Consider the following 144,179-nt stretch of genomic DNA (forward strand, 5'->3'; position numbering starts at 1 on the left):
TCTTGGCCAACATATACGGTAATAGCCCATGTGTCATGTCAAGCCCTCATTATGCATAAGAGTGTTACATTGTCTATTGGTGTAACCAATTGTATGGTGCAGCTTAAATCATTAGTTGCACTTACCCATTACTCAGCAGCTTTAGTGAGAGAAGAAAAACTTTAAAGCCCCACCTAATTAAAGGTAGAAAATCCTTATTCCAAAGGTTGAGCAGCCATATGTCATAAAGTGCAATGTAAAAAAAAGCAAACAAACATGCCTCCAAAATGTATACAAAACAAAAACATGCAGATGTACCTATCTATCTATCTATCTATCTATCTATCTATCTATCTATCTATCTATCTATCTATCTATCTATCTATCTGTTATAACTGCTTTAGAAGAAACAAAGACATGGCTTCAGAAGTACAGAATATGCAATAGCTATAAAGCCCCATCTGCTGACTGAAGGAGGTAGTACAACAAAAGCGTTCTACTCACAATTGTAACAACCATTGATTTGTTTCTAACATCTGGGAATTCAATATGTGTCCCCATTAAAATCTATCCTCAGTTGTTTGAAGAAGCAAGAGGCAGATTCAAAGGCAAATTGAAACAAGGTTACAGTGAACATAATAGCAGCTGAGCTCATCCCTTTTCTAACTTGAATCAGAGACATGGTGAAGCCCCTGGCAAGAGTAACAAGAAGTGTCTAAGGGTAGGACTACACAATGCGCTTATTTCCGTTCTGACGCGAGGAAGCGTATGTTTCACATCAAATGCGCCAAATCTAATGTAAGTAATGATTCACGTAGAAGCTAATGTCATCCGACACGACTGTTGGATGCGAACCCTGCATGTTGCGTCTTCATCCGACAGTCGTGTCGGATGAAATCAGTTTCTACGTGCGACATTCCTATTACTTACATTAGATTAGGCGCATCCGACATGACATCTGTGCTTCCTCGTGTCGGAACGGAGGTAAGCGCATCACGTAGTTCTACCCTAAATCTGAACATAGAAACAAAACTAGAAACAAAGGCACACTCCACTCAATGCTTCTGCAAAAACACCAAGGTCTCTTTTATTAAGATGAGATCCCAGCAAATGTTTCTGGGCCAAGCCCCTTCATGAAGTGCTACTTACATACAATCTACTTACAAGTAGCACTTGATGAAAGGGCTTGGCCTCAAAATGTTTGCTGGGATCTAACCTTAATAAAATAAGTTGCAGAAGCATTGAGTGGAGTGTGCCTTTGTTTCTAGTTTTGTTTCTATAATACGGAAGTTTGTGATTGCACTAGAGCCCACATTGTGCACCTCCCATCGGATTACATACCCTTTTTTTTTTTTTTTACATATAAAGACAGAAAGAAGTTTTGATTGAGTATCTAAATCTGAACATACATGAACACATCTGCTGGATCTTTGATTTTGCCACCTAGGTGGGTGGACCATAAATTGTTTCCCCAGCAGTATTTGTAGCATTATAAATGCCTGTAGTTGGGTATTTCACTAATACTGTCAAACACCTGGGGGGGGGGAACTAACTACTAACTAGGGTAGAGTTTAATGGACATATTTGATTCAAGCCCCCCTTCTAGGTCTGAATTTGTGTAAATTGATTCTATAACATGCCAAAATGTGATCTAAAGGTGAACTACCCCATTTACTAAATCTTTGTTGATTGAGTGATCTTCACGTTCATACAATCTAGCTCCTGTTGGTCCTGTGCATCCTGCGCATGGTTCACTGTGAATGTGATTTTTTTATCTGCTGGAGGATGACAAAAAAAAGGTTTCACTTTCTTTTCTATGTTTAATTGTCTACATCTTACATTAAATATATTTTTATATTTTTTTTAGGCAATGAAAAAAGTTTGCAGTACAAATGCATATTTACAATTTTCACATCCAACTTTCATCCTCAAGGTAAACACCAGGTAAATAATCTAGTGCACTGCTACTGTAATTTTTAAAGTACAGAAAATTTCTGAAAACTCAAAGTCTGGGTACTTCTGCCATGTCACAATCTTCTTCCACTTATACATTCTTCTCTGCGGCCCCAGGCCGGGTGCACATGTGCAGGAGAGTGAAAACCTGGATGCACATGTGCACCCAGACCAGTACTTAGAGAAGATCCTGAAAGAATAAAGGTGGCCATACACGGGCTGATAAAAGCTGCCGACAGACCGAGTCGGCAGCTTATTGGCCCGTGTATGGGGGCCCCCGACGGGCTTCCCCGATCGAGATCTGGCCGAAAGTCGGCCAGATCTCGATCGGATGGGATTAAAAATCCCGTCGGATCGCGGCCGCATCTGTTCGTTGATGCGGTCCCGCGATCCGACCGCCCGTTTGGCGAACGCTAGGATCCGATCGTTGGGCACTAGGGCCCACGATCGGATCAGCCCGATATTGCCCACCTCAAGGTGGGCATATCGGAGGGAGATCCGCTCGTTTGGCGACATCGCCAAACGAGCGGATCTATCCGTGTATGGCCACCTTTAGATTGCTTTGTGGTGTGGTACCCTGGGCTGGTGGTGCCTAACATTTTGCATTCCCCATGGATTATACGTTTCCTTCTCTTTTAAGCATTGATTACCTTTTTGCAATAATTCCATATAGCAATTTGGGATTCCGGGTACAATTCATCTACTTAAGAACTTTAAGGGCAAGCTTTATATGGTTTGGATGTGAGAGCATTTGTTCTACATGTAGCCTCTACATTTCCAGAACAACCACTGGGGAGTTGCAGTTTGGAACTACAAAAAATTAGGCAATCCATAGAACATTTTGCCTAGGCCAATGCTACCACTAAGGGGAAGTTGTATACATTTTTGAGTCTAAGAAAACACTTGGGCAGAATAGTCTCAGTTTTGGTTTGTAGTAGAATAAAAGGCATACACAAATGAAATTTGCATTGTTCCATTCATTTTAAATGAGGATGCAAGTTTCAACTGTTTTAATAAACCGGGACATAAAAATAATGTTGCTTAAAATCTTATGAGACAATTCCCATTTATTTCTTTAGGTACTCTGCAGCTTTTACTTGCCAGGTTTTTGGCGTCTTTTTTGAGTATACTTACATTTGCATTTCTTCTCAAATTGTAAAAAAACCCAAATCTTGAGTTTTAATAAATCTGCCTCTAAGTACATGAGTAAAGATGGCCATATATTTTTAAAAGATCCGATCATCATTGTGAGACCACGATTATCTCGGAACGATCGTACGGATTGTCCATCAACTAAAAAGACCAATTTGCCAGGAAAACAAAGGGGAGCTGCCTGCTTGCCTCTGCAAACATAAGATAGATTGCACTGGGATCTACAAAGATTTTTTGATCTGGCAGATCAATTTCCTGACAGATGTCGGCCGAAAAATCGTAAAATGTTTGATCGTTCGAATCTCACTAACCACACAATTTCGAAGGATTGGTCTGACTTCGCTAAAATCGGTCGTTCGGCAAGAGAAATCTTTGCGACTTTGGGGACCTTAACACAATAGGTACTAAAACTAATTTAATTAATAAAATAATCAGGTCTCTATCAAATATACATTCAGTGTGTTACAAATTACCTTAATGCAGCAGATTATGATTCCAGCAATCAGTGGTAAAAGCACGAAAACACAGATCCAAGTAATTATCTTGGAGTTTGCAGTTTGTGGAGCTGTAAGGTAAAAAAAAAAAAATATGAGATCCTTTTTACTTCAATCACACACAGAGTTATTTCATAGCGGGTCTCATTCTCCCTATCAGTAAGTACCAGGGCGCCATCAGGGGAGCACAGGGGTGACTATTGTCCCGGGCCTGGGGATTTCTGGTTTTCAGGGGGGCCCAGCTGTGCTACAGAAGAAGCCACTTCGGAGAAGAAAGAAGAGGCCACATTGGAAAAAAAACCCAAAGAAGTTGCAGGAAAAGGACGAAGAAGAACACTTGCCATCGAGGATGAAGGCCATCTGCTGAACTTTAAAGGTAAGTTCCACTGAAAACCCCTGGCCACCAATTAACCCAGTAAGTATCCCCAGGCCCTGACCATCAATGCTTTTTGTTTTTTTTAACTTGCAGGGGGCAGTGACACCAATAATCTTTTTTAAAATTGTAGGGGACCCTGGCATCAACAGCCTTTTTATTTTTAAAACTTACAGGTGGCCCTGGCACCAATAGTTTTTTTTTTAACTTGCAGCGGGCCAGGACACCAATGTTTTTTTAAACTTGTAGGTGGCCCTGGTCACTAGTTTTTTTTAATTTAACCCAGTGGGGTGGGCGTGGCCCAGAAAATCTTGTCGTGCTTTCTGATGGTGGCCCTGTTGAGTACCAACAGTATCAACCCTTGTTTAGGTTTTGTACTGGTTTGTTAATAATTTGTTTACATTTGTTCCTGGTGTACTCGTTACTATTTCATAATACTCAGATTCTAATCTTACCCCAAACCATGCTCAGCTCATTCTCCTTCAGACTACGATGCTTCACTACGCAATGGTAATCTGCAGTACTTTCTGGTTCTTCTATAACCACTTCTACTTGGTATGTTAGGTCAGCATTAGGCAGGGTTTCTCCCCTTATCTGCTCATTCTCTAAGGAAATGTTCCCCTTATACCAGATCACATCAATGTCTCGAGGATAAAATCTAGTCACATGACACATTAAACTGGAGGGGTCGGTGCCATCAGGTTCTCGATAAAGAATGTTTACCTTTGGAGTATCTGAAATAAAGAGTAAAAGTAAAAGAAAGATGGTAAGGGGGCAGCAGAAGTAACATTTGCATCCTTATTCAATACTTTCCTTTGTGTTCAGTATATGGAAGTTCCCTATATAGGGGTAACAGGTCCCTATTTGCTTCACTGAACCATTATAAACTGTGCACAATTTGTTGGGATTAAGGATGGTGTATGGTACGCTCTCCTATGGAAATGCTAAATTACTTGTTCAACTAACAATACAATGTTTTGCTCAAAAGTTTAGTGTGAATGAGGATGTTGGGGTGATTAGTGAAAGGTGTTCTTTTGGGCTACAGTCCAAAAGTCCCATATTCAACCCCTAATCTACTTTCTTCTTCAAACACAGTCATCTTCCTCTTCTTTTTCTGCTGGGGATAACGACCTAGTGAAGGCACCTATGATACCTGTGCACATGCACATCAACCACATAGCACTCAGGGGATTAAACATAAGCAGCTTTTTTATGTGACTATATGGCAAAACAAGGGTTACTTATATTTACTAAGCAACTGCTAGAAAGCAAAACATCTCTCAAGCATGGTGTAGCGCTTGTTTATGCTACAAGAATAGGCATAAAATATTGTGTACTGTTTTCATAATTCCCAGTTCATCAATACTATTCCCATTTATAATTTACATAACACAATGACTGGCTCTTAAAGTCAGTGAAGCATACCTGTTTTACTGTACAGCCAGTCCAGATTTTTTTGTAACCGTTCGTGGCATTCCTTTTCACTGATTATATTGTAAATACCAAACTTTTTGTTCCATATTTGAACTATTCTCTGAGAAGCTGGGTGACTGGACACCCAACGTGAAATCTTTTGGTCAACATGCATAAAATGGACTCCATTGAGTGCGTAGTAAGTAAAGCTGCTAACCGTCCCACTTTCAGTGTCCAGCTCACAGCCTTTTACAAACTGGAGGAAGAAGAAATCTGTGAAGAAAGAAATGAGAATACTGGGAAAAAAGGTAATTTCAAAACTGGGCAGTTGCAGTACAAACGTTTGATTTCAGATTGAGTAAACAGCACCCAGTGGAAAAAAAAGCTTTAGCAAGTTTATAGGCACAATTGAAAAGTTTTGTCTGCTTTCAAGCTATGCAACATTTAGTTAAAATTAACCCATCCCAATATACAGTAGCTGTGAACAATCACACTCATATTAATAAAAAAGAACATCTTTGTGGTTTAGCAACACACAGGTTCCTTCACGTCTTAAAAAGGGCAGTCTGTTCTACTGTGTCACCAAGTAAGAATCCATACCATGCCCCCAAAATGAATAATCAGTGAGCGCACACAAAAGCACTTTGCCCAATAACGATAAAATATCCAGTTATACAATATGTACAAAAGGTTACTTTTACCACGGATACAGACACACATGCTAAAGCTACAAACGGTGCAAAACTGCACATTTTAAGCCCTATACACAGAAAATTCGAAGTTGATGAATACAGTAAATGAGACCCAGTGTCACAATAATACACAAGAGAACACAAACTATAATTTTTTCTAAAAAGAAGCATTTGCCATATTTTTAAAAAGGCCGGAAACCGAACCCGAATCCGCATATGCAAATTAGGGACAGTAAAAAGTAGAAATTATTTTTTTTACTTCCATGTTTTGTGACAAAAAGTTACATGATTTCCCTTCCTGCTCCTAATTGGCATCTGCAAATTAGAATTCCGATTCCGTTCGGTCAGGCACAAAGATTCAGCCAAATCTTTGTGCTGAATCTCGGTGCATCCCTAGTAAAAACACAGCACGGTAAGTACAGTATAGATTTGCCTTATCATATGAATCCGTATTTTATTAAAATACAGTAAAGGACATGTTATCTTACCATCATTCATATAAGTCGTGTTTGTATCCTTTACCAGATCATCATAATCGCCATACCGCAGAGCTTCACAAATCTGGCAATGAGCAGTCTGGATGCTTTCTGGCACAAATAATTTCCCTTCTGATCCAAAGCCATTTATATACTTAAATATCTTGGTCTTGCTGTTATATATTCCAGTAGGTATATCGTCGATAAAACTTATCACCTGATTCGCTGGCTTTTTATTTTCTCTGTAAATGTGTTTGTACCACCCAAACTTATGAATTTCTAGGAGGGAAATAGCAATCAGCAAGAAGTCTTATGAAAGGTGCAGACAGTGTTGCTTTCAGTCAAAGCTAATCATTAGAAATATACACAAGCTAGCAGATATGATTTGGACTAGTGCAGATAAAGTTATTGTCTGTGATAAAACACTGCCACTGTAGCCTGATTCAAGTCATCTTTCAAAATCTGTTTGAGGCTTAGATATTTATGGTTCCTGAACTACAATTCTGGTGGGTTGGTCCCATATGTTTCCAAAATATAATAGTTTTATGTGATTTACCAAAATAATGACGCCCCCTTAATACAAAGCCTTTACTGCTCCTTGCCAGCCACTTTGAGTGTTCAACACTATCAAGGCAATGCTCATCCTCTGCAACAAAAGCTAAAGCTTTGTAGGAGCTGTGGCATGAGGCTGGATGGATAAGATAAGTAAGCACCGTTACAGGGCTTTTAATCCTCTGAACAACATCACTTAAAATCCGTAACTGAAAATCTACAGATTTTTTACAACCTACCTGCTGACACTGCATAGAAAACCAGAATAAATGTGAGCTCCAATATGCCCATCCTGCATGATCCAGTAGCTGCTTCACAAATCTGTAGTTCAGTTCTGATCATAAAAAAAACAAAGGTACCATTTAGATAAAGGACAGTGTAGTAATCATGGCAATAGACTGTGTAGATACACCCTGCAAATAAACCTTTCACCCCTGAGCAATAGGCAGATGTGCAGCATTCTGCACAGAAAGCCCCAGTGCTGTTTGCTAAATATTAGATGATGGGTCATGGCCATGTTATGAGTATTCACCAACTGAATTCAGAAATAATATGTTGAAGCTGAATTATGTTTGTTTAAGTTTCTATTGCTAAGCAACAGCTTTTTTACATGTTACATGATATACTACATGCATTGTTTCTGTTTTGTGGATATATGTGACAATACTTCTGTGGCTCTTTTATTCTGGTGCTCTCTACCCTATGGCAGTTATTATATTTATTGCGAAAATACTATCCAAACAGTTTTTTATGAATGGTGTGACTTGGGGCCTATTCCTTTTGGATGGCGTAATTAGTAATTATCACTTACAGCCCACTCCAGCCTCTCAGAATCTTTGGTTACTATTTTTATTTGTATAATATAAAAAAAGTACGTTTTATGTATTTTCATGAATTCTGTGTCTATAACATTTGGCTGGGAATGTGCATAATTTGCCTTCTCTTTTGAGGGTTGTATATTCTACAGAACATTAAAGCCAGTGGTGTAACTAGAAGTTACTATCACTTATAGTAAAATATTAAGAGTCCACCTAAACTTTGGAAATTACATTTATCATGAAACTTATTTTTAGTTAGTTGAGTTGCATTCAAAAGTTTTGGCACCCCATGCTAAATATTTGGCTAATTTTACAAGTGACAAGTAGAAAACAACTACCACAGGGTTTATTGTGATAAAAAAACACCTTCTTTACTAATATTACCAAACAGTTATATTTTATTTCAGCATTTAATAATGGTGTCACGTGCAAAAGTGTGGACACCCTTCCACTTTCCATTCCTCCCAAATGTCCCAATTTTCACAGGACAGTCCCAATTTTGACAGCTTAGCCCGCAGTCCCGGATTGTTACTGAAATGTCCCAGCTTTCTCTTTGATCTCCTGCACTGAACAGCCAGAAAAACATAAAAGGTTTCTAACTTAATTGGCTTTTGGCAGAGAGCCCAGAATACCTGGAAGGTGAGCTTAGATACATTTTTTTACAGTTTAAAGGAAAACTATACCCCCAAAACGAACACTTAAGCAAGAGATAGTTCATATCATATTAAAGAATCTTACCAAACTGGAATATATATTAAAGTAAATATTGCCCTTTTACATCTCTTGCCTTGAGCCACCATTTTGTGATGGTCTCTGTGCTGTCTCAGAGATCACCTGACCAGAAATACTTCAACTCTAACTGTAACAGGAAGAAGTGTGGAAGCAAAAGACACAACTCTGTCTGTTAATTGGCTCATGTGACCTAACATGTATGGTTTGTTGGTATGTTTGTGAGTACAGTGAATCCTACGATCCCAGGGAGCGGCCCTTATTTTTTAAAATGGCAATTTTCTATTTATGATTACCCAATGGCACATACTACTAGAAAAGTATATTATTATGATAATGGTTTATTTACATGAAGCAGGATTTTTATGCAATATCTTTTTATAGAGACCTACATTGTTTGGAGGGGGTATAGTTTTCCTATTATAGTATAGTATAATACTATATAGTATAGTTTTTTCCTAAGCAAAGAAACAATTGTAACAATTTGCAGCTTAAAGGGCAATTCACCTCCATTAGCAAAACTGTAACACATAAAACCCCAAGAAATGTGTTCAAACTTTCCATAACCTGCCAAATGTTGTAAAATGGACATGGCAATTAGGGGGTGTGGTCATAAAATGCGCACTGTCAAAAATCTTCACCGCTCTTGCTTGCACGTGGCAAAACGTTTTGTCCCTCTTTATATTTTCAAAATGTTGGGAGGTATGCTTGTCCAGTGCAGTGTTGAACAAGGCTTGGTCTTTCATAAACCGGGAAACCCCTGCTGGTACCAGTCTTCACTGCTGTCCTTTTGGGACCCTGGAATTTTCTGCGGTGGAACCAACAGGGGAATAAGAATCCAGAGGTTATGTCAGCAGTAACAAGGCACTGGCGAGGACACAGTTAGGGACAAGCCAAAGGAATTGAAGTCACACACAAAGGAGTAAATAAAAACAGGAAATAACACAGATCTCCATGTGTATGGCTACTTTGCGCAGGGCAAGGAGGGCTCGCTGGGGTTCAGGAGTGTAAAGATATGCCATTGGCTGTGTATACTGGTAAATAGATATAGACAGAGGAAGGTATTAGCAGCCCTAGAGAGAATGGTGGCAGACAATGCGTTAAACAGAGAAAGCATAGAGTGGGTGGGGAGTACTGGGTACAACATGTTTCCTCAGGAAACAGAAGCACAGTGAGACACGAGAGTGGCAATGTGGTAGCAGTTACTAGACCCCCAGGAAGTCGTATACTTCTCCACAAAAAAAAATGGCCTTATTACTCAGTGCCCCGCCCCCTCCCATTAAGGTGCCGTGTATATATATATATGTGGATATCTGCTGGCAATTAGCTTATCCTACATGCGGCGTTTGGCGTGCTCTATATACCCCTATATGATCCTTACTGGGCTCTTTTCAAGGCTCGGAAGCTAATGCGTACTCCACCCCTCTCCTTCATACACTGCAGTAGCATTCAGTCATGCGTTCTCAGTCTCACTCCTCTAGCGAGCTCCACACATACCTGTCAGGCCCACTGCAGTCCTAGCGTCTGCTTCCTTTATAGTCCAAGAAGAGGAAAGTGGAGTTTGTGAAACGCGGTTCATGTAGAAAGCATGCTAGAAAAACAGCCTCATATGGTAGGAATCGTGGCCCTAAAAAGAAAGTGAAAGTAATGAAGCTTGGGGGGGAAGATGACAGCGCCACTTACAGTTCGTGCTGCTTATAACAATACAGGAACCATTCCTAGGCAACTCATGTAAAGGATAGTGGATGCAAAGATATTTTAGTATATTACTACTAAAGGTGACAATTGGAAGTATGAGCTTATTAAAAACTAGGAAGCATAATATACACTAAAAGGCACAGGTGCAGTAACTAATAGCAACTGACGTGGTTTGCTTTTAAAAAGATGACTTTGAATTAGACTGTAAGCTATGTGGGGTAGAATCTCCACCCCCTTTGTCACAGGTATAACTAAATACAGAATATAAGTATGTTTTGCATTTATTATATTTCATTATCATATTGACCTTAGTCTGTTCTATGAATTTATTGCACTAATGTACAGTGCATCATGCACAAGTACCGCTACATCAGGGGTGCCCAAACTTTTTGCAACGAGGGCCAGATTTGGTGAGGTGAAAATGTGTGGGGGCCAAACATTCAGCCTGACATTCTTTGAACCATTAAATTACAGTAATCGAGTAATCGTAGCAGTAATATTTGGGCACATTAGTGAAATGATCTGCCACTTGGTCTATATTGCTGCCTGTGTGCTGAAGGTGTTAGCAATAGACACGTACTGGCACATAGTGACGCCATACTTCTTTAGTTCACTGTACTGGCACGTCAGTCTATTGACACCTTCAGCCCTAAAGTGTGCGAGAGCGGCGCGTCACTACGTTCCAGTACGTGTCTATTGCCAAAACCTTCAGCACACAGACAGCAGTATAGACCAAGTGGCAGATCATTTCACTAATGTACCCAAATATTACTGCTATGGGATTCCTGATCGCACTGTGCTGTGGGGCCTCATTATTATTAATTATTAATTAATCATGATGGAGGCTGAGGGCCGGTGTAAATTTGAAAACAGGCCGCAATTGGCCCCCGGGCCGCACTTTGGACATGCCTGCGCTACCTAAACAATATGTTTCTACTGTATATTTTTCTCAGTGACCTTTCTCAAGGATGATACAAAAACATTTTGGCCAATCATAAAGGGCCTTACCAATGCAAATTCTCCAATCAATGCTTGTTATCCAAACCTTATTAGTTAAGTGATTTAACCCATTGTGACCTTCTTTACCTTAGTGTCATAAAAATATTTTTATCCTGATAGTGTTACCATCACCTGTACATCATAAATATCATAAATGACAGACATAAGTGTATAAAAACATGTGTAAAAGACACAACCGGAATGGGATCACCTGACTATAGTTGGAGAGGGTGGGAGCTACAACATGGAGATGGTCACTGCTCCAGTATAACTATAACAAACAAGGGAAAGTTGTGCTCACCGCTAATTTGTAGCTCCCATCCTTCCCAGCTATAGTCAGGTGATCCCACTGGTGTCTAATAAAAGGGCAGCCAATTTTGGGAGTTTTACTTTGAAAGCAGCTAGTAAGGTGCAGATAAAACTTAGTCCCTTTGTATAATGAAGCAATAGAATTTTTAATGAATCAGATGAAGGTTGAGCATGGGACTCGCCAGATATGGGATGACTTTGACGTAGTTGGCCAGCTTTAATATATTGCAATATATGGACAAACAATCCCTGTTTTGTTTAAAGGGTAAGGCATTTTTCAGTAGCAGTATGCACAAAATGTCTCTGTCTTACATATATTGATAATGGGTTGAGTGCAGAGGACTCTTGTATTTGTCTATATGTATTTTGTGGTCACAGCCTCATTGCACCCCCACCTAATGGTTTTAAAAATTAGTGGTGAGCACAACTTTCCCTTGTTTCCCTTATCCAGTAGAACCCTGATATTGCGTTTTACCAGAATTTACAGTTTTTTTCGCAGTCCCATACAAGCAAGTAGCATCTTTTTTCCACACACTTGGGAAACCTGCTGTACTTGGATAAGTCATTTTTAACCTTCTCAAACACCAGAGGTCATTTTCCCCTGGGTTGCTACTAGGGTTGCCAACTTTTCTGAAAAAAATACCTATATAGAAATACCTACCTATATATTTATCTTTTTTCCCTATTAATAACATTGGAATCAACCATCATTTTTACTGGCCAGACTGGTAAAATACCGGCCAGGTGGCAACCCTAGTTGCTACAGTGCACACCTTAGTGTCCATCTAACACTTTTGCCCAGGGGATATGCTGCACTTTGAAACACCAATTTCTTATAATAAAGGTATCCACATCTCGCATAATACTGACTCTCGTCTAGAGCCCCATAATGGGTGTGACTTGGATAGTACACAACTGGAAAAATATATAATGAAGCATGGAGCAAAGATAAGAAATAAAACACAATATCTATGCACTCTGGTCAATTTGAATCCCTAGTCACACACCAATGCAGGTACACGTGGAAAGTTGTACATTAAACCTTCAGTTTATTAAAGACAAGCAGGACGGATGGTGGTTTCCTAAACTTCAGATTCCTCCCCTACCAGACTTTCAGCAGCGTAGAAAGAATGTGGGGCCGGTAATGATACAAATCACATTTATTGTACTGCCTTGGGGTGATTTAACCCTTTCCTTGCCTTAATGTGCAAAATTGCAATTGTGCCATCTGCTATTTATACATGTAATTGCCACAATGCCATCCTTCTATAGTTCTGGGGTATTTATATGTGAAATTGCAACAGTGCCATCCTTCTATAGTTCTGGGGTATTTATATGTGAAATTGCCACAATGCCATCCTTCTATAGTTCTGGGGTATTTATACAAGAAATTGCCACAGTGCCATCCTATTGTTCTGGGGTATTTGTACAAGAAATTGCCACTGTGCCATCCTTCTATAGTTCTGGGGTATTTAAATGTGAAATTGCCACTATGTCATCCTTCTATAGTTTTGGGGTATTTATACATGGAATTGACACTGTACCAGCCTTCTATGAGTTTTGGGGATATTATACATGAAATTCTCCCACTATTATGTGCAGAGGGGGCCCTGGCATCGGAAATTACTGCTTGAATTCATTAGGATAGCCACTAAGGTTGCCACCCTTTTCTGGATTTTTTTTTTATATATTTATATCTTTCTTCCCTATTAATAACATTGGCATCAAGCAGCATTTTTACCAGCCTGCATATCAAAATACCAGGCATGTGGCATAGACCTTCAGCAATTTGAAAACACCAGAAGGCAATGAACAAATAGCAAAACATCGATAATTGCAGCCTTTTCTATTATTTAAATGACCCCCAGCAATCACAAGAAATGTAATTGATTGTATGATAGATTATAACAGACATCTGTAATTGTTTTATGTCATATACACTTTGTAGCGCTTCTCACACAGTAATTTTGTTTATCTTCTCATTTCACATGTTCTCAGCTGTATCAAAGTTGTTTTTACTAAGTAATGTAATATCTTATACTGAAACAGCTTTGTGATTGGTTGGTAGGGTAATAACCCCTCGGATCTGTGGGTATTACTCAATATAGTAATAGTTTTGTTTACGCATAACTTGTGTGTGGGAGTGTCTACTGAAACATATGGTTAAAGTTCCTCAGTGTTTTCTGAACTGCTATGATTGACCCAATGTACACACCATTATCATTCTCATTTCAATAGAGATAATATATACTTTATTACTAACACATCTGAATGTTTTATCCGGGTTAATTTACTGTTAGGGTTTCTGTGGTTGCCCTATCCAGCAAGGACAAGGGTTAATTCCTTCTCTCTCTTGCACCAATCAGGTATTGTGAAAGGCTTTTTATAGGGCTGGACTTCAGTTGCTTATGTTAACTCAGTGTTAACTAGGGCTTGATTGACTATGACTTTGTTTAATCCTTTGGTGCTGTGTTTCTCAGGTGTACTAGTGTTCTCAGTGTGCTCAGTTACTTACCACCTCCAGAGCTGAGATTTCCTCCTCCGGTTGAGTCTCAATAAGTTGAAGTGTCTCACAGTGCACGTCTCTCTGTAAATCCCCCACCCTCTCCTGTCAGAGTTCCTATCAGTGAATCACAGGTGGCTGACTGCTTCCAACTTTCTATTGGCAGTTTCGACTTTGTTTTCTGCTGCCTCTGACGTCTCTCCAGCCCAGACTACTATCTTCCTCCCTGTGACAACATTACAGTAACAGAGCCTGAATATTGTGAACACACCCATTTCCAGTGAGGCTTGAAATACAATCCATTGAAAAATCCATTACAATTTCCATTAATCCAAATTAGTCCGTTAATCTAAAACATGGGTTAAAAGGTCTTTAGAAGAGTCTTGTATTCCAAAATGTTGTTCAAGGGATTATAAGTAAGTCAATGTTAAAACATCCAGGCATATTTACTATGCTGGTTGCCAACAAACAATATGAAATGACAGACCAGTGGAACTTAAATCTCTTCTTCTTACATCACTACCAGTGATGTTTTATTTGTAAGAAGAAAGGTAAGGTTTCATAATTTTTGAAGCAATATTTCCAGATCCGATATGCTCATGATGACAGTAAACTTTCTTTTCATTTGGTCGACAAAATCTTTTACAACTCTGTTAGAATGGCGAAACTGAATGTTTGTGTTCAAAGAGACTGTCACCTCTCCGGTCCATAATAAACATGGCCGTCAGGCCAGTGGCATTTCAGGGGCTGCTGCCCCCCGGATCCACACTGTCAATGGGACGCATCGCTAGTACAGTGAGCGCTATTGTGCTCGCTGCACTAGCAGAACCGCCTTAAATAATGAAAATTCGGCTCTTAAAGTTACCAGAGCTGCTTTTTGCTGCCCCTGGTAACTGGCTGCTCCATGCTGCCTGAGGCAAGGTTTTCGCCCCCATGCTTGATAAAGTGGCCTGACCCCAAAACGTCGCATTTTCTGATAATAAAACACAAGGGACTGTCCCTGCTTGCACCTGCCCCTGAGTGCCAGTGATTTCTTACCTACTATCCTGCTGAACCATTGGATGCATTTAGAGTTCATAATTCCTGACTCTCCATATAGATACCTGCTGCCTCTGCTATTTTCTCTGTCTCCACCCTCACTCTCATTAAGGATGGGTGTCTATAATGTGGTCTTTATGGGCTTATATAAGCCAGTCCCTTTCTGCCTCCCTTTGCTGGATCATTAAGGTTTGCCTGGTGATCTTGCCCCCTTGTTCCTGTTTCAGCCTTGTTCCACCTAATCCTTGCTCTGTTCCAGTGTTTCTAATGCTCGCCATGTTTCCTGGTATCGACTATGACTGAACTCCCCCTGCCCCTGATGTGGCCTGTACCCGACTATGAGAGAATTCTGACTACCTTTGACCTTGGCCTGTCCCCAATAACAACTGAACTCTGCTTTCCCCAGAACTTGCTCTTGCTCACCTTCCTAACCACAGGGTTGACTCCCCTCATTTCAGCTTATTCTGCATTGTTTTTGTCTTCCATTGTTGCCATTAAATCCTCTTGTTGCACATCACATAACTTCTGCTAACATTCTACCTAACAACATGCATAACCTGGGTTACACAGCACATAGGCTTTCTCTTAAAAACCTCTCATCAGAGGTAGTTCCTGACAGTATAATGTAAATATCAGATCAAAAAGCAGTAACCTCCACTGCCTGTTGGCAAAGGCAAGCAGAAGAGATAGACTTGATTGCATTTACAGAAAAGGATGACCCATTTTTGTATTACAGAGATGTGGTGGGATGAGACTGGCTGTGAATTTAGATGGTTATACCAATTTGTGAATTGAACACAGGGATTAAAAGAGGTGAAGGTGTAAATCCAGTATTAAAGTAGTGCTCTAAAAAAATTGCTAAGGCAGAGTATGTGGAAGCCCTATGGGTAGAGGTTTTTAGATGGGTTTAAGATGAATAAGAAAATGATCATTGGTGTATGCTACAAATTGCCTAGTATAAGTGAGGAGAATGAAGCCCAGCTGCTAGAAATTGAAGAGGCTTCACAAATAGATCAAGTTGTTATTATGGGTGACTTCAGTTATCCAGATATTGACTGGACTGTTACTGTAGCCAAATTAGAAAGAGCTAACAGGTTTATAAATATGCTAAATGACAACTTTTTATTTCACCTACTTACCGGTTCAGAAACCTACTAGAAACGATTATTTGCATCTGGTAATAACTAATAAAAAATGAATCTCTAGCCTTTGCGTAGGTCATTTAAGGAACACTGATCACAATATGGTCTCTTTTGAGAATATGTTGCAGAGACAACTGTATAAAGGAGTAACACTAAATTTTCGATGGAAGTTTAATAGCTTCTCTGCAACATATTAACTGGGAAAGATTTTTAACACACAGAAGGAAGCTGTAATGTCTTTAAATAACTGCTTTACAAGTATACATGTCAGTACATCCCCCTTGTAAACAAGGAAAGATGTCATAAAGAAAACCTTTATGTTTCATAGAAAATTTAGCAGGGAAAAGAAAAAAAAAAATATTTAAGGTATTCAAGTTAGTTGGGACAGCTGAAACTTTTATCATCCACAATAAAGTATGCAAAAAGCAGACAAGAGAATGAAATGGGCATTGTAGTTAGTGAAAAAAGTTCAAAATTATTTTTTACATATGGAATAATTAAAATATGAGGAACGCCTATTATGGATTGGGTTGTTTTCTCTGGAGAAAAGGTACTTAAGTAAACATTATAGACAAGAACAAAGAACCAGGGGCCACCATTGAGTATTGAAAGACTGAACTTTCATTGGATGCAGCAAAAATGATTCTTCAGGCATAGGGAAGTGAGGTTGTGGAATTCCCTTCCGGGTGACGTTGTGATGGCAGCTTCTATTAATGCTTTAGGGAGTGGCCTTCTTGAACAAACATACTATTCAGGGCTATTGTGATCTTAAGATCTACAGTTATGCTCCCCATAGACGCAACGATTCTTCTTACCGAACGACCGATTTTAGGGAAGCCCGACCAATCCTTCAAAATTATCGTGCGGTTAGTGGTATTCGAACGATCGTACATCTTATGATTTTTTGGCCGACATCTGTCGGGAAATTGATCGGTCAGGTCAAAAAATCTTTGTCGGCCGCAGTGCAATCTATCTATGTTTGCAGGGCCAAGCAGGCAGCTCCCCTTTGTTTTCCTGGCAAATTGGTCTTTTTAGTTGATGGTCAATTCGTACGATCGTTCTGAGAAGATCGTGGTCTCACGATCAGGATCTGATCTTTTAAAAATCTCAACATCTATGGCCAGCTTTAGTCTAGTATCATTTATATATGTGAGTGTATTGTGTGACCAATTGGTAGCAAAGGAACCAGACGGGGGGGGGGGTCTTGCAACAGAATATGCAGCTTTGCCTTTTATTGGAGTTTGTATATTAAAGGGGACCTGTCACCCTAAGAAATAATTTCAAATTCTTTTCTATCATGTTAGTTGAGCAAAATAAACTTTACTTACACTGTATTTATTATTTAAATTGTGTTTCCTTCTGTTTTGGAATTATACAATCACAGCAAGCAGGCAGCAGCCATTTTGTGGACACTGTTATTAAGGGAAATTGTTTATCACCCCAAAATCTTGTGTATGAACAAGAATGAGGGACCTAATGTCCATGTGCAGTGCCGTACACAATTATAGAGCCTGAGGAGGGAAGGGGGAGTGTGGGGAGAGCAGTGATATGTAGGAAGTGCTGAATGGAAAGTGAAAGTAATTGACTGCCCCTCCTCTATGCCACGGGCATAGAGGCGGGGCAGGTAATATTTGACAGTTAGATATTTAAACACCTTTATAACAGGTATGGATGTTTTAATGAAAAATATTTTTGGGATTCCATATTTAATTTGGAAAGAAATTTCATTATGCAGTTTTTTATGTGTAGGTGACAGGTCCACTTTAAACAACAGGCCGTCCCTTTAAGGCTTACACAAAAGAAAATAAATCCTAAAATAAAATCCTACTCCTGTCCGGATGCTAACTTAACACACTGTTTTCCCTTTCTAACTTGCCAGTCAGCTATTCTGATCCTGAAATACAAAACACAACAAAGGTATTCACCTGTTCAGTACACTGTGGCTTCTATCACAGCAGTTTCACTGAGAAGCTCCCATTTCCTCTAACAGGTAGCCCAGTGAGCTGGAAGCTATTAATTATCTCCAGAAGTCATCTTTTAGTGTACCCCTTTAAACCAGTAGATGTTGCTGTTGGTTTGATGTTTGTTTTTGCTTCTTTTCAGTTTGCGCTTGTATTTGCTTAACTGGTCCATCATGCCAACATTTTAGATTCTGTGGTTTCTCTTGGATCTATGCTGCATTGAACCATGGGTATCTACAAATAGGGCAAGGGGGAGAGGGCACCCCCACGGAGTTTGTGCCACTGAAGAATCCAAGTCCGACTCAAAGGCAAGTCAAACAAGGCAGTTTACTTTAGGCCCTGAGTTTAAGGGGGCCTTTCCCCTCCCATCACCTTGCAGTACTGTGGCTTCAAATAGTGATGTTCCGCAGAAATACAAATAGTTGACAGGAAACAAAACATAAAAAAAAATTACATTGGGACACACATTATATGGCAAAAATATCAGGACAAAGTTTAAATGTACTAGTTGAGTTGGCAGGCAGACACATAACTATGGGCAGTTGTCAGCCACAGTGGTGTAAAGGTAGATTGAAGCTGGGGAAGCATGTGCTCTAGAATAATAAATCCCATTTTCTATCTGGCAGTCTGACTGGTGAGCCTGGAATTGATGGATGTCAGGAGAATACTATGGGGCAAATTTACTAAAGGGCGAAGTGAACGATGGCGAAAATTTTTCTAAGTCCCAAAAAACGCTGGCGACTTTTCAGGGTGATAGGCTGCAAAAGATCGTAAATTTTTTAGGGTACCCGGCTTCCCCCCTACACTTCCTAACATATGGCACATAAACTATACACTGGGCACATGTATAGGGCATTATAACAACTTTATTTTCTTTTATTAAGGTTCCCTGGGCTTATGTAGTGTAATATATTTGTTGCAACATTGAAATTTAACTGCCCGCCGTATGCAAATTGGCCAACGATATTGCAACTTCGCTTTGCTTGCCGAATTAACGCTAGCGAAACTTCGCCATCGTTCGGCGCCCTGGACGCAACTTCGCATTTTAGTGAATTAGCATTGTCCTGGCAAATTTTCTCCTGGCGAAGTGTGGCCATATGCGCGAAGCTGTCGCTGGCGAATCTCCACAGGTTAGTAAATTTGCCCATATGTGTCTTAATGTCTAATGCCAGGTGGAAGGTTTGGTGAAGATTTCATAGTCTGGCACAGATTTCCATGCTTTGGTCTAGGTCTAGGGGGTCCATAAAATCAAACTTTAAGGCTACAGGGTATAATAATAACCTTGACAATTCCATGCTCCCTACTTTGTGGAACAGTTTGGGTAAGGCCCTTTTGGTGCTTTCCTGTTTCAGCACAATAATTCCCCCTGCAGAAAGTCAGATTTGTGGAGATAAGTTAACTTAACTGCACAAAACACTGACCTCAACCCAAATGAAAAGCCATGGAAATCCATCTAGTGAGAACATTGAGTAAGGGCTGTTAAAACAGCAAAGGGAGGGGCAATTTCAGATCCCTTTGGTTTGAGAATGGAATGTTTAACAGGCAGATGCGTGACCAGGCTCTACTGTCCATCATAGCCATACTATGTTCAGCCATAGTGCAGTATTATTGTTTAGGTAAAGTAATCCATAGCCCATGGAGATTGTTAGCATCTCACCTGGCATAGGCCATAATGCTATGCATTAATAAAATAAGACCATTTTATATTACTATACACAGGGTAGCAATTAGGCGTATAAAGGATATAAACACCAATATTTAGCATTATTCAATATGGCAAATGTTCAGAAATTCGACTTTTGGCTCTAATCACCTAATAAAGTGTAGGTTTTCAAACGTTTTAGTTTAGCCCCACTCAACACAATATTGATAACTTTATGTACAATATAAGTTACTAAAAAATGTATATTGCCTAAATATATAAACTTTCTTAAGTTTATACCTGTCTTAATATGTGCTTTACATGCAGAAGCCACCTCACCCCCAACCTTGCCTACAAGGTTTGTGTTTAACTTTGATAGTGATCACTGACTGCTCTTTAGGGTTAGTTCATACAGGGTGTTTTGGGGAGATTTGGTCGCCTGGCGACTAATCGCCTCGTTTTTGCGGCGTTCAATCTCCCCAAACGCCTTCCCTGTTCCTGCGCCGGTTAAAATGAGAAAACACCGGCGCTAATCATACACGGCGATTCGTTTTCCGAAGTTTGCTCGTGAAGCAACTTCTGACGACTTCGGAAAATGAGAGCTGTGGAATTCTCTCCCTGAATCAGTTGAACAGGCTGAAACATTAGATAGCTTTAAGAAGTGGTTGGATTGCTTTTTAGCAAATGAGGGAATACAGGGTTATGAAAAATAGCTCAGAGAACCATTTGATCCAGGGACTGGTCCGATTGCCATTTTGGAGTCAGGAAGGAATTTTTTCCCCTCTGAAGCTAATTCCCTGTATAACTCAGCTTGCAGCCTTGTGTTATTGGAAGCACAAATATCTATCTCTTTTGACGTTGTATTTTATCTGAAAAACTGATATTAGTTACTCCCAACATTTTTATTATATATAACCTATTTTTTTTCTAAAACTGTTTTTATTCAAAGTTTCAAGTTCAATAACATGAAGAAGAAAATAAATGCTAACATCAGTCAGTAGTAAGTAGCTTGATCAAAATAATCAAGTAGAGTAAGTAAAACCAAAAGTGTGCTGTCCCGAAGTAGTTCTGTTTCATACAATGTGGTGTATTGAAGTGTTCATGTAGGTGAGCCAAGTGTCAAAAAAAATTTTTCGTAAGTTTTTCTTTATTAGTCAAGGTTACTATCCAGTCCAGATAAAAAATATGACGTTTTTGCTGTACCAGAGAAATAGGTTTGGAAGTTTGTAAAAAGAGCCATTTGTGTAAGATGTCTTTTCTGGATGCAGATGCTAATCGTTCAGCCAGGGCTTTTTCTGGTTTTGTGGTACTTTTTGTTAGAAGGAAATTTGTAAAAATTGCCCTAACAGCTCTAACATGTAAAGTTTTTGCCGACTTGTCTTTCCAGTAACCAGCGACTCCCTCCAAGTGTCTTGTAGATTTGGACAAGACCAAAGGCAGTGTACCAGATCCGCTCTGGGGTTACTGCATTTTAAACATCTGTCCGAAGAGGCCGTATCTATGTGGAACCTTCTGAGTGGTGTCAAATATGAGTGGTGTAAGATTTGCAAGGACATTTCCTGATATTTTCTGGCTGGTAAACATTTCATGACATGTGTATGATATTAAAGAATATCGTGTGCATCCGTTTGTGGGATTACTGGCATCTATTTTGTTAGGTTACAATCGATAGATGTTCTAATCTGCCTGTAGATTGAGAAGCGGATTTCACTGTATCATGTCGTGCCTATAGTAAAGCAAAAGGATTATTTTTGTCTGCGTCTATTGTTAGTTTTTGTTTGACAAAATGTATAAGTTGTTTAAAAGGGAATTGGTGATTTATGTAAGAAAGGGTATTTTTGCATTAGGTCTGCTATAGGCATGATTGTGAATCTATCTGTGGTCGTGTCTTTTATATTTTGTAAACTTAATGGTTGCCAGGTTTGAAATAATGTATTGCTTATACCTAGAGCAAAGTGTTTATTTTTTAGCCATGTCAGATGTATAGAATTATAGGGAGACAAATTAGATCTTTTGTGGATAGAGTGCCAGTGTTTTGTATGTGTGTATAAATAGGGGATTTTCCTCCATAGTTTGTTGTATAACCTATTTTAAATTATTTAAAATTTTCACTTGTTTATCATAAAAAAGAATGACTGTAAGCTGTTTGTATTTACTTATTTAGTGATTTTACCAGATTTATGTCTTTGTCCAATTTGACTACTAAGGTGGTATGAAAACTGGGCTGATCAAAAATTGATTATAGTGGCTGTTGTTTTGTATACATGAAAAATCCACTGGGGAGCATTGAAATTAGTATTTCGGTTTTATTTGAGATGCATTGCTTTGCTATGCATCTCAAATAAAACTGACATACTAATTTCACTACTTTGCTCTCCAATGGATTGTTTATATTATAACCCCTAGTGGAGGTGGTGAACCTACTACACTGTTTGAGGAGCAAAACAAGCTTACATCTGAAGTGCTTAAGGAACACCTATTACTAGACATTGGCTGTTGTTTTGGCCCATGTGTAGGCCTGCTGACTTGGTCACTCCTGGCTGCAAAATCTGCCCATATATAGCCAGATGGCCATCCAAGCATAATGTATTTGGTAGTAAAATATAGATGGTAAATTATCTGGAAGATGATCCAGTCCAACTTCTGCAGGCACATTGGGGTTGTGATTTAAAACCCAATGGAATGCACCACTGCAATTTTTGTTATTGCCAATGCCAGAAATGGGCATGACTATTCTAGGAAGGGATGCCACTTGTCTGGTTTTGACCAGGACAGCCCAGTTTTTGGAAGGGCTACCCTGTTTAAAACTACAGGTTTTTCAAAAATCCTGGCAGGATTTACCTGAGATTGATGACGAATCGCCGATCACCACATCATGGCCCTGCCTCAGACATCACTGGCCCACCCCTAAATTGACAAAGCCTCATCCGCTATATCACAGACCTGCCCCTAAATGTCTTTGGGCCTCCCCCCCGGCTGGAGTCAGCGATAGCAAAAGGTGGCAATCCTTATTCTAGGTCTTTTGACAGGGGCCTAAAAATTGCAGAAACAAATGTCTAAAATGAATAAGGACCAGATTTTGTACATTCTGATCTAATCACTCTCCTGTCAGTAAAGTGAAGTAACTGACATTTATCAAAGCATATTAACGTGTCTGTTCATCACAAAGGGGCAAATTTACATAGGGTCGAATATCAAAGGTTTAATTAACCCTCGATATTCGACTACCGAATGTAAATCCTTTGACTTCAAATATCGAAGTCGAAGGATTTACCGCTATTCCTACGATTGAACGAATAATCGTTCGATCGATCAATTAAATCCTTCGAATCGAAGGATTTTAATCCATCGATCGAACGAAATTCCTTCGATCAAAAAAACCTTGGAAAGCCTATGGGGACCTTCTCCATAGGCTAACATTGGCCTCGGTAGGTTTAAGGTGGCAAACTATGTGGTTGAAGAATTTTTTAAAGAGACAGTACTTCGACTATCGAATAGTCGAACGATTTTTAGTTAGAATCGTTCAATTCGAAGGTCGTAGTCAAAGGTCGAAGTAGCCCATTCGATGGTCAAAGTAGCCAAAAAAAACAATTTGAACTATTTTTCCTCTATTCCTTCACTCGAGCTAAGTAAATGGGCCCCAAAGTGTACAAGTGCTTTAAGCACTGAATCAGTAAAAAAATCTCCCTAAAATCACACAGTGGCGTAACTAATGGCAGCCAGGCCTGGGTGCAAGATGTGCACCAGCCCCCCCCCCCCCGGACTACTGCCTCAGCCTTCCAGATACATGCTTTCTACCCTACAGTCACATGCACATAAGAAATCTGCATCGATATGTGTCTATTGTGTCTATGTGTGATTGCAGCCCTGATAGTTACTCCACTGAATATACCTTTAAATTTAAGTCAGAGGTAGTTAATGGGAATTGCTGATACTCCTTGCAGTGCTACAATGTTTGTGCATACAATAAATAGTTAATATAACTGAATATTATCATGATATTTTAATAAATCAGTTGTTTTAGTTGTGCATTATTGGTAAAACATTAGTGTATAAAAGCAAATGATAAATTCTGCCAATCATTTTACATGAAATCTGAAAACAAAAATATAACTGGGCTTTCCCAAGGTACAGAAATATATTTTACAACTTCTAAAGGTCTAGTTCAACAATTTATTTTAATATATTCTCATAACAGTCTTATGTGAATCTATGCAACACAGCATGGATATATTTAAAACATATAGTCCAGGGATGTCCATCTGGAGACCTAGGGGCCAAATGCAGTTCCAAGAATTTTTTTAATACCTCCTAAGCCAGTCCATGAGATTGCAAGGCATCATCCTTTCCATAAATACTACCCATAGAAATATTGTAAACTGACTTAGTCCACTCCGTAACATTTTTCTTTGTTAATGCCATATCACAGTTGTATGAGCTGCAGACTTTTTTGTTCAGGTCTCAGTGTTAAGATTTGTCTTTTTAATATTGATAAAAAAAAAGATTGCAAAAAATGTCTTAATTTCTTCGCTGTGCAGTTCCTGAACCTGAAAGAATAAGAGAGTAAGACAATGTTACCTTTTATTTGAAAGGCAGCCTGGCATTTATTGCATTGCTGATTGAGATGCTTGTCATTTAACAAAGTGAAACAAATAAGGAGGCTTAATTTAGTCAAAAGGTAACCTATGGGACAACATTGTTAAAGCATATGTAATTAAAGCATTCTAATAAGTTATTCAATGAGAGTATCTCTAGAAATAATACATATTGTCTATTTCATTTAGGGACAGTACAACTTAAAATACATTTTGCAAGACTTAAGTGTCAGAATGCCATGTATTTTGAAAGCAAGCTCTATTAATGCTCCTGTAGACCATATGTGTAGATCATCTTTTGCAACTGGAGGTCAGTTAATCTAATATACCATCAGTGAGATATTAATGCAGTCCTGGCATTATTAATAAATATTTCACCTTAAGCCAGTTGGCTCAAGTATTATTATTATTGGCTTGTTTTGCATTTGTGTGTGTTCATAGTTTTGTATATTTATTAAGAGTAAGTATAAAAAATACATACGCAGGGTGTCGACATCATCATAAATATCCTTTTCACTGAAAGCAAAAATAATATTAAGTTGCATGTATGTCACCAACATAAACATATATATTAGATGGAAACAGTTGTTATGCAGTGTTATTTGGTGTTCGTAAGACATATTTATGATGATCAAAGAATAAAAATCAGTGAACAATCCCTGTAATTCAAATTGAGTACTTAGACTTTGTGATTTTTTTAGTCCATTTTATTCTGACCAAATCTTCTTTTACCCTGCATGCATTCGTTTGGATAAACCCTATAAAGTCAGTGGGCTATAACGTTTTGGTGCCAGCTATTACATGAATGCTGGTGTTGATAAAATACTTACATCTGCAAAACATATCTGCTTTTAACATAGCCATCTGAAAAACACAAATTGTACATTATAATTATGTCAAGAAAATCTGTTGGCCCATCCGTTTCACGTGCATCATGCAAAAGTACCACAGAGCAACCCCCCATATGAGGGCAAATGAGCTGCTCATTCAAATTTCAGGTCAACGGTGTAGACATACTATGTGACCTCCTTTAGTAATGTTCTGTTATTAATAATAAAAGATGTTTATAAATCACCAGAATATTACACCATATACATCAAACTCAAAAATTTACATAAAAATACTGACCAATACAGGAGGATCCTGCCCAATAAAGGTACACATATGTTTTTAGATTCAGTGTATCAAAACATATGTTATTTTATGCAATATTTCATTTTGTATTTTTTCTTGCCTTGGTATCCAAACATTCTATAGAGTTCTGAACACTTCATTCTTTGTAATAGTCCTATTTTTAATTCTGTGAATCCCTCCCCTCCAAGGAAAGACCCTTTGGCTTTTTAAATTATATTGAAAAATAATTATATAAATATACCATCAGTACTGAGCCCTTTATAAATATTTTTTTAAATGTATTGCACCTGGACTTTGTTTTTTAAAGGAGAATTAAACTCTTAAAACAAATATAGGCAGAAATGCTATATTTTATATACTGAACTTACTGCACCAGCCTAAAGCTTCAGAATCATTATAGCAGTAATGATTCAAGTTCAAAGCTGTGCTCAGGGGGTCACCATCTTGGATTTTGTTGGGAGTGTCCAACATGCGCAGTGTGGTCTTGGTATTTGAGAAGCTAAGCTTAGGGGACATTATAAATTATGAAGCAGAAAATGATGTTCTCATCTCATTGAAGCTGATTCACAGGACTCATTTTTAAATATGGATGCTAAGTGCACTGGTTTCTGAGGTGCCATTAAATGAGAATCTGAAATACTTACTAATAAGACTTGTATTGTGATTTTTATATTTTATGAAGTATATTCGGAGTTGATTCCTAAACTTAGAAGCACAGAGAAACTGCTTGGAATCAATAAAAAAAAACCATGAAGAGTTACTGGGGGCATCTTCAGAAGCACAGATCTTCAAGGGCCGTGGTGCCTTGGGCTGGTATAGAAACCCAGAATATAAGGTAAACCATTTCTACACTACTTCTTTGTTACGTTTTAGTTCTCCAAAGCAGAGGGATACGAGTTACTAGAAGCTTCATTATTTAAACTGGCAGAAATACAAGAAATTGTTTTTGAGAAATGAATCCTAAGGGTTTATGGGGGACATAAATTCCTCCTCAAAAAAAAAAGTAAATATTCTTTTCACAAGACTCTTTCAGGTTTAAACCAGCTTTTATTAGAGAAGCTATCTAACCCTGCTCCTGCATAGTGCCTATGTGTCCATTATGCATACATGCTCAACTTCTGCAATTTTCCAGGGAGACATGGTGTGAAGCAGTAGGCAGGGACAGAGTGGACTGGGGTGTCGTAGGAGTGGGATAATAAATCCAAGGCCTGTGTTATCTACATACCACAAGAATAGTAAAAAAGTATAACATTTTCTAAAAATTACTTACATTTGTTTTTACTATTTCTGCACAATATCTTCTCATCATTTGTGAACTGTATAACTTCCAGTATTTCTCCTTTGCTGATTGGTAATTCTTTTCCTCCACCTCTTTTATTCCCAGCACTTGGAACAACCATCATTCGAGTCAAAACCCTAATTTCACCAACAAACTGAGAAAGAAAATGTACAAGAATTAAACTCATTTGGGTTATTCAGGATCTACATTTGTAACGCCATAAATCAGAACTATTGGTCAGTTTGTTAGTCAGGCTCCCTTTAGCTCAAACATGGCCATATCTATATAAAAAAAACTATCTATAAAAGTTTTTTTACATTACAGTTCCAAAAATACCCAGGTCAGCATGCAACTGGCACTATCTTGCGTTTAGATTGGCCGTCTTCATCCAACGCTTTTGGCCCCTCATGGGAGTCCGTTCTATAGTGTGTAAAGTGCAAACTGTTAAAAACTTTAGTATTAATATTTAGTTGTCATTTACCCTTGATTTTGCCTAAAATGCACTTTAAATGGGATGGGGAACTCGCAATTATGAAAATGTAATATAAGCTTCATATTTCTAAATATAATCTGCTAAAAATTCTGTATTGTTTCTGAAATATTCAAGGTATTCACTATTTCGATCTCAGCATTTGCCTCTCTTTATTCTACCTTCATACAGGAGTTGGGAATCTGATTTTGATTGATAGTTATATCTAATATATCTTTTGTAGCAGATGCATTAGCAACCACTCAAATAACTGATTCCAGCACAAACCTAACAAAATAACTGACTTTGGAACATATTTTGCATGTAGAGAGATTTCTCTATCATAATTTCAGGTTATTTTAAAACACTAGATATTTTCTAAGCAAAGCACCCCCTTCCCCCCAAAAAAAGATGTATGAGACCTAACTGTCAATTAAAATCTCACACCAACTCCTGAAGAGTGCAAATCAAGCCATCGGGATGTCACATTTGTCCAAACACCACTTTTCTTCTGCTATATCCTGCTACTAGATGGTGCTAGAGTGCATTTTTAACTATTTCGAAAATTTCTTATTTCAGGATGATGAAGCTTAGTTCTGCTTTAAGATTTGAGATGAGGCTTGCACAGTGGGACAAACTCAAAGTTCAATACAGAAATTATATTTTAGGGTTAATATACAGTTAAGACAAATATTTATTTTGTTAAAGACAAAAGTCATGTATATTGGAACAGAAAATGCATTGATACATTAGGCAAGTTTTGGAAAGCAGGTAATTCAGAAACTGAGAAGACCAAAACTAATTAATGCATAAATGAATGAATTTACAAACCAGTGGAATGCACATTAACACCTAAACAGGGTAGTTCTATGGGACATGTGTAGACAATCACTTTTAAGAATATTGTTAATATTAAAAAAACTGCTGCCCCCAGAAATTCAGCAAAAAGGATCACAGTGGTCCATTCCCTTGCTATCTATAGTCTCTCCTGATTTTAACCCATTCATCCACTAAGGTGGAAGGATTATTGAGCTTCACCTGAGACAAGTACCTGAAACTGGAATTGTTCTTCTGGGTAGGGAAGTTCTAACTATGCATGCCACTGGCTATCCTAAAAAGACATTGTAAACAGCATACTGATTTATAATTTTCTATTCTTTAAGCATAAGTAGTTTCAGTATGTTAAACTGAAAACAATAGGAGGAAGACACCTTATTTATAGAATCATGCTGTGGTACAGAGTTTACAATCTTTATGCCATTAACCCAAATTCTAAATGAAAACCAAATTATCACCTTAAATCTCTTTTTTAAGTCCTTTGCTTCTTTTTCTTCATTTGTAGGTTTCACCCTCTTTGGTATTTCTGGTTTCTTTTGGATTCTGTATGAACAATGCAGATAGTGAGGAGATAACATACTTGAAGATGCTGAGATTCCAATTCACATCATTGGGGCTCATTTATAAACACTCAAATTTGCACCTGGCCAGTAACCCATAGTAACTAATCAATGATTAGCATTTTTGAGCCAGCTGCAGGTTGAAGAGTGAAAGCAACTATTTGGTTGCAACAGGTTACTGGCCAGGTGCAAATTTGTCCAGGGTTGTTCAGTTAAAACCAATATATTTTGAAGATATCACCGTATGTGTTTATAGAACAGGCACTCAAAGGCAGATTTATTAAAAAACATGTGTATTGAAGTACAATCTTCAAATGTAGGAATGAAACAGCTGTGAGGCAGTATTTAGTAAACTGCAAGTGTTATTTTTTTTAGCAGTGTGAGTACACTACATGTTTTGGGCCGAGCCCCACTTGCAGTTTACTAAATACTGCCTTACAGCTGTTTCATTCCTACATTTGAAATTAGTTACTTTTGTGGTGGTTCGCAGACACCTGAATCTATAGCCAAAAGAAGTTGGCAGGAGCATGACTGAACCATAACCTCCCTTGGTCTCCTGTATTGAAGTACAAACAAGGATTACAGCCTTATGCGTTTTGTGTTCTCCCAACTATGATTAAGTGTTGGGAGAACACAAAATGTGTAAGGCTGTAATCCTTGTTTGTACTTCAATAAACACCTGTTTTTTAACAAATCGGCATGGAGAATTGCTTTTCGAGTGCCTGCTCTACAAACAAATACTGTGATGTCCTCTCCCTCAAGTTGAAGGTTCAGGGCAGTGCACCTGGGCTACCTTATACACGTGGCGAGTCTCCAAAAAATATTTTTCATGCCATTCATAGGCAGCTATTTTTTAAGATACTCTGAATTCATTTATGACTTTGAACAAGTGGCCATTCAATTCTCTTGGGAAGAATTAACAGTCCTTACAAAATAAAATTATCCTCAGGTTACGGTGAGGTGAAGGTTTTTTTTTACACCTGTCTAATAGCTATCTATCGATTTTCTGCCAGATGTTTATTGGCTAGACTAGACCATCAGAGAGGACCCATACATGGGCAGATAAATTGACGACTTGGTCTGAAAGCATGGATCTGCAGCTTAAGTCTGGCTGTGTATGGCCACCTTAAGTAACTGTTCAGTGTCACCAAGAGAATTTACCACAACTTGTAATGAGATGTAGATCACATTTTTCAAAAGTAAGGAAAATGTTATATTTGTATTTGCAATGCTATGAAGTTGTTTTTATGTATTTTAAATGTATTCAATTAAAATCAAGTTGAAAATACCTTGTTTGGCTTGTATTCCTTTGGAACATTCTTGTAAGATAACTTTGCTGATTTCTTTGCAAAGATAAAGGAAAAAATAAAAAAATGTAATTTGATTTATTGCAAATTCAAAACAGCGCTATTTTTGTCAATGCTAAATTACAGAATCCAAATGCCCAAAATATGAATAAGCTTAAAGAAAAATTTAAATTAATTTGCCACCATAAAAATATATTATATCTGTGCAACCAATACTTGTATCAGAGGAATGACATCTGACTGGCACCCACAGAACCTACATAAGCCATATGTGGTAAGGGATACGTTATCTGGAAACCTGTTATCCAGAAAGCTCTAAATTTTGGAAATGCCATCTCTATAGACTCCATTTTATTCAAATAATTCTTATTTTTAAAAATTTCCTTTTTCTCTGTCATAATAAAACAGTACCTTGTACTTAATTCCAGCTAAGATATAATTAATTCTTATTGGAGGCAAAATATTCCCATTGGATTTATTTAATGCTTAAAAGTAGACTTAGGAATAGAATAAAAAAACCTTTGAATTTCGAATGTTTTTTTTGGCTACTTCGACCATCGAATTGGCTACTTTGACCTTCGACTACGACTTAGAATCAAACGATTCAAACTAAAAATCGTTCGTACTGTCTCTTTAAAAAAAACTTCGACCCCCCTAGTTCACCACCTAAAACCCTACCGATGTCAATGTTAGCCTATGGGGAGGTCCCCATAGGCTTAGCAATCTTTTTTTGGTCGAAGAAAAATCGTTCGATCGATGGATTAAAATCCTTTGAATCGAACGATTCAAAGGATTTAATCATTCGATCAAACGATTTTTCTTTTGATCATTCAAACAAACGAATTGCGGTAAATCCTTCGACTTCGATATTCGAAGTCGAAGGATTTCAATTCGGCAGTCGAATATCGAGGGTTAATTAACCCTCGATATTCGACCATAAGTAAATTTGCCCCTTGTAATGTATGGTGATCCAAATTATGGACACAGGTCCTATACAAGTCTTATACCAGTATGACCATTTCAATAACATTTCAGCTTTAACCAAAGTCCCTAGAATCAAAAAAATCAACATCTTGCTCCTAAACTCATGAAATAGGTATTAAATAGTTTATAAATGCTTATGCCTGTATTAGTTGCAAAATTTACCTACCTGTATGTTATTGGAGTATGGGAGCAAAGAGTAATACCCAGAGGTAACCCATGCAAGCGCAGGGAGAACATTTGTTTAAAAAAATCTGTATTAAATCTGTAAATCTGTGTTGAAAATCCTCTTTAGTTAAATTGTACATTCTCTCTTTTTGAATTAACTTAAATCACATCTAGCTATAATGAACATTATTATTAACTACTTGTTTCCTTACCAAATCCATTTCTACTAAAAACCGATTCCAAATATTTGCTTTGACCATAAGGCACTAAATTACCCTTTAAATGCCAACAAAGTTATTACTTAGAATTTGACATAGTGTATAAGGCTCTCTATGTTGAACTTGAGTAGGTTGCACTATTGAGTTTGTATGATGATGGAACATCCAAATGTTGTAACCATCTAAAGTCCTTGGTTGAGCTTCAGATTGTTCTTCAATGTCATTGTGAATATATTTTGCCCCTAAAGAACTGAATCTAGGATCTAACCAACCACTTGCTAGTCCTTTTTCATGGGGAAATTTTTCCATACCTGTTCTGGCCTTTTCAACCCTTACCCTCATGACACCATCAACCCTTCTCCAAGATCGGGACTCCAAGAGAACTAAGATGGCTACCAATCTATATTATATTTGACTAAGAGGATATCACCTAATATCAAAATACCAATGGGAACCAATCACAGGGCAGACCTACACCTCCAACCTTTGCTTAAAAAGCCCTGTTTTTAAACACCTACAAGCCATAGAGGAAGGCTAAATCTCTAGTGGCCTACATATATAAAAATATTAATTGTAAAATTAAAATTAATTGTAAATGCATCAGTACAAGTAATGACTTTATGAACAGATTGTATAATGTACCAAAACATTTTCATACAGGTGTGCCTCACATTCCCTCAGTGCAGGCAGCCATATTACTGAAGTTTGTAGTAAAAGTTATTATTTATGTTATTTCCATCATATGAAAGAGTAATCAAATAAATCTTACCGTGCTTTTGCAGGAACAGCAGGGAATGTGTTGGATATAAGTTCTGTGTCATCATATACTTTTTCTGCAATCCAATACATATATAATAATATATACATTATCTGTTTAACAGTGTTTTCCTGGTTTTAATTTTATTATACTTTATTTGTTTAGAGTCTTTAAAATCTGAAGCATGAGAGAGAGGACAAGAATGTGTATATAAATGTGTATGTAAGGTACAGGAAATGTAGACCTGAGTGCAGAGGAATCTTGTATTTGTCTATAGGTACAGGAAATGTAGACCTGTTCAAGTTGTTTGTAGTGTATCAGTGCAGGCTGGGGGTGGCAGGTAGAAATCCCCCCATCACACCTCCTAAGTTACACAACAAGACAAGCAGGATTGCTGGGTACAAGGTACAGCAGAACCTTATACATTCCCTCTACCTATAATGGTCATTAAAAGGATACTGTTTTTTTTTCAAAATACATCAGTTAATAGTGCTGCTCCAGCAGACTTCTGAACTGAAATCCATTTTTCAAAATAACTAACAGATTTTTTATATTTAATTTTGAAATCTGACATGGGGCTAGATATATTGTCAGTTTCCCAGGTGCCCCCAGTCATGTAATTTGTGCTCTGATAAACTTCAGTTAATCTTTACTGCTGCACTGCAAGTTGGAGTGATTTCACCCCTCCCTTCTCCCCCCCCATCAGCAGAAAAATGGGAAGGTAACCAGATAGCAGCTCCCTGGTAGATATAAGTACAGTGCTCAATAGTAAAAATCAATGTCCCACTGAGACATATTCATTTACATTGCGTAGGAGAAACAATAGCCTGCCTGAAAGCAGTTCCACCCTGAAGTGCTGTCTCTTTCTGAAAGCACATGACCAGTCAAAATGACATAAGATGGCTGCCTACACACCAATATTACAACTAATAAAAATACACTTGTTGGGCTAGGAATAAACTTTACATGAAAGAATGAATTATTTGCAGTGTGAACAGTTTCATTTAGAAATAAAAACCACACCATTAAATATATAGTAACATAGTTAAATTGGGTTGAAGACCAAATTCCTTCAAGTTCAAAAATAAAACCTAGCATCCAGACATACACACAATCAAACTGACCCTTCCATACACTCACATAAACTATATATATACAAATATCTTTACTAATGTAGATTTTAGTATCACAATAGCCTTGTCCAAGAAAACATTCAAGATCCTCTTAAAAGCATTAACTGAATCAGCCATCACAACATCACCCAGCAGTGCATTCCACAACCTCACTGTCCTGACCGTGAAGAACCCCGTACGTTGCTTCAAATGAAAGTTCTTTTCTTCTAGTCTGAAGGGGTGGCCTCTGGTACAGTGATCCACTTTATGGGTAAAAAGGTCCCCTGCTATTTGTCTATAATCTCCTCTAATGTACTTGTAAAGTGTAATCATGTCCCCTCGCAAGTGCCTTTTTTCCAGAGAAAGAAAATACTTCAGCAGCACTCCGATTATGGTGAAAAAATTGTTGCTTTATTCGTGCCTCAAGATAAGCTTAGCTTGAGGCACGAATAAAGCAACAATCTTTTCACCATAATCGGAGTGCTGCTGAAGTATTTTCTTGTACCTGAACCAGACCTGGGCAGACAGGGTCACAGACGGCACCCGACGCTGCAAAGAGCGGTGAGAGTTTGTGTGTAGCACTACTTTGTGTTTTTTTCCCAGAGAAAACAACCCCAACCTTGACAGCCTACCATCATAATTTAAGTCTTCCATCCCTATAACCAATTTAGTTGCACGTCTCTGCACTCTCTCCAGCTCATTTATCCCTCATAAGGACTGGAGCCCAAAACTGCACTACAAACAGTACTTTATTTTAGTAGCTGCAGAATGACACTGCCTGGAATTAGACAATTTATCTACAAAAATAAATGCTTCTTATTTAAGGAAACCCCCAACACACTGCCATTTAGTGTATAACTTGCATTTATATTATTTTTGCCAAAGTGCATAACCTTGCATTTATTAACATTAAACCTTATTTTCCAGTTTGCTGAACAGTTTTCCAATTTAGTCAAATCATTCTGCAAAGTGGCAGCATCCTGCATGGAACCTGTAGTTCTGCTCAATTTAGTATCATCTGCAAAAATAAAAACAGTCAGGGCCGGACTGGGAGTAAAAAGCAGCCCGGGCAAAATAATCAAAGCAGCCCACATGTAAAGACACTATGTTTTGTACTCATCCACACATACAGTATATTGGGGTAAAACTGCAAAAATGGTTATAGGTGATGTGCATAAAGGGCTGCCTTTCTCGCTTAACTGTAATTAATGTCAAATATTACCGTAATTAATTATTATTGTTACATTATAGTACAGTAAAATATTATTTAATGGCACCACATAAATCTAGTGTGTCTATATTAACCACTTTGTTGATTTCCCATTTATTATAAGCCTTGAACATTTTATTTAAAAATTACAAGGATTCAATAGTTCACCATTATAGTATGGGGTATATTACTTCTTATAATATGCAAGTGATATGCAAGTGATACAATCTGGACTGTTGAGGGGGGGGGGTTTGGGGAGTTCTAGTTCAACAAGTGCTTTGTTTTTTGGTTTAACTGTTTATTGCTAAGAATGTTTCGTGCTGCGCAGGTACCAGCCACAATCTGGACTGTTGAGGGGGGGTTCGGGAGTTCTAGTTCAACGAGTGCTTTGTTTTTTGGTTTAATGATTATTAAACCGAAAAAGAAAGCACTCGCTGAACTAGAACTCACCAAGTTCCCCCCCCCAACAGTCCAGATTGTGGCTGGTACCTGCGCAGCATGAAACATTCTTAGCAATAAACAGTTAAATTGAAAAACAAAGCACTTGTTGAACTAGAACCACCCAAAACCCCCCCCCCTCAACAGTCAAGATTGTATCAGATTGTGGCTAGTACCTGCGCAGCACAAAATATTTTTAGCAATAAAGTCAGTGATCCCTCTCCCAGGCTGCCTTCCCATGTCTATAGCTTTAACCTCCCCTACTGAGCAGTACCTCTTCCCAGGAGCTCACATGCCGACGGATTACAATGCAGAGAGGCGACGAGTCACATGACGAGCTGTGACGTCTCCTATTCAAGCACACAGTCCAGGGGGAGGGGGCGTGCTGTCACAGAGCAGAGCAGCAGAGTCTCTCTCTCTCCTAATTATACAGGCAACTGAGCGTTTCAAGCTGGGCCGCATTTAACTCTATCCCAGGCTGCCCTATTGGTCTGCCGTTTTTTACTCTTGCCTTCATTCAAGGCGACAGAGGGGGAAACACACAACTTATCTCTCTGTTCAAGAGCGGCCCACTTGAACAAGAAATAGAGCGGCCCCACGGGCAATTGCCCGAGTTCACAGGTTGCCAGTCCGGGCCTGGAAACAGTACTTTCAATGGCCACCTCCAGGTCATTAATAAACAAGTTGAAAAGCGAGGGACCTAGTACAGAGCCCTGCGGTACTCCACTAACAACACTGGTCCAATTACAAAATGTTCCATTTACCACCACTCTGTAATCTATCTATTAGCCAGTTCTCTATCCACTTACAAATACTCGGTTCCATGCCGACTTTTTCAATTTAACCAGTAAATTTGGTTGCTTTGTGGCCAGCAGTATGCCGTGCAGACCACAGCAATGCCACAGATGCAAGTGCTGGGTAAATGAGCACAATTTTGCACCCCTTTGTGCTCTTATACGTCCCCAGGATCAAGGGAGTGCCTGTGAATATTGTACAAAATGTAGCATCTTACACATTTGATACTGACCATGATACACAATAGAAATTATTAGAATTACATTTTTTAAATAAGTATACATATTTGTTTCTAAACAAATCTTCTTATTTATGTATCACTCATTGCAGATACTTTAAAAGTAGAATAAGGCTCAAGGTCATAAAAGTATTAAATCATTAAAAAAAACAAAACATTATGCCCTTTATACTGGTTTATCAGAGTGCTCCTATCGATCTGCTGCATATAAAAAACAGTCTGAGCTGCCTTTCATTTTCTACTGCAGAAGGGCAGAGCAGATATGGGAAATCAGTTTGTGATTTACACAAATAAATTTCCATTTGTATATTTACTTTGCTATAAAATCTGTTCATTTCACTTTAGCCATAAATCATGAAATAATCTTTCGTGAGAGAAGTTTCTTTTTGATATTTAGTCTTATTCAGTTCTGGACAGCTTTTTAGATGGTATAATGTACTGCTGCAAAACTTTTTTTTAGGTAATTATTTTTTTTTTAGGCTTTATTAGTTTTAGACAGAAAACATAGCCAGTGTAGGACTGGGACACCAGGGGCCCACCCAAAAACCTTACACCAGGGGCACACTCTCAGTACCATTATTCTTCTTCTCCTCGCTCAACCTCTATTCTCCTAGTCTCTATTCTTTACATACTATAATCTACTATTCTATTTAGCTTCTTTGTTCTCAAAGAAATAGGGAAGCCATGAAATAGGCCAAATGTTTAGCAGCACAAGGGCCAACAGACACCTGGGCCCACCGGGAGTTTTCCTGGTGGGCCAGTCCGACACTGAACATAACATACACTACTGCAAAGCTTTTAATGTGCATGACACATTAATATAGTTGTGATGGTTATACTTCTCCCACCCAAAGCACCAGACCTCTGACTGGATGCCAACACCTTCCCCTCAAGACATGTACAGTACAGTTTGCGTACTGTACATGCGCCGATCTCAAAAAAATAAGGGTACCCCTCCCCCTCAACTCAATAAATTTATCTGCAAGTGTCCAGCAGTAGGCAGGGGGGATTATTTTTTTGCAAGTTTTATAGGCCCCACAGAACTGTTGTCCTCTACACAAATCTATGGGTACCTGTATATAAATCCAGCCTTGCTCACAGCCCCCCTGCATTGGCATATCTAATGTGAAAATAACCTTTAACTCCACACTATAGTTTAAGCATCTGAAAGTGGCCCATGTACCATCCATCCTTACTTTCAAATGGGGCCAGTGCTGACCAGATGAGAAGTAAGTAGAATAAAATGAATTTCCCCTTACCTAATAAAGGGGGTCCTACATTAAAAAAAAAAACCAAGATATCTGTTATAGGCTGTAGAATCAAAGATGGAACCGTCAGGTTAAAATTTCTAAACATCTAAAAAACATTTGGCAGTTGTGGCTATGTAAATGATCTGCCCCAAGTATGCCTCTATCTATGCTGACACTCTGATGCAATGGCACACTGTTTCTTTTTGTGTACATCACACACTGTTTGACTGTGGTTATTTGTGAATAACCTCAAAAATGGGACTCAATTTTCATGGTGTAGTTTTTAGTACTAAATTACACAGTACAATGCAAATAATTCATTCTACAATTTGAAATTTTATTTTTGAATCAATAAATGTTTTTTTTAGCTGTAGGTGTGTAGGCAGCCATCTTAGTGTATGGTGCCTGGTCATGTTCTTTCAGAAAGGGCCAGCACTTCATGATGTAACTGCTTTCAGATAAGCTATTGTTTCTTCTACTCCAGTGATCCCCAACCTGTGGCTCTTGAGCAACATCCCTTTGGATGTTGCTTACAGTGGCCTCAAAACAGGCTTTAGTTGCATAAAAACCACATGTACTGTCAAACAGAGCCTTGTGTAGGTTGCCAGTACACATAGGGGCTGCTAACAGTTACTCACAGCCCACATTAGGCATCCCCAGGAACTTTTTGCATGCTTATGTTGCGCCCCAACTTTAATCTACATTTGAATGTGGCTCTCAGATAAGAAAAGGGTTGGGGACCCCGTCCTACTCAATGTAACTGGAGGAGTTGTGGTTGGGCTTGGGTGTTTTACTATTGAGTGCTATTCCCTAATCTACCACCAGGTGGGTGGGAGCATTTTTAGCAATGCAGGTGACAGGGAGTTGTTATCTGGTTACTCATTGTTCTGTTGATAGGCTGCTGTGGGGTAAGGAGTGATGATATCACTCAACCTGCAGTGTGAGAATAAAGAATAACTGAAGTTTATCAAAGCTCCTGGTATCTTTTTGAAAAATGGATTTTAATGCAGGATTCTGCTGTAGGAACACTATCAATTGAAACATTTCGGTAACAAACATGCTTTCCTGTGATATAATCCCATTAACTATAGAAATAAGTCAGAGACTTGCTTTGTTTTTCTTGAAGACATTTCACCAGTCATCCAACTGGCTTTCTCAATTCAGAATAACATGTACATAGGATCTTACTTCGCTGTATACTGTGGAACAGTAAAGTTTTGCTTTGATAGGTGGCTTATGTTCTGTTTGACCTATTGTAAGTGGACTCATCAGTACAATAAGTACTTGTATCTCTGCAAGTCCATGTTTTTTTTTTCACCAGAATACATGGAAGAAATCTGTTTGACTGGATTTAAGGTATATATCTGAAACAACAGGGTTTCTTGTATGGAGCCTATTAGGGTCAGATAAGCTCTGTCCAAGAATCTGAACCCACTTTTTTTCTCTAGTGCTAATTAGTAAAGCATAAACTGATACTACTGTTTCCTTCCAGATCTCCAATGTAGATTCTGGTTTATATTTTGTGCAACTGTTATATAACATGGGGGCAATAGAATCTGAGGGGATTATTGTCAGAGAATAAAGCCTAGGCAGGCAAAAGTCTGGTTGGTTATTACTAACATTCAGAGTCAAAATAAAGTCTTTGGCTAATTATTTTGACAGATTTTCCCTGTGTGCACAGTTAAATATTAACCGACTTTCAAAAATTACAGTAGAAAAAACTTTACAGGGAGGAAAAGGTATTTTGCAAAAGGTGATGCAAGATTATGAATTGTACAGTGTCACCAACTCCCTCATTTCCAAAATGTTGCAAGTTTGTATAAGTCTGTTACATAGTGTGCAACCTACTGGCTTCTAGTACATGTTGTGTACTTAAAGGGGAAGGAAACCTCGTCGGCGCTAACCCCCTCCCCCCCTCCCGTGTATTGCCCCCCCTCCCTCCTCCCCCCTGGCCTACCCCTCCCGCTGGGCAAATGCCCCTAACTTGTTACTTACCCTTCTGCGCAGGTCCAGTCCAGTCCAGGGAGTTCACAGACGACATCTTCTTCCACGCGATCTTCTTCCTCCTTTGACCGGCGTTTTGGCGCATGCGCAGTAGGAGCATTTCGCCGGTACGGATCTACTGCGCATGCGCCAAAAGTCACGCGCATGCGCAGTAGATCGTACCGGCGAAACGATCCTACTGCGCATGCGCCGGTCAAAGGAGGAAGAAGATCGCGTGGAAGAAGATGTCGCCTGTGAACTCCCTGGACTGGACCTGCGCAGAAGGGTAAGTAACAAGTTAGGGGCATTTGCCCAGCGGGAGGGGTAGGCCAGGGGGGAGGAGGGAGGGGGGGCAATACACGGGAGGGGGGAGGGGGGTTAGCGCCGACGAGGTTTCCTTCCCCTTTAAACGAGACACGCTTGAATACAAAGCAATAAAGACCAAAGGCTTGCTTATGACTAGGGACAAGGTGAAAAGTGTACAATTCATATCACCAAAGATTTGTACCTGACTGTGAATCACTGACAGGTGCCAGCATGTGGACTGGATGTTTGCACTTGTGAACACATGGTAAATTTGGAACCCTGTGCTTAAAGCTGGCCATAGACGCAATAATCTGATCGTACGAATCGAGGATTCGTACGATATTCAGACCGTGTGTGGAGAGTCCCAACATTTTTCGTCTCATCTCGTCTGTTCTTTAACTAATCTGACTGGTAAGACTTTGATCTGAATGGTTAGTAGCGGGTCGGGAGATGGGAAAGTCTGATCGTACGATGATTCGTACGATCGGATCTTTGCATCTATGGCCAGCTTAATACTTGCTGAAGGCATTGGTTTTTTTTTTAATTAGATAAATGCATACATACCTTCAACCTTGGTATTGCCATGAATATTATTTTCTCTAAAATGATAAAAGTAAATAGAATGAACGAAATGAATGATTTCAAGGATTATTAAATTATTTAAAGGAGAAGGAAAGTCTTCTGCCACTTGGGGGTGTCAAATGTTAGGCAGCCCCAAGTGATTGTATTGATTTACCTGAAATCCCAGGCTGGTGCTCCTACCAGCAGAAAACTGCACCGGCCCGGGGTTCTTCCAGCGAGCACCACGGTGTAATTCTCTTCTGTATTCTTCTTTCTTCCCGCAGCTGCACATGCACATTAAAGCGAAAAGCCGATCTTTAACTAAAAAGCTGGCTATTTTGTTCTACTGTGCATGCGTCTGCCCTGGAAAATTTGAAGAAGAAAGAAGCCTGAAGAGGATGCTCTGTGGTGCTCGGTGGAAGAACCCTGGGCTGGTGCAGTTTTCTGCTGAATGGAGCACTGGCACATTACAGTGCTCAACCCCAGCAGAACTTTTTATCAAAGTATGTTGTGCCTGTGTGAACCTGCATTCTGCATTGCATGAACTTTACAGCATACATGTCCTGTTTGTAGATGTCAATGTTATTGATGATGTGTCAGAGGGAAAATGGTCGCCAGGTGAAAGCTGCTATTTGTTTTAGGAAAATGTGATGGCGCTGGCAAATGGAGTGATATGCAGTACAAATAATGTGGCTTTGGTGGGGAAGGTATACCCAACTGGTAGGAATATCTAGGCTTTACATCCTTTAATAAATACCAAGGGACTGCTTTAAAAACATAACTGCTAACTTGCTGTTTGTAAATCAGCCCCAATATGTAAAGTAAATAAGTAAACCTGATAAGAAACTGGGTTAAATACTTACAGATTAAGTAACGCTTTTCTTGGGACATATCCAACTTAAAGGTAACAAAAAAGAAATAACTTCATTATAAAACATTTTCCTTTACAACAGGACGGATCTCCATTCAAAACAAAGGACATATAATAACTGGGTATAACGACTGTTTTTTATGTGTTAAATGTATCTTTCTTTAGTGTTGTTTATTAAAAGGGTTTATTCACCATTACATTTTAGCATAGTGTAGACAGCAGAATTCGAAAACAATCTGCGATTGGAGATTAGAATTATTTACATTTTTTGTTCTGCATCTCTCAGCCTCGGAATGGAAACTGCTCGGGTTCTAGTTGTTAATTATCCTAGCAGTTAGGGACACATTTTGATATTGAACAGGAAGATGAAAAAGAAAAATTCTCAATAAAAACCAATAAAGCTGATGTCTCACAATCAGTGTTTCTTAGCTACAGGCTAGTAATTGCAGAAACAAAATCAGTGTTTTATACCTGTAGGCTAGTAATTGCAGAAAAAAAGGGTGATCACAAAATAAAAAACACAATTGTGTTTTTGCTGCAATTTGCTGCAAATCAGTAACGCAAAAAATATATAAATCTGCCCCATAGTCATAGCTTACATTTTGCCATTGACTTGTAAAAAAACGTAATAATAATAATAATCAGGGACATAATTTGTCACATGATACTTACATTTCCCTTCACAGTTTCGGCATAATATTTTGTCTGTATTTGTCAGCTGAATCACATCCATAATTTCTCCTTTTGTGAACAAAAGGTCTTTGTCTCCTGATTTTTGCATCACTGCATTGGGGTCAACCATCATTCGAGTTAAGATTTTAATCTCCCCATGAAACTATGGAAAGAAGATATAAATGTGTAGAGTGTATATCAGTTAAATTTACTAGATCAGTCACTGCTGTATGAAAAAATTGTCAGATAACTTGTGTTTGTCTTTTGTTTAAAAAAGTAAGCTCAGCAAGGAAGTTGTTGATATATACGGTGGTGGGTATACTGTATGTGTCTCTTGATGAAGGCACTCCCGCAGTTGTCATATCCCTCTTGTTTGAATCTTAGCAGCAGTGATAAGCGACATACAGGGGCTCGCCTACAACTCTGGGGAAAGGTGCAAGGGACAAAGTGTCCAGTACAGTGCATTGTTTTCTGTATGAATTAGCATTAGCAGGAGACTCAGTTTTAGTCACTTCATTTTATGTTAGATCAGGAAATAAAAATCTGGGGCAAATTCCCTAACCGGCAAAAATTTGCCAGAGATGGCTTCGCAGTCATCACAACACTTCACCAGGTGTAACTTCACTAGGACAATACTAATTCACTAAAATGCGAAGTTGCATCCAGGGCGCCGAACGCTTGGTAAATTTTCACTAGCGTTACTTTGGCAATCAAAACGAAGATGCTCTAGCGTTGCCTAATTTGCATACGGAGGGAAATGATAAAGTTACATGGACGTATATGTTGCAGCAAATACATGTCCAGGGAACCTTAATAAAGAAAATAGAGTTGTTATAATGCCCTACACTTGAGCCCACTGTATAGTTTATGTTCCATATGTTAGAAAATGTCATGGGGGAACACAAAAAAAATTTACGGACCGTTGCAGGCTATAACTCTTAGAAAATCTTTCCACTAAAAGTTGAGGAAGTCCTATGCACTCCAATGCACTTCGCCTGTTCTGAGCTGGTGAAGGCAAGTCTGGCGAAAGAGGTAACATTCAGTAAAATCCGCATCTTAGTGAATTTGCAGAGTTAAGGTGGCCATACACGGATAGATCCGCTCGTTTGGCGATGTCGCCAAACGAGCGGATCTCCCTCCGATATGCCCACCTTGAGGTGGGCAATATCGGGCTGATCCGATCGTGGGCCCTAGGGCCCAACGATCGGATCCTAGCGTTCGCCAAACGGGCGGTCGGATCGCGGGACCGCATCAACGAACAGATGCGGCCGCAATCCGACGGGATTTTTAACCCCATCCGATCGAGATCTGGCCGACTTTCGGCCAGATCTCGATCGGGGAAGCCTGTCGGGGGCCCCCATACACGGGCCAATAAGCTGCCGACTTGGTCTGTCGGCAGCTTTTATCGGCCCGTGTATGGCCACCTTTACCTCCAATAGCCAGAGCCAAAATTCGCCTGGCGTTAGAGTGCGAAGCAACGCTAGCATCTATCTCCTTCACTAGAGATGTGACGCCTGCACCCGTTAGTAAATCGGCCTGAATGACGTAATGGCTGGCAAATTTACATCAGCTTGAGTCACTTCGCCCCTTTAGCAAATTTGCCCTTATGTGTCTATAACTTCTAGAATGCACTTTTTCAAGATTAGTACTGACACACAGATGACTTGTTTGGATCTATGGTCAAATGGTGAATGGTGAATTATGCATTATTACCTGGGAGTCAAGATCTACTTATTGCTTGATATGTTGTATCAAGAGGAGTATATTTCGGTGGAATACAGTGGATACATAGCGACAGGTTTACTAAATGAGAGCAAAGTACAAAAAAATGTGTGCACTAAAATGCCTTTCAAAAGGGAACACTGTACTTACCAATTACCCAAGCAGGTATTAGGTAAAGGGCTCATTGATTTTGTAGCTCACTGTGCACTAAGCCTTGCACTTTATGCAATAAAGAATAAGTGCAAATTAGTGCATGCCTCTAGTATTAACGAGCAATGGTGGGCTCAACTAGACAATTTTTTGAGTAACAAATTTGTAAATATCATGACTGACAAAGTATATTGCTAATGTTTTATAATACACTGAGGGTAAATTGACCATAAATGGACTCAAGTCAGGCCGACATTATGCAGGTTACATTATGTAGACACATCTAAAAATAGTAGAAAGCAGATGTATAGAGAAATTAGCTTTAGTAAGAGTTTGGTAATGTTTGCTGAATTCCAGAGGATTTTCAGTTGGGCCAAGGCACCAATGGACCCCAGTCTAACGGCATTCCCTACATCTCTTTATTATTTTTAGAACAGGACTAAATAACACCTACACTGTAGGACAAGTAGGATAACCTACATCAATTTGGTGTGACAGCGGACCCTGGATTTCAGGTTCTCTGGTGGACCCAAGAGGCCCTGTACAACACTGATTATCAGAGAGTAGCAATCTACTTTAATTGATTTTTATGCATACACAAACAGGTAATGACACAACACAACATACACACAACAAACTCTGAAGTGCAAACCAAAGATTTGTTCAAACCAAGCTATGGGTTTTTGCATACAGTTTGTAAAAAGTGCACACAAAAACGCATCAGCACTGAAGATAAATTTATATCATAATGTTGTTGGGCTTTGGTTGCCTTTGATTATTATTATAGTTAATATTTAGGTATCTATGAAGCATTAATATAGTCCACTATACATAGAAGGTTGTGCATGTCAGACACAGGTTACACACAAATGACTAATGAACAGTGTCGGACTGGCCCAGCGGGACCCGGGAAAAAACCCAGTGTGCCCCCACCCTTAATGGGCCCCCTGCCGGGCCAGTTCCCTCTCCCGATCGTATTGAACAAAAACAAAGGTTTTTTTAGGCGCCTATTCACACAGGAGCCTTCACGCAGGCGTGCCGAGTGTAGGTGTGCGCGTCACAGTAGTGGGGCGGGGGTTTTTAGGGGAGCCCTGGACAGTAGTCCCAGTGGCCCCGGGCCCCCCAGTCCGACCCTGCTAATGAAGGTGGAAATAAGATTCTGCTCAACAGAGGCAGTGTTGGACAGGTATATTAGTGAGTTTTTCGGTGGACAAACACAATTTCCTTCATCCCTTTCTATTTTTACCATAGGGCTGTATAAACTAGGGATCCACTGAATCCAGGATTCGGCAAGGATTCGGCCTTTTTCAGCAGGATTCGGCCGAATCTTTCTTCCTGACAGAACTGAATTTGAATCCTAATTTGCATATGCAAATTAGGGGTGGGGAGGGAAATCACTTGACTTTTTGTCACAAAACAAGGAAGTAAAAAATGTTTTCCCCTTCCCACCCCAAATTTGCATTTGCAAATTAGGATTCAGATCCGGTTCGGTATTCGGCCAAATCTTTCGTGAAGGATTCGGGGGTTCGGCCGAATCCAAAAGAGTGGATTCGGTGCATCCGAATCCACTATTATATATATATATATATATATATATATATATATATATATATATATATATATATATATATATATATATATACATACATACATATACTTTTATGCATTGTACAGCGCTGTGGCTCCTTAACAGCGCTTTACAAATACATACGTGTTTTTACCTGAAATTTCTTCCTAAATTCTTTTTCCAGTTTCTCTGTTTTCTTCAGATTCATGTCATTTCTCCAGTTGAATAACATGTACATAGGATCTTACTTCGCTGTATACTGTGGAACAGTAAAGTTTTGCTTTGATAGGTGGCTTATGTTCTGTTTGACCTATTGTAAGTGGACTCATCAGTACAATAAGTACTTGTATCTCTGCAAGTCCATGTTTTTTTTTTCACCAGAATACATGGAAGAAATCTGTTTGACTGGATTTAAGGTATATATCTGAAACAACAGGGTTTCTTGTATGGAGCCTATTAGGGTCGGATAAGCTCTGTCCAAGAATCTGAACCCACTTTTTTTCTCTAGTGCTAATTAGTAAAGCATAAACTGATACTACTGTTTCCTTCCAGATCTCCAATGTAGATTCTGGTTTATATTTTGTGCAACTGTTATATAACATGGGGGCATCTGTTCGCATCAACGAACAGATGCGGCCGCAATCCGACGGGATTTTTAACCCCATCCGATCGAGATCTGGCCGACTTTCGGCCAGATCTCGATCGGGGAAGCCCGTCGGGGGCCCCCATACACGGGCCAATAAGCTGCCGACTTGGTCTGTCGGCAGCTTTTATCGGCCCGTGTATGGCCACCTTTACCTCCAATAGCCAGAGCCAAAATTCGCCTGGCGTTAGAGTGCGAAGCAACGCTAGCATCTATCTCCTTCACTAGAGATGTGACGCCTGCACCCGTTAGTAAATCGGCCTGAATGACGTAATGGCTGGCAAATTTACATCAGCTTGAGTCACTTCGCCCCTTTAGCAAATTTGCCCTTATGTGTCTATAACTTCTAGAATGCACTTTTTCAAGATTAGTACTGACACACAGATGACTTGTTTGGATCTATGGTCAAATGGTGAATGGTGAATTATGCATTATTACCTGGGAGTCAAGATCTACTTATTGCTTGATATGTTGTATCAAGAGGAGTATATTTCGGTGGAATACAGTGGATACATAGCGACAGGTTTACTAAATGAGAGCAAAGTACAAAAAAATGTGTGCACTAAAATGCCTTTCAAAAGGGAACACTGTACTTACCAATTACCCAAGCAGGTATTAGGTAAAGGGCTCATTGATTTTGTAGCTCACTGTGCACTAAGCCTTGCACTTTATGCAATAAAGAATAAGTGCAAATTAGTGCATGCCTCTAGTATTAACGAGCAATGGTGGGCTCAACTAGACAATTTTTTGAGTAACAAATTTGTAAATATCATGACTGACAAAGTATATTGCTAATGTTTTATAATACACTGAGGGTAAATTGACCATAAATGGACTCAAGTCAGGCCGACATTATGCAGGTTACATTATGTAGACACATCTAAAAATAGTAGAAAGCAGATGTATAGAGAAATTAGCTTTAGTAAGAGTTTGGTAATGTTTGCTGAATTCCAGAGGATTTTCAGTTGGGCCAAGGCACCAATGGACCCCAGTCTAACGGCATTCCCTACATCTCTTTATTATTTTTAGAACAGGACTAAATAACACCTACACTGTAGGACAAGTAGGATAACCTACATCAATTTGGTGTGACAGCGGACCCTGGATTTCAGGTTCTCTGGTGGACCCAAGAGGCCCTGTACAACACTGATTATCAGAGAGTAGCAATCTACTTTAATTGATTTTTATGCATACACAAACAGGTAATGACACAACACAACATACACACAACAAACTCTGAAGTGCAAACCAAAGATTTGTTCAAACCAAGCTATGGGTTTTTGCATACAGTTTGTAAAAAGTGCACACAAAAACGCATCAGCACTGAAGATAAATTTATATCATAATGTTGTTGGGCTTTGGTTGCCTTTGATTATTATTATAGTTAATATTTAGGTATCTATGAAGCATTAATATAGTCCACTATACATAGAAGGTTGTGCATGTCAGACACAGGTTACACACAAATGACTAATGAACAGTGTCGGACTGGCCCAGCGGGACCCGGGAAAAAACCCAGTGTGCCCCCACCCTTAATGGGCCCCCTGCCGGGCCAGTTCCCTCTCCCGATCGTATTGAACAAAAACAAAGGTTTTTTTAGGCGCCTATTCACACAGGAGCCTTCACGCAGGCGTGCCGAGTGTAGGTGTGCGCGTCACAGTAGTGGGGCGGGGGTTTTTAGGGGAGCCCTGGACAGTAGTCCCAGTGGCCCCGGGCCCCCCAGTCCGACCCTGCTAATGAAGGTGGAAATAAGATTCTGCTCAACAGAGGCAGTGTTGGACAGGTATATTAGTGAGTTTTTCGGTGGACAAACACAATTTCCTTCATCCCTTTCTATTTTTACCATAGGGCTGTATAAACTAGGGATCCACTGAATCCAGGATTCGGCAAGGATTCGGCCTTTTTCAGCAGGATTCGGCCGAATCTTTCTTCCTGACAGAACTGAATTTGAATCCTAATTTGCATATGCAAATTAGGGGTGGGGAGGGAAATCACTTGACTTTTTGTCACAAAACAAGGAAGTAAAAAATGTTTTCCCCTTCCCACCCCAAATTTGCATTTGCAAATTAGGATTCAGATCCGGTTCGGTATTCGGCCAAATCTTTCGTGAAGGATTCGGGGGTTCGGCCGAATCCAAAAGAGTGGATTCGGTGCATCCGAATCCACTATTATATATATATATATATATATATATATATATATATATATATATATATATATATATATATATACATACATACATATACTTTTATGCATTGTACAGCGCTGTGGCTCCTTAACAGCGCTTTACAAATACATACGTGTTTTTACCTGAAATTTCTTCCTAAATTCTTTTTCCAGTTTCTCTGTTTTCTTCAGATTCATGTCATTTCTCCAGTTGGTTATCAAAATACTTGCTTCACTTGAAGAACTGTAAAATTCAAATATACAATATAAGGCCTGAGGGCTGATTTCCAAAAGTATAGTTTCAAATTCTGCAAAATATCTCATTGATATCACTTCTAGTATACAAGGTCACAATAAACACACGATAGATCCTTAAATCCTTGTTTTGCACAGTTTACCTTTGAGATCTAAATAATACGTTAAATAAAAGCCTCAAGGAGATGGAACTGCAGTGACATCCAGGACAATAACAGAGTCCTCGTGGAGTAATATCTAAAGGCACCACTTATTCATTAGCTTTATGTCCATCTCCTAAAGTAATCTTACATACTTTGTTTACTGAACTGAGGGAAGAAGGGCAGAGGTACATTACACAAATGTTTCTAGTCCTGGACCAACAGTCATGTGAGTGGATAAACTGTAATTTCACCAAAGAAACCACATAGGAATAATAAAGTTTTTTTTTATAACCCCAATAAATGGTGTTATGGTGTAGAGCTATGGTGTAGAGCTCTTCCAGTTGCATAAGGAATGTCTGCCATTTCTGAGTAATGCAGTCAAAAGTTAGACTAGACAAATTCTGATGGTAGGGCCCCAGTGATTATCGTCCCTGGGCAAATGCCTCTTCTGCCAATTTATTAAAATGGCTCTGACTGGTATTAGTGCTAGACTAGTTTGGATATATGGACTCTGTTTGCATCTAGCAAGCTTAGGAAGCACGTCATGTGGTGTTCTGTGTGAGTGCTTCAGTTCTGACTAGCCCTAATGCAGCTATAAGAGAACAATGAAGTACTTGTATAGACTTTTACCTGGTGGTTAAAGCTGGTCATATACATACTGATAAAACTGTGCAAAACTAAGTTTGGGATGAATTTTATTGCATGCATAGTGGTACACAAATCACTACAATCACAGTGTATGGTGCAATGGCAGATGAGGAAGTGAGGAGAAACTGCAGCTCCTATTCACTTCCTTCTGTTTTGATTGTTTGGGCTGTCCCCTGAATAATAGGATGTGACCATACTGTGAATGGCCTTATGTACACAATCAGTGCATTTAGCACACAGAGGCATAGGGTTGTCACATATATTGCCATCTTAAGTAAAACTCTCTTGCCTGTCTTAATCTCAGTAAAGCTGGTACATTTCTTATTAACCAGAGACTCTAGAGAATAGTTTCAGCTTGATAAATGATAGAAATATATGTCTGTGAACACAGTTTTCTGTTATCAATAAATCATGTATTTTTGGTTCTTTCCTGTATTTTGCCTAAAGTAAAATATTCTGTTTGAAATGTATTTATTGCACATTACCTGTTAACTGAAGGTTTTCTACTTCCCAAAACCAGTTCTACGTCATCATATGTTTCATCTAGGGATAAAAACACTGTCAGATATTATTTTGCATATACGTAACCTATATATAGATACTAGGGATGCCCTGAATCCCGGATTCGGTTCGGGATTCAGCATTTTTCAGCAGGATTTGGATTCGAATGAATCCTTCTGCCTGGCCGAACCGAAATCCGAATTTGCGTATGCAAATTAGGGGCGGGAGGGAAATTGCATGGCTTTTTGTCACAACAATTCCACACAAGATGTGATAAAGGGTCCTGTGAGACTCGAAACGTTGCATTTTTTGTCTACTGAGCCAATAAATCACAAAAGTTTCACAGAAACAACGTGTCAGTGTGCTGCGGTCTGTTGGATATTGTTTTTGTCACAACAAAACAAGAAAGTAAAAATGTTTTCCCCTTCCCACCCCTAATTTGCATATGCAAATGAACATGCAAATTAGGATTCGGGTTTGGTTCAGTATTCGTCCGAATCTTTTGTGAAGGATTCGGGGGTTCGCCGAATCCAAAATAGTGGATTCGGTGCATCCCTAATAGATACTTGTAAACTTTCCTTTGTATTAAAAAGTACCGAACTCAGACTTTCTTCACCATAGCAGGAAAATGATCTGCTATTTGATGTATCAGATCACTTTCCAGTCTGATTAATTGTTCTATAAAATGGTCTGTGTTTCCTGGTGGCAGCCTTGCAGTCGAGCTATCCTCATGTTGAATCCAATGTCTTCAGTGGAGAAAAATTGGCCAGCAAATCATGGACAAAGTGCCTGGTGTAACATTAGCCTAAGGAGTCTTCAGTTAAATGTTTATCCTTCTCCTGGCTTTGATAGAACCTTTTTGTTTTGATAAATGTAAGATGAATCAGCTTCAGTATACTCTTTACATGGATATTACTGCACCTGTTTGTTGTCCAAGTTAGACTGTATGTTCTCTGATGCATTCCAAGTTTACAACCTTTATAATAAAAATACATCCAAAGAAGCTGTTTCAAACTGTTGTTTGAGGTAGACATATCCTGATACAGGTAATATGGGTTGGGTATGGCTTATGAAGTCCTGGAGTCAATGGACAAAAGTGGGTGAACCCTCCATTTCAGTAGGCTGCTCCAGGTGAATTGGGTTCCCAGACAGGTAGCTGCATGGTGATTAGACTGCAGCTGCATATGGGTTGGCTCCCTAAGAAAGGAGCTGGGTTTTCCAAGAGAGAGAGAGAACTTTGGGGAAAGCAGGAGCTGCTGATCCGTGTTCTAATTGCGTGTAAGTGTGGAAAACTATTTGTGCATTTTTGCTTTGTAAGGGATATGGGCTCAAGGCTCTTGTTCTGGATTAGTAAGGGAAAGTACATTTGTATTAGTTAAAGCTGGACAGGCTTACATTTTTTTTTTTTTTTGTATTTTTGTCTCTCCGCAAACGCTTCCAATACATTGGCCAAAGACCAGTTATGCTCAACTGAACTGTCTGTGCCTCTGTTATGGAGTGGCTGGAAGTGTATGCAAAGGTCTATTCCCCAGTGAGACCACAGTCCAAGTCGCTGAAATTGCTACAATATGGAGCTTCTCCATATTCAAGGTTCTCCATATCCATAAACAAAAGAGAGAAAATGCAAGTTCAATTCTTGTATAGTGTAGGAGAATAGTGCAGCAGCAGCCTCTACAATATTAAATTTTTTGCCCTCGGATGGACTTGAGGCCTACTACAACAGGAAAGGAGGTAGGAGTGGGATAATGGGCCTCCTGTTTTATGGATGAAAAAAAGCACAACAATATTCTTATTACATTTATTAACAGGAATTACCTGTATGATCTTCTGGTATCACAAAATTTTGCAGTGAAGCTGATATGCTTTTCCTAAATGGACTAAACTGAATAACGTCTTCATACAATTCTTGACTTTCTCTAAAAGAAAAAAAATTAAATATATATATATATATAGATTGTATATTCAGTTGGAGGATGTTTTACATTTCGTGAGTTTCATTTTTTTTCTCCCACAGTCAAGAAATTATTCTTTAAAGGTGCCCCCAAAGCTCATACTTTAAAAGCAAAAGTGCATGCTTTAAGGGGTGGTTCACCTTTTAGATAACTTTTTGTATGTTATAGAATGGCAAATTCTAAGCAATTTTCAATTTTAAATTCTTCTTCTGACTCTTTCCAGCTCAAATGAAGGATCACTAAAAAAAAACAAATGATCTATAAGGCTACACATTTATTAATATTGCTCCATTTTATTACTCATCTTTCTGTTCAGGCACTCTCCTATTCATATTCCAGTCTCTTATTCAAATCAATACATGGTTGCTAGGGTAATATAAACACTAGCAACCAGATTGTTGAGACTGCAAACTGGAGAGCTGCTGAATGAAAATCTATATAGCTTAAAATCCTCGGATAATAAAAAATGAAAACCAATTGCAATTTTTTTCAGAAAATCACTCACTTTAAGCCAAATTATTTTGCCATGTTTCGCAGCGGAAATGACACCTATAGACTTTAATGGGAAAAAAATGTTGCGCGTCAAAAAAAAAAGAATTGACGCCCATAGACTTTAATGCATTTCGGCAATGGCAAATTTTTGGCAAAGTTAACTCAAAGGTGAACAACCCCTTTAACAACAGTAAAACTGTCTTGTCTGTAAGTCAAAAACTGGTTGATTTTCTTTAAGACTATATAGAATATGGCACTTTTTATTCACCAGTGCATTTTAGTCTGCAGAGAAGCACCTTAAACTACCCAGTGCCCTTCCATTCACTTGAATGAAAATAGCAATGGAGTTTTGGGTGCTTCTCCCCCACATGAAATTTACCACAGAGAAATGCTTGATATGCCATCAGTCTAAGGCTCTGTAACTTTAGAAATGTAGCTGTCATAACAATGTTCAGTTGCATAGAGTATTAGGTTCAGAGCTATAAACGTATCAATTTCATACTAATGACTACAAATACATTTGGAGGTTGAAGGGACTAATTTACAAACATATATCGTGTGTCTCTGTAGGAAATAATCTTTTAAAACAAGAAATGGCCACTATGCAGTGGTGTAACTACCATATACATAAGCATACCCCAGCACCTAGCCTAGCTAATCAGCATATAACAATTAGCCTTTATCAACTTTGATCAATATACTGCAGGAAGAAAAATAAAACTCTCTTGCTATGGTTTACTATGTGGGTCAAATTTGCAAGTATAAGTGAGTATGTCATTAGCTATAATACATAAGGGGTAATTTATGACCTCCAAAAGAGTGTGCAAAATGCCCCTGGTGCAGAATTGCTGCATGTCTCTGTCCATTTGGAGTGCAGAGACCTGTGGCTTCCCCTCACTAATACAACACTGCCTGAATTTTATAGAATAGTAATGGCAGGGAGGAGGCATTTAGGCATCCCCCCCTCCTGCCCAGGACAGTATTATGGTCTGATGCTGCCCCAGGCACCAGACCTAAACATGCTCCTTACGTGACGATACACGTGACGTAACTAGCACGAAAGTCACAGATGTGACGTCACACGACGTGTGCGCGTGATGTCACATCCGCCAGCCAGCCCAGCCCCATACCCCTCACCCCCACAGCACTTTCACCTATGGAAATCCGTGGAAGATGTTGGGTGACATTTTTTTAATTTAAAAAATAAATTTATACGCACCCAAGGGCCGCCCCCCAAAATCTGCCGCCCTAGGCACAGGCCTTTGGGTGCCATCATATAAATATGCCCATACTACTGCCCCTACCTGTCTGCTAACTTTCATGTCATAAAGATGTGATAGTTAGGGAGTTGCCCTGCAGTTTGTGCCTTACATGAGATCAACACAGATAAGAAAACATTGGCCATTATGTAATTAAAAAATGGCAAAGTACTGGCCAAGTCTCTATTTTACATTATTTCTTATTTTTAACTGTAGAAATAGAGGAAGAACTCACTCATTTTCTATTTTCTTTTAGTACTGATAATTAAACTTTTCATTTGATCTGTTAAGTGGGTGAAGAAAAAATGAGGCTCTTACCCATAAATTCCCTGAGATAAAATCTGTGAGAGAGTTTTGAGTAGTGATCTACATTATGTGAGTCTATGTAAGAGGGTTTTGTCAGTAAAACTTGATAAAGCTGTTGGTGAATGAGGCTTAGCCTGATTTAAGGCACATTTGACATTCTTTATAGAGTTCTTTAAGGCGCAGCACTACACACTTTCACCTATCCAAGTCCTTGAGATATCATTTGATGTATTATATTCAAATACAAATCCAAAAAAGCTAAACAGTGAAACAGACTTTAAACAGGTGGTTGAAAATCTTAGGACAGGGTTCAAACAGAATGATTTTTTTTTTACCTACTTGCTACCATTTAACCTTTTAATTGTTGTTATCTTAGTTCCTGGCAGGCTGGGATGACATGTTTCCAAATGAGGAAATTTCACCATGGAACTGTGCAGACCGAGCATTTTCTTTTTGAATTTTTCAAGTATTTCTGGTCCAAGATATTGACTGCGGTTCTGAGAACTACTAGTAAGAGAACAATTATTGCTAAATAGCTGTTATGAGCAAAGCTTAATGCGGACACATTCACTGCATTGCTGGTGTTTACAACACATCCCCTTTTTTTTTTAAATGTTGCTGACGTGTAGTATTATTGCAGTTATTGTTACAGTTATTGGTACATTAAATTGACCATTTGACATAATCAGTGGGATTTTTTTGGGGCCTAAGTGATTTAAGAAGAAATACTGAAATATAATATTCCAGAGGTAGATATGAGAGGGGCTACTTAACATATTTTGTTCAACTAACTACATCAACAGTGCCACAAGTGTCTAGAATAAAAAAAGGAGGGTTAAGTAGAATCATTTGCCCTCCCCTGGAATATTCCACTTGAGCAGCGTGAGAACTGGGACCCTTGCTTGTGTAATGGTGTTTCATTATCTAAAGCAGTGCTGTCCAATTTATATGGTACAGAGGGCTGAAATTTTTCTAATCTACATGGTGGAGAGCCGATAATGGAAGCCAGTATTAGCCACTCCCTGTTTTTAGACCACACCCACTTTAAACCACACCCATGTTAACACAAGACCATGCCCACATTAATAGCAGACCAAAGAAACAGATGGTTAGTGCTCACTGCAGGGATCAGGGCCGGAACTAGGGGTAGGCGGCTGTCTAGGACACCATCGTTGAGGGTCGCACTTTTAATGGGTTTTTTTTTCCATTTTTTCAAGCATTTATTTAATAATTTGTTTCAGTAATCATGGTCACTCAGTCGGGTGGAATCTCCCTCCTTCACCTTCTCCCACTTGCCAACAAGTAATAGTAATAATGGGTGGCAGAGAGAGGCAGAGAGCTGGCAGCCTACTTGGCGTGGCTCGTGCTCGCTGCTCTCAGCCTTGCACAGTTGCACTGAACTGAAGACATTCTTTCTATTACTGTGAAAGTGTGAAGCTTCCTGCTGGCACAGCCAGGTACAGATTTGGGGGCCATATGTTTGCTGTTGCTGCTGGGCTGGGCACTGACACAGGTACATAAATACTTGGGGCAATATGATGTGATCAGATTTATTTTTGGCTGCTGCTGACACAGGTAAAGATTGGGGGCAATATGATGGCTGCTGGAGGGCTGTATGATGGATGGTTGCTGAGCTTGCTGGTACAGATATGGGGGGGCAGTATAATGGATGGCTACTGGCACAGGTACAGGATGGGGGGCTGTATTATGGATGGCTGTTGGGCTTGCCGGTACAGGTAAAGGGGGCAGTAATATAAATGAAAAAGTGTACATTTTCTTGCTCTCTTTATTTAAAAACCATCATGGTAAGGAGGGAAATGGTAATGCAGGACAGGGGTGCACTGATTAAAGCTTTTGCCTAGAGTGCCAAACTACCTATGGCAAACACAGGGTGCAAAGAGCAGGACAAGTATGACACACACATAGGGAAGGCAGAACAGAGTAGGAGACAGGAAAAATAAGATGTGAACAGTTGAACAATGTGGGCAGTTTCAGTCTGGGTCTCAGGTGTGAACAGTACAGGCCTTTAGGATATAAACAATAGAGGTGTCACAAGTGTGAACAATGCAGAGGGATCACAGGTATGAACAATACAGGGGATTAGTCTGCATTTGATGTTAAAACAATGCAGGGGCCAGTTAATCTCTGTAGTGATACCTTTTAAAGTTTACATATGGTAAGAAAACACAGCAGGCAGACTTTGATGTGGAGGGCCACATAAAGGGGGGTCAGTTGGACAGCCCTGATCTAAAGGATCACAGCCATTGTTGATTATATGCCTTTCTCCTGGTAACATTACAAATTAAATTCTTAAAGTTATGTACGGTGCCTTTAAACTACAGTCACATGAAAAAATTACCTCTGAATGTGATATTGGTTCTAGAAGATTTTTTCATATTTAGGGAGCATGGCTTCTTCTAAATCCCTAGATATAAATTTCTGTCTCTACTATTGTATATAGCACTGCTGATTATAATTTCTATAGGTGGCATCTGTCCGTGAACTGAATCAGAAGAGACGGTCATGCAGCAACACAACGATCCTAAACGCACAAGTCGTCCAAATAATGTTTAAAGGAAAAAAAAGTGAATGTTCTAGAATGGCCAAGTCAAAGTCCTCACCTTAATCCAATTGAAATATTGTGGCAAGGACCTAAAGTGAGCAGTTCATGTGAGGAAACCCAACCAACATCCGACTTTTTCTGTATAGAGCAGAAGTGCCCATACTTTACTAATGTGAGGCCTACTTTTAGTGGTGTTTTCCCATTATGATCTACATCCATAAAAGCATTGTTAGCATTCTGTTCCATGGAAAATATTACTTAAATACTGATTTATGGGAAAATATATATTGTTATATTTAATAAGCAACTATTTCTTATGTAACCTTAACATATTAAATATGTGAATGAAAATCGTGAAATATGCGGGTGATTTAGACAAGCTGATTGTTGACAGTGTCTTGAGATCTACTGATCACCAGCTAAAGGTCTACTGGTAGATCCCAATCTACCTTTTAAGCACCCCTGATATAGAGGAATGAGTTAAAATTCCACAAAGCCGATGTGCAAGACTGATCAGCAAACGTGTAGTTGCAATTATTGCTGCACAAGGAGGTCTTCGTTTACATTTGCCACATGCAGATATTATATTGCATACAGTTTTTTTCAATAGATACATGACCAAATATAATAAGTTTTGTTTAATTTGTTTAACTAGCAGTTCTTCACCTACTTTTAGGACTTGTTTGAAAATCAGATGATGTTTTAGGTCACATTCATATAAAAATATAGGATTTTAAAGGGTTTACAAACGTTCAAGCACAACTGTATATAAAATGTTTTTCTTTTAACACACAACTTAAAGGAGAACTAAAGCTTAGCTAAGGAAGTAGGCTAGAAATGTTATGTTTTGGGCTTCTGTACCAGCCCAAGGCAACCACAGCCCTTTAGTAGGCTTCTAAAAGTCTCCAGTAGCTCCCCATCTTCTTTTCTGCTGATTCACTGCACATGCTCTGTGCTGCTGTCACTTACTGAGCTTAGGGACCCACTCACAATAGTGCACGTAGAATATAAATGTCATAATATCAGGCTGAATAGTAATTAATACAAATGATTACTGCCTGACAGCTCAGAGACCAGTGCAACTAGCATGATAATTTAATAATCAGCCCTGTTGCATCATCTTGATAATTTGATAATTTGCATTGACCCTTAAGCTCAGCTTCTCAACAGCTTCTCAACAGCTGCTCAGAGCCCACTGAGCATATGAGTGTCACAGACACTTTCCAAGTTGGTGACCCCCTGTGACAAGTGTGAAGTCCTGGATCATTGCTGCTATTGAGTAACTAAAACTTTAGACTGCTGCAATAATTTCATTATATAAAATATGGCATTTTAGTCATATTCATTTTTAGGGTTAAGTTCTCCTTTAAACAGCACCAACAGTAAAATAATATAAACTGTAGTCTGGTTCCTGGACTTTGCCAATAAAATAGTTTCCTACAAATCATCTCTGAGACTTGACATTACAGTTAATCAAAAACCATAAATTTAACAACCTGTTCGTAAATAATATTTTAATTAAATAAAGGAAGTTGGCTTTCCAATATTCATTTATGGAAAAGGAAGCTTATGATAATGTTCATATCAGCAAAATGTTATATGACTTCCAAGGTCAGAATACTTTTATATCTCATGTATTTGTTTTACCATTTTTTATCTCATATTGACACAAGCATCTATAGTAGCCTTCTGTCACAAAATATAGAGTGTAAACAAAAGTTATACAGCAAAGAATAATAAAACCCCAAATTAATTAAAGGAATATTAACACTCACCAGTTGTAGCATTTGTCTCATAACAAAAAAATATTACTTTATTGTGCAGTTTTTATTTAAATGCACACTAAATATTGCATTCTGTGCATTCTGCTCTTTACAGACTATATCTCGCCAAACAAGTGAAACTTCAGGTGTATGGCCAGCTTTAACAGAATTTTAGATCTGTGATGAATTTAAAAATATACATATATTTTTAAAATTAATGGCATAACCCTGAGTGATTTTATGTCAAGAGGCCAATATTTTAATTTGTTTAGAGGTGCCAGCATAATTTTATTTATATAGTTGGCAGTATTTTTTAAAATGAGTTACTTCAGCAAATGTATAGGCTATATATAAATTCACTAGGTCAGTATGGATGTAACATATTTGTAATGTTGATTTTGTCTTCATCCCTTTAAGATTTAATTTAGCCATTACATTCATCCAAACTGTAGAGAATAGGCAAGACACACACATACAACTACTTAACATTTGCTTGGGAACCTAACTTGCTGGATTTTACTTAAAGCACCTTGCTATTTGCTGAAAAGCTATAGCTTGGTCAGTAGGACTTGTGGTTTATAGTAGGTGGATTGTCACAGAAACCATAAACCACAAACCATTAATAATATGACTTCTGAATCATTGCCAAAACTGGTAATGTCTTATGAAGTCACTGGATTGTGCACCCCTCCTCCATTACCTACTGCTGCCAAATAAAGCAGTTCATTAAAACACTTGCTCCTCAAGTTCAGAATTTTCAGGCTGTATGAGAATTACTGTTCTTCTGCTTCTTTTTTTATTTTTTTTTATAGTTTTTATAAATTCCAAGTAAGATTTCTCAAATGTTTGCAGCAATGGGGAATATTAACCAGTATGGTGTATTTTTTAATTTGCTTGCAAAGTAACTATACATTATTCTAAGACTGATATTCTACTCAGTATCTGAGCCTCAAAGGAGCTGTGGTAAAGTCAAATGTTTACTGCTTACAACCCCTGTTGGAATAAATAAGGAATGTCACAGAAAACTACAGGAGTGATATTCTGTAAGTGTGTAGAATATCATATTGAATTTTTGGTCACATGTTAGAGAAACATTCATTCAGTATTACATGATTTTAGCACATATTGTTCCACATATATAACGCAGTAACTGACAGCAAACAAAAAGATGTTTGCTTTTAAAAAGGTGACCAGTAAAAGTTGCTATAGGATATTACACCAGTAGTAAACATTGCACCTTCTTATTACCTACAGATTACCTACAGATATTAAGCTGCAGTATCCATCTTTATAAGCATGTGTCTGATATAAGTGTCAACACAGCATCATTAAAGGATATCTAAACCCCCTTAAGGTAAAAGTCCCCACTGGCCCCCTCCGCTGGCCCCCCTCCCTGCCTCCCCCCTGCACAGTGTTACCCCTGAATTGTGTCCCCTCTAGAAATACTGACCACGCATGCAGAGTCAGTGCAGCCAAGCTCATGAACGTCATTTTCATTGCTTTGGTGAGTGCCATATTGGCGCACGCACAGTTGGAGCAATCTTCCAAAGGGAAGGAACAAGCTTTGAAGAATACCAAAGTGCCAGAAGATGGCGCCCGTGAGCTCTGTGCACTGACTTTGCATGTGCAGTCAGTATTTCTAGATTCAATTCAGGGGTAAGACTGTGCAGGGGGGCAGGAAGGGGGCCAGCGGAGGGGGCCAGTGGGGACTTTTGCCTAAAAAGGGGTTTAGTTCTCCTTTAAAGGGTTTATTCCCCATTCAAACACATTTTTGTGTTGTTTTCAGATCACCAGAAATAAAGACTTTTTTTTTCAATTGCTTTCCAGTTTTAATTCCTTATAGTTTTTCCAAAATGTATGGTTTAAAGTTTAATGTTCCTGTCTCTGGTGTTTCAGTCCGGCAGCTCAGTAATCCAGGTGCAGATTCTGAACTGCTATATTTTTCAGCAGCATCTGTGAAATATTAGCAACTATTGTATCAATTACAACAGCCGCCTTTAAAGGGCATGTAAAGGCAAAAAAATAAAATCCCATTTTTACTTTCTTCAATGAAAAAGAAACTTATCTCCAATATACTTTAATTAAAAAAATGTGTACCATTTTTATAAGAAACCTGACTGTATGTTGTGAAATTCCCCCTTCATTTACTGCTGTGGATAGGAATTGTCAGACGGTCCCTAACTGCTCTGCAGGGACACAATCATACTTATGAACAGCAGGGGGAGCCCCCGCCTTACTTCCCAGCCATGCAGAACTCAAGCAGCTTTGTTTGTTTCTCTGTAGAGCAGTCGGCGACTGTGTAGAGATTTGTATTGGATTTTATTTTTGCCTTTACATCCCCTTTACTGTTTCCAACTCCAGCTGCAGGGACAAAGATCATGGAGCCAGATTTAAACAGATAACCTGGGATTCTATTTGGAGGATTATTTTGCTGCAGACACTGGTTCTGCAGAGTTGTAGAACGTTTATATTAAACAATACAAAAACTGTAAAATCCACATTAGATTACATGACAACACAGGGCCCAGTGCAGTCTGCCTATTCTGATTATTAATCAGTCTTGCTATATCGGCTTCTGCCACATATAATTTGACTTGTGCAGTTTTGATCATTTATGACGATCCCTAAGCAGCCCAGACCCCACTGAGCATGTGCACAATCTTGGTCTTGCAAAGATGTTTAACAAAGTTACAAGATGGCGTCCCCCTGTGGCCAACTTTGAAAGCATAAATCATTTGTTTGATTAGGCTTGTGATGCAGTAAGTTCATGCTTATTTTTAGTATACAAAATACAGCATTTCTAGCCTTATTCTATTTTAGACTTTACTTCCCCTTTAATGAAACTCAGGAATTCTTCGCAGCAGGGAAAAAGATAAGAAATGCATCAGCTAAATTTAGAACAATTACAGCATCAGCGACCCCCCCCGAACTACTTTAGAAAAAAAATTAAACTTTAAACTTCAATATTAGAAAAACAGTCACAAATAAAATATAGAAAGGAGTTGAAAAAGTCGTTATATCTGGTGAACTATCTGAAAATAACTGAACTGAAAAAAGTGTTTGAAGGTGAACAACCCATTTAAATGTAATGTTTGCTAGCTTGCAGCTTCGAAGTATATCTGAAGCCAAGATTTTTTTTTTCAGTATCCCAAAGCTATATTCTCTCTTTCTTAAAGGGGTTGTTCACTTTTAGTATGTTACAGAATGGCTAATTCTAAGCAACTTTTCAATTGGCCTTCATTTTTTATTTTTTATAGTTTTTGAATAATTTGCCTTCTTCTTCTAACTCTTTTCAGATTTCATATGGGGGGGTCACTGACCCTATCTAAAAAACAAATGCTCTGTAAGGCTACAGATGTATTGTTATTACTACTTTTTATTACTCATATTTCTATTAAGGCCTCTCATATTCATATTCCAGTCTCTTATTCAAATCAGTGTATGGTTGCTAGGGTAATTTGGACCCTCAGCGACCAGAATGGTGAAATGGCAAACTGGAGAGCAGCTGAATAAAAAGCTAAATAACTAGAAAACCACTAATAATAAAAAATGAAAACCAATAGAAAATAACCTCAGAGTATCACTCTGTACACCATACTTAAAGTTCATTTAAAGGTGAACAACCCCTTAAACTATAATGCTAGGGCCACACAGGCAGGAGAGCCTCCTCTCTCTTCAACATTTCGAAGTGTTGAATCGGAAGCAATGCAAACAGATTTCAGCTAGCTGATTTCATCCCCCATGTGGCTGTAGCCTAACATCCCATCCCAAACTCTTAAAAATGTAACATTTGCATAGTACAAATTAATTATTTAGACTGTAAGCTCTACAGGTCAGGAACCTTCCTTCTACTGTGTCTCTTACCACTTGGCATGTCCATTTATTAAAGGTCGAATTTTAGTGGTATTAGAGCTTTTTTAAGGCATGAATAAACGTTATTTCTGTAAAACTATAAATGTTGTCAAGTGTATAAAAAGAAGTGAATATAAAAAGTATGAATGGAAAAAAAAATGCTGACCTATGTGCTGAAAAATATGAAAACCTTAAAAACCTCTAAAACTGAATGGCAAAAAAAAGGTCCAAGGATTAGTGCAGCTCTCAGTGAGTTATACAGTTACAGTATAGGACCTCAATGATTTGTAAAAAAAAAAAAAAGGAATTTGAATGTTAGTAAATAGGACCCTAAGTCTCTGTATATGTGTTACTCAGGGCCGGAACTAGGGGTAGGCAGAAGAGGCACCTGCCTAGGGCGCAATGAAAGGGGGGCGCTGGGCAGGTACCTGTCTTCTGCCTACCCCTAGTCCATGTTCGCGCTCCCTCTCCATTCCCTTCCAGCTCTCTCCCCCTCCCCTCCCCTCCGGCTTTTTCCCCTCTCATCTGGTGATATCTCCCCTGCCCTCCCTCCTCCCTCTCCCTTGCCGAGCTTACCTCTTCGGTTTTTCCCCTCCCCTCCGTCAATCTGCGCATGTGTGCGCACGCTGGATGGGGGGGTGCGTGCACGTAGAGGAGCGTGCACACGCACACAAGCACAGAGGGGAGCTCAGGGCGCCCAGTCGGCTTGGCCCGGCACTGGTGTTACTTATTTAAATGATTATCCCCCTGATTCTACTTTTCTATAATGTAAAATTCTACAGCTCTGCATATCCTAGAAGTGCTATATAAAAGTTAAACATATACAATAAAGAAATAAATACAATTGTTGGAAAAAGATATCTGCAGATATCTTTTTTCGAGGGAAAGCTCAATTGTTTTTCTTTTTCATTCAATTTGTATTTATTCTAATTAAGTAGTAAGATGTTACAATTGTAGAAGAATTAATTGGTGTCTCCATGTAGGTAACATATGAGATTACATATGTCATAGCTGTTATTAATGTTACAGCGTTAATTACACATAAAACCAGCTTTAAATATGTGTATATGTAAGTTTGTGCATCCTATTAAATGAAAAGAATGTAAGAATGACTGATTGATGAAAACCCAGAAGACCAGAGTTTCATTCAATAGTGAAAGAATAAAGTAAATCTATTTGCTATAGGCAAGTGATCTGGGGCAAATCTGTTATTGCTGTGATGAATCAGTATTATTAGAAAGGTTAATCTAAATAAGGATTTTTAAGCATGCTGAAATGTAAAGTATATACAGCTCTACATATACATTTGCTACTCACCTTACTGATTTTCGAATGCTGTGTGATGGAGAGCGGGTAGCAAGATTGGGCTGAGAATGTGATGCAAAAATCTTAGGAGACTCTCTTCTAATATCTAAGAGACAGTGAAAAATATAAAAGGTATTACATATCAGCTGTGTAGGCAATGGGATCAGACTCCCTAATTTATATGACATTTTGATATTTATGATATTTTTCACCATGACTTTATTTCTGGATTGTAGATAATAGTCCATCAAAATTATTTTGTGTTCTGCTATGAAATGTAAATGAAGCTGTAACACATTTTAGAGGGGATTGTGAACCAGAAACCAAGGGGTACCTTTCAGTATGGACATTAGAGCAATGTAATGAAATTAGAAATGTATCAGCCCATGCAAACATGAGGTTGCTTTGTAAATGAGCCCTTGTATCTCTGTTATAATTACCAAACTGAAAACCGACTTTTCTTGAATTCCAGGTGTTGTATAAAAACTTAAAAGCTCTCTAGGTTCTATATAAGTATTATTTTATTGATCAAGAAAGATCAAGCTTGGGTTTGAAAACACAAGAAAAAAGAGATAAGTAAAGGAAGCACAGGTAAATCATCAAATCTCTACAGTATGTTATAGCCACCAAGTAGGATGTGAAATATAATTTTGCATTCCAAAATTTGTATAAATGATAATTACCTGTATTACTTCTCATAACTACATAGTCCCCAAAATCCTCAAAATCCTCAAATTTTCTGAATTTATCCAAGTTTACATAAGGTGGACGTGCAGGTTTGTTTGGTTTTGGTCCAATCACAGCTTTACTTGGCAAGAGTTTTAATTTGGGAAAATTATCAGACTTGTCCTTTGTAAATGTATTAAATTTTGGTGGGGGTTTGATAGACATGTCCACAAATGGTTTGGCAACAGGTTTTGGTAACAATGGTTTTATTGGTAATGTCGGCTTAGCGTTAGTATTGTTTTGAAAGTTATTTTCCTGTGTTCCAATCTGAACTTTTGAGTTGCTTCTGTTTGTAAAACTTTGATGCGAAAGTACATTATTCCCTGTAGTTTTAAATCGATTTTGGCTGGAGAATGAAGGAAATTCTGGAGAAGATGTTGCTTTGGGTAGAGGTCTTTGAAAAAATGGGTTAGTAGTTGTCCCAGCATTTGGTTTAATGGGTATAGTTGGTTTGGCTTTAGTGGAAGGTGAATGAAGTTTGATTTTATTGTCTTCTACATCTTTTTGAAATCTTGATCGCAGACTTTTAAAGTCTTCGGTTTCTGCCTGTAATGATGGAAACAGTAAAGAAATAGTCAGAAAATATGATATTAAAAGCACCTGTTTATCTTGTTTTAGAGCCTTTAAGCAGAAATCTTACATTGTCATCTCTGAAAGTGTGTTGGGCAGAAATGTTCTACTTTAATTCTTTAAGTTTCAGCTGATTATCCACAAATGTGCACACTGCCATTTTGTAGCACAGCATTTTTAAACCGCCACCACTAAAATAATTGCAATGCAATATACGTCCCAACAACTTATATTTTGGAAAATAGACATCCCACTGAATTCTAAACATTGCAGCATAGCAAATTACAAATATAGTAATTGTTTTAGCAACTTTTTGCCAAATATTACATATTTCCATATATCACATATTAGCAAGAGTTAACTGTACAGCACTATTACTCCCACATATACTTACTGTATATGTTACTTCTGAGTAGTGATGGGCAAATAAATTCGCCTGGCACGAATTTGAGACGAATTTCCGTGTTTCGCCACAGGCAAATAAATTCAAGAATCTCCTGTGAATCTCCTGGCGTCAATTTCCGGTTTTCGCGATTTTTTTTTCGTGAATATTTCTAATTTCACAATTTTTTTGTGAAAACGTTGTAATTTCACAATTTTTTTGTGAAAACGTTTGAATTTCATGACTTTTTTGTGAAAACTCTCAAATTTCACAATTTTTTTGTGAACATCCCGATTTCACAATTTTTCGGGAGAAATTTGCCCATCACTACTTCTAATTAAACTGACATGCAAATGCGGACATATATTTGACTTGTAGAGACCCCAAAATATAAATACTGCACACCATGTTTCATGGAAGAAATTCCTGCCCCTGCAAACAAGACTTTGGAATTGCAGGTGTATGCTGCTGTTTGACTTATGATGGAAAATTAAAGCAACCCTGGAACTCCTGGTGGCAAGTCATAATTAATTAATTTATTAGCTACAGATAAAATACAGAGGAACTGAACACTCAAATCTTATTGATATTAAAAAAAGTAAAAAATATATCCAAACTCCTAGGGGGTATTCATAAGGGTTAACAAAAATAAAAAGTGTCAGGAACTGTTAACTAAACTACTTAGTCCAAAAATGTGGCATTAACCTATAAAGGGAAATATAGCAGCACTACATGATACTAAACTCACTCAGCTATGTGCTTGGCATACTTAAGTGAATAAAGTAGAAATAGCTTAAGTATAACTTTATTATAAAACCAATGTCAGGTAGTAGACATGCACGGAAACAGTTCTGCATTTTGAGACCGTCTGTGGTATGTTTAAACGTAAAAACATGACCTAATTAATGCAACACATTCAGCCCCTTTAGCACAAGAACATTTACTTCCTCAAAAAGAAAAAAAACGTTCAGTGACACATTACTTAACCAAGCCTTGAAGGACCTACTTCCCTCATACCCCTTCACCCTTGAAAAAAAAAATTTAAACCAGTTATTGCCAAAGATCAGAATGCATGCCATTTCGCAACTCATCCAAGTGTATGTCTGGTGAAAGTTCGCCACTTCATCATATTACAAGAATTGATGTCTAATGTAATATGCTAAGCTTTTTAACCCAATGTATTTTAGACAGATGAATGAGTGTGGCCTCATAAAATAATCCCTTCAGCGTTGATCTACGAAAATGATGAGTGACTTGATCTGCCACCATACCAGGAATTTAGACAGCATGAGCCCACTCTTCCTGAACGAAATGTCTAAAGCTCTCAGCCAGCCACCTAATACTCGCCAAAAATCTAGCAGTGGATCTGAGGAGGTGTAAGTCCTTTCTAATCCACAAACTTCTGATCTTTCTGAATAGTATCAATGCATGCTAAATATTGTGCCCAAGATAGTTCTATGGTCTCCTTTATTTAAAAACAAGAAGTTTGGCTGTTGATTCTTATTCTTTATAGAACATTGTTTGATGTTATTAAATGAATTTACTTCTATTTTGTTTAATAAAATGCCACTTCAATACATACATAATTCTTGAAATACATACCACTTTTTATGGCCCCTTAACAAAGAATACTGCATAACAAGTAGCCAAACTATCAGAAGAAGAAAGGGTATGTTTGTTCAGCATCATCTACAGTCAGGGCCACTTTAATAAACCTGAGGGTCAAGTGCAAAATTCTTATTTGTGGGTACCTTAAAATTGTGGCCCTCATGCAGGTGAACTTGAGTGTAATAAGGAATATAATACTTTTTCCCTTGTGTGCCCTCATTTTGTGATTGCAGAACTAACCTAACTTTCTAACCAACCTATTCAAACATTTCTAGGTAGTGCCAAAGAGGTCTTTGTATATTTAACTATAGGGAACTGGGAATAACCTGACTAACTGGAACATCCAAAGTTTCTTTCAGAATCTATACTGTTTTTGGCACTTTCTTTTTCATTATTATTAATATTATAAATTAATCTGTAGCATCTCCTTTTTCAGACCCACCTTTGATTTTGATTAAGGGAAGAGGACAATCCTTCATAAAGAATAACATTTCCATTGCTATGGAATGTAGCAATGCCATTGGTCAGATAGGAAAGTGGCTTTTAACTCTGGATCAGTGTTTTGTCAACAAAAATGTAGTTATTGACCTTTTTCGGGATGAGAGCATGGTCCCTGAAAGTTGTGTTGCATTTACTGCTCAAATGAATGCTATTTGCTAACTGCAAACAGGCCCCAAGCTATGTAGGGCCACTACATACAAGTGTATGATGTTTCTTGCCCAAAAATGATCAGCTGCTCTCCCCATGGATGACCAAATGGTACATTTTGTTGCATTCAATCATACTGTGTTTCAGAGTGCATAATGAACAAACAACAAACAAAATAAAGTCATGAACAGGCAAACTATTTTTATATTGGATATATTTCATCGGAACCACCCATACCGTTCTTCAGTTTTGCATCTCTGAGTGCTAAGAATGAATCAACACTACCTAGCGTTAGGGTGCTGTCTGTGTGTTTCCTGTTTATATTTTGTGACATGGCTGTGCTTCTGTATATACATATACTATATAGTACTAAAGGTCTACCAGACTTGAATGGCCAACTCAACTCTCAACCAGGGAGAGAAAGCAACAAGAGAGCTCCTCATATTGTGCTCATTGCTGGAAAATAGCAAAGCAGAACCTCACCTTTGTTAAAAAAATTTTTTCTAAACATTCCATTTTTTTTATTACAAGACTCTTTTAGGGATACCTGTTCCTAGTTTTTACATGAGGCAATTCATACAATATGCCATTTTTATGTGTTAATGTTGTGTTAATGTTGCAATAGATAATCCACAATACATAAAGGAACTATTCTGCACTCAAAATTATCATTCTGCAAATCACTCTGGACACACAATACACCAAATCGGTTACTTTTATACTCTGAGTTTATCTCTCAGAATATGCTTGATATAATTGTATGAAACAACAAACGGCAGACACTGGCTGTCTGGCTGTTGATTTGCCCTTTATTCCCTTCTTTGTTTTTCTCTTTTTTTTTTGTATTTTAATTCAAACATGTTTTTTTTTGTTTTCATTTGTTTTTTTTGTTACATGCTTGAAAATGTATAAATATATATATATATTTTTTTAAATGATCATACTGCAGAAATGATCAGATCCACCTGCCAACGATGAACTGTGTAGACAGCAGGGATAATTTCCTCCATCTGCATAAACAGTGTTTTGTATAAATGATCAAGTACTTGTTAGAACTGGTTTGGGGCATGTTTGTTGGCTTCTCTCAGACTTTCACTCATGTTGCCTTGCTAAGGAATTTGTACTGCTGCCTAAACAAATAATAACAATGGATGCTAACAGAACCCTGCACTAGATAATCCTAACTAATAATATGATACTGTACATATAATGCGCTATAATGGAATTAGAGTTTAAGGATAATAATTTTACATGGCTGTAAAACAACTGCAATTTGCTCCTATGGCTCTCAATTTACTTTAATGAAACACACTGGGCAGAGCAGGCACAACAGTTTTTCATGTTGAAAACAATGCTTTGCTAAATGTTTTAGGGTCTAAATGCATTTCTCTACATTTCCCATTCAAGTGGATGGGAACAGTGGGAGGTGATCCTGAGTGTTTTTTAGCTAAGCAAAATAGGTCACAGATCATCATATACTGTATGACATTAAACTTAGTACTGTCAGGGCTGCTTTAAGAAATGTTTAAAAGGGCTCAGTCCACCAGGACAGAGGAGCTGCCCATTACATTATGAATACTCCAGAAATAGCATGCCACATCAGCTGAAAGCACTCTGCAACATAACTATCCATTGGAAAAAAGAGCTGACATTTTTTATTTTTTCCCATGCAAAATAGGGTTGTGAGGTTCTTCTTGGTTTCCAGGACTGAACACAATTTAAAGAAGACTGTTGGTTGCTTTCTCTCCTTGTGCAAAAATAAGAAAAAATTATGTATTTATAATTTTATAAAATGTACAATTTTATAAAAATTGTATACATTTATAATTTAAGTAATATGGTATCTATGCACCAGTTTAACTGTTCATGTTATTTGTGTGAAGGTTGTACTCAAGGTGCCAAGTACATGGCATAGGAATGCAAGAACCCTTGAATTAACATCTCCTTTGAGGTGCTCCTCCATAGCTTGCTTCCTGTGAAACACACACAAAAATGCCAAACACAGGTATGGGACCTGTTATCCAGAATGCCCAGAACCTGGGGGTTTTCAGATAAGGGGTCTTTCCTTAATTTGGATCTTCATACCATAAGTCTGCTAAAAATGATTTAAACATGAATTAAACCTGATACGTTTGCCACCAATATGGATTCAGGCAGGTTAGTTAGAATCAAGTACAGGTACAAGGTACTGTTTTATTATTACTGAGAAAAAAGGAAATCATTTTTCAAAAATGTAATCATTCTATTAAAATGCAATCTATGGAAGATGACCTTCCCGTAATTTGGAGCTTTACAGATCTCATACCAGTTCCAAGATGTGACAAAGAAGCGATGCAGGCTTAAAGATAATGTGATGTGTATGAGAAAATATATAATATTAGCTGGAAAAAAAGAAGCCTAGGTTTCACACATTTACTTTTTGGATGCATTTACAAATGAATGCTGAGCATGTAAAAACACATATATTTCATTTATATACATTTTAAATGCACAAATGCATTTGTGTGAGTTTTAAATGCAACCCTCTATCCCATCGTCTTTTGAACAAGCATCAAGCACAAGAAAATGCAGTATGTTGTATCTAAAAAAACCACAACCAGGCAGAATATAATGGAATCAATTAGCTGATGCATTCAACCGTGCTCAAACCTGTGCCTCAAATGCGTGTTCACAAAAGAAAACCCTTGTGTAAAGAGCCCTTAATCAGAATTTAATGGTTCCGCTGTAGCAGTGTCGGATTGGAATGCCAGGGGCCCACCAGAAAACATTTCCAAACTATTATTCCTCCTCTCCTCACTCAATCTCTTTATTCTCCTAGTCTTTTATATTTACTTAGTCTATTCTTCCATTGTTAAGCATTTTTTATAAGGAAAGACCATGAAATTGGCCACATAGTTAGAAGCAAAAGGGCCCACTGACTCCTGGGCCCACCGGAAGTTTTCCTCGTATCCCAGTGGGCCAGTCCGACACTGCACTGTAGTACCTGACCTTTGTAAAGTGGGTCATGGATTAGAATGACTATAGTTGTTATTTACTACGTCGTTTTAATGATACGATTTGTGTTTTCCCACTTTACAGGAAACACATATTATTTTCATTTTCTAAGGGTGAGATGTGAGATGCAATTATGTGCATTATAAACATAACAATGTAACATGATGGTCTTTTATATTTCCTTGACACACTTCAGGTATGGAATTAATACAGCCTTCCCTAAATTGTTTCATAAACTAGTGAGCTCCACCTTACAACTGTACAAATCATAAGAGAGGACTATACCATCTTCATAACTTCATATTAAGCATGGTTAGCTTCATTATTTAGTTTGAAAGCTAAAATCTCAGAAAAACTTCAGAAAAACCTTTCTCATAAATGAGCATTCAACATGAAAGGGCATTCACAGATTTTTGTGTGTGTGCATGACTATCTAATACACAAAATACCCCCAACAAATATAATTAAATGCCGCTATATACTTTTATTCTATAGAACAGTGGAATGGTTTTTGGCATCTCTCTACAGTTTGTTAAAAAAACTGGATGTCTACAGAACATTTTTCAGGGGGGCAGAGACATCAAGCAAAAGCAACCTGACTAAACCTGTATATAATAACTAGGTGCCAAGTTTGTAGAAAACCAATTTACTGGCAAAGCCACTCACAACTTACATAATAGTATAACTAGGGGCACTGTTTAAGTAAAGAGTATAAACCATGAAAATTTGCTGTGCACAGTACTTAGATTTTTTTGTCTATGTGCACTTTTACAAAAACATTGTAAAACAGTGCTAATACAATTGAAACATTATGTGAATAAAGCAAAATTATATGGCAACATTTAATATTCTTCAGACTGAACTGCCTTATCATCAGCAATGCAAGTTATATTATAAAACCCAGCATCCAGAGCTTATCATGTAAATTATGCTTATCGCTTGTGGTTTTCTTTGCCTTTAACATAATAAATCCATAACAAAGGCTACGAACAGATATTCAACTTTCACTTGCCATGGGTCCAAAAATATATTTTCAGACTGAGAGTTTGTATCTGTCCAACCAGAACCTAATACCAATAAAAATTTCCTGTAATAAATATCCTATTTTATATTAGGGTTTTGCCTGTTTATCCCTATAGTCAAGCAGTAAAACCAATGCATTCTAGAGAGCCAATCTGTTATATTCTGTGTAAACTTGTACCATAATGTCTTATTTCAACCTGAATAGCTGCCCCCACTCAGCAGCCTGATTATATTGATTATACTTGAGCCTGTGAAGCATACACATTTGTGTAACAGTAATTAAAAACATAGAAAAACACTGTATTGTTTGTGTTACTGGTCAATAAAGAAAACTCTTAGCCATTGCTAAACTGTATATTTTCCCTACTATACATGAATTTATGAATTAAAAACCTCAGTTCCTGGCCTACACACCCACATAACAAAATTCTTCCTGTGACTACACAACCAAAGACGTTTGCTTCCCATTGTTTACAACTAGAAACAGCCAGTAACCACAGCCAGTGTTTATTTTTATGGCTTCTAATATATCCTCATATTCCAGTCAAATCAGTGCAAGGTTGCTAGGGTAATTTGGACTCTAGCAACCAGATTGCCAAAATCACAAATTGGAGAGCTGCTGAATAAACGGCTAAATAACTGAAAAACTACAAATAATAAAAACCAATTGCAAATTGTCTCAGAATATTACTCTATACATCATATTAAAAGTCAACGGTGAACAACCTTGTACACATTCATTAACCACAAAAAAATAAATAGTTTATATACAGATTCCCACAATGGGAATGCCCTATGTGTATCACACCATAAACCATCATATGGTCACTGGTTTGGTATAAGGTCATTTGGAGAGCCTATTTTCAGTAAGTCTGACAAGCTGGATTCATTTGCATGGGCTATTACAATGTCCATGTCCCAACTGCAATATTTTTTTTGAACATTTCCATTCCTTTGCAATAGGAGTTTCCAGTACTTGGCAATATTTGTTGGGGAAGTTAAGGACCCTTGAAGTCCTTCTAGATACCTCCCTGCTTCTGTGCTAATAGAGTGTGCCTGCCTGCCCAGGCTCTCATTTCGATAACCATTTCATTTCCAAAAAAATCCCTGAATTTTACTTTCCTATAACAAACAAAACAGTACTGTATATAGTGAATAAAGTAGCCCCTCTTGTAAAATATGAGGATATTATAAGTTACCGAGGCATTTCATGACTATATAAAAACACAAGGCCAAAGGCCGAGTGTTTTTATACAGGTTATGATACTCCTCGGTAACTTATAATATCCTCATATTTTGCCACTGGGGGTACTTTATTTATTATAATACACAAGTTTCAGTGAGTCATGTGACAGAAATGACATCACAACTCACTGTTTATAACTGATGACATCAGAACTCACTGTTTATAAGGATATAATTTACAAGATATTCATGGCTTTTGTGTATTATATGAGATTAGCTTTACAGCTATAAAACGACATTTTGAGTCTCCCTTATAATCTTTTTATGAACTGTAAATTAACTTTCTTTTTGTCTTTTCCATGCTATTCACTTTACACATATTTACCAACATGCCTGGCCAAATCAGGCTGATCTGATCATTTAGGGCCAATGATTGGTTTGAACGAGGCATGAAAGAGGCGATTCATGTCAACATTCTGCCCTTCCCTCCCTTCCACTACATCAGGCACCTCTAAGTGGGGACAGCTCCACAGGCTGATAACCTCACGCATTAAATATATGCAGTGCCCTACATTTAAATGATCCAAAAGCCAAGTGCCTTGTGTTACTATTTAGTTTGGGTATGGAACCTGTTATCCAGAATGCCCAGGGCCTGGGGTTTTCCAGATAATGAATCTTTCTGTAATGTGGATCTTCATATATTAAGTCTACTAGAAATCTATGTAAACATTAAATAAACCCAATAGGCTGGTTTTGCCTCCAATAAGGATTAATTGTATTTTAGTTTGGACCACGTACAAGGTATTGTTTTATTGTTACAGAGAGGGAGACTGCCTTTCTGTAATTTGGAGTTTTATGCAAACTAAGTTTCCAGCTAACAGATCCCATACCTGTATAATTTTCAGTACATTTTTGTGTATAATTTCTTATCTTCCCTATGTGCAAACCCAGCAGTCACTATGTACTATGTATGTGCCATCCTTGTATTTACCTGTGTGAATATATCATATCCAGCTCCCTACACTATTCATTACACGGACAAGCAGAGAAACACACACAAACATTATCCTGAGTCACAAACAAACCTGGTAAGAAATGCTTAAAGCTCTACAGAAAACGATCCCTGTTGCTTTTTCTTTTGTTTAATTGCTAAGAGGTTTTAACAAAGCGATTTAGAATACTGAACAAGGAAAGAACTGCTATTTCTTTTATTTTGCAGACATAGATACCGGTAAATGCAGGCGACTCACCATATTCAGACAAAGATGCTTCTCAGTTTTGCAGCTTCAGGGGGAGAAAGGTTAGCTGAAAAGAAGGAACATCGACAAGAGCTCCTAAGTTTACAGTAACTGGCATTTTGTAATGGCTTACATCTGTGGGCTGTTCTATGTTTCCAGGAGTAGAAGGAAGTGGTAACACTATTACAAAATACCCTGCAATATCAGGAAACATGAGTGGTTAGTGACTGTGAGCCTGTATTGCATTTATGACCTTAATTTGAAATGCCTGAAAACCGAGGGTTTGTTTTAGATCCAAGATCAACAGCATTTTAAGATAAGCAAATGAAATAGAATTCAAGAGCTTTGTAGTAAGTTTTTCCTTAAGGGCAGAGATACACGGTCAGATTCGGGGAGATTAGTCGCCCGGTGACAAATATCCTCTTCTTCGGGGCGACTAATCTCCCCGAACTGCCTTCCCGCCGGCTAGAATGAAAATCGCTGGAGGGATGGCACTCGGAGCGCTTTGTTTTCCGAAGTCGCACGAAATTGCCTCATGAGGAAACCGGATGACTTCAAAAAATGAAACGCTCCGGTTGCCATCCCTCCGGCGATTTTCATTCTAGCCGGCAGGAAGGCAGTTCGGGGAGATTAATCGCCCCGAAGAAGAGGAGATTTGTCGCCGGGCGACTAATCTCCCCGAATCTTACCGTGTGTCTCTGTCCTAACATAGTTATGGTGATGCCACAGTGAGGGCTTTGAGCTCAACATCACCTGCAATCATAGGTACACTTGCTGGTAAGGCAGTTGTTGCTTGAAAAGTGCTCCATCAGAACATAAAAAAGGGAGGGCACCCGTGCTCAAAAGATATCGACATACACTACATGGGTGGGTTACTCCCTCTGCTCTAAATGAAATACTAATCACAGGGAGGCAAAGCCCTCAGAATTGCCCAATGTACCAAATTATATGCATATACCCAATCAAGCTATCCTAAAACTGTTCAACTAAACATACTGACATATTATTTTGCAAAATGAGATGTATTTACTTGAACATGTTATTCGTTTATCCTATAAAAACTGCCTGAAACTCAAGCAGGGCCAACAGTTTACAGAGAGGCGACCCCCTCCCTAGCTGACTCAGAAAGACATAAGAAGGTGGAAAATTAAACTTTACACTTCAATATTAGATAAAGGGCCACAAATAGAAAGTAATTGAGAAAAGTCTTTTCTTGTCTAAACCATTATAACATTCTAGCAAAACCGTCCTGTTTCTACAAAAATAACACTATACAATAAAATTAAATGTATAATTTACAAAGGGGTGGAAAATGCTAATAACAGGAGCAAAGTATTTGTCCCAGAGCCAATAGGAGCAACTGTATGCACTCCATATGGCAGCAGTGCTGAGGCCACAAAAAAAAAAAAAAAAAAAAAAATATATATATATATATATATATATATATATAAAATGGAGGATGTAAAATCCAGGAAAGAAGAAATTCAGTTTGTCTGTACAGAACCAGGAAATTCTTGGAAACTATAAAAAACAGGAGATGTAAAACTGAGGTTCTACTGTATACTATGCTTAAGATTAAAGACATTGCAAGTTTGAAACATATCAAGGGTTTATTACATTGAAATAACAATTACTGTATATGTAGATGATAATGCAAATGTTTGGTGAATCAAAAACTTTTAGCCTCACTTCCATAAAATCAGGGTCCAATGATAATAAATAGTCCGGAAGAATAAATGAACTAGACAGTAACACCTGTTGCAACAGACAATGTGCAGTTGCAGTCATTTTAAAAGCACAGATAAAGTTCCTTTTTCTTGACCAAAAATGTGAGCTCTAGTTCAAGGAATACAGGTAGCAGAAGTTGTGGCAGATGTACTAAAATGAAAAATAGTTGAAGAATAATACTCTTGGCAAGGTAAACTGCAGTGTCGGGAAACTGGACTTTGAAAATGTACTTTAAGGGCTAAGGATGGCATAGCGTTCATTTAAACCTGGGTACAGATAAATTCCATAGGTCAAATGTCCACTTCAGTGCAGTCCAAGTGCAAATTCTCCAAGATAAGACTGTAAATACTAAAGCAGGGAGCTTTGTTTACAGTTGACATATAAGAACTTGCTGTGGCTGGGGGAAAGCAGGTGCAAAGAGCCCTTTTTTGCACTTTGCATCTTATGTTGCACCAAAGGGGCCACTTGTACTACTAGCATGGAAAAAACGAAGCCAGCCAAACGTAACTCAGGTTTACTGATAATTGGTCTCTTTATTTCGATCAAGTAGACTCTACACGCAAATCTAAAATTTTGGAGCTGTTACAGATTTAACTATTTTAATTTTTGGACATCATTAATAACTTGGTATCTTCATAAAACTTTTTGATGTTGTAAATCCACCATATGAGGTTTGTGTTGTTTGTTGGTCTGGTTATTTATTAGGACTTTATGGGTTTATTGGTTCATTATCCTTATATAATAGTAGTTATTGTGCTTTTATAAAATTGTAAATTGCATGGCATATGCATTTATGTAGATTTATCGTACTTAACATGCTCTGTAAAAATGTAAATCTTTAATGTTTTGGAAAACCCAATAAAAATGATGAAATAAAAAAAAGAAAAATTAAGCCCTACCAGGTGTTTTACATCTTGTCTTGAATGTGCTACAGGGGAATTTCTTATGCTGCTCTGGAAGTGTCATAGAAGTCCACTGGATCATTGCCAGTCCAGGAACAGAAATAAGAAACTGCACCTAATGGTTATTTCTTAGCCTCTACTGTATGTCTCCTGCACTATTCAATGTATTTCTAAAGGATATGTACTTTCTTACAGCCCCTTATAGGCTGCTAAATCGTTCATCTGGATACCCAAAGGCATATCCATATTGCTTAAAGAACATACTTAGAAAGTTGTAATGACAAATGGTGCCACTTTGTATGCCTTGTAATGGTTTCTCTTGTACACGCCCAACATCCCCATCCTCGAGTTTAGCAGATATTTAATGTCAAATGCATATTCCTTAACTTGCATGGGTTGAAGCTGAGGATGGTGGGTATCTTTAGGTGACTCTGGAAGCTGTCTCGTAGCAAAGGTTGCCCGTCAGCCTGCCCTGAACTCTAACACTCCATGCAGTAGAAAGGTGTTTGACACATGTAACTACAGCATTGGACGGGGGGGGGGTTACTACCCCCAAATTACAGAAAGATTCTGAAAAACACCCAAGTCCCAAACATTCTGCATAATAGGTACCATACCTATAATACCATTTACTTTGCACACACACTTTCAAAATCTTCTGTATTGATTTGTTACATTACAGACTCAGAATTATTTAATCATAAAGTGTCTCAGCGTCCCCATCTCTTTTACTCTTACTGTTAACTAATGTAATTATGAGCCATTCAGATAAAGGATGCTTGGTCCTGCTTTGTTCTTTTGGGACAGAGGATCTGATCTTGGTACCATGTTTAAAATCCAGGCCATAAATCATTCTGTTGCTTGCCAGAAATTATAGCCAGTAGAGGAAAAAATTAACCACACAAGCACAAAAAGTACTTTATCTATATTAGTGCTGTACAATTGGCAGCCTGCAAACCCCCTTGTGTGACCCCCACATGAAAGTCTGCCTGCTGTGACTGCTTACCTTGTGTAAAATTTAAATGTATCAGTACTGAGATTAACTGGCCCCACATTGTAACTGTGTGAACTGTAAGGATCACACCTATAATCCCTCCTGCATTGTTCATACTTGTAACACCTTTATTGTTCACACCTCAGACCAAAACTGAAAGTTCTCATATTGTTCACACTTCATATAAACTGCTGGAGGGGCACCATTATGTCACTGTATGTAGCACAGTATGAACCGTTCATCTTTGAGTGGTCCTAATAGGTTTCCCTGTCTCCCACTGTATTTTGCCTTCCCTATGCTCTGTGTGTGCCATACTCTGCTTTCTCTACACTCCCTGTGTGTGCCATACTCTGCCTGCCCTTTACTGCTTCTGTCATAATGTGCCTGTCGTATGCTCCCTGTGTGTGCCATACTCTGCCTGCCCGTTACTGCTTCTGTCATAATGTGCCTGTCGTATGCTCCCTGTGTGTGTCATACTCTGCCTGCCCCATGCTCACTGTGTGTGCTGAATACAGTTTCAACTACATTTTTTTTAATTATGTTTAAATTTGATATTTGTATTCTTCCAACTTAATGCTAGGTTTTGTTCATTCTTGTATTACAGCTTCATTTATCACAGTGTGACACCTAATTACTGAAGGACAAGTTGCCAATGAGACTTTTTTTATGAGCTGAAAAAAACTCCATTAATGGCATATGAACCCACAATCCCACGTACAACAGTTAGTGCAGAGTTCCCCAGAGACCCATATACAAAATCATTTATCCCCTTGATCAGCCATCTTGGCTTACTGAAATACAAATCCTACACCAACATATTATATCACTGCTTACCTGTTACCAGAGCCACCTTTAACACATTAGCAGCTTTAATATGGGTACTTGGGGCTCTGGATACAGCGTCTTTCTGTAATTTGGATTTCTACGTTAAATATCCCTACCCAACAGAATTGTTTTACCTCAAATAAGGATTCATTGCACCTTAGTTCTTGCTATTTAAAACATGTATTCCAGCAGAAATGTGGCACAAGGTTTTGGGGAACAACCCCTTTGTAGTTGGTCTCCCATATTTAACAACATCTAGAAGTCAGTTGAGGGCGCACATGGTCTTGAAGACAAATATATAGTGAATAAAGTACCCCCTTTTGTAAAATATAAGGATATTATAAGTTACCGAGGCGTTCCATGACCATATAAAAACACGAGGCCGAAGGCAGGGTGTTTTTATACAGGTCATGGAACTCCGAGGTAACTTCTAATATCCTCATATTTTGCAACTGGGGGTACTTTATTTATTATAATACAGAAGTTTCAGTGAGTCATGTGACAGAAATGACATCAGAACTCACCGTTTATAACTGATGACATCAGAACTCACCGTTTATAAGGATATAATTTACAAGATATTCATGGCTTTTGTGTATTATAAAGGGTTACAGCCCATGTGCAGTACTGTGTCTGAATGGGACATATTCATGGTAAAAATCTTGTTTCCGTGGGTAAAATATATAATGGACTAGAATAAAAAAGTGGGCTTTGCATCCCACATCATGTGTGAGCTGCAGGGAGAGAACAATATGGCCCTCCTAAGGACAGCACTATCTGTGTGAAGGTAGTCCATGTGTGATAATAAAGTCCCGTTGCCAAAAGTGAAGGAAGATAAAACCCCTTCATGCTTAGAGAGAGTTTGGTGTCGAACCTGTTAAATTCTATTTGGTTTAAAATTTAAAGGAACAGTTAAGTGTAAAAATAAAAACTGGGTAAATAGAAAGACTTTGCAAAATAAAAAATGTTTCTAATATAGTTAGTTAGCCAAAAATGTAATATATAAAGGCTGGATGTCTAACAGAACACAACTTCCTGCTTTTCAGCTCTCTAATTCTGAGTTAGTCAGCGACTTGAAGGGGGGCCACAAGGGACATAACTGTTGTTGAGTTTGCAATTGATCCTCAGCATGCAGCTCAGATTAAAAAACACGGTTATGACACATATGCCCCCCCCCAACCTCAAGTCACCGATTGGTTACTGCCTGGTAACCAATCAGTGGAAAACAAGAGAGCTGAAAAGCAGAAAGTAGTGTTCTGGCTATTATGTTAGAGACCCAGTCACTCCAGCCTTTATACATTAAATTTTTGGCTAACAAACTATATTAGAAACATTTTTTATTTTGCACAGCCTATTTACACAGTTTTTATATTTATACTGAACAATTCCTTTAAATAATCTTTTAGTAGATTTAAAATATGGAGATTCAAATTATGGAAATATTCCTTATCTGGAAAACCCCAGGTCCCAAGCATTCTGGAAAACAGGTCCCATACCTGCACTACTAACAGAGGTGACTGGTTAGTTTAAAAACACATTACTAACCGTCTGGGTTCTGGATTCTGGAAGTATGTAGAGCACAGTCCAATTGTGTTGTTTCTCTTTAGAGTTAACTCTTTGAATTTTGAACAAAATTCAGAGTGACATGACCAAGAGCATGGATACGTTTCAGCTGAACGCTTTCTGAATTATAAAAGGGGCAGTACTCCTCTAAATCTAAACAGAATGCAGGATTTAATGGATATCTTTTGCAATACTGCTTAAAATACTTCAGTGTGAATGTAATGGGGACTTCAGACTGCAAGCTCTGCTGGGGCAGGGATTCATAAATAATCTCTCTTAAGTTCTGCAGAAATGTGTTGGCTCTATATAAATACCAGGAAATAAATACAATCAACACCATTCTTACACGAATTAAATTACTGAAATAAGGGTTTCTAAAATATGTTACTTCCCAAACACATTAAACAACTCAGAGGAAAATCAAAGGAGAAATCAGGCTACCAAAGCCTTATATATAGAAAATAATTCAGAAATACTCTTAAAGGGGCTGTTCCCTTTAAATTAAATTTTAGAATGATGTAGAGTGATATACTGAGACAATTCGCATTTTTTTTCCATTTTTTATTATTTATGGTTATCTTTTTCAGTGCATTCATTTGAATAAGAGACTGGCATATGAATAGGAGAGGGCCTAAATAGAAAGATTAGTAATAAAAAAAAGGAGATTTTGTGTAATCTTTTTCTCCCTGGTGGCGTGGGGGGCACAGGGAACCATGGGGTATAGCTGATGCCATTTGGAGGTAGGACACAACAATAACTGAAAACTAGCTCCTCCTCCGCTAACTATACCCCCAGCAGGCGGAGCCTAATCCAGTTTGTCACAAAGAAGGAACGAAGGAGGTTTTAGTTTTTCAACCTTCAACAATTAACTTGATACTTATCACACATGTAACTGAGAAAAAACAGAAGAGGCCTCCATGAAGGGAGGGAAGCCCTGTGTCCCCCAAGCCACCAGGGAGAAAAAGATTTTACGGTGAGTACACAAAATCTCCTTTTTTCCAGTGTGCTTGGGGGACACAGGGAAACATGGGGACATACCAAAGTTGTCCCCCAGTAATAGGGCGGAAGAGGCCCTAGCTGGATTTTTCAAGTGCAGCCTGAAGCACCTTTCTGCCAAGCGTGTGTCATGTGCCGCAAAGGAGTGGATTGAGGTCCACGTAGCTGCTTTGCACAGTTGTTCTGCTGAGGCCTGATTCCGGAATGCCCAGGTCGTGCTCATCCACCTTGTGGAATGCACTTTCCCTTTAACAGGGGGTGTCAATCCTTGTGCCACATAAGCCCTTTGAATCATCTGCTCGATCCATCTGGATATAGAAGCCTTAGTGGCTGGAGATCCCTTTTGTGGACCCGAGGTTAAGACAAAAAGAGTGTCTTTCGTAGCTCACGCACTACTAATTTTAGGGCACGTGCTGGATCCAATGTATGGAGTGCTGCTTCCTTGGGGTTTTTTGGCGAAGAGCAGAAGGTAGGAATAGTTATTTCCTGGTTGATGTGAAATGCCTATACCACCTTAGGTAGGAAGGAGGGTACCGTACGAAGCACTGCTCTGTCATTCTGAAAGGTGAGGAACGGAGACTTGTAGGATAGAGCACTGATCTCGGACACTCGTCTTGCTGAGGCAATTGTGAATAGAAACACTGTTTTCAACGTTACCCACTGTAATGGTATTGATGCCATTGGTTCAAAGGGACCTCTCTAGAGTGCTTTTAGAACCAATGTGAGGTCCCATGTCAGTACTGATTTGCGGAATGGAGGGGCCACATGTGCTACTCCCTGGAGAAAAGTTTTGACATCCGATAAAAGGGCTAGCCTTTTCTGGAATAAAATGGAAAGGGTAGAGAGCTGTGATCTGAGGGAACCGAGGGATAATCCTAAAGACACACCTTCCTGGAGAAAATCCAACAAATTAGGCACCCAAAAAGTTTTAAAGTCTACTTTGTGTCTGGAGCAACATACCCGGGTAGTATGATGTGGCCGATGTAGGCTTTCGCGCTGCACGCATGGTGCGAGTTATTGTTGTGTCCTACCGCCTAATGGCATCAGCTATAGCCCATGGTTCCCTGTGTCCCCCAAGCACATACTAGAGAAAGTAACAATAACAATACATTTGTAGCCTTACAGAGCATTTGTTTTTTTAGATGGGGTCAGTGACCCCTATTTGAAAGCAGGAAAGAGTTCGAAAAAGGCGGCAAATAATTAAAAACATTAAAAAAATGAAGACTAATTGCAAAGTTGATTAGCACTGGTCAACATACTAAAAATTAACTTAAAGGTGAACCCATCTCTTTAAGAGAAAAGCTCTCATTTATGTCTCTGTTAAAGACTCTGCAACAGCTCAACATAGTGGCTGACAGCTTTACTGGTGCCCAAATTCTGCTGCATGAAAAATATCTTCATAATGAGCTGGAAGTTCCCATCAAATAACCATTGGTTAAGATTAAGAGGAATAGCATGATTTCAAATAAAACATTTATTTAAGGCTTTCGGGAGGAAAATCTCAAATATATCACACTGAAACTGTACACACAATTACGAGAATGGAATGTTTCCTCAGAAACAATGGTTTATTAACAAAAATGTTCAACAAGGCAAAATCAGGTCAGTTCAAAATAGACAAAAATCTTTTGTACACAAAGTCCTTAACGCCACACTGTTAAAAAGAAATGCTTAAAATATTTAATAACGACTGAATCTGGGGTCATCGGGTGTATATTGTCCTCCAAAACATCCTTCTTGATGGTCAAAAATAGCGGATATACCCTGTGGAACCCTCGCCAGGTGGAAAGCTGCTATATGAGAAAATCAAAAGCACAAAAATTTAGAACTATAGCGCAATAAGATTTTTTTTACATAACGGCTAATAGTGTTTTAAAGAGAAAACATACCACCCACCTTTTTTGACATTTCAGTTGGGCTTGTGTGTGTGTATATACTTCTAAGAAATTTCCAACACCCATTAGGCTCACAGTGTAATGCAGCTTTGTTCTATTGTAAAGTTATGAATTCTGGGACCTGATGTTCCTCTGCTTTCCAGAGAATCTGTGCAACACCAACGATGGAAAGCGAATAAGTCATCACTTCACAATAAAACAAGGTGAGAAGGGGTTACATTACATGGTGAGCCTAAGGGGTGTTGGCTCCCTTTCATGCCTGTTGAATCTGATGATTTAAAAAAAAAAAAAAAAAAGTATTTCTGGAGGTTCAGATAGTGTTTATGCACCTTTTCTACATAGCCCCAACAAAATGCGTTTGTGTCAAGAAGGAGGATATATTTTTCCTTTAAATGTATAAATGTTGTAAATTAATTTTGATATATACGCAAGTACACATGAAACCAGGAGATTGATTAAACAAAATAAATTGCTACAACCACTTTAGTAAAAACAAGGGCATAGCAGTTTTTTTTTTTACACCTACTATTACTCACTGCATTTTCTGAGGTGGGTCCTTAGATCTATTATGGTGTTGTGAATTGTGCCAGTTGCAGAATTGCCACTAATGAACATATGCCCATGAATATAAAAATCCTGCTGCACTTGGGAAAGTGTAAATAAAACACAACTTCACAAAATCATCCCCTTCCAGAAAGCAAGTATTTACTTTTTATTTAGTTCACATTTAGACCATTTGAAACATTAAGCTGGAGGTTTTATGCACAAAATTACACAAAGGAGATAAACACTCAAGGATGTATATTTGCTCCAACCCATGAATACCTGATAGGCTTACTTTTACACTGCCATTGGCACTTTTGGACCTATCACTATACAAAATCGGTGTTTGCATTGAGTTCACGGTGTATTTCAGCTAGGGATGCACCGAATCCAGGATTCGGTTCGGGATTCGGCCGAACCCTTGTGCCTAGCCAAAATTATTCCTAATTTGCATAAGCAAATTAGGGACAGGGAGGGAATTTGCGTGACTTTTTGTCACAAAACATGGAAGTAAAAATTGTTTTGTAACTTTCAGCAGATTTGTTCAAACACCTTCACCTGTGCAATCGTGCTCACTCTCCAGTCAGGCCACACCAGGAGACCCAAAGGCAATTTCAATAGACAAGGGTATGGATGGAGCACATCAAACGCAGTCTCTGCCGCAAAACATTCTTTATTGCATCACAACATGTTTCGGACCCCAAGGATCCTATGATCCTATGATAAAGGATCCTTGGGGTCCGAAACATGTTGTGATGCAATAAAGAATGTTTTGCGGCAGAGACTGCGTTTGATGTGCTCCATCCATACCCTTGTCTATTGAAGTAAAAAATTTTTCCCCTTCCCACCCCTAATTTGCATATGTTCAGTATTCAGACGAATCTTAGTGAAGGGTTCAGCTGAATCCAAAATAGTGGATTCGGTGCATCCCTAATTTGAGCCACAGTATTTTACTTACCTGTGCATTTCTCCTCAGTTCATTACATGTCCTTGCCCAGGACCAGGCATGGCACGATCACCTTTTAAGGAAATAGGAAGTGGTTATTTAAAACTCAGAAAGGTGGATCTAAACTCAAAAAAGTAAAAGATGTGTCTGAGCACATTTAGACTGCTTATACCTTGCAACCCAAGGGTTACCTGAATACAAGAAGTGCACAGACAGTTACGGGTGCTTACATTTTGGGCCCTCAAAAAGCTTTTGAGCTTCAAAAATGCCTAGCATTATAAAACTAAATATAAAATGACAAATGTCTCAGAAGCCACTTAAAGTAGAAAATGAATGAATGTAAATTGCAAAAGTGCTCAGAGAACCACACTATTAATTTGGGGGGGGGGGGGGGGGGTCAATCCCCTTAAAGACTTGAATTATCAGTTAAAAATCCAATTTATAACAAATCACTTAAATTAACTGTAAATCTCATATTCTCCCTCAGCAAGCCAGGAATCTGTCCTTTAGTATGTTATAGCTGGGTCCCACTCTAAGCAACTTTTCAGTGGTTCTGTTTTTAATTTATTAGCCTTTGCTTTTTCAGCCTACTGCTGTTACTCAATTCTTGTCACCCCAAAAGTATTCTTCTCCTGATGGCCGAAGTGGTTAACGTTCAAGTGAAAAACATTTTTCCACTGTTGCCTTAATATGCAGTGATTGGAACAGTTAATCTTAAATGTAAGTGTCAACAACAACAACAACAACAAGAATCATCTTTCAGTATCAGAAAGAAAAGTGAATTGGAAGTTCATCCTTTTCTGATAACAGACTCCAGTAAGCAAAAGGTAAGGCTAGGATCACACTGGGGCATAAAACACTGGCCGATTTCTGTCCTACCTTGGGCATGAACAAACTGGTTTTGGCTCAAAATGCAAACTAGCGATTCTTTGCTGAACCACGCCGAGCCTATTTGCTCCGATTCAATGAAGAAGAGAGAGCAGGCTACTGCCCAAGATAGGACAGAAATCAGCCAGTGGATTTGTGCTGGCGGTTTTCTGCCTGTGTGGCCCTAGCCTAATGCCTTCCTACTTCCTTATTATAAAGGGAATCAGCTGCTAAGTATTTTCAGTGAGTATATGGGCCTTTGAGGCTAGGGCTGGACAGGGCTAAAATTAGCCAGCTAAAATCTGCAGGCCCAAATTCAGCCCCAGACCCATAGAAGAATCTCCTTCCCTCTTCACATCTGGAAGGCTTGTGTCTGCTCCGGTGCGAACACACTTGTGGGCTTTTGGCTAAAAATGCAATAATTTCCATTTCTGCGTTGAAATCCACTGAGTGTGTTCAGAGAACAGATACAAGGCTTCCAGACTAAAATTGGACTGTGGATTTCAGCAGCCCGGTTTTAGCCCTGTCTGACCCTAGCCTGAGGGCTCTTGCATACGGGTGTTTTTTATGTGCTTACAAATGATGCTGGGTGTGTTAAAATGGCCATGATGCAGCCATGATTGCTCAGTTTACTAGAAAAAGAACTTTTGAACAAAGCACCTCTAAAATTTGCCACTACTCAAGAAAAGCCAGTCCAACCATTTCGTTTTTTAAACTGCTAATTAACTCCTAATTAATTTAATGACCAACAAAAAGCATACAACAAATGATGATATTATAGGACAATGGGAGACCCAACTCAACCAATAAGCCCTTGATACATTTGTGAAAGTGCTGTGTATTTAACAGTTATAGTTAAGGTCAGCAAAGCCATTTACATTAGCCCATTTAAGCATAGTTTGGATATATTGCAAGAGTAGATTTTGAGAGAATTATAGGTTATTGATATCACCTAACACAATGATTATTCAGTAACAAACCAAGTTTTAAAGTAGTTTAACTTCGCTGCTATCTATGATGGCAGGAGTCAAAATGTAACCATGAAAACAGATGTTCGACTGTGCAAACATTTGAAAATATTCAAACAGGCCCACCTTGCCACCTGTCGTGGTCTCTTGCTACCATGCCATCCACAACTCCTGGCCTTTGTCTATCTGGTTCAACTTTACGATCCCAATCCCGACCATCTCTGGTGTTAAAAAAACAACAAAAACACAAGTGTAAAGGCAAACTGGCAAGGAAAAAAAAAATCCACACAAAAGCAGTTTTCATATTAAAAGAAAACGAAAGCTCAGCTATGGGGATTTAACGTGATCTTTTACTAGATTTTCCAATGGGGTATCTTAAGCCACAACTAGTCACAAGTCAAGGTTAATCAGTTGAATTAGCCAATGATGCAGCCACCAGCTATCTCTCCGTTATATACATGGGCAGTAAGCAAAACCAAGAAGGGATATTGAGACATTATTTCATTGCAGTAAGAGCGAACTATAGACAGTTGAAGATATTTGTGAGCAAAGTGTAAATCTTTGGTTACACTTTAAGAGGCTGTTCAGCTTCCAACACCTTTTTTCAGTTCAGTTGTTTTCAAATTGTTCACCACAAAAAAATGCATTTTTCAATTACTATTTTCTATTTATGACCATTTTGTGAATACTAAATTTTAAAATGTAATTTTTCACCTTTTTATGTCTTTCTGAAGCAGATTGGGGGGGGGGGTCACCAACTGTAAACTTTCTAAATTGATATATTAGATTTCTTATGTTTGGCCCTGCTGAGCAGAATCACCGAGTTTAATTACAGGCAACTGTTATAATCGATACAATAGTTGTTAATATTTCACAGATGATGCTGAGAAATTTATCAACTAATGTAGCAAATTGTAACCATTCTGAAACTGCAGCTGCCAGACAAACACTAGAGGTAGGAACAATAAACTTAAAGGGGTTGTTCACCTTCCAATACTTTTTTAAATTCAGTTGATTTCAGATAGTTCACCAAAGACAGATTTTTTCCAATTACTTTATATTTTCGATGTGTTTTTCTAATATCGAAGTGTAAAGTGTAATTTTTCACCTTATAAAGCTGCTGGGGGGAAACCGCCGACCCTGTAAACGGTTCTGAGTGGATATATTTCTTATCTTTGTCCCTGCTGAGCAGTTTCATTAAAGGCAGCTGTTAGACTAATGTTGCAAAATTTTAACTGTTTAGAATCTGCACCTCAATCTCTAAACTGCCAGGCTGAAACACCAGAGACAGGGAAAATTAAACTTAGATTTTGAAAAAATGGTAAAAAATGAAAAGTAATTGAAAAAAAGTCTATTTCTGGTAAACTAAAACCAACTGAACTGAAGTGTTGGAAGATGAACAACCTCTTTAAATTTTGGAAAAACTGTAAAAAAAATGGACAGCAACCATTTGAACGGAAAGTTCTTGGAAGGTGAACAACAACTTTAAATCCAAATATGTCTGTGATGCTAATAGTGTCATTGCTAGTCAGGGGAACAAACCGTATACTATGGTCAACAAAGCGAGAAGTGTATGGGACACACTTGTGTGAATCTTCCATGAGAACCAAGGCTTGTGCAAGTATTTAAACCTGCTTGTCACACTGCTGATATAGGGCAGGAGATAACATGTACTTGCATCCCATCTTGCCACCTTATTTATTTTAACCTGTATAAAATACCTACTACACTGCAGAGACCTGCTACAATGTCACACTGGGCTGTTTCATTATACATACATTATCTAGGTCCTATTTTTGTTCAAAATGTTACAATTCTCATACTTGAGCAAGTGTGCTTGAAAGAGCCTAATGGATAAAGAAATCTACTTCTAGACCTGCACTTAGACACAACAGGGAAGGACCAATATTTGTATAGCTGAACTAGAAAAAAAAAAAATGTTATAACCCCCCCCACACACAAATTTAAAGGGGTGGATAACTTTAAGTATGTTATAGAATGGCTAATTCTAAGCAACTTTTCAATTGGTTTTCATTATTTATCATCTTATTTTAAATTATTTGCCATTAGGTTTAGCATGCCTCATAATCACCCATTTTATTATGACACAGGTCAAGAGCCCAGCATTAGTTTTTGTGCTTATGTAACAGTGTGCATTCATGCCAACACCAAGCTGCTTTATGCAGTTTTTGGTCTATTCCCCATACCACACATTCTTTTATTTTGTGGAATGAAAATTACCTTCCTTGTGGGGGGACATCACGACCTTCATTCATGCGTCTGTCATATCCTCCCCATCCATCTCTAGGATCTCTTCCATGACGATCTGGATAATTCTAAAAAAAAACCATTAACAGTTTAAAGTTACAAATGTAACGTGAAGGAAAACCCCCCAAAACAATTGACATACAGCAGGGAAATTGAACACTATTGATCACTTATTTGTTTTGATTTCTTTGTATGTGTGGATTACTTGGATTGTTACCAACATCTGGTGTAAAATTCATGTCAATAGCTCCATTGGAAAACATTGACGTATTCAATACTCCTTTTCCCTGCTTTACATACAGTAGTACTTCCACTGCCTCTGTCACTAATTATTTTAAGCTTGATTTTTTGAGGTGGGTTCTATTGGCAAAATAATTCTTTATTGCCAGGGCTGGCACCCTAGGCACTTGCAGTCACCGCCTGAACCTGCCTCTCTCCCTGAATGAGGGGAATCCGGCTGCCTCACTGATGCATGCTGCATGATGAAATTATGTCAGTGCCATCAGGAAAGGAAGGGAGGCCGACCAAATAAGACATTGGTGCAGGCAGGAGGAGATAATTTGTGCCCAAGCACGAGGCCCATAGTTCCCTACTTGCTAGCTCCTTTAGTCTGCTCCTACTGCCCACACTGCCTGTGAGAGTCAACTGCTAGTGCAACACTAGTTATATTACTCAATATCTATAATCTTCTCAACGGCTGTCCCCTAAACTGCTGACACTTTTGCCTTCCTAGTGCCTACATCTTGCCAAGCTGCTACTGCTGAACAAAAAAACCCAAAAAACACTAATATCAAAAAATAGTCATCTAATCATTTCTGCAGTGATCTTACTGGCAAGAATGGTGTTAATGAAGTACTCACTGGCTATTTCTGCAGTGATCTTACTGGCAGGTCTGGAGTTAACGGAGAACTCACTGGCCATTTGTGCAGTGATCTTACTGTCATGAAATGCAGGTTCTATAGTGTGTTGTGGAATGCTTTAGGCCACAATATGACAAGAAATTTTGGGGGCCACTGCGTGTCTTCTGGTGCACTTTGTGCTTCTGATGCTGCCATTCTGGAAAAAGTTTTTTTTTTTTTTTGTAAAATGAGCATGTTGCGTGGGAGTGTGGCCACAAAGTGGGTGTAGCCAAAACATTTTCAACACATGGCATTTTGATAGTTCTCCCTTTCTATTTCTTTTAAAGTGGGAACCAAGCCTATGGACGGGGCCACTACCTTGCCTAGGGCCCCATTTAGTCCTTATTCAGCTCTGCTTATGGCCTATATTAATTGCTATAATCCCCTTACATACAAGGCAGCATACAGTGATGGCCCCATAGACAAGGGGGGTTTTGGCCTACCCTCACTAGAGGCAGAGTAAGCTACAATAGCTCACTAACTGAATACACAGACATATCATATCCTCTACCTAGTGATACCATAAAACTAGGATATCAAAAGTAGTATTTCCGTGCTTAAAATACAATTCAGAAAAAAGTTTGGATACAAAAGTCATTTCATAAGAACTAAAAATGCACCAACTTTTTACCTTTAGTCCAATAAAAAGTTTAATTTATTTATGCTAGCGTTGGTTTTGCAAGTGATGACTTGGGCCCCAAATCCTCTGAAACAAATTTAAGTCATCGATCTCTCTAAAGAACCAGTATAATCAAACTTATCACACCTAGTACAGGAGGTACTTTACCTCTCCCAGTCCTTGTAAATGAACCTGCATCACAGCCTCAGACAGACAGCCTTGCAAATTACCTCAGGCTTGAAGCATGGGACAAAGTTCCAATAAGCAGTAAGACAAGTGAAACACTGACCCATTGGCTGTGCCCACCTACCAATGTGTAACTATAATTTTAATGGAGTCGACAATGTTTGTGCATGTGGGTAGGAATTTAGCTTAAAAAAACAAAAACAGAAAGCAGGCAGATGTCTGTCAGATGCATACCATAAACAGGTAGGGAGAAAATAAATGAATGCATGCTGCAGGCATTATTCACTAACAAGGAAGTATTAATATTTCTTTTCAGTGTGGTAAGTGTAATGTTACGGTTTCAAAATATGACAAAGGCAGGATGGTATATTTTTAGACATTTGTGAAGTAAGGTGACAGATACTGTTTTATGCAAGAAAATGACAACCAATTTAACTATTTAGTGGCTACTTGTTATCCAGGCAGGAAATAGGATTGCTAAAGACACCTCTAATATTAAAAGATTTTCTCTCTTCACAGATGAAGTGACTAAAAGTTTGAGTGGTTACAAAGAAAAAATAAAAAAATACAGCAAATCCAGTTGACTTTTTACTATAGATATACTATGGATGAATGAAAACCTTCAGAGACATGTTACAAGAACCATTAACCTAAACCTGGTAGCAAGTATAGAGTTAGCAGAACATTGCTACAATGATTTCTAAAGGAAGCAATGAAGCAGAGGTCAATTAAAAAAAAAAAAAAAAAGGAGATTTTGTGTACTCACCGTTAAATCTCTTTTTCTTCAGTCTCTTGGGGGACACAGGGACAGTGGGGATATAGCCAATACCACTAGGAGGCAGGACACAACCTTAAGAAAAAAAAACCTGACTCCTCTTCACTGGCTATACCCCCAGCAGGCGGAGCTTAGGTCAGTTTGTACCAGTCAACAGGATTTACGATAACAATAACTATAATCAAAAAAACAACCGTATCATGTCTGACTGAAGTGAGGGCCTCAATCCAGGGAGGGAAGCCCCGTGTCCCCCAAGAGACTGAAGAGAAAGAAATTTAACGGCGAGTACACAAAATCTCCTTTTCTCCAGGTCTTCTTGGGAGACACAGGGACAGTGGGGATGTACCAAATCTGTCCCCTAAAAAGGAACCGGGTGGGAAAAGAGGCCTATGTAGAGCTAACCACCGTGGCCTGAAGCACCTTTCTGCGAAAGCGAGTGTCAGAGGCCGCAAAGGTATCAAAATGATAAAATTTGGAAAAAGAGTGGACTGAGGTCCATGTCGCTGCTTTGCACAGCTGTTCAGCCGAAGGTTGGTTTCTGAATGCCCAGTATGCCCTGGTGGAATGGGCTGTGACTCTGCTTTGAGGAGTCTGGCCCCTTGCTGTATATGCTCTTTGAATAGCTTGCTTAATCCAACGGGATATAGTCTGTTTGGTAGCTGGAGCACCTTCACATGACCCTGATGGAATGATGAATAGCGAATCAGACTTGCGGATGTCTTGAACTCTATGTAAGTAGAATTTCAGAGCCCTCATAGGATCCAGAGTATGCAATGCCTTCTCTTTCTGGTTAGCCGGTGCGGGGCAGGAGGGAAGAACTATTTCCTGGTTCAGATGGAAATCCGAGACGACTTTCGGTAGGAAGGATGGAATGATGCGAAGGACAGCCCTGTCATGGTGGATAACGAGGTAGGGCAATTTGCAGGAAAGAGCACTGAGCTCCGAGACACGTCTTGCTGAAGCGATAGCCATGAGAAAAACTGTTTTCCAAGTAAGCACTGAAGGTACACTGAGCCAAGAGGTTCAAAGGGCGGATCTTGTAAAGCTTGAAGAACTAGGGTGAGATCCCAGAGGGGGACTGGAGCCCGTACGGGAGGAGCCACATGAGCTACTCTCTGTATGAATGTCTTGATATCAGGAAGTAGTGCTAATCATTTCTGGAAGAGTACAGATAGAGCGGACAGTTGCGACTTGAGAGAACCTAAGGACAGGCCCATGGAGAGGCCTTGTTGCAGAAACTCTAGAATGTTTGGAATGGATAGCACTCTGAACTTCATCTTGTTTCTAGTACACCACTGACAGTATGTGGACCAGACTCTGTGGTAGGCCCTAGCGGAAACCGGCTTCCGGGCTGCACACATTGTGTGTGCAACAGTACTGGAGAACCCCTTCTGGGTTAGAATTTGGTCTCAAGAGCAATGCCGTCAAATTCAGGTATGTCGGGTTTGGATGTCTGATGTCTGCAACGGTTTCTCGACTAGACTCCATTTTCCCTGGGCTGACCTTCCCTCGAGAACTGCTCCACAGCCGAAGATACTTGCATCTGTCGTCAGAATGCGCCAACAGGGTTCCCCTAAGCTTCTTCCTATGGTGAGATTGGAGGTTTGCAACCGCCAAAGGAGGGAAGTCCACCTTTGTCGAGACAGCGGAATCTCCTGTAGTAAGGATTTTCATTTCCAAGTGTTGAGTATGTTCCACTGGAGTTCCCTGAGGTGGAATTGGGCAAATGGTACTGCGTCTATGGTAGAGACCATGACTCCAAGTACTTTCATGCAGAATCTTGCCGTGGCTTCTGAAGCATTGCTCTTACTAGCGATTGAAGATGGATTATCTTCTCCTGAGTGAGGGATATCCTCTGTGTCTGTGTGTTAAACCTCATGCCTAGGATGTTCATAGATTGGCTGGGCACCAGAGAGGACCCAACCTAGTTCCTATTCTGTAGCGACATTTGGGCCTTCTGGAGGAATGGCGCCTTGATCAATATGTCATCCAGGTAGGGAGTGATGGAGATTCCTTCGTTGCGAATCACTGCTGTAGCTGCTGCCATGATTTTTGTAAAGACCCGAGGGGCTGAGGTGAAGCCGAATGGGAAACTTGTGAAATGGAAATGGTGGTTGTGGAAGGCAAACCGCAAGTATTTCTGATGCGGAGGGAAAATAGGGACATGCAGATAAGCGTCCTTTATGTCGAGGGACATAAGGAATTGGCCTGAGGACATTGCCGCTATGACTGATCTCAGGGATTCCATTTTGAACTTCTGCGGTCGAATGACCTTGTTCAGTTCTTTCAAGTCTAAGATGGGGCGGACAGATCCGTCCTTTTTGGGGACTACGAATAGATTTGAGTAGTAACCCCTGAAGAGCTCACTCTGGGGTACGAGAGCAATCACTTCTTGGAAGGCTGTGCATTTGCTTGACTCCTTTGGAAGTCTTGACATGAAAAAATCTGTGAGGGGGGGGTGATAAACTCCAGGTGGTATCCTTGAGATACAACTTCGTGGACCCAGGAGTCTTGGATGAGAGTGATCCAGACGTCGGTAAAATGGTTTAATCTCCCGCCTATTGACGTCGGACCTGGGAGGGCAGCGTTATGCTGTGGTCTTTGAAGTTTGCTTCCGATTTTGCCAGGGAGGTCTTTGCTTGTTTGCAACGCGCCCCCTGCTTGAGAATGACTCGGTCTCGGTGGAGATGATCTTAAATTTTTGGTTTGGGAGCCATGAAAAAACTTTTCCCTACGAAAGGAAGGACGTGCCTTAGGCTGAGGTAGTAGGGTGCTCTTACCTCCTGTGTCCTGACTTATGATCTTGTCGAGGGCGGGGCCAAAAAGGAATGTCAGAGATTTCTTAGAGGAAAAGTCAGCTGACCATAGTTTCATCCATAAGGACTTGCAGGCCGCCACTGCCAGGGCTGAAGACCTACTGATCACCTGAGTAGCGTCCAGAGAAGCTTCTCAGATGTAGTCATTCGCTTCCATGATTTGGGAAGCCCATTGCGAAAGTTAGTGACGCGCTGCTCCCTCTGCAAAGGCGTTGATGAGGGAGCCGGTCCAGGATTGGATGGCTCGGCTAACCCATGCTGTGGCTAGTACTGGGCAAAGGGATGAGCCAGAAGCTGAAAATAGAAAGCGTAGCAGGCTTTCTAACTTTTTGTCCATAGAGTCCTTGAATGAAGATGCGTCAGGAACCGGTAAGGCTGTATTCTTGGAAAGTCGGGATACAGGTGCGTCTACTGATGGAGGAGACAGCCATTTTTCAGTAAGCTCAGCCGGGAATGGGTATAGCTTTAAGAAGCGGCGGTTGGTTTGGAAACGTCTCTCTGGTTTATCCCATTCTTGCTGTATGATGAGATCAAGCTGGGTGTGTGACGGAAACACCGGTGATGATTTACTGTGCCTTTTGAATAGAGACTTTGAAGGCTCACTCTGGGCCTCCGGCTCTTGAAGGTGGAGGGTTTCCAGCACTGATGAAAATATGATGAAATAGACTTACCTGGGAGCTGGTCTTCTCTCTGTCTACCGGTCAGCATGTACTCCTCCTGTAGAGGAAGGCGATTTTTAAAAGCTGGGTGGTGTGTGCAAGCACGTTAACCCCGGAGACAGGTCCCACGTTGGAGGGTATACAAAACAACCCCCAGGTGTCAGCAAAAAAACTGACTGAGAATAATTTACATCCTAACCTCCTGAGGACACAACTAAAAGTGACATAAGCTCCGCCTGCTGGGGGTATAGCCAGTGAAGGAGGAGTCAGTTTTTTTCTTCTTAAGGTTGTGTCCTGCCTCCTAGTGGTACTAGCTATACCTCCACTGTCCCTGTGTCCCCTAAGATGACCTGGAGAAAATAAAATGATATATGCAACACAGCAAGACTGAAGGCTATTAAGGGGTATAAAAAAATTCTGCAAAGGAACATTACATTCTGAGTCATTGCAACAATTAAATATCTAAAAAAAAAATCAATATGGAAACCACTTACTCCTTCTCTACCTCCCATCCCGCCCCTTCCGTCTTCTCTCCTGAAACAAATACAGAAATATATATTTTTAGAAAAAGTGTAGAAGTGAAAAAAAGAAAATAAGTTTATTTTCCTCTAGCCTCTGTTGAATCTGAATATTGGTTGGTACTAAATCTATAGAAGTTATTAAATAAAAAGCAAATTTTCTTTAAAGCAAAGCTTTCCGTCTGTTTTGTTTAACTAGACTATACAGCGGTAATTTGATTTTTGACCAGTCTCAGATAACGTTACAAATATTGGAAAATATTTGGTATTGAAGTTTTAGACAGCAAGTACCCTACCCTATTGTGTTTTGCAGGTATTCTATGAAAATGTATTAACATATAAAGGGAGATGCCATTTTTGTCTGATCTTTTCTACTAGTAAATGGACATTTCCTGCTTAACTGTAGACTAGAGGCAGGCCTTATGGCAGCTTCCCATCAAATACAGAAATAAAACAACATTTTACAACTTATATTGTCTTGTTATATATGTCAACATATATAAGAAAAGGTTACATTGTAAAAGGGCCTGGGAAGGCCCTTTTAAGAGTTTTTTCCTCATCTTTAAACATTGAGTGTGACAGATTTGATGTAAAAATGTAAAAAGTTAACTGTAGCCTTTTATGCTCTCAATTGTAGCTCAGCATTTGTAACCCCCTCTACCATTCACATTAAAATGTTAAACAGCTACTCGTTTTTTATGCTAACCTTAAAGGAGAAGGAAAGGTTAAAACTAAGTAAGCCTTATCAGAAAGGTCCATCTAAATATACCAGTAAACCCCCAAAGTGGTGCTGCTCTGAGTCCCCTGTGAAACGAAATACAGCATTTCTTTCCTTCTATTGTGTACACATGGGCTTCTGTATCAGACTTCCTGCCTTCAGCTTAAACCTCATTGCCCTGGGCAAGAGCATGCTCAGTTTGCTCCTCTCCCCCCCACCCCTCCCTTCTCTACTGTAATTTGAGCCCAGAGCAGCGAGAGACTCAGGCAGGAAATGATGTCACACCACGTTAATACTGCAGCTCCTATCCTAAACAAACAGAGAGTTTCTAGAGCTTTTTACTCAGGTATGGTAAAATATTCTACAGAATAAATATAGTATTCTAGCTTGCACTATTGCAGCTAATCTATTGGCAATAAAATGCCTCCGTAGTTTTCCTTCTCCTTTAATGGTTGTATTGTAACAAGCTTCTAATTTGCATTATTTCTATATGTGTGCTTGTGAAAGTTTTAACTATGAAAAGAAAATCACAACCCTATCCATTAATATGGAAAAATTATAGCTACCACTTACCTGTCTATGTGCATATGATCTGGATACCGACCACGATCTCTGTCGAAGTTATGAAACCGGTCAAAATCTCTGTATCGGTCATCCAAAGCCATTCTCTTTGATTCCGGCCAGTAGGGCTCATCTCTCCTGTAGACCAAAACAACTAGTTATTACCTACAAAAATATAATTTTTCACCCTATATATTTTAAAAACAAAACTTAAAAAAAACTTTATTTTAAAGCACACTGAGCAATCACATCCTGATTCCAATCATATGCCAACATAAAAAAGCCTAAAATGACTGTGGGCAAGTTTGTGGTGATGTTATTGGAAGTATGACCAACCCAAACCATCAAGTACTGTAATTATACACAAAATGCTGCAGTAGACATCCCCTTAAATGTCCCCTTAAATGTGCAAAGCTACTACATATGGCAGTTTTGCACAAGTAGTCATCTATAAGCATAATAAGGTGTTCCTTTAAACCTACAGTGGAGTCTTCATACAGAAGAACATTCAGCCCCAATGTAGTTTAGAAGTCCATGCAAATAGTTTTTGAATGCACATTAGGAACCTCTTGGGCAAGTCTAAAGCAATCAGATTAGGCAGTATTACTATTGATAACTGTATTACTAAGGCCAAATGTTAAATTAATCTTTCACTTAATTGATTATACATATAGGTTTACATGCAACATAGCAGTACCTTGCATCAAAATCATATGGCCTTCTCACTCCCGGTCTGCGATCCTGTTCATAGCGTAATCGGTCTTGCTGACGACGAAGCTCCTCCCTTTCCCTGTGAATGCGCTCCTGCTCTATTCGCCGCTCTTCTTCTATACGCATTCGCTCTCTTTCTAGTCTCTCGCGCTCCATACGTTCTCGATCAAGACGGTCTCTTTCAAACTCAAGCCTGGCGCGCTCCCTTCGCAGTCTCTCCCGTTCTTCTCTTTCTCGTATCATAAGAACACGTTCACGGGCTCTGCGGTCTCGTTCCCTGTTTTAATGAAAATCAAGCGCTTTATATGCCTGTTAGAGGAACTGCCATCATACACAATTGTTGGAACTGATGAACGGTGAAGAAATGCCAAGAACAGATCATTGTGAATTTACAAAAATATCCAAAGACTGTCAGTCAAAGTTACACAATTTAGGTTTGAATCAAATAAGAACAATTTTACAAACACCTTTGGTGAAAGAATTCTATTTGGATAAAAGGTTGCAAAATCTACCTTTGTCTCTCCATTTCTCTGATCTCTCGCTCTCTCTGCCTCTGCCGCTCGCGTTCTCTTTGTTCTTTAATCTTATCGAAGGAGAGAATCTCTTTCTTTTCTTTGCTCTCAGACTTGCGCTCCTGACTTTTAGAGCTCTGAATCAAAAACATGGCAAAATTACAAAAAAAGTCACCAAAGGATGCATTATTGTACAGATCAGTTAAGCATTACAGCAGACAAATCAGTCAAGAAAATAATCTTGTTAAAAATCTTTTATGGTTTAAAATTTCCAATTCAATTTCTGAACTAAGTGGGCTAGAATTTGACTGGTACTGCAGCAGCAGTAACTTCCGTGCTCTTCAACATACCAGTAGGAGCAATCAGAAGGTCTGATTCCTGAAGGGACTGCACAGTGGTCTATAAAAATCTAGAAACCCAAAGAAAAGTCTAGAAACCCAAAGAGATGACAATCTGCAAGCTGGACCTTCCCATCCTGTAAGCTTTGGAATTTCCAGTAAAAGAGGCAAAAACTAATTGCCCTTCTTAGTGTATTCAGGTAGAATACCTGGGCTTGAATCAGACAGCACCAATGCTAAAAGCAATTAGTCTCAAATTATGGTTTTAAAATAAATTGCTAAAAGGGTTGAAATCTATTGGAAAAAATAAATAAATAAAAAAAACAATGACTTACCCTTTCTTTAGAATCGGATGAGGTTTTTACACTTATGACTGGTTCTCCTTTTGATTTATCCATTACAACAATTCTTTCAGTTCCTCTACTACCTAAAAACAGATGAAAAATAATCCTTAGTATATTCAACTGTACAGGTAAGGGATCAGTTATGCGGAAACCCGCTATCCAAAAAGCTCCGAAATATGTAAAGCCAGTCTCACATGCAATTTTATTCAAATAATCCCAATTTTTTTTCTCTGTAATAATAAAACAGTACCTTGTACTTGATGCAAACAGATTTTCTAATAGACAAGGTATGAAGATTCAAATTATGGAAAGATCCGTTATCGGGGAAAACCCCAAGTCCTGAGAATTCTGGATAACAGGTCTCATACATGTATTAATATGCAGATATAAGGATTAAAGTAACAGCCTGAAGAACCAGAATCAATGAAACAAGTTGTGATGCATATTGACAGTGAGCTACATAATGTTTTTTGCCTCCTATTACTTACGCTACATACATGGCACAGTACTTCTCAACCTGAAGTCTCCTGAACATCACTTGCCAGTCTAAAAATCTTTTATTTGTGTTTGTAGGAGTTGCAGCCTGACATTCAGCAACTGTATTTCCATCCAATTACCGCTAGTAACCATTGCCAGTTTACAGAATATAAAAAGATGCTAGCGCTTCAGATATATAGATCAAAAAAAGGGGTCCAGGAATAAAAACGTCAAGACACAAAAACAGAATTGTATAGAGCGTCTTTTTGACATTGTTGTCACATATGAAAAATAATCCCTTTAATGGGGTGTTCACCTTAAAATTAACGTTTAGTGTGATGTACAGAATGATAATCTGAGAAAATAGGCAATTGGTCTTTTTTTCTGTTTTTGAAATATTTTGCTATTTGTTCAGCAGCTCTCAGTTTGAATCTTCAGTAGCTATCTGGTTGCTTGGGTCCAAAAAAACAGATTTTTGCACTTACCGTTAAATCCTTTTCGCTTGACCTACATTGGAGGACACAAGCACCATGGGAATGAAGAACCTGCAGCTTGGAGAAAGGACACTAAAGAGTTAAGGAAGCTCCTCCTCTTGCTCTGGGCTTCATCCCCCGCCTACTTCCTGTACCTTCAGTTTTCTGGCCAAAGAAGGCAGGACAAGCCCTACCACGATTACCCGTGAACAGAGGAGGAGCCCCTCCCCAACGCAAGCTAAGCACGACATGCTCCCCAGCAATCTGGGTGATACTATAACTTTCAGTCATTTTGAAGGCAAAAACTTGGAACTCAACCAACCATAACTGTACATTAGTTAACTTTGCAATTGAATACAGGGAGGGAAGGCCTGTGTCCCCCAATGTAGGTTGAGAAAAAGGATTTAACGGTAAGTACAAAAATCTGGCACCATGGGGTTGTCCCAAAGCTACCCATGAGGGTGGCACCAATAACCCCAGATGTTCTGGCAACTAGGGCTGGTAACACCTTCCTCCCCAAGTTTGCTTCTGCGGAGGAGAGTGTGTGGATCCTGTAGAACTTTGCAAAAGTGTGAACGGATAAACACACTGCCACCCTGCAAACCGGTTAAGCAGAAGCCTGGTAGCGCACTGCCCAAGAAGAGCTGAGAGCGCGAGTGGAGTAAGCATGAACTCCGATTGGCGGGCCATGGCAAATGGAGGCCTTTCTCTGACTATGTAAGCCCTTATACTGGCGGCTCTGATCCAATTTTCGATTGTAGCCTTGGAGGCCCTTCCTCGGCCCCTCTGGTAGTACAAAGAGGCTATCCACTCTCCAGATTGCTTTGCGTCTTCTTAGCGTAGGCTTGTGGAGATCGAACCACATCAAGAGTGTGCAGTCTTTGTTCCTGTGGCGTGGACAGAAGAAAGGGACTACCAAGCCCTGGTTAAGGTGGAATTCCGACACCACCTTCGAGAGGAATTCTGGAGTTGGCCTCAATACCACCTTCTCCTTGTGGAAGATCATGAAGGGGGGTTTACATGACAGGCCTGCCAGCTCCGACACTCGTCTTGCTGAGGTAATCGCCAAAAGGAAAACTGCTTTGACCGCCAGCGAAGGCAATGGTACAGAGTCCAGTAGCTCAAAGGGGTGTTCTTGCATCACAGAGAGAACTAGGTTCAGGTCCCATGGGGTGGTGATATGGAGGCGCCACTCACAAGGCACCCTGGAGAAAGGTTTCGATGTTGGGTCTCAGAGCCAGCTGCTGTTGAAAGAGAAAGGATAAAGCCGACACCTGGACCTTCAGTGGTCAACAGAGGGCCAACCCCTTATTAAGCCATTCCTGGAGGAACAGCAAAAGTTTGACCTCATACATGACCTGCAGATTCCGATCTTCGGTCTCGCACCAGGATATGAACAACCCTGTGGTAAATGTGTGTAGAAACGGGTTTCTGGCCCCCAACAGGTTAGGTATGGCCTCCAGTGGAACACCTGATCTAGTCAAGATCAGGGCTTCAAGGAAAACGTAGACTAAGTAAAATGGCCATGGTACCAGTAGTGCATCTTCCACTAGTGCTAATGGTTCCCAGCTACTTGCTATGAACTTTTCAAGCTTGTTGTATCGGGATGTCAAGTCTGGCATGCCCCACTGTTACTGGTTGTGAATGGAGCCTACATCTAGAGGTCTTCCAACAGTGATTTACTGCTTCACGCCTGAGGAAGTCTGCTATCTAGTTTCCCACTCCTGGAATGTGTACTCTGGAGATGGCTGGCACTATTGCCTCAGCCCATAGTAGAATCTTCTGTGCTTCTGCGAGGGCTGTCTGACTCCCTGGTGGTTGATTAAGGCTACTGCAGTCACATTTTCAAACTGTATCTGTACCGGTTGACCTCTTAGACTGTCTGTCCAGTGGAATAGGGAGTGGTAGGGAGTCACCCTGAGCTCCAGGATGTTGATTGGGAGCCGTTGCTCCTATCGATTCCATCTGCTCTGCGCTGTCCAATCCCCTTGGACTCCTCCCCAGCCCTACAGACTGGCATCTGTTGTGATGACCATTGAAGTGTGAATGGGGAACATTTTTCCCGAATGGAGCGTCGTTGGCTGAGCCACCACGGCAGTGATGCCCTAACTGGGCTCGTCATTAGGATCTTGCGGTCCCTGCAATTCTTCCTCTGGTGTCGTAGGATCAGTCTCTGTAATGGCCTGATGTGGAGCTATGCATAAGAGACTGCAGGGAATGACGACAACATTGTCCCAAGGGCTCTCATGGTATTGTGTAATGGGATCCATCTCGCCATCTTCATTGTCGAGATTAGACTGCAAAGGTAATCTATCTTGGGTGGTGGTAAGAATGCCAGTCCCTTGTCTCTGTCCAGAATAAGACCTAGGTACTCTGTAGGCTGTGACAGGGTGAGCCTTGACTTTTGAAAATTAATGAGCCAGCACATCTATGTTAGCATTCTCAACACAGCTCGGAGGCGAAATGCGGCTACAGTTGGCAAAGGGGCCTTGACCAGGAGGTCGTCCAGGTAGGGTATGACTACCACTCGTGTATTCACATTTCAGCCAAGGCTGCAGCCATGATCTTGGTGAAGACGCGAGGTGCCAAGGAGAGCCCAAAGTGGAGTGCCATGAACTAGCAGTGATCTACTGCCACAAAAAAAGAGAAGGAATCAGTAGTGTTCAGGATTTATTGGCACATGCAGATATGTGTTTTTGATGTCGATCACAGCCATGAATTCCATCCTCTCCATTGACGTCAGCACTGACTGAACAGACTCCATCTTGAAGTGTTGCCTCTGGTTGTACCTGTTGACAACCTTTAGATCTTGGACGAGACAATATGAGCCGCCCTTCTTGGGAACGATAAACAGGTTTATGTATAACCTGAGCCCTCTTTCCCGTGGGGGGGGGGACCTGTTGCACCACTCCCGAAGATGAGGTCACTGAAAACCTCTTGAAAGGATGTGCACTTGGGTTCTCTTATGGGAAGTCACGACTTGAAGAACCTCCCGGGTGATGGATGCTCCAACTCGATAAGGTACCCATGGGAAAACAGGATTTTTAATACTCACCGTTAAGTCTTTTCTCTGTAGTCGAAAGGGGGACACAGGGACCGATGGGGTTAAGCTCCATCCTCCGGAGGCAGGACACTTGACAATTAAAGTGGGCGTGGCCATCTGGCTTATCCCCGCACACCATACACTCCTATTCAGTTTGTTCCAAAGCGAAAACGGAAACTATAACATAAACCTTAACCATAACAGGCAGAACTGTAAACCAAAGTTTATTCATAAGCAACCAAATGGTAAGCTCGCCCAAGGACGGGAAGCCCTGTGTCCCCTTTTCGGGGGAGAAAGATTTAACGGTGAGTGTTAAAAATCCTGTTTTCTCTGTCATTTTAGGGGGACACAGGGACCGATGGGGACTTGACTTAAAGCAGGCCCAGATACAGCAGGGTGGGAGCGAGCGTAATTGGTTGATGTTGGTAATTTCAGATTGTAACACCTTCCGTCCGAGGGAAGCTCGGCAGAAGCAAATGTGTCAACTTTGTAAAATTTAGTAAAGGTGTGAGCAGACGACCAGTTGGCTGCCCTGCAGATCTGCTCCAATGAGGCCAAGTTACGTCATGCCCAGGAAGCTCCCACGGCCCTAGTGGAATGGGCCTGGATTCCTTCAGCTGGTGCTTTTCCTTTGGCAGTATAGCGTTGTTTGATTGACTCTTTGATCCATCTAGAAATTTATGTTTTTGAGGCCGCTTGACCTGCGAGGGCCAGATGGAAGGATGAACAGAGATTGAGATTTTCGAAAGGATTTTGACCATTCTATGTACCACCTTAGAGCCCTGACTACATCTAGCCTGTGTAGTCGGCATTCCTGGTCATTCTTTGGCTCCGGACACAGGGACTGAACAACAATTTCTTGGTTCATGTGGAATGAAAAGACCACTTTGGGTAGAAAACTAGGGACTGTGCGTAGAACTGCTTTGTTCTTATGGAAAATTAAGTACGGGGGCTCGGATGACAGAGCACTTAGTTCAGATACTCTCCTGGTGGATGATATTGCCATGAGGAACACTACCTTCCAGGTAATCCATGTGTCAGAACTCAGTGGTTCAAATGGAGGGTCAAGTAAGGCATCCAGCCACTGGAGGATGGAACGGAGGCACAATATGGGCCATTCCTTGTAAGAATGTACGTATAACGTCTTCATTTGCCAAATCGAGATTGAAATAGAACAGACAGGGCTGAGACTTGAACCTTAAGGGAGTGAAGTTTGAGACCAAGCTGTAGTCCTTGCTGTAAGAATGCCAGTACCTGTGGAATATCGAGTTCCAGAAAGGGAAATCCAGATTTGTTACACCAGTTGAAGTAAGGGTGCCACACCCTATGATATGATTTGGATGATGAAGGCTTTTGAGCTTTTAACATGGTGCCGATGACGTCTTCCGTAGCCCGTCTCCGCCATATGGATGCTTCAACAGCCATCTCGTCAAAGCGAACAGTCCGGGACTGTGGCGTACTATCGGCCCTTGTTGGAGAAGGTCTGGACTGGACTCTAGCCGGATCGGCTGTGCCACGGACATCTCCTGAAGGTCGGTGAACCAGGTCCTCCGTGGCCAAAATGGGGCTTCTACTATGACTGTCAGTCGAGACTGCTTGATCTTTTTGAGAACTCGTGGCAACATTGGAAGAGGAGGGAAAACATATGCTAGGTCGAACTGCCAATGTCATGGCATCTACCCCTGCTGCTATGGGGTCTCGAATTTTGTTATTTTTCGATTGGATCTAGATGTCATTAGGTCGATGCTTGGCTGTCCTCAGTGACCTACGAGTTGTTTGAAGGTCTCTGGGTGAAGTTCCCATTCCCCTGGGTCTAGCTGGTTGCGACTGAGGAAATCCGCCTTCGTGTTGTACACTCCCGGGATGTGAAGACAACTTCACTAGATTGAGCTCTGCCCAATGAAGGATCTGTCTGGTCTCTGCCAGCACTGCTTGACTACGAGTTCCCCCTTGTCGATTTATGTACGCCACTGTGGTGGCGTTGTCGCTCTGGATGCGTAAAGGCTGTCCTCTGAGTAACTGCGTCCACTGGACTAACGCTAGTTTTACAGTTCTTAGTTCCAGTATGTTTATGGGGAGTCTGGACTCCTCAGGAGACCATTGACCCTATGCAGACCGATGTTCTCATGTTGCACCCCAGCCCTAGAGACTGGAGTCCGTGGACATCACATTCCCCTCCGGGGTTGCCCATCACTGGCCCGTGGCTAAATTTTCTGGCTTCAACCACCACTGTAGCGCCATCCTTGTCGGTTGAGGTAAGGCTAGAACCTGGGACAGCGGTCCCCCTTTCCATGTTCTCAGTATGCTGGCCTGAAGTGGGCGCAGATGTATCTGAGCAAATGGAACTGCTTCGGTTGCAGACACCATTGTTCCCAGTACCTGCATTGCTCGGTGTACTGTCGTCTTGTGGTTGCTGAGTAGAGAGCGGACTTTCTCTCTGATTTTGTTTTTCTTGGGGTAGGTTTACAGTCTGATTCGCTGTGTCGAATTCAAGGCCTAGGAATATCATCAATTTGACCAATTGATAGTCCAACCGAAGTCCTGAAGTAGCATTGTTGTCCTGTTCAAATCTTCTTGGGCCCTCACTTCCGATCCAGCCCTGATAAGGAGGTCGTCCAGGTAAGGGGTCACAGAAATCCCTTGTAATCTCAGTGTGGCTGCTGTCACTGACATTAGTTTGGTGAACACCCTGGGGGCAGACGATAGTCTGAACGGCAGCGCCACAAATTGGTAGTGTGTGTTCGAGAAGGCAAAATGAAGATAACGGTGATGAGGGGGCCATATTGGAACATGCAGGCATGCATCCTTGATGTCCAAGGACATCATTAGCTGTCCTTGTTCTATCCCTCGGATCACAAGATGTCCATCTTGAATCAAACTGATCAGATGAATTTATTGAGGCTCTTGAGGTCGAGTACTGGTCTGAGAGAACCATCCTTTTTGGGAACCGTGAACCCGGGGAATCTCTCTGCCGGTGGTAATGGAACAATTACTCCGGCTATCACCATCTTTTCTACACAATCTAAAAAGGCTTGATTCTTTTTTGGGTTGGTGGGAACCCTGGACATTAGGTACTTCCTGGGTGGAGCGGTCATAAAGTCCAGATGATATCCTTCCGTAACAATTTCGTTGACCCAGGCATCCGAAGAATGACGAATCCAAACCTCCCAGAATCGTAGCAATTTTCCCCCTATTTGCTGCAACGATTCCGGAGGGAGTGCCCCGTCATGTTGAAGCAGTCTTCTCTCCAGAAGGCTTGTTGTGCGGCCTGTTGGTCTTCCATGAGGAACGGTTCTCCTTACCACCTTTGGAACGAAAGTTATACCTTCGTGGTGAATTGGTTTGCTTTGTAAACCTGCCACTTTGGCCACGAAAAAAATCTCCCCCTACAGTTACTTGAGGCGGCTCTGCTTTTGTTCTGTGGAAGGAAGGTACTCTTTCCTCCCCTTGCCTGAGAGATGATTTTCTCCAGCTCTTCCCCAAACAGCCGTTGGCCCTTAAATGGAAGTGATGTTAATGCTTTCTTAGAACTCAGATCCGCCGACCAATTGTTGAGCAACAATGTTCTGTGTGCCGCTATGGATAGTGCAGAAGTGCGAGCTGTAAACTGAGCAGTGTCTAACAAGGTGTCAGAGAGATAACTGGATGCACCAGCAATTGATTGAGCTGATGCAAGGAGATCCTGTCGGGGAACACCCTCTTGTATGTCTTTAATGAGGACTCAGACCATGCCTGTATGGCTCTGGAAACCCAAGCTGAAGCTAGGCAGGGACGCAGCGAGGAGCCAGCCGAAGTATAAATAGCTCGTAGGAAACCCTCTAATATTCTATTGGAAGGGTCCTTAAAGGCTGCTGCATCAGTAACTGGCAGAGAGGTAGATTAAGACAGTCTGGACAACGGCGCATCTACTGCCGGGGGATTGGACCATTTGTCAACTAATTCCTTGGGGAAAGGATATGATTTAGTGAACTTCTTAGTTGTCTGAAACCTGCGTTCAGGAGAATTCCATTCCTCCTGAATTATACTAAGTAGCTGTTCCTGCTCAGGGAAACAAACAGTAGACTTGTGCTGTCTCTTAAATAAACTGGATGACTCTCCGGTCTTATTTGGTTTTTGTTCAGCACCTCTAAGACTCCTTTAATGATGCCGTTAACACCGTGCATATTATCCCTGTCTCTACCCTCCTCCTGGTGCTCTTCCTCGTCTTCGGATGAAGAGCCAGAGGAATAAACTTCGCCCTCAGAATGGGAAGAGGGGTGTTCAAGTGAAGAATCCTCAGAGTTAGACAGGTTGGCTGTATTACCCTTTGCATTATCGCCACGTTTTCGCTTACCAGAGGTCTTGTGGTTAAGCTTAGCTAGGGCCTTTCCTAAATTATCTGCTATGGCAGGCAAACCTTGTAATGAGGCGAAAGACTGGGAAAGTTGTACTGCCCAGAGAGGAGGAGGGGGATCTGCTGCTGTCCCAGACCCTTGAGTTTGAGGGATGACCTTAGTACTAGCCTGCGAGATGTTAGATGCTTGGGTTTCTGGAGGGCCCCCAGAAGCAATAGCTGCCCCCTGTCCCATGGTGCAGGACCTGCACAGCGGCTCACCTTGGCCCCTGGAATTTTATTCTGACATTTAGTACATGCAAAATACTTCACCTGTGCTGTAGGTGGGACTTTTCCCCCTGCCCTTGTGAATAATGCAGTCCGTGTCCCCCTCTGCGCTCTCAAGCAGATACAGAGAGAAGACGGCGGCAAAATGGCCGATGGAACGCAGCATTGACGCGCGCTAGTGTGCTCTCATTCCCGCTCTTTTAAAATGGCCGCCAGGGTGAATGAGAGTGGAAGGCAGCCTGCGTTCCACCAGATGCAGTCCATTTCCTTAGAGCGCAGCACCACCGTAACAGTACAGCACCTCTCCAGACTCGCTCCCCAGCTGACTGCCTGAAAATGCTGACTGCTTATTCCGGCGAAACCATCCCCCACACTAAGACAACCAGGTAACTCCAAGGGGGTGCCCCGTAGTAGTTGGAGGAGAGGGAAATAGACATACCCCAGGCAATTTTATGGCAATAACATTGTGCGTCTATGCCATGCAGGGACCATCTGGGTGGTATGAAAACTGGAAATTATTCCTGAGTAAACCACCAATTGGTTTAGTTAGTCAGACTCTTCCACAGACAAATGGAGTAGCCATCTCCACCTCGGTAACATAAAATAAGAAAATCTGGAGAGTCTTTGCAAGTATGTAGTTTTATTATCGCACTACATGTTTCGGACCCAACTGGTCCTTCCTCTGGTGCATGCACCAGAGGAGGGACCAGTTGGGTCCGAAACATGTAGTGCGATAATAAAACTACATACTTGCAAAGACTCTCCAGACCACCTGGGTGGTTGTTATAGCCAACAGCTAGTGATTCAACCCGGTGTGTTGCGCCACATAGGGGGTTAACCTCTTTAAGTCATGTAATCATGACTGGCGTATTACCCTGGGTATCAGCGGCCGCTGAACGTAGTAATCTTTGGAGACCATTGTAGTCTTGTGTAGGTCCATCCTCCCGTGAACAGGACACGTAAAAAACTGAATAGGAGTGTATGGTGTGTGGAGATAAGCCAGATGGCCACCCCCACTTTAATTAAAGTGTCCTGGATGGAGCTTAACCCCATCGGTCCGTGTCCCCCTAAGAAGACAGAAATTACCTGTAGCACCCATGGATCCTGGACCTGCTGTCTCCAAACCTACCGAAAGTGTCTTAGGCAGTCGTCTAGACGGATACTCTCGGGGTGGGCACCTCCTCATGCTGAGGAGGGCTTGGTTGTATTCCTGGCTGTGGACCAAAATGAGTCCTGTTCTGCGGAATATCTGGGGCAAGTAGATGTTTGGTGCTTCTCAGTTTGTGACCTCTGCCTCTGGTTCAGGCCCTGTCAAAAGGGACAAAAAATGTCCTTCTCTTGAAGGGTGCGCGTTTTGGTTTGTTCTGTAGGAGCAGGGTGCTCTTGCACCCAGTCGCCTGCGAGATCATCTTGTCCAGTCCACAATGGGCAGACTGACCAGCGAACTCTTAGAGTTGCCCGACAATGTCTTTAGCCACAGAAAATGTCTGGCTGCTATGCATTGGGCTGAGACCCTAACTTTTGCCACGTTGCAGATGTTCGCAGCTGTAGTGGCATTGAGCTTGTACGTAAGCCGAACATATAAGGTGTAGCATTTCTAGCCTAACTTTTAAGAGTGCCTTCAAAAAAAGTTTCAAAAGGATGCAATAGGTTTAAATAATACTTAAATATTCTTACCAGATTTGCTGCTTCTTGACCGATCTGATGTTCCAGATTTGTGCTCCTCCTTTTCTTTTTCCTTATTGTCTGCAGGCTTTTCTTCATCATCTTTTTTGTCAGAGCCTTCATCTTTTTTGGTGGGAGAAGTCCTATACACAAATAGTTAAGTTACGGGGTTCCTGCTTTGTTAAGGTAAAAGAGCAGCACAATTTTCCAATTGTTTTAACATAAGATCTGCTAATGTAAGTCTAACTGCATGGTTCACCTAGTGGCAGAATGCTGAAAATGTCTTAAAGTGGTAGATCGCCATAAAATTATGCAGAAATTCAGACAATTTTTGGTTTTTCAATCTTTTGTGGCCTCAGCTTGCCAAAGGGCTGTAAAGGCTGCTTGGAAATATACCCGTCCTCTAAACATTGCTATTTGAGATGATACAATAAATAGAAAGTAGACAGCAATCATGACCATCAAATGACAATCTGGTTAAGCTGCCATTGCACAACCATTCAATAGCTAAACAGCCTTTCCCCCCTCCTTGTCACTAAAAGTAGTTTGACGTGATCAAATGAATAGCGTTATCAACATTATCTGTGGAAATAATGGACTATTAAAAACACTACTGCATATCTGTCCAGCTAGAAGTCTATCAACAATACTTACTTCTCTGATTTATCAGTTGAATGGCGTCTATCACTGCTTGAGGACTTCTCTCTCTTTGGCTCATTATCTTTCTTGTCAGAAGGTTTCTTTCCAGCTGGTTCATTTTTTGCCTAGTAAACAGTATAAAATATAGCATCCAGATTTTAAGCATTACTATTTACTATAGGAAGGTTTTTCATTTAAATATGAAGTACTGCCACACTCACTTTCTCCACTGATATCATTCTTCCATGTAGCTCTGTCCTGTGAAGATGACTGATGCACTTTGTTGCATCCTCAGAAGAGGACATTGTAACAAATCCATAACAACGCGCTCCAGGACTACGGGCATTTGTTACCACCTTTGCACCAACCACCTTAAAAATAATTTAAAAAAACTCAAAACCAAACACCTAAAAATGTAAACCATGCATTAATTCTATATTAAAACCAGAAAGTCACTGGAAACTAACAGCAGGGATAAAATAGAAATTGAAATATAGTGGAACCAGTGGATGTATGACTTAATTCTCCACATACTGGCATAAAATATAAACATAAATCAAATGTAGCCAAGTAATATAAACTAAAAGATAAAAAACTAAAAAAATTGGTTTGAAAGGTTCAGTTATGTACAGTATGTATTAAGTCTGCAGTATAGTTTAAACATAGATGGCTTACTGAATGTGAATTTTAAATGCACCTTGATCAATGCAAACAATTACATAGAATCTGGCTAAAAATGTTCAATATTTCCAAAGGGACCCTTACAAAGGAGAAGATTAGGAACAATCGCTGTCTTCTGATGCAATAAACAATGTAGCATAAATCAGTTCTCCTCTGGGTCAGCTGGTTTCTGCTACATGTTTCAGGAGTCAGAAGCAGAAAGGGATGAACAAATCATGTTTAACATATATTTTTTAAAGTTTCTCATGGCTTCTCAGAGAGCAGTTACCATATTGGATCTTGCCAACGTCATTGGCTTTCGTTGCAAGTTGCCACTAAAGATCTGAAAAACATTATGTGCCAAGTCCAACTCAAGAAGAAAGTCTATTTCTATAAGAGCTAAAGGAGCCTATACAGGTGCAATGGAAGGAAGATTTAATGGTTTTCTGAATGCCCTTTAGGATGTAAAAAAATTCATATCAAGGCTTTTGTCCTTTACATGGGATGGCTCAAAAAAAACCTTCTGGAAAAATGGAAAAACTGGGATGAAGGGAATACACAGAGCTTTTGCAGCTCAATTACTAACACAAGTGCTAAATGGCATAAGTGGTGTTTCCAATTCAGTTGAAATTATATTTAGTTTACAAAATTACTGGGTCATATGGCACACAGGTTGAAGAAATATGACATCACATAACCATTAACCAAAGCTAATGACACTCCGATACAAAATGGAAATTCTCACTTTTGTGCATTAGGAAAAAAAAGATATATTTCAGTAAAGCTTATTTTACAATACTTTATACGTCAGCAAGCTAAATCAAATAAGATGATGTTTATCTCTTACCTTTCCATATTTGCTGAAGAGATTTTTCAGATCTGTTGCTCTTGTGGTGGAGGAAAGGCCACTTACCCAAAGATTTCTTCCAGAACTAGCATCAATTTGACCTGGAACAGCAAACACTGGTATTAAAAAACACTTATTTAATGCAAAATAAAATTCAAGATAAGATTCATTCAAACTAAAATATTAAAATCATCAGTTTGGGTAATGATGGATGCATGATAGCAAAAATAGAACAAAGAATGCAAAATGATAAGATTTGTCACCTGCTGTAAATCTGAGCTACAAATCTCCTTCAAGTCAGTGGGAAGTAACCCTAAGCAATACTGCGTTTTTTAGTCACCATCAAGACAAAAATCATTACATGCCATAACAAAGGTAGTAGGGAAAAGGGTGGGGTGAGAACACACCATACCTTTCTCATCTTTTGACATACTTTTCTCAATCTCTTCTTCAACAGAGCTAAAGAAAAACAAATATTAGTCAGTAAAGCATTTCTCATACTTATACTGTGGAGATACCTACCAGTATGGTCTTGCAGTTTGAGCTCGACCGGCAACATTCTAAGCACCAGATAGATGTAAATTATAACTGTGTCAAACTAAAATTGCACCCTAGGATCTTTAAAAATTCAGAGGGAAAAATGCTAATGAGAATACATTTAAGATGGGTAATTGAAGACAAAAAAATGAAAGCATCTTTTAATGCCTATTTGTAAAAAAAAAAAAAAAAAAAATTAAAAGATAGATCTTGTCTAGAACTGATAAAATGACAAACCTCATCTTCTGATCATCCTCATTTGCAGAGGACGCTTTAGTGGCAGATGCTTCTTCCTCTCTGCATTCTTCAGTTTTCTTTGGTTCTTCTGCATCTTTAGCTTCATCAGCAGGTTTTTCCTCTGAATCCAAGTCTTTAAGATTTTGTTGTGCTTGGCTATTCTGCTCACTTGTTTTTTCTACATCTACCATATCAATGTCCACATTTTCCTTGCTTGTGTTTTGTTCATTAGATTCCCTATCATCTAACTCTAAAGTTTTAATTTCTTCAGTTTCTCCCTCTTGATTGGACTCTCCAGCTAAATCTAATGTGTCAGCTGATTCAACTGTTACAAAAACATCTTCCTCTTTGATCTTCTCTTGTTCCAATGAAATTTCATCCTTAACTGACTCCTCTACTTCTGGAACATCTTCCTTAAGTGGCTCAGATTCATCATTTTCCCCCAATATGATGTGTACGCTCTCATTTTCTATAGATTAATAGGAATAGAACGGCACAAGATTTAATGACCAGGGAAAAAAAGCAATCACAATTGCGGAAGTGGCAGTGCTGTCAAACTAATCGGTGAGCTATTTACAGAGATTGGAAAATCCTACTTTGTGCACATAAAGCCTACCTTACACTGACTGCAGTTTCCAGAAAATACCCCTAACTGCTTAAACAGCAGGAGTCTTCATTTTCTTCTAGTCCAGTCCAGTCACGTAGAGACTTCTTAAGGTCCATGTAGCTTTAATAAAATTTCAGGTTCAAAATTCTGAGAAATCCATTTAACAGAACAGTCTGTTGTTATGAAATTAAGTTCTTTGATTGGTCGATGTGAATGATTTGCCATTGAAATAAAGAAAGTTCCAAGGTGGCATGATGTCCTTCAAGAATTAACAACTGTCTTCTCTGGTTTCAGTTTGCTTTGACTGCAGTGGTGTTCCTTCCAATCGTAAAGTCTTTCCTAAATCTAACTATTTCTACCACGATAAAGCACATCCTTTTATCACCAGATATATGCAAATCTTATTACTTAAAAAAAAAAAAAAAGATTTTAACAATAAAAATTTCATATATCTGGTGATATTTTTCCAATCTCTGTGGGCCATGCTTCAACAGAATTGTGCGCACATAAAAGAAAAACAAAACAAAAATTAGACAACTCTAAAATTACTGTAAGGGTGACCACTTCTCTGAGACAGTACCTTGCTCCATGCTCGGGTCTTCAGTTTCCTGCAAAACAAAATATATGTTTAGACTCATTGTCGTCTTTCACAAAGTAATTTCAAACATTGACTGAACTATCACAATATTAACAAAGTGCCTTCGCCTATTATTGCAGCTAGGCAAGCCTGATAATATCTATACTCGAGTCTGCTGTTTTCATACATTTTATACAATTTAAAGAAGTGTCCCCCATGGGAAGCTATAACACTTTTACTGGTCTATCTAAATTTATATTTATATTGCCAATATTGCAGATATATTGGTAATAGCCAATAGAAGTTGTAGCTCCTTAGCAGCTGCAGGATTGGCAATGCCTAATGCAAGAACACTAAGTGTGCCTCTACATATTCATCAAATTGTCTTAAAGGAACAGTAACATCAAAAAATAAGTGCTTTAAAGTAATAATATAATGCAGTGTTTCCCTTCACTGGTAAAAATGATGTGTTTGCTTCAGAAATACTATTATTGTTTATATAAATAAGCTCTATTTTTGTAATCTAAATACTGTAATATGGTTTTAAAAGACAAAACTGTAATTAGAGATTTATTTTTACTACAATAAATGGTATATAAGAAGCCTCTCGTGTTAAAATGGGCTCATGCTTGAGAGCTGATTATTAAGTTTTTTTTTTTACTGAAACAGTTACAGTGATGAAAAAGTGAGACAATAGGAATGTATCTTCTTATACTAAGCTATACATTGCTAATTGGCAGTGATTATGCTCTTTGAAAGTGGGTTTGCAAGAAATATAAGCAGCCAGGGTTTAGGTTAAATTGTTGAAATCTAATAGAAACTTTAAAAGGAAAAATTATAACATTTTATGTACAGTTGGCTCCATGTTTCCCTCATGAGACTGTTGTCCTACTTATTTATGATTTTTTTTTCTCAGAGCACTATGCCACCTTTCCAGTGTTTGTTTACAGGGTAATATCAGTGGGTTACTCTAATGTCCCAGCAAGACTGGGGATATGTAATTAAGTCCTACTAAGAGGGGTTTGTCATACCTTGAGATGTAAAAAACAATGTACATTAATGCAGAAATGCTTTTGGAGCACCAATGACTTATTTAGGTAAGGTTAAGTACACTGGCTTTCCCCAGTGATTGCTCATAATACCCCAAATATATATATTTTCTGCCAGGATTCCTAGCAACTTATTTGCAGATGGAGAAAATATAACATGTAGTCTCGGGATCTGCTTCTTCTGAGATATACAGCTCTCAATCTATATGATTTGGTTTGTCATTGATCTGTCAGCAATAGCAAAAATTACCTGGTTATCTCCAGAATCATCTTCGACACCATTATCGTCCCCTTCTTCCATTTTACGCACTGCATTTAAAAGGAAAAAACAAAAATAATTATCCCACGTAATCACAAAAAGTATATATGATTTGGTATTTCTTGCGCTAAACAGGGCAAACAGGGACATTGAATCTACACTATGTTTGGTCCTTGTGAGATAGATAACCAGCAAAACAGTTAGAACAAAGGGGAAGGAAGGAGGTTTTCTACTTCACAAAGACAAAACAGGGCATAGCATCAGTTTCTCTGTTTAGCTCAAGAAATACCAAAACCACAGATTTTTCATGATTAAAAACAGGCAAAAAAGAAAATTCAGCACAAGCCCCATGCAGTGAACTCATACTGAACGAGGGGGTATTTATTGATTTTCAAAGGTGGTGCATATTAGGACAATTGTCCACATGGTGTCCTCTTCTGTAGGAGACTAACTGCCATAAATGCTTTCCCACCGGTGATAATGTGAATCGCTGGTGGTAAAGTCCATGTGTCAATTCAGTGTGTTCAAGTCTGTCGCTTGAAGTTTCTTCTTGAGGCAACTTTAGACGACTTCTGAAGATTGAAGCAACACATAAGTTTTAACACCAGCAATTCACTTTACCTTCAGTGGGAAAGCATTTATTAGTCACCCAGAAAAGAGGCTATTTATCACTGGCGATTACTCTCCTGGTCTTGAAAAAATGGACTGCATGTAGGAGCATAGGCACAATAGCCTTAAAATTTCTGAACATTTAGTAACTTAATTTGTGATCATAGACTAGGAATATAAATTCTGCCATCAAGCTTTACTAATAAGTGGGGAGAATTATACACCACCTCTACCACTTCGTTTTGGAGTCTTTTTGCTTGGTGTGTCGGATGATACTTGTATCTCATCTGGATTTCCTCCCTCATCTTCAATAGCCTGTGGAATGAATTTTGTAGCTTTACTAATGCAAATAAAAAATACAGATCATAGCTCAAGAATAATAATTTCAAGTAACCTGAATAAGAAGAAATACATAAAGCAAAATTTTACATTTTAAAACAGACCATGTTTACACAGAAAAATAAATGACTAAAATGAAGGATACCTTACACTAACAGAGAAATCAAACAGAAATATTTCCCGGTATTCATAGATTGGTAATGCCTTTTTTATGGGTTTTGGGTTAATTTTTCATTTGGCTACTTTCCAGCTTCAAGTACGATTCTCTAATACACTACTATTAAAGCTTGTACTTTAGCTAAACTCCCAGCCAAACATACAGATCGGACCCTTTTCGCCAATGGCATTTACAGAGCAGCAGGTTGGAGACTCCGTACCACAGGTAGCAGTGGGGCTCTAAACTGTTCTAAAGTATACATTTAGTTGATACATTTCATATCCATGCTGAGCAGAATCCCTGAGTTTCATTAAAGCCAGCTGTTAGAATTGATACAATAGTTGCTAATAACCCACAGATACTGCTGAGAAATGTATCAACTAATGTAGCAAACTATAACAGGTCAGAATCTTCTGCGGTCAGACAAACTCTACAGGCAGCAACATTAAACGTTATTTCTGGAAAAACAGTAACAAATAAATAAACAGAAAGCAATTGAAAACAGTATTTTTGGTGAACAATATGAAAACTGAAAAAAAAAAGTGTTTGGAAGGTAAACAACCCATTTAAGATTGACCACAATCAAATGATAAAAGCTTTTATGTTACACAATCAGGTTTTGTATACTTTACCCACAGAGATTTAGACTGAACTAGTTGACCGATGTAGTTTGAAAATGGCAAGTTATTCATGTTTAGGGTAAAGGCCGACAGGGAGATTTTGCACTATTGTGGGCATGTAGGTTTTACCTGCAGCAATTCTATTATTGATAGTGGAGAATCGCTTTCAGTGGAGTCTCCGCACTGGCCATGGCCCTTATCAGTACATTTGACAGGACTTACCACATAAACAGAAAATGCAGTCTGGTTACACTATCTGTCTGTAAGGCTTGAAGGACTGTACAGTAAAAATGTGACAGTGATCACTGTACGAATGACAATAATAATGCTAATGATACATAACGTCAGTTTGCTGCCATTTGTGGGCTGAAATGCACCCTTGTATGTGCACTGACAGGTGACTGTCACGCCTGTCAGTGCTGCTAGAACACCGGGTGGATGGCAGAAGATTTCCTAATACAAAGGAGAACAAAAGGCTAAAGAGAAAAAAAAATAGCTGAAAATGCTGAATTTTATATACCTGCCAAGAGGAGGTTCAGCAGCCTATAACATTCTTCTGATCTTATCTTTTATGCTACTTGCTGAGTGTTCGGATAGACCATCGGTTGGGCGGAATCATATTTAAAATTGGCCAACCATTGCAGGTTAGGGTTTGGATCAGAATGGGGAAGTAAGTAAACTCCTCCAGTGCTCCTGAAGATTCCCAGTCTTGGAACCAGAGGCACATACAAAAGTAGTGTACAGTGCCAGAAGATGCGGGTATGGGTTGGGAGCAGGTCCTACAATGGCAGCATTTTGCGGGATGGGTTGAGTCTTTCCTGATCAGCACATCACTACTGCCTTGTAACGTGAATATGAATTACTAATCAGCCCGGTATATCATGAATTTTATATTGTATATTGTCAGTACATAAGCTCAGGTAACAGATTATTGTGCTGTGAATCAGCAAAAAAATACAGTGAGCTACTGGGCCATATCTGTGGGCATAGATTGTTATTGCTAAAATCTGTGGCAGTGTTCCCCCAGGCTGTTTTGGCTGAAATGTACCGCCCTCACAAATGCACCACACAGACAGTTACTGTAGAAACTGGTAGGCTTGTGCACGGTTCAGTATAATGGTTTAGGGGAAGGCTACAAAAATCTCTCAGAGGTTTAAACTGTCAGTTTTAACTTTAAGGAATGTAATCAGGAAATGGAAGGCCACAGGCACAGTTGCTGTAAAACCCAGGTCTGGCAGGCCAAGAAAAATACAGGAGCAGCATATGCAGAGGATTATGAGAATGGTTACAGACAAGCCAAAAATCACCTCCAAAGAGTTGCAAGAACATCTTGCTGCAGATGGTGTATCGGTACATAGTTCTACAATTCAGCACAATTTGCACAAAACATCTGTATGGCAGGGTGATGAGAAAGAAGCCCTTTCTGCACTCAGGCCACAAACAGAGTCGCTTGTTGTATGCAAAAGTTCATTTAGACAAGTCACAGTTATTTTGGAGCAAAGTGCTTTGTACTGATGAGACAAAAAAAAAGAGTTATTTGGTCATAACAAAAAGGGCTTTTCATGGCGGAAGAAGAAAACACCTGGAGGTTCCATCATGCTGTGGGGCTAGTTCAGGGACTGGGGCCCTTGTTAAAGACGAGGGACAGATGAATTCAGCACAATATCAACAAATTCTTCAGGATAATGTTGAAGCATCAGTCACACAGTTGAAGTGGGGATTAGATATTCCAACACAACAATAACCCTAAACACACTTCAAAATCTACAAAGGCATTCATGCAGAGGGAGAAGTACAATATTCCGGAATGGCCGTCACAGTCCCCCGACTTAAATATCATCGTAAATCTATGGGATGATTTGAAGCAGGCTGTCCATGCTCAGCAGCCATCAAATTTAACTGAACTGGAGAGATTGTGTATGGACGAATGGTCAAAAATACCGCCATCCAGAATCTAGACACTCATCAAAGGCTATAGGAGGCGTCTAGAGTCTGTTACATTTGTAAAAGGAGGCTCAACTAAGTATTGATGTAATATCTCTGTTGGGGTGCCCAAATTTTTACACCGGTCTAATTTTGTTATGATGCATATTGTATATTTTCTGTTAATCCAATAAAGTTTATGTCACTGCTGAAATACTATGGTTTCCATAAGGAATGTTATATATTGAAATGAAGTTGCTAGTTTGAAAGCTCAGCCAATGGTAAACAAAACAGCAAAGAATTAACAGGGGTTCCCAAACTTTTTCACATGACTGTATATTCTTCCCATGTCTGATTCAGTTTAATCCGGGTAGACTAGTTTCAGACACCAAAAACATTCCTTACAAACATGGCAAGCAAACTGCAACCGCACCATGGCTATTGCCATTAAAGGGGTGGTTCACCTTTCAGTTAACTTTTAGTATGTTATATGATGGCCAATTCTAATTTTATTTCCTATTGTTTTTTACTTTTTTAAACTATTTGCCTCCTGACGCTCTTCGGTTTTTTTATCTAACAATCAAATGCTCTGTACGCTAGACACTTATTGTTATTGTTACTTTTTATTACTCATCTTTCTATTCAGACCCTCCACTATTCATGTTCCAGTCTCTTGTTCAAATGAATGCATGGTTGCTACGATAATTTGGGCAACCAGATTGCTGAAATGGCAAACCGGAGAGCTGCTGAATAAAAAGCGAAATAACTCAAAAACCACAAAAAAATTAAAACCAGAATATCACTCTCTACGTCATGCTAACGGTTAAAAAGTTGAACAACCCCTTTAAAACCAAAAATGTATGAAAATCTCAACACAGGTCAGCGACATCTTTGAATGGATTACACCCTCACAAACAGGAAATTCCACTTAACCTAAACAGGAAGTGGGCTGGGGATCATTATTTCACCAATTACAAGGGGAACATGCTGCACTAATTTACATAGGGAGTAAAACAAAGGTATCCCTCTATCTTGAACGATATTAGAATACTATAATTCTGCTTTGAGACCCAGTAACTTCCAGCTGAGCCACTGGTTGTATTCTGGCAAACCACGTGATGTTAAATTCTAGGAAATTAAGGGATCGGTCGCTGGTCAAACATATTGATTTTGAAACATGTAATGCACTGCTGTTCAACTAGACAAATGGAAACCCTGGTTAAATATGAATTAGTAGGACTACTGGAATACTTCCACATGTATATAGAGTAGGTATATACAATGCTTCGCCTTCAATAAGCCACAATGAATTAAAATATCAAGAAGGAAGCACAGAGTGCAAAACACACATGAATCTCACCTTGCGAAGCCTCTCCATGAGAACACTCTTATTCCCACCGGTGTCCACATTCCGCTTTTTAAGCTCGGCCTTTAAATCAATGACTCGCAGTTCGCTTAGCTTTTTGATCTCTGGTTCCGAGCCATGAGACAAGCCGGAGTCCCCGGGTGACTGATTGTCTGCCATGTTATCCCGTAGGAGACAGAACCACCAGGAAAAAAATATAAATATATGCCAAATTAAAATAAAATGCGCTACCAGCAGGGTCTCGACCACCGCCTCACAAACGCATGTAGAAAATGGCCGATACCCACTGACCGCATTCATTACGCATGCGTAGGATGTAACCAATCGCTTCACTGAAAACCCGGCCTGGCTTAGTGCGCTTGCGTGAGCTGTATTGTATTAGGGTAGCGCTAGTTCTTATCCTAGGAAAGGACCTGGCGTCACGGTCATGTGATCCTACCATGTGACCGCTCCACTGCGGCTTACCTATTCGTGAGCGGCAAATTCAAACATGGGAAAGTGGTAATGGGTTCTAGTGGCGGGCTGCGGACTCTTGACAGGACCTGCAACTAAATTCCCAGGGTTGCCAACTTGTATTGTAGGTTTAGTACAGGTTGTAACCTCTACCTCAGGTTTTGGGCCAGTTCATTGTGTCGCTGGATGTTTGTAGGGATTGAAGGGATCACTGCCTCTGAATTTCTGTGGGGTGAGGGGGGAATCACAGTGAATTAACCTTTTCGCTGTCAGACAATTTGGCTGATTTGGTACTTCTATTGCCAGACCATTTTTGAACATTTTGTACTCTTTCACTTTAAGAGCCTTTCCTGGGTGGGTCTTTTAGTTTAACCAGGGAAACAATATATGTTTTTTTTTCAGGACAACCTGAGCTTTCAAAGTATGCTAGAATTTTTGTGTAATTCAACTTCTGTAAAAAAATATAGGCTTCAAAGTGCCTAATAAAATGAAAAAAATTATGTTTCACATAGTACAATTACATATATCAGAAAAATCATTTATTTTATGTACGAGAACACAGCAGATTTGGAAAGGTCTATGGGGCAAATGCACTTCGCCAGGCGAATTTTCGCCAGCGCTACGCAAATTCACTAAAATGCGAAGTTGCGCACAGGGGTAGCGAAAGGTTGCGGAGTTGCGCTAGCGTTGTTTCGCTATATAAAGCGAAGTTGCGCTAGCGAAGGCTAATTTGCATACGGCGCAAAATTCAAATTTCAATGGAGGAACACGTATCTGCACTACAAATGCCTAGAAAACCTTCAAATCAGCCAATAAAAATTTTATTTTGCCCTACACATGTGCCCACTGTCTAGGTAAGTTGCCAAGAGTCAGGAAATGTAGGGGGGAGGAAGGGGAGCCCCAAAAAATTTTCGATCTTTTTCAGCCTATCACCCGTCATGTAGAAAACACGCCAGCGTTTTTTGGGGCTTAGAAATTTTTTTGACTTGTTTTGAAACAATCCCTATCTACTCTATTGCGCTTCGCCAGGTCTGAGGTGGCGAAGGAAGTCTAGCGTAAAAGGTAGCGTTCGCTACACTGCGGAAGTTAGTGAATTTGCGTAGTTTCGTCGCTAGCGAAGATTCGCCTGGCGTAATGTTGCGAAGTAACACTAGCGAAACTACGCCAGCGTTCGTTAGTGAATTTGCGCAGTAGCGAAAATGGCCAACGCTAGCGAATTAACGCTAGCGTTCGGCGCTTCACGCTTTAGTGAATTTGCCCCTATGTCTCCTGAACGCAACAATACCAAATATATATAGTTTTATTGAGATTTCTCACTTATATAGATCAAAATCTACAAGCAGTACACTAGCAAATTTCCAAAGCACCGCTCCACAAAACGGCATACTTCTGATTTCAAGGCCAAACATTCCACTAACAGTAGGTTCACCCCAGAAAACCATATATTTTCAGAAAGTACACATTCCCCCAAATCTATATTGGGTATGCATGTCTTTCTACCCCAAAGCACCAAGCCGCAAATCTTTCCTAAATTTGCCAATTATGGGGACATTTCCAAAAATCACCTCAAAACTTTCACCCTGCAGCATCTTATATCAAACAACCTATTGGTTATCAAGACAAATGACCCCAAATATGAAAGCCTAGGGTCCGCTGAACAGTTTGATGCCCAATATGTATAGGTGTACCTAAGCACGTGGCATATAGGGGCCTCAAAAGGAAGACCCCCCATTTGGTCTGTCATTTCAGGTGCTGCAAAATCAACACATTTACATCATTTTGGGGTGGGCAAAGGTAGAAAAAAGTACGTTCACCCCAGAAAACCATATATTTTCAGAAAGTACACATTCTCCCGAATCTAAATTGGGTATGCATGTCTTTCTACCCCAAAGCACCAAGCCGCAAATCTTTCCTAAATTTGCCAATTTTGGGGACATTTCCAAAAATCACCTCAAAACTTCCACCCTGCAGCATCTTATATCAAACATACTATTGGTTAACAAGACAAATGACCCCAAATATGAAAGCCTAGGGTCCGCTGAACAGTTTGATGCCCAATATGTATAGGTGTACCTAAGCACGTGGCATATAGGGGCCTCAAAAGGAAGGCCCCCCATTTGGTCTGTCATTTCAGGTGCTGCAAAATCAACACATTTACATCATTTTGGGGTGGGCAAAGGTAGAAAAAAGTACGCTCACCCCAGAAAACCATATATTTTCAGAAAGTACACATTCCCCCGAATCTATTTGGGTATGCATGTCTTTCTACCCAAAAGCACCAAGCCGCAAATCTTTCCTAAATTTGCCAATTTTGGGGATATTTCCAAAAATCACCTCAAAACTTCCAACCTGCAGCATCTTATATCAAACATACTATTGGTTAACAAGACAAATGACCCCCAATATGAAAGCCTAGGGTCCGCTGAACAGTTTGATGCCCAATATGTATAGGTGTACCTAAGCACGTGGCATATAGGGGCCTCAAAAGGAAGACTCCCATTTAGTCTATCATTTCAGGTGCTGCAAAATCAACACATTTACATCATTTTGGGGTGGGCAAAGGTAGGAAACAGTACTTTACCCCAGAAAACTATATATTTTCAGAAAGTACACATTCCCCCGAATCTAAATTGGGTATGCATGTCTTTCTACCCCAAAGCACCAAGCCACAAATATATCCTAAATTTGTCAATTTTGGGGACATTTCTAAAAATCACCTCAAAACTTCCACCGTGCAGCATCTTATATCGAACATACCATTGGTTATCAAGACAAATTACCCCAAATATGAAAGCCTGGGGTCTGCTGAACAGTTTGATGTCCAATATGTATAGGTATACCTAAGCATGTGGCATATAGGGGCCTCAAAATGAAGACCCCCCCATTTGGTCTATCATTTCAGGTGCAGCAAAATCAACACATCTACATCATTTTGGGGTGGGCAAAGGTAGAAAAAAGTACGTTCTCCCCAGAAAACCATATATTTTCAGAAAGTACACATTCCCCCGAATCTAAATTGGGTATGCATGTCTTTCTACCCAAAAGCACCAAGCCGCAAATCTTTCCTAAATTTGCCAATTTTGGGGACATTTCCAAAAATCACCTCAAAACTTCCACCTGCAGCACCTTATTTCATACATACTATTAGGTATCAAGATAAATCACCCCAAATATGAAAGCCTGGGGTCCTCTGAACAGTTTGATGCCCAATGTACATAGGATTATCGAAGTACATGGCATGTAAAGACCCCAGAATCTACCTTTTGCATACTTATTTGATGTCTTACATTTACACTAATTTCCAAACATTACCAGTTTTATATGGGATAAAAGCTACAAAAAGTTATGGTAACCCCTAAAAGCCATATATTTTTGGAAAGTACACATTCTGACGAATCTAAAATGGGTAATTATGTCTTTCTACTCCAAACTACCTTACTGTAAAGCTACGCTAAAGGCAGTGGTTTTTATGACATTTCTGAAAACTGTCTAAAAATATTGCAATTGGTCGCATTTATCTCACCCAATTTGTTACATCCAATTGTAAAACACCCTAAATATTGACGCCAAGGGTCTACTGAACAGTTTGATGCCCAATATGTATAGATATACCAAAGCAATTGGCATGTGCGGACCCCCAAATAAAATTAGTGCATTTGAATTTTCTTCTCTGTCTTTTCACCTTCTGTAAAGAATGACCCGTGACTGTGTATTATTTGCCAAAAGACCCTCCTAACAGCACGTAGACCCCCAAAACCATATATTTTTGGAAAGTGCACATTCTGACGAATCTAAAATGGGTAATTATGTATTTCTACTCCAAACTACCTTACTGCAAAGCGTGGATAAATGCAGCGGTTTTTATGACATTTCTGAAAATTGTCTAAAAATATTGAAATTGGTCACATTTATCTCACCCAATTTGTAACATACAATTGTAAAACACCCTAAATATTGATGCCAAGGGTCTACTGAACAGTTTGATGCCCAATGTGCATAGATATACCAAAGCAGCTGGCATGTGCGGACCCCAAAAAATTTGTGTATTTGAATTTTCTTCCCTGTCTTTTCACCTTCTGTGAAGAATGGCCCGTGACTGCGTATTATTTGCCAAAAGACCCTCCTAACAGCACATAGACCCCCAAAACCATATATGTTTGGAAAGTACACATTCTGACGAATCTAAAATGGGTAATTAAGTCTTTCTACTCCAAACTACCTTACTGTAAAGCTACGCTAAAGACATCGGTTTTTATGACATTTATGAAAATTGTCTAAAAATATTGCAATTGCCCGCATTTATCTTACCCAATTTCTTACATACAATTGTAAAATACCCTAAATATTGACGCCAAGGGTCTACTGAACAGTTTGATGCCCAATATGTATAGATATACCAAAGCAACTGGCATGTGCGGACCCCCAAATAAAATTAGTGCATTTGAATTTTCTTCTCTGTCTTTTCACCTTCTGTGAAGAATGACCCGTGACTGTGTATTATTTGCCAAAAGACCCTCCTAACAGCACGTAGACCCCCCAAAACCATATATGTTTGGAAAGTGCACATTCTGACGAATCTAAAATGGGTAATTATGTCTTTCTACTCCAGGGGTGTCCAAACTGCGGCCCGAGGGCCACATGCGGCCCAGGATGCATATGAATGCGGCCCAGCTTGGTTCCCGACGAAACGTCATGTCGCAAAGATTATAGGAGGAGGAGGGGGGACTCTGCCCATTGTCCACTTAGTAATAATAATATAATAATAAATCTGTTTAATGTCCAGGTGTCCCATATTCCAGTGTATAGCTCCATTTGGTTATCCAACTGGCATTGTAGTTCTTTTCTGTGTATTTCCTTTACTTTTACAAAAGCAACGTGTTTGTGTATTTCATGTGTGGCCCCTGACAATTTTTCTTTTTCCAATGTGGCCCTGCGAGCCAAAAGTTTGGATACCCCTGTTCTACTCCAAACTACCTTACTGTAAAGCTACACTAAAGGCAGCGGTTTTTATGACATTTCTGAAAATTGTCTAAAAATATTGCAATTGGCCGCATTTATCTCACCCAATTTCTTGCATACAATTGTAAAACATCCTAAATATTGATGCCAAGGGTCTACTGAACATTTTCATGCCCAATATGTATCGATATACCAAAGCAGCTGGCATGTGCGGACCCCCAAAAAATTGTGTATTTGAATTTTCTCCGCTGTCTTTTCACCTTCTGTGAAGAATGACCCGTGACTGCGTATTATTTGCCAAAAGACCCTCCTAACAGCACGTAGACCCCCAAAACCATATATGTTTGGAAAGCACACATTCTGACGAATCTAAAATGGGTAATTATGTCTTTCTACTCCAAACTACCTTACTGCAAAGCTACGCTAAAGGCAGCGGTTTTTATGATATTTCTGAAAATTGTCTAAAAATATTGCAATTGGCCGCATTTATCTCACCCAATTTCTTATATAGAATTGTAAAACACCCTAAATATTGACGCCACGGGTCTACTGAACAGTTTGATGCCCAATATGCATAGGTATACCAAAGCAGCTGGCATGTGCGGACCCCCAAATAAAATTAGTGCATTTAAATTTTCTTCCCTGTCTTTTCACCTTCTGTGAAGAATGGCCTGTGACAGCGTATTGAGCCACAATACCCTCCTAACAGCACGTAGACCCCCAAAACCATATATTTTTAGAAAGTACACATTCTGACAAATACAAAATAGGTAATTATGTCTTTCTACTCCAAACTATCGTACTGCAAAGTTACGCTAAGGCAGCGGTTTTTATGACATTTCTGAAAATTGTCTTTTCGCCTTCTGTGAACATAAAGCAGTGACTGTATATTGTGCCACAAGACCCCCTAACAGCACAAGACCCCCCAAAAACATATATTTTTGTAAAGTACACATTCTGACATATACAAAATTGCAACAACAAAAAAAAAGCCTGAAAAGAAAAAGAATAAAGCTAACTTAGTAAAATGTGTATTGTGTATTTGTACATGCATGTAATTAGTATGTAAATGTGTGTATAACTGTAAAATAAATGCTTACTTACAGTTCTGATGTCCAGCAGGGTCCTGGGCAGCTAAGGGGGGGGTCCTAAAGCAGAGTGCATGCAGCAGGAAGCAGCTGGCTGGAACAGGCAGAGGAGACGCAGCACAAGGAGCAGACACGTGTCTGCATAACTGTCAACGGGTCCTGCGACAATCGCAGGACCCGCGTGACCTCCCCCTCCTCTCCCTCTGCTCATTGCCTAGGGGGTGGGGAGAGTAACAGATCCCTCTGCTGAAGCGGCAATCGCCGCAGATGCAGAGAGGAGCCCTTTACAGCCAAGAACGTAGGTACTACGTGCTTGGCAGTTAGTGCTTTTCCCTGCAAGAACGTAGTACCTACGTTCTTGGCAGGTAAAAGGTTAATGTCAGCTAGACTGTATTCAATATTTACACACCCAAATGCAGCTACAAGATTGTTGTTGGAGCTGGGGTTTTTTTACCATTACTCTCGCACAATTACGGTGCAACAATGGCAAGATAAAAATGAAAGACAAGACATACTGACACAGCTATAATAATATTCTATTTATTAACCATAAACAGCTTTGCTTTTTTGCCATGCACTGAAAGTCTCCCTTAATGGAGAATAATGTAATGGACAACTTGGGAACAATACATTGTATAGAAACTGTTGCCTTGGTGTTTCACGAGCTGACGGAAAATGTGGAGCGCCCACTCAAGTAATAGAACATGGGATAACGGTCATGAGAGGGACTTCTATTTAAGGAGAGGATCATTGCCCCTAAACTTTTTTAAAGGACCAGAAACACCAAGTTAGCTTAAATATATAAATCAGGCTTACTCTCCCCTTTGGTTTTCTTTTTAAATCTTGAGCTTCAATCTGACTTCCAAAGTGCGTCATAACAGAATGTGAAAAGGTGACGGCTGCTTGAATTCCTCTGTGTGCTGAACCAGAAGTCAGTTTCACATGGATGACCTAAAGCACCTAAGCTTTTTTTTTTTAAGCATCTGCAGTTCAAATGTCTGTTTCTTTTCCTTCAGACAGCTTTGGGGGTAATATTGTGAGCATATATATTAAAGGAACAGTTCAGTGTAAAATTAAAACACTGGGTAAGTAGATAGACTGTGCAAAATAAAAAAAATGTTTTCAATATAGTTAGCCAAAAATGTAATGTATAAAGGCTGGAGTGATTGAATGTCAAACAGAATAGAACAGAACCCAACTTCCTGCTTTTCAGCTCTCTAATTTTTAGTTAAGGTGGCCAAACACAGCCAGATTAAAGATGCTGATATGGGTCCTTTAGACCGATTCGGCATCTTATCTGCCCATGTGTGGGGACTCCCAATGGGTCCCCCCAATCGATATCAGGCCAAAAATCGGGCAGATAGAAATCAAGCAAGTTTGATTTTTTTCTTTGATACAGGTTCGCATCGGCTAGTTGATGCGGTCCTGTGACCCGTCAGCCCCCATTCACAGGGCCAAATGTTCGGATTAACCTGATATTGCCCAGCCATTAGTGGGCATATCAGGTTAAGATTCACTCGTTTGGCGATCTCTAATAGTATATGGACACCTTTAGTCAGCGACTCTCTCAGGACATGACTAACTAAGTGCTTCAGTGAGTACTTCAGAACAGACCCCTGCAGCTTTCACTGTGAGCAGAAAAACCTCTGTACCTATGTGTCTCTCAAAAGCTCACTGACAGCTGCTAACACTGGGGGGGGTTATAGCAGGGCCCTGAGACAGTAATCCCGGTGGGCCCCGGACCCCCAGCCCGACCCTGACAACATATGTAAGGGCACAGCCTGCCGCTAGACATGTAAAGTCAAATGTGGTAATAACTAAGCTGGTATGCAAGAATATGATAGAAAAAATGTTATTTCAGATACTGGAGCATACAACTACCAGCATCCTCGCCGCTAGTGCAGGAATATATGGAAGTGCCACAACAGGATCAAACTTTTTGTTTTATATGTGACATTTGGTACTAAAGTTAAACTTCCTACGCTAAATGCAGAACCCCCTGTACCCCCTCAGTGGGGGCCCCTGTTACTGCCTCAGAGATCTCTGTATGTCTCTAGCCATTGCTAAACTACCCAGCTGTCCCCATGATAACTAGTAGCTGAGCTGTAGTTCAGTTACAGACAGAGATCTAAGCAGGGCCGTCATTAAATGGGGACAGAGGGGTCCCAGGAGATCTGATTTGGGCCCTGGTTCTAAAGATGCTGCAAGGAAGGTGATTTAACCCCAACCTTGACAGTCTACACTCATAATTTGTCTTCCACCCCTCTAACAGATTTAGTTGCGCGTCTCTGCAATCTCTCCAGCTCATTTATATCCCTCTTAAAGACTGGAGTCCAAACCTGCACTGCATACTCCAGATGAGGCCTCACCAGGGACCTATAAAGAGGCATAATTATGTTTTCATCCCTTGAGTTAATGCCCTTTTTTATGCAAGACAGACCTTTATTTGCTTTAGTAGACACAGAATGACACTGCCCAGAATAAGACAACTTGTTATCGACAAAAACTCCTAGATCCTTCTCATTTATAGAAAATCCCAACACACTGCCATTTAGTGTATAACTTGCATTTATATTATTTTGCATAACCTTGCAATTATTAACATTGAACCTCATTTTCCAGTTTGCTGTCCAGTTTCACAACTTAGACAAATCACTCTGCACAGTGGCAGCATCCTGCATGGAACCTATAGTTCTGCACAATTTAGAATCATCAAAAATAGAAACAGTACTTTCAATGCCCACCTCCAGGTCATTAATAAACAAGTTGTAAAGCGAGGGACCTAGTACAGAGCCCTGCGGTACTCCACTAACAACATTGGTCCAATTAGAAAATGTTCCATTTACCACCACTCTTTGTAGTCTATCTTTTAGCCAGTTCTCTATCCAGGTACAAATGCTATGTTCCAGGCCAACATTCCTTTATTTAACGAGTAACCTTTTGTGTGGCACTGTATCAAATGCTTTAGCAAAGCCTAAGTAAATCATATCCACTGCCATCCCAGAATCAAGGTCCCTGCTTACCTTCTCATAAAAAGAAATTAAGTTAGTCTGGCAAGATCTATTATGCATAAAACCATGCTGACACACACTCATAGTATTATGATTTGCTATAAAGTCCATCCTTTATTAAGCTTTCCGATCACTGACATCAGACTAACTGGCCTATAGTTTTGAGGCTGAGAACGGTATTTTTTTTTTGAATAGAGGCACCAAATTAGCAATTCGCCAGTCTCTCAGCACTATGCCAGACCTCAATGAGTCCTGAAAAATTAAGTAAAGAGGTTTTGCAATCACAGAGCTAAGCTTGCTAAGTACCCTGAGATGAATACCATCTGGGCCCGGACCTTTGTTAATCTTAACTTGTGCTAGTCTGTTTTGAATTTCCTCATGTGTGAACCATGCATCATTATTTGTATTACTAAAATTGGGACTATTAAGAAGCAAACCTTCATTAACTGGTTCCTCATTTGAGTAGACAGACGAAAAATATAAGTTCAGAATCTGTGCATTTATTTTGTTTTCATCAACCAGCTGACCACCCTCTGATACTAAAGGTCCCACCCCTTCCTGCTTCATTTTTTTACTATTAACATATCTAAAATATAATTTTGGATTATTTTTAAAAAATATCCTTTTCCATATAAATTTTAGCTTCTTTGCATGATTTATTGCCCTCCTTGTACTTTATAAATGATTCTGCTGTCCCAGCTAACTTGAAAGCCTTAAAAGCATGTATTTTCTTACCCACCTCAACACCAACACTTCTATTGAACCAAAAAGCTTTTGCTTTGCAACGATGATCAATGTAACAGCTCCCCTAGTGGTAATAAATACATATTGTTTTGCTTATTGTGCCCATGGGAAGAAATCGTCACTTTCATTATTACTGGGGATTAAACACAAACTGCTGGACACCTTAATGTCTTCTTGTTTCTTACATTTCTCTAGGGCTCACAGTGGATCGAAAGGAAGGAGGAGAGGATCTGTAGGATCACTGATTTGGAGAGCATGAGGAAGGACATCATTGGTGAAATAAAATGGACAAGCTATGATTATTGTATAGCTAGAGAAAGCCTGGAATTAACGAGGTGGTGGAAAATTAAATTTATGGCTGAGGTCCTGCAGGACAAGATGAAGGCCAAAGCCCAACTGAAATCCCTCTACAAACAATTAGAGGAGATAAACTGGGCAATTTTCAGGAAGTACATGGAAACATATCCAGGTACAGTATCTAATGAATTTATTTGTTCAATTATTACTATTTTGTAATAGGGCTGATGTATTGAAAGCCATTGCAATGCTGTGATTTTGTTAAAAACAACCACAAAAAGAACATAAATCCTGCGCAGCTGAAACCTATTAAGATGCCATAGAAACTAATAGGAAGTGTATCTTCATCATTTTGGCAAGGAATTGGGATTGGGATCAAATAGGTTGAAAATGCAGAGAAACCTGCGATTTGCAACTTGTCCCATAATCACAGAGGGAAATGGTACATTCGCATTTAGTCATTTTAATTTACATAACTGCCATATTTCTGATTACAATCCCCCAAAATCTTATAGAATTTCTACAGAGATATCACTTGCTAAAGTAAAACCCTTGGTTTAACTTTATTTTGTTTGGTTTTGCAGAGAGCCCACCAGCCACCAGCACTGTCGCAGTTTACACAGTACCACTTATCGATGCACCTCTGTGTAGGTGATCTTCATGACACAGAGGTGAGTGAGCCATTCTCAATTCCACCAGTGGTGCCTCCACTCCAATACACCATGATTCCACCAGTGGTGCTCCCCCTTACACCTAAAATATGGTTCCATAGACATTAGCACCCTTAGGCCACTTGGTAGACCCTGCATTCCTTTTCAATCCATCCCTCAAACTGCAGAAGCCAGTCAGGCTGCCTGGGGTCCAATGGAATGATAAGGAATGCAGTGTTCACTTTGTAGCTTAATGGTGCTCATGTATATGCAGCCTTATTCCCTTCTATTTTAATTCCCTCCACCGCAATTCCAACCACAGTGTCCCTTATTTCCCCAATTATTTCTACCGTAATTCCACCAGCGGTGCCACACTTACACCTAAAATATGTTTCCATAGACAAGAGCACCTTCAAGCCACTCGATAGACCCTGCATTCCTTTTCAAGCCATCCCACAGACTGCAGAAGCCGGGTCTGCAGGCTGCCTGGGGTCCAATGGAATGGAGAGGAATGCAGTGTTCACCTAGCAGCTTAAAGGCGCTCCCATGTATATGTAGCCATATTCCCCTCTGTTTCAATTCCCTCCACCGTAATTTCACCATCGCTGCCCCCCTTACACCTAAAATATGGTTTCATAGACAAGAGCACCCATAAGCCACTCAGTAGACCCTGCATTCCTTTCCATTCCATCCCTCAAGACTGCTGAAGCTGGGTTCTGCAGGCTGCCTGGGGTCCAATGGAATGGAGAGGAATGCAGTGTTCACCATGTAGCTTAAAGGTGCTCGTGTGTATGCTGCCATATTACCTTCTATTTCCATTCCCTCCATCGCAATTCCAACCACAGTGTCCCTACTTTCCCCCTAAATATGGTTCCATAGACAGGAGCACCTTTAAGCCACTTGGCAGACCCTGCATTCCTGTCCACTCCATCCCTCAGACTGCAGAAGCCAGGTCTACAGGCTGCCTGTGGTCCAATAGAATGGAATGTAGTGTTCACCTTGTAGCTTAAAGGTGTTCATGTGTATGCTGCCATATTCTCTTCTGTTTCCCTCACCCTGCTTCCCTTGATTTAATTTGGCGCATTGATCCTGGGAGCAAATCCGATCGCCGTTAATGGGTCAGGAAGGAATTTTTACCTCTAGTAAGCAGATTGTCCCAAGCTTGCCAGAGGTTTTTTGCCTTCCTCTGGATCAAATAGCGCAGTTTATCTAATTATTATCAATAAAACTGTGACTTACACAGATTTAACATCAAGTTGCTTTGTGTGTGTCTTTATTCTGGGTATTGGTCACATTTGGGAGGGGTAACATATAGATGGGGTGGGTGGGGGTGAGAATGGAACAAATAAGAAACACTTAAAAGTTAAAGAAGAATGAAAGTGAAATCTACTCATGTTCTTGTTTTATAAGAAACCCAATCAGTGGAAACCAAGTGAGCTTCAAAGCAGGAAGTAGTTTTTTGTTCTGTTAAACATGCAGTCACTCCAGTCTTTATATATTACATTTTTGGCTAACTAACCATATTAGAAACATGTTTTTTTGCACAGATTATTTACCCAGTTTTTATTTTTACACTGAACAATTCCTTTCAACTCAGCATAGCAGAGGAATTCAAGCTGCCATCACCTTTTTGGTATGGAGCACTTTGGAAGTCAGATACAAGCTCAAGATTTAAAAAAAAAAATGTTTGTGTTACTGTTACTTTACTTTACTGTTAAAGATAAGTTCTGTCATCCCAGTGTCTTTACTATAGAGACTTGACAGGGCTCGTAAACACTTGTAGGCTGCAGCTACATTTATATGCAAAATGTATTTCAATAAGTGGGGAGAAGTTATTGTAGAAAGGGTTACTACACAGGACAGGATATGGTTAAAACTTAGCTGCACAAGGGGGATGAAGGCAAATTATAGACTAAGAAAACTGAAGGGAAAGGATAAAGTGAATGTATGTGTGCACTTTGTGGAGAAAGTGAAATAACATGATATCTTTTCCCTCATAAAAGATTGTAAAGTGTAAGTGTAAAACCAAAGGTTTTGTTGAGCAAAATGTTTGTCAATTCATTCTTATGGGAACAGCTTGCAAGTGCTAGCTAATGCAATAATGTATTTACAGGCACAAGCAATTTCTACAGAAATGAATTGGGTAGGGGTGGAGTGATTTGGTGTATGTTCACAGCACTGAAAACACTCAAGCGGCAAAATGCTGGGTCCATAAAGAGGGTACACATCAATGACTGTTCCATTAAAAGAGGCTAGTGTGTGTATAGGATATATTTCATTCTTTAGGCTAATCAAAAGGCTGAAGAATTTGTTGCAATTTCCCATTGACTTAAATTGGAAGCTTGTGGTCTAGGGCACTACCAGACATGTTCGTCACACTGCTACTACTTCATCTACTTACCTAATAGAGCTGCAAAAATTGGAAAGTGGCTCATCTTTTAGGCCAAACTCCTTGGCAACTTCCTGCATTAGAAACTGATTGGTGGTCAAATTCTACCCATTCTACCCATGAGGGCATGGGAGCTGTAGTATGAAGGGATGTTACAGAGGGTTTACTCAGAGTCATGAGCAATTAGTCCATGAAAACTATTGATGAAAAACATGAAAAAAGGATACTACCTCCAGGTAATGGTCCTCCAAGCTCTGAAATACTTGGAATGCAGAAACAGAGTTTCAGTAAACATATTCATCATCATCATCATTTATTTATATAGCGCTGTCAAGATACGCAGTGCTTTACTGCAGTTATAGCAAACAGGGAATAAATGGTGAATAACTAACAAGGATTACAGAATACAATGGGGTTAGAAGGGCCTAGAGATTAGCGTTTACAAACTAACGGTTAGGGTACAATTGAGACATTAGGATTATATCAACACTTTGTCATTTTTGATACAGCAATGATTAATTAAGGTTCATCGAATAAGCCTCTTTAAACAGATAGGTCTTTAGGGAGCGCTTGAAAGTTTGGAAAGAAGGAGAAAGTCTGACATCTTGTGGCAGAGAGTTCCAGAGAAAAGCAGAAGCCCGAGAGAAGTCTTGTAGACGAGAATGGGCAGAAGTGATCAGAGGAGAAGTGAGGCGAAGATCAGAAGCAGAGCGTAGGTTTCGTGAAGGAGTGTATTTGGAGATTAGAGATGAAATATAGGGAGGGGTTTCAGTATTAAGGGCCTTGAATGTGAGTGTAAGTAATTTGAATTTGATTCTAGAAGAGATTGGGAGCCAGTGAAGGGACATGCATATAGGAGCAGCTAATGTTGAGCGAGGAGCTAGATGAATGAGTCTAGCGGCCACGTTTAGAACAGATTGGAGTTGTGAAAGGTGACTTTTTGGAATACCTGTGAGGAGTAAGTTGCAGTAATCAAGGCGGGAGATGATGAGAGACTGAATCAGTGTTTTAGTCGATTCTGAACTGAGATATGGTCGTATTCAAGCAATGTTGCGCAGTTGAATACGGCAAGATTTTGCAAGTGTTTGAATGTGTGGTGAAAAAGACAGATGTGAGTCTAAGATAACTCCTAGGCAGCGTGCCTGTGTGGTGGAATGAAAGGTGATGTTGTTTACGGTGAGTGATATCTGAGGGACAGGGGAAGATCTTGGAGGAAATATAATGAGTTCTGTTTTAGAAAGGTTCAGTTTCAGGTGGCGCTGTGACATCCAGGAGGAGACAGCAGAGAGACAGTCTGTGACTTGGGAAAGGACAGAATTAGAAAGATCAGGAGTAGACAAGTAGAGTTGGGTGTCATCAGCATAAAGGTGATACTGAAGTCCAAATGACTGAATAAGTTTTCCTAGTATATTCAACATATTCAATACATGTTATAATATTTTAAGACTAGAAAGTAGTCCCCACTCAAGACATAAGCCTTCATGCACACGATTGACACGTTTCCCAGAAAGCACCAGCGGCCCTGTACAAGTGGAGAATGTGGAGCTCAGGTGGCACCAAGGAAAAGGCTGGTCAAGATAAGACATATGGAGCTTCACAAGGAAACATGGGCCTTTACTGCATTAGGCCTGCTGTGTATCTGAACTGGTAACATCACCCCTAGCACGAGAAACATTATTTCTATTCCAACACTTTTTTATCCATGATACATCATTTAAAACCTGCTTACCAGGTGCAAGCTTTAAAATGTATCAGTACTGAGATTAACTGGCCACTGCACAGATTACACTTCAAATTCAGATTGTAAAATCCTGCATAGTTCACACCTCTAATCCCCCCTGCACTGTTCACACCTGTAACCCCTCTATTGTTCACACCCCTAAAGCCCTTTACTGTTCACATCTCAGACTGAAAGTGCCCACACTGTTCACACCTAATGCAAACTGCTGGAGGGGCACCAGCATTGTGTCACTGTATGTAGCACAGTATGAACTGCCAGGGCTGGATTTATAATGCAGGTGCCCCTGGGCCTACTGCCACTCATCACCCCCATTTTCAGCATTGGGTCTGGAGTACTGGTGACTGGTGTACATGGCATTTTAAAAACTATTGTATCTCCTGCAAATTCCCAGTGCTTCTGAACCAATGTGGGCGTGGTTGGACGGCATGCAGCCCCTCTAAAACTCTGCCGCCCTATGCCCTGGCCTTTCTGGCCTTTCCACAAATCCGGGCCTGTGAACTGCTCATATTAGAGTCGTCCTGATAGGTTTCCCTGTCTCTAGCTGTAGTCTGCCTTCCCTATGCTTCCTGTATGTGCCATACTCTGTCTGCCCTATGCCTCCTGTGTGTGCAATTCTCTGCTTTCCATATGCTCCCTGTGTGCCATACACTGCCTGCCCTATGCTCCCTGTATGTGCCATACTCTGTGTGCCCTATGCTCCTTGTGTGTGCCATACTCTGCCTTCCATATGCTCCCTGTGTGTGCCATACTCTGCCTGCCCTATGCTCCTTGTGTGTGCCATACTCTGTCTGCCCTATGCCTGTGTGTGCAATTCTCTGCTTTCCATATGCTCCCTGTGTGTGCCATACACTGTTTTCCCCTATGCTCCCTGTATGTGCTATACTCTGACTGCCCTATGCCTCCTGTGTGTGCAATTCTCTGCTTTCCATATGCTCCCTGTGTGTGCCATACACTGTCTGCCCTATGCTCCCTGTATGTGCCATACTCTACCTGCTCTATGCCTCCTGTGTGTGCCATACTCTGCCTGCCCTATGTGTGTCGGAGCTGTGTGTCATACTCTTCTTGTAATGTTCCCAAAATAAAACCCAACTACAACTGCCATAGATATAGAGAAATGTTTTGTGCAACAAAGTATGCCCTTGTATTTCAAAGTCTTGTAAGTCCAGTGATTGTGAATCCCACTCGGGGTTGTTTGCCTTAAAGAGGTTATTCACCTTTAAAGGACCAGTAACATCAAATTTTTTTTTCCAAAAATTCGTTAGTACATAACGAAAAAATAACACCAACACAAATTAAAATTTAAAATAGCAAAGCCTTTATTAAGAAATAACTTACAGAAACTCCTACTTCCTGTCCTCTTCAGAAACGGCGAAAAGGCGACCATCCTTCCTGCAGGGCTCGATTTGTCCTCCCTGGCTAGCTCCAATATTCTACTGACAGCGTGTGAAGTGAGGTGAAGAGAGTTGAAGCTGCGGATCAAGACCCTGCGGGACCGACACATGAAGACCTTTCTGCTGTGACACGACGGGGAACTTGTAGAGGAGACGCGCGTAGAGCCAGTCGAAGTGTTTTTGTAGCGGCGGTGAACCTGCAGCCCCGTGTGACTGGGGAGGAGTCGGTACGAGATGTAACTCTTTATGCCCTTGAACTTGGTCTGCTTCGTGGGCTCGTCTATGTTACAGCGGAACGGGTAGGGATTCTCCTGCCACTCAGGCCCGTCCGGCCCCTGCACCAGACACAGCTTGTCCCCGTCACGCACGAACCCCGCCGCCTCCCCCAGTACGAAAGCCTCCCCGCCGCTCTTCATGAAGGCCGAGAAGCGGTTGAGGTTGCGGCTGACCGTGGCGGAGCCTTTGCCCGGGGCTTGTGAGGAGGCGATGGAGGCGGAGGTGGAGTAAGGGCCAGGCAGCAGGTCGGAGTGGGTGGATAAGTGGAATCTGCTGCTGCCGGAGCCTTCGTAGTTATGGTAACCGCCCGAGTAACTGCCACACGTCGGACCAGCTGGTTCCTCGGCAGCAGTGGAGCTACTGTCCCATTCGTCGTCCCATACTGGGATCAACTGTGTGCAACCGGGAGGGCATGGGGACAGAGATCCGGAATCAGGACTGCTTCTCTCAACCGGAACCTGAGTTTTTTCTGAAGTCGCTCTGCCAGGTTCTCTTCTCAGTCAGCCGGGTGACACCACAGCGCTCCGCTGCCTGTGGAGGGAGAACCGCTTGCTCCCAGGAAACTGTCTGCATCTTTGGCTGCCTGCACCAGTTGGTTTTCTTGCACTCGTACAGCAGAAAGGTCTTCATGTGTCGGTCCCGCAGGGTCTTGATCCGCAGCTTCAACTCTCTTCACCTCACTTCACACGCTGTCAGTAGAATATTGGAGCTAGCCAGGGAGGACAAATCGAGCCCTGCAGGAAGGATGGTCGCCTTTTCGCCGTTTCTGAAGAGGACAGGAAGTGGAGTTTCTGTAAGTTATTTCTTAATAAAGGCTTTGCTATTTTAAATTTTAATTTGTGTTGGTGTTATTTTTTCGTTATGTACTAACGAATTTTTGAAAAAAAAAATTTGATGTTACTGTTCCTTTAAGTTAACTTTTAGTATATTATAGAATGGCTTATTCTAAGCAACTTTTCAACTGGCCTTTATTTTTTATAGTTTTTGAATTATTTGCCTTCTTTTTCTGACCCTTTACAGCTTTTAAATTTGGTCACTAACCCCATGTAAAATCAAATGCTTAGTAAGGCTACAAATGTATTGTTATTGCTACTTTTTATTATGGGTATGGGATCCATTATCTGGAAACCTATCATCTAGAAAGCTCCAAATTACGGAAAGGCCATCTCCCATAGACTTCATTTTATCCAAATAATCCAAATTTTTAAAATGATTTCCTTTTTCTCTGTAATAGTAAAACAGTACCATGTACTTGACCCCAATTATGATATAATCAATCCTTATTGGAAACAAGACAGCCTATTGGGTTTATTTAATGTTTACATGATTTTCTAGTAGCCATAAGGTTTGAATATCCAAATTACGGAAAGATCAGTTATCCAGAAAACCCCGGCCCTCAGCATTCTGGATAACAGTTCCCATACCTATAGTTTCCTACTGTTAGCAATATTATGGTATATTGATTTACTCATTTTCTTACATTTTATTTTGTTTAGATTACAACCATTTCTTTTAGCCAACACTGAACTGACTGCAACATCTTACACTGATAGCAATTCTTATGTTAACGCACTTTAATCAAAAGGATTGTAACTTAATATGTTGCAAAACCAATAAAAATACTGAAAAACATAGTAACGAGAATAACCTCTTGATAGCCCATTAGTTGACATCAGAGATCAGAGAAAATCTCGAAATAAGCCAGCAGAGAAAGTGCTTTCAAGCAAACCTTACGATATATTTTAAATTTCCATTATGCAGAGTGAAATCCCATTATCGGGAAACCCTTTAGCCAGAAAGCTCTGAATTATGGCATGGACATCTCCCATAGACTCCATTTTATTTAAATAATGCAAATTTAAAAAAAATAATTTGCTTTTCCTCTGTAGTAATAAAATAGTACCTTGTACTTGATCCAAACTAAGATATAATTAATCCTTATTGGAAGCAAAACTAGCCTGTTGGCTTTATTTAATGTTTACATGATTTTCTAGTAGACTTAAGATATGCAGATCCAAATTACGGAAAGATGTATTATCCAGAAAACCCCAAGTCCTGAGCATTTTGCATAACAGTTCCCATACCTGTTCTAGATAATAGGTCCCAAGCATTCTGAATAACAGGTCCCATACCCATACTGGATCACAGGTGGATAACAGGTCCCATACCTATACTGGATAACAGGTCCCATACCTGTAAATTATTTGGACCTTAATACCTACTAGAAAACTATGTAAACATTAAATAAATCCAATAGGCTGGTATTGCTTCCAATAAGGATTAATTATATCTTAGTTTGGATCAAGTACAAGGTACTATTTTATGATTACAGAGAAAAGGGAATCCATTAAAAAAATCTGGATTATTTGTATTAAATGGAGTCTATTGGAAACGGCCTTTCCGTAACTCGAATCTTTCTGGAGAATGGGTTTCCGGATAACTGATCCCATGACTGTACCATAATTATAGTACAATTCAATGGAGCACGTACATCTTACTATTATCTGTAACTTGATTTTATATCTGCAGAAGCCCCCCCAAATGCAATTTGAAAACTCACGAATACCCAGGTATAACCCAAAAGACCAGGCCTAAACCTACACAAACTAGAGACTGCGTTACTGTACAACACCAGGCAAATGTAGCAAATACATTCTGTTTCACTGTACGGGGATGTCTTTGCTTCATTCGTATTATAGCATAAGCTTATGGGAACATCAGACATTTCTACCGCAGTTTTCATGGGGTTCCAGGTCACCTTGTGCAACAACAAATTATAGCCACTTTAAATCAGGATGTACAGGTATAGGATCTGTTATCCAGAAACCAATTATCCAGAAAGCTATGAATTACAGAAAGGCCGTCTCCTACAGACTCCATTTTATCCAAATCACCCAAAAACGATTTCCTTTTTCTCTGTAATAATAAAACAGTACAGGTATGTGATCCATTATCTGGAAACCCATTATCCAGAAAGCGCCGAATAACAGAGAGGCCATCTACCATAGACTCAATTTTATCCAAATAATCCACATTTTAAAAAGGGAGTTCCTTTTTTTTCTGTAATAATAAAACAGTACCTTGTACTTGATCTCAACTAAGATACAATTAATCCTTATTGGAAGCAAAGCCAGTCTATTGAGTTTATTTAATGTTTACATGATTTTCTTCTAGACCTAAGGTATGAAGATCCAAATTAAGAAAATATCCGTTATCCGGAAAACATCAGGTCTCGACCATTCTTGATAACAGGTCCCATACCTGTACCTTGCACTTGATCCAAACCAAGATATAATTAATCCTTATTGGAAGCAACACCAGCCTACTGGGTTTATTTAATGTTTACGTGATTTTCTAGTAGACTTAAGGAACAAAAACCCAAATTAGGGAAAGATCCCTTATCCTGAAAACCTGAGCATTCTGGATAACAGGTCCCATACCTATACTTTCCCTTTAGAACACCAACACAATGAATTGTGAAACATTAAATATTGTATGTAGGGGGAACCACTTTCTCTGCGGGTATAGTTTTTTTAAACATGGGGCCCGCAGGAATACAGAGAGTTGTACCGGGTATTCTACTCGGGAGGCCATATTCATGCTTACAAGGGACAGCTGCTAGTGCCAGTCTGATAAAAGACTCATCAGAAAACTCATATAAATATCACAGAATATCTATATTTTACCTTTAGCACAAAGCAGCACTCAGGTGTGGGATTTGTGGTCGTCTCTCAGGCATGAAACTGGCCCATAAAACATGTATTATTGCCTAAATCTATAAGCTGGTCACAATAATGTGCTTTAAGGGGCACTTTTATCAAGGGTCGAATTTCGAAGTGTAAAATACTTAGAAATTCGACCATCAAATTAAAATACTTTGAATATCGAAGTCAAAGTATTTTTCACAGAATTTGGCCATCAACGATCGAAGTAAAATCGTATGATTAAATCGTTTGAATCGAATGATTCGAACAATTTCAGCGATCGATCTAAGGATTTTACTTCGACCTCTAAAAATGTTGTAGAAGGTCCCCATAGGCTAACATAGCACTTCGGCAGCTTTAATTTGGCGAAGTATTGAAGTCGAAGTTTTTTTAAAGAGACAGTACTTAGATTATCGAATGGTCGAATATTCAAAGATTTTTTACTTTGAGCGAAGTCGAAGTAAATTCAAAGTCGTAGTATCATATTCGATGGTCGAAGTATCCAAAAAATTACTTCAAATTTCGAATTTTTTTACTTCGAAATTTCCCTCGAATTCACTTTATCGACCCTTGATAAATCTGCCCCTAATAGTTTTTTATATGACCCATGTAGGATAAGTCGAGCTGCAGGGTGCTGGCCTGGTTAGAAAAAGCACTCACAAGAGGTCCTCTGCACTCAACCCATTATCATCCCATATCTGGCCAGTCCTACGCTTAATTTTCAAAATTAAGCGTAGGACTGGCCAGATATGGGATGACTTTGACGTAGTTGGCCAGCTTAAATATATTGCAATATATGGACAAACAATCCCTGTGGTTAAAGGGTAAGGCATTTTTCAGTAGCAGTATGCACAAAATGTCTCTGTCTTAAATATATTGATAATGGGTTGAGTGCAGAGGACCTCTTGTGTTTGACTATATGTATTTTGTGGTCACACCCTCATTGCACCCCCGCCTAATGATTTTAAAAAATAGTGGTGAGCACAACTTTCCCTTGTTTGTTATAGTTATACAGGAGCAGTGACCAGCTCCTTGTTGTAGCTCCCACCCTTCCCAGCTATAGTCAGGTGATCCCACTGGTGTCTAATAAAAGGGCAGCCAAGTGTGGGAGTTTTACTTTGAAAGCAGCTAGTAAGTTGCAGGTAAAACTTAGTCCCTTTGTAAAATGTATAATTAAGCAATTGAATTCTTAATGAATCAGATGAAAATTAAGTGTAGGACTGGCCAGATATGGGATGACTTTGACGTAGTTGGCCAGCTTAAATATATTGCAATATATGGACAAACAATCCCTGTGTTTAAAGGGTAAGGCATTTTTCAGTAGCAGTATGCACAAAATGTCTCTGTCTTAAATATATTGATAATGGGTTGAGTGCAGAGGACCTCTTGTGTTTGACTATATGTATTTTGTGGTCACACCCTCATTGCACCCCCGCCTAATGATTTTAAAAAATAGTGGTGAGCACAACTTTCCCTTGTTTGTTATAGAAAAAGCACTCAGCAGTGATTATGAAATGAATATAGGGGAATAAAATATAATATAAAATATGTGGAGCAGAGCACATTTCATTTCGGGGCTTATTGAGAAAATAAGTGTTAGCAAATAGACCTGCTAAACAAGCCAAGGGCAACAGCACATACATAACAATGGCAAATGCAGATTGGTCAAAAAAAATTTATGATTGCCACTCAGATTAACCCTTCCCCAATCAACTCTTACGGAACTACAACTCAAAACTGAAGAGGGTTGCAGCAAGGCTGACAGGCCCCAACTTGCTCCCAGTATGCCCAGCCGTGGTTATAAACGGTGCACAGAATTGATCTGGCAGCCCATTTCTGGCCCCAGCATTTAAAGGTGTTGTTCACCTTTAAATTAATTCTTAGGATGATGAAGAGAGATATTCTAAGACAATTTGCATTTGGTTTTCATTTTTTATGATTATTTTTTTTTTAGTTATTTTGATTTTTCAATTTTGATAGAGGCAAATAAATCAAAAACTATATAAAATAATAAATGAAAGCCAAATGAAAAGTTGCTTAGAAGTAGCCATTCTATAATATAACAAAAGTTAATTTAAAGGTCAACCACCTCTTGGAAGACACCACTGTGCAAAAGTTGCTTGCTCCTTACAGATGATCATGTGAGATTTGTCAATACAATATGACAGCCAGGGCCTGGCATCAGTCAGTCTCATGACAGGGGGCAGATCTAGGGATTTGTCTCATTCCCCTACGGACCTATTTCTTTCCCATGAGTCCCTACATGTTACCCAGCACGGCCTCTCTCTAAAATGAAGGGCTAATGAATCATACTCCTGTAACATCCGGGGCTCATGGTTACCAGTAAAGGGACCTATGGGGAGGCTGGTGGTGGGTACTAGAGAGTGAGGGCCCTGTGTGAGGGTGGGTTTGGGGCCCTGTGTGAGGGCAGGTTTGGCGTCCTGTGTGAGGGTGGGTTTGGGGCCCTGTGTGAGTGGCGTGGCCACAAAGGCCCTGGCCTAGGGCAGCAGAATATTAGGGGTGGCATGGCACCCAGCCGTTTACCAGGGAGCACAGCTCCCCAGTGCTCCAGGGAGCTTGCATGTACGCTCGCACCGGAGTATACGGGGGTATGTGGACGCAAGGACTGCATGGCCAGGCACCAGGACCGCCCACCCACTAAATCCAGTGCAAGGGAACCCATGGGCCCTGTGCTGTTGTCTGGCTACATTCCTGGCCAACTTCAACAAGTCCATGGGCACCACAGCCCCAGGGAAACACATCTCCAGGAACTCCTGGAAGCCCTGCACCCCCATGATGCTGCTGGGCGGAACGGGGCTGAGGCGATGGAGAGAAGCACTGAGACAGCTTGGGGGGGCCAAGAGGAAACCACTCCTCAAAGTGTCCCGGGCTGTCAGATGCAGATAATGTACAGAGTCCTGCTATGGACTCAAGGATCCTTCCTCACAGTAGTCTGACAGTGGGTGAGGGTCCCTGCGCATCATAGGCCACCATCTTGCCTTCTTCTTCAGTAGCGGCTAGTTCCTATCCTCGGAAAGGACCTAACGTGACGGTCATGTGATCCTACCATGTGACCGCTCCACTGCTGATTACCTATTAGTGAGCGGCAAATTCAAACATGGGAAAGCGGTAATGGGGATCATTGTACCTCTGAATTTCTGTAGGGTAAAAGGGATCAGTGTGCCTCTTAATTTTCTGTGGGGTGAGGGGTGGGATCACTGCACCTATGAATTTCTGTGGGGTGAAGGGGGAGTCACTGTGCCTCTAAATTTCTGTGGGGTGAAGGGGGAGATCACTGTGCCTATGAATTTCTGTACATCGTGGGTGTTCAGTAACCAAGCCTCGGCAGAATAACTGAGCAAAGCAATATTTTACCACTTTGACACCTTTTGGCACTTGACACACGCTTTGGCAGGAAGGTTTTACAAGGCGCAGTGATCTCTTCCACATAGGACTTCTTGCCCACCCTACGTTGGGGATAGCTTTGGTATTCCCCACTGTTTCCTGTGTCACTGAAACAGACAATGGAGAAAAGGAGATTTTGTGGACTCACTGTTAAATCTCTTTCTCTTCAGTTGCTTGGGGGACACAGCACTTCCCTCCCTGGTTGGAGGCCCACGGTTTTCATTAGACATGGTTTGGCATTAGCCAACAGGTTTGTTCATTAATTTTTACTTGGGTCACGTTTTTCTACTTTCTTTGGTACAAACTGATTGGGTGTCACGGCCGGCACCCAATACCAGAACTAGAGCCAAGCACCGTGGTCAGAGCTCTCTTCACGAGTATGTGTGACCACTTTTGGGCTTCGGGAAAGCCCTCCGCCTACTGGGGTGCCACCTGGACTTATGAGTGGGCAAGGCTAGAGTTCTGGCAGGCAATGGGGCACGGCAAGTATCTAGAGTCTTTTGGGCTGAGGATCACGGTTACAGGCAAGGATGAGGCAGAGAGGATAGTCAGACTGGCTGGGTCGAGGCAGGCAGATAGCAAGGATCGTCAGGCAGGCAAGGGTCAAAACCGGGTATCAAGCAGAAGGGGTACAGGCAATAGAGTAGTCGGGTAACAGGCACAGGTCAGGATTCAGATGGGAGCATTGTCAGGAAACAGGCTGACGTCAAAAACCGGATAACTAGCAGAATAAACACGGACAAACAGCACAAGGCTTCAGGCAAAACCACAGGATAAATCCTATCACGGGCAACCAGCAGTACCAATGAATGGGCTTAAATACAGTTTGAAATTCGCGCCATTGCGCGCTGACGTAATTACGCCAGCGCGCCTTTAAATAATGCGCATGCACGCCGCGCGCGCACTAGGACCCGGAAGCCGACGGAGAAGGAGCGTGGTGGCGTGGTGGCCGTCCACGCCGCCGCGACCCAGGTACATTTCTTACATTTCCCCCCTCTCTAGGGGGGGCCACTGGACACCCAGGCTTCCCAGGAAACTTAATGTGAAATTGCCTCCTGAGGCGGTCAGCCTTGATGTCATCAACTGAGACCCAGGAGTTCTCCTCAGGACCGAATCCCTTCCATCTAGTGAGGTACTGGAGTTTGTTACGTACCAAACGGGAATCAAGGAACTCCTGGATCTCAAATTCAGGCTGACCGTCAACTTGCACTGGAGGAGGAACAGAAACAAGGCGGTTGTTAGAAGCAGGTTTTAGTAGCGAGACATGAAAGGAATCAGAAATTTTGAAATTAACAGGTAACTTAAGACGAATAGAAGAAGGGTTGATAATAGAAGTGATGGGATATGGACCAATGAAACGGGGACCCAATTTTAGGGAAGGAACTTTCAATTTAATGTTCTTGGTGGAGAGCCACACCAAGTCTCCCACCTTATATTGCGGTGCCTCCCTGCGTTTCCTATCGGCAGCCCTCTTCTGAGAGGATATAGCCGTCTTAAGAGAGTTGTGAACTTGTGACCAGACTTTAGAAAACTGTTCGACAGAGGAGTTGGCAGATGGAACAGAGGAACCAGACCCTGAAAAAGAAAATGCCTTGGGGTGCAACCCATTAACAACAAAAAACAGAGACTCCCCAGTGGAGGAGTGAGAAGCATTATTGTAGGCAAATTCTGCCCAGGGTAACAATTCTGCCCAAGAAGACTGATTCTCAGACACATAACACCTTAGAAATTGTTCTAGAGTCTGATTTACCCTGTCAGTTTGCCCGTTGGTTTGTGGGTGATAAGCAGTAGAAAAAGAAAGATTAATCCCCACAAAAGAGCAAAATGCTCGCCAAAACTTGGAGACAAACTGAACCCCTCTGTCAGAAACAATATTAACAGGAAAACCATGTAACTTGAATATGTGCTGAA

The 144,179-nt window shown here is 39.9% G+C and overlaps 3 protein-coding genes across 11 annotated transcripts; all 3 read right to left on the reverse strand.

Annotated features, from left to right (window-relative positions):
• Positions 1-1,319: 1,319 nt before the first annotated feature.
• On the reverse strand, positions 1,320-14,312 carry mhc100494167.L (HLA class II histocompatibility antigen, DP beta 1 chain-like [provisional] L homeolog). 7 transcript variants are annotated; one of them, XM_041562230.1, is made up of 9 exons: positions 14,153-14,308; positions 10,129-10,258; positions 9,199-9,439; positions 7,324-7,418; positions 6,545-6,811; positions 5,377-5,637; positions 4,407-4,685; positions 3,558-3,649; positions 1,320-1,754 (listed from the first exon to the last, which is right to left on the reverse strand). In XM_041562230.1, the coding sequence occupies exons 3-9, from the start codon at positions 9,375-9,377 to the stop codon at positions 1,731-1,733; spliced, it is 1,197 nt and encodes a 398-aa protein (XP_041418164.1). In that variant the 5' UTR covers positions 9,378-9,439; positions 10,129-10,258; positions 14,153-14,308; the 3' UTR covers positions 1,320-1,730. The 7 variants fall into 7 exon arrangements, with proteins under 7 accessions (XP_041418164.1, XP_041418161.1, XP_018111326.1 ...); XM_041562227.1 differs by having other exon boundaries at positions 1,320-1,757; XM_018255837.2 differs by lacking the exon at positions 9,199-9,439 and having other exon boundaries at positions 1,320-1,757; positions 14,153-14,302.
• A 9,599-nt stretch (positions 14,313-23,911) lies between these two features.
• pram1.L (PML-RARA regulated adaptor molecule 1 L homeolog) lies at positions 23,912-73,485 on the reverse strand. 2 transcript variants are annotated; one of them, XM_041562255.1, is made up of 17 exons: positions 73,338-73,485; positions 63,635-64,223; positions 62,964-63,057; positions 51,275-51,375; positions 49,444-49,501; positions 48,116-48,156; positions 45,258-45,316; positions 41,665-41,827; positions 40,985-41,018; positions 40,125-40,159; positions 32,241-32,304; positions 30,087-30,140; positions 28,696-28,780; positions 26,923-27,085; positions 25,349-25,382; positions 25,000-25,034; positions 23,912-24,470 (listed from the first exon to the last, which is right to left on the reverse strand). In XM_041562255.1, exons 1-17 carry the CDS (start codon positions 73,338-73,340, stop codon positions 24,442-24,444), a joined length of 1,641 nt encoding a protein of 546 aa, XP_041418189.1. In that variant the 5' UTR covers positions 73,341-73,485; the 3' UTR covers positions 23,912-24,441. The 2 variants fall into 2 exon arrangements, with proteins under 2 accessions (XP_041418189.1, XP_041418191.1); XM_041562257.1 differs by lacking the exon at positions 45,258-45,316 and having other exon boundaries at positions 48,057-48,156.
• An 8,307-nt stretch (positions 73,486-81,792) lies between these two features.
• On the reverse strand, positions 81,793-118,510 carry safb.L (scaffold attachment factor B L homeolog). Of its 2 annotated transcripts, none has more exons than XM_018255859.2 (19): positions 118,155-118,510; positions 113,983-114,070; positions 113,138-113,196; positions 111,842-111,869; positions 110,655-111,123; positions 110,293-110,339; positions 109,881-109,981; positions 108,595-108,744; positions 108,389-108,498; positions 107,747-107,877; positions 97,468-97,559; positions 96,795-96,931; positions 96,269-96,559; positions 95,584-95,709; positions 94,269-94,308; positions 87,794-87,888; positions 85,679-85,773; positions 83,730-83,790; positions 81,793-82,123 (listed from the first exon to the last, which is right to left on the reverse strand). In XM_018255859.2, the coding sequence occupies exons 1-18, from the start codon at positions 118,458-118,460 to the stop codon at positions 83,744-83,746; spliced, it is 2,412 nt and encodes an 803-aa protein (XP_018111348.1). In that variant the 5' UTR covers positions 118,461-118,510; the 3' UTR covers positions 81,793-82,123; positions 83,730-83,743. The 2 variants fall into 2 exon arrangements, with proteins under 2 accessions (XP_018111348.1, XP_018111339.1); XM_018255850.2 differs by having other exon boundaries at positions 81,793-82,126.
• Between the last annotated feature and the right edge of the window lie 25,669 nt (positions 118,511-144,179).

The sequence above is a fragment of the Xenopus laevis genome, chromosome 1L (genome assembly GCF_017654675.1).
Source record: "Xenopus laevis strain J_2021 chromosome 1L, Xenopus_laevis_v10.1, whole genome shotgun sequence".
In the NCBI taxonomy this organism is placed as follows: domain Eukaryota; kingdom Metazoa; phylum Chordata; class Amphibia; order Anura; family Pipidae; genus Xenopus; species Xenopus laevis.

Excerpts from the sequence above, each read along its gene's own strand:
- mhc100494167.L (XM_041562227.1), bottom strand. The coding sequence starts at position 9,377 with ATGAAAGACCAAGCCTTGTTCAACACTGCACTGGACAAGCATACCTCC. Across the intron at positions 7,419-9,198 it reads CATTTTACAACATTTGGCAG|AACTGAACTACAGATTTGTG; the intron begins GTTATGGAAAGT and ends TTTTATGATCAG. Across the intron at positions 5,638-6,544 it reads CACGACTTATATGAATGATG|ATTTCTTCTTCCTCCAGTTT; the intron begins GTAAGATAACAT and ends CTTTCTTCACAG.
- pram1.L (XM_041562255.1), bottom strand. Across the intron at positions 25,383-26,922 it reads CAGAAATAGTAAAAACAAAT|ATGGCTATGTTAAAAGCAGA; the intron begins GTAAGTAATTTT and ends TGTGTTTTTCAG. Across the intron at positions 24,471-24,999 it reads TGATGATGTCGACACCCTGC|GTTCAGGAACTGCACAGCGA; the intron begins GTATGTATTTTT and ends TTATTCTTTCAG.
- safb.L (XM_018255859.2), bottom strand. The coding sequence starts at position 118,460 with ATGAATGCGGTCAGTGGGTATCGGCCATTTTCTACATGCGTTTGTGAG. Across the intron at positions 108,745-109,880 it reads TCTTCAGCAAATATGGAAAG|GTGGTTGGTGCAAAGGTGGT; the intron begins GTAAGAGATAAA and ends ATTATTTTTAAG. Across the intron at positions 95,710-96,268 it reads CCATATGATTTTGATGCAAG|GAGAGATGAGCCCTACTGGC; the intron begins GTACTGCTATGT and ends TTTGGTCTACAG.